This window comes from Barbatula barbatula, assembly GCF_947034865.1.
Source record: "Barbatula barbatula genome assembly, chromosome: 15".
NCBI lineage: Eukaryota > Metazoa > Chordata > Actinopteri > Cypriniformes > Nemacheilidae > Barbatula > Barbatula barbatula.
Genome location: NC_136778.1, coordinates 7244536 through 7388714, shown reverse-complemented (window position 1 = coordinate 7388714; position 144179 = coordinate 7244536). Strand labels below are relative to the sequence as shown.

At 38.8% G+C, this 144179-nt stretch overlaps 7 protein-coding genes across 16 annotated transcripts; 2 read left to right on the top strand and 5 right to left on the bottom strand.

The window, feature by feature from the left end:
• Positions 1-2210: 2210 nt before the first annotated feature.
• On the bottom strand, positions 2211-6794 carry cep57l1 (centrosomal protein 57, like 1). 3 transcript variants are annotated; one of them, XM_079475517.1, is made up of 11 exons: positions 6610-6786; positions 6172-6352; positions 5607-5759; positions 5220-5341; positions 4445-4561; positions 4274-4351; positions 4101-4193; positions 3747-3827; positions 3388-3617; positions 3141-3285; positions 2211-3037 (listed from the first exon to the last, which is right to left on the bottom strand). In XM_079475517.1, the coding sequence occupies exons 1-11, from the start codon at positions 6628-6630 to the stop codon at positions 2801-2803; spliced, it is 1458 nt and encodes a 485-aa protein (XP_079331643.1). In that variant the 5' UTR covers positions 6631-6786; the 3' UTR covers positions 2211-2800. The 3 variants fall into 3 exon arrangements, with proteins under 3 accessions (XP_079331643.1, XP_079331645.1, XP_079331644.1); XM_079475519.1 differs by having other exon boundaries at positions 2335-3037; positions 6172-6322; positions 6610-6794; XM_079475518.1 differs by having other exon boundaries at positions 2446-3037; positions 3747-3824; positions 6610-6748.
• A 799-nt stretch (positions 6795-7593) lies between these two features.
• Positions 7594-41506, top strand: sesn1 (sestrin 1). Of its 3 annotated transcripts, none has more exons than XM_079475073.1 (11): positions 7594-7698; positions 8239-8557; positions 37751-37816; positions 37915-38115; positions 38219-38401; positions 38556-38786; positions 38979-39126; positions 39214-39323; positions 39415-39605; positions 39699-39843; positions 39941-41506. In XM_079475073.1, exons 2-11 carry the CDS (start codon positions 8282-8284, stop codon positions 40025-40027), a joined length of 1638 nt encoding a protein of 545 aa, XP_079331199.1. In that variant the 5' UTR covers positions 7594-7698; positions 8239-8281; the 3' UTR covers positions 40028-41506. The 3 variants fall into 3 exon arrangements, with proteins under 3 accessions (XP_079331199.1, XP_079331200.1, XP_079331201.1); XM_079475074.1 differs by having other exon boundaries at positions 7596-7698; positions 8245-8557; XM_079475075.1 differs by lacking the exons at positions 7594-7698; positions 8239-8557 and adding an exon at positions 36648-36896.
• A 1-nt stretch (position 41507) lies between these two features.
• armc2 (armadillo repeat containing 2) lies at positions 41508-57311 on the bottom strand. Of its 5 annotated transcripts, none has more exons than XM_079475070.1 (18): positions 57039-57311; positions 55816-56104; positions 55632-55704; positions 55384-55555; positions 54308-54437; positions 52555-52601; positions 51923-52033; positions 50109-50299; positions 49790-49892; positions 49453-49697; positions 47492-47637; positions 46843-46942; positions 45032-45314; positions 43551-43673; positions 43353-43466; positions 43145-43277; positions 42748-42887; positions 41508-42648 (listed from the first exon to the last, which is right to left on the bottom strand). In XM_079475070.1, the coding sequence occupies exons 2-18, from the start codon at positions 56016-56018 to the stop codon at positions 42512-42514; spliced, it is 2451 nt and encodes an 816-aa protein (XP_079331196.1). In that variant the 5' UTR covers positions 56019-56104; positions 57039-57311; the 3' UTR covers positions 41508-42511. The 5 variants fall into 5 exon arrangements, with proteins under 5 accessions (XP_079331196.1, XP_079331194.1, XP_079331197.1 ...); XM_079475068.1 differs by lacking the exon at positions 57039-57311 and adding an exon at positions 56635-56779 and having other exon boundaries at positions 52555-52604; XM_079475071.1 differs by lacking the exon at positions 57039-57311 and adding an exon at positions 56613-56752.
• A 6332-nt stretch (positions 57312-63643) lies between these two features.
• foxo3b (forkhead box O3b) lies at positions 63644-89038 on the bottom strand. Its single transcript, XM_079474352.1, has 4 exons — positions 88492-89038; positions 87636-88314; positions 65782-67226; positions 63644-65621 (listed from the first exon to the last, which is right to left on the bottom strand). Exons 2-3 carry the CDS (start codon positions 88152-88154, stop codon positions 65796-65798), a joined length of 1950 nt encoding a protein of 649 aa, XP_079330478.1. The 5' UTR covers positions 88155-88314; positions 88492-89038; the 3' UTR covers positions 63644-65621; positions 65782-65795.
• A 1328-nt stretch (positions 89039-90366) lies between these two features.
• afg1lb (AFG1 like ATPase b) lies at positions 90367-113501 on the bottom strand. 2 transcript variants are annotated; one of them, XM_079474044.1, is made up of 13 exons: positions 113322-113501; positions 112682-113043; positions 109823-109874; positions 109608-109709; positions 109273-109400; positions 105937-106036; positions 100051-100109; positions 94463-94545; positions 93956-94026; positions 93659-93759; positions 92337-92477; positions 92103-92216; positions 90367-91560 (listed from the first exon to the last, which is right to left on the bottom strand). In XM_079474044.1, the coding sequence occupies exons 1-13, from the start codon at positions 113431-113433 to the stop codon at positions 91432-91434; spliced, it is 1554 nt and encodes a 517-aa protein (XP_079330170.1). In that variant the 5' UTR covers positions 113434-113501; the 3' UTR covers positions 90367-91431. The 2 variants fall into 2 exon arrangements, with proteins under 2 accessions (XP_079330170.1, XP_079330171.1); XM_079474045.1 differs by having other exon boundaries at positions 113371-113451.
• A 398-nt stretch (positions 113502-113899) lies between these two features.
• On the top strand, positions 113900-125608 carry snx3 (sorting nexin 3). The gene is made up of 4 exons (XM_079475066.1): positions 113900-114210; positions 123078-123173; positions 123385-123509; positions 124832-125608. Exons 1-4 carry the CDS (start codon positions 114049-114051, stop codon positions 124935-124937), a joined length of 489 nt encoding a protein of 162 aa, XP_079331192.1. The 5' UTR covers positions 113900-114048; the 3' UTR covers positions 124938-125608.
• Positions 125609-129502: 3894 nt separating this feature from the next.
• On the bottom strand, positions 129503-135858 carry nr2e1 (nuclear receptor subfamily 2, group E, member 1). The gene is made up of 9 exons (XM_079475534.1): positions 135393-135858; positions 132802-132947; positions 132266-132353; positions 131858-132093; positions 131561-131707; positions 131374-131470; positions 131069-131218; positions 130798-130903; positions 129503-130706 (listed from the first exon to the last, which is right to left on the bottom strand). The coding sequence occupies exons 1-9, from the start codon at positions 135448-135450 to the stop codon at positions 130544-130546; spliced, it is 1191 nt and encodes a 396-aa protein (XP_079331660.1). The 5' UTR covers positions 135451-135858; the 3' UTR covers positions 129503-130543.
• Positions 135859-144179: the final 8321 nt, after the last annotated feature.

The window sequence follows — 144179 nt, the reverse complement described above, 5'->3', positions numbered from 1 at the left end:
AGGTAAACTAAGCATATTCCCAAAAAAAGACAGATGACTCATTGAAACCTCTAATGCCTGACAATGTTTTAATCCGTGTTCCAAGGTCTCTGTGTCCTAGAAAACTGTGGTTAAACTCTGTGATGTTTTACTAACAGGATATGCGGTTAGCCTTCGGGATAGCTTCATTCTTGCCTATGTGGCCAGATTTCGTTGCTGGGCAGGATGTGCGTGTTATTATAAAAGTTTGAATCATTTTATGCCTAGAACAATAGTACAATCGAAGTATAATTTTTTTATAAACCATTTAAAAAGAGATCCAGTATCACATGGACACTTTTTGTCCACAGTATCAGCTGGAGCCATGATCTTTAAGTCTAAAAGATTGCCAAAATCAAAAATAGAATTTCCAACCAAGAATCTATGGTGTTGTTGCATGTGTGTTTGTCACTCCATGATACAGGGTTTCCTGTACTCAATGTTTCACAGCCCAGGGTCAGTTTGTATAATACTGATTTAATTTGTACTGTGCCATGGAATAATCGAATAAGACTGTCTGCACAACACAAAGTCTTGTGCCTTTTCAGATCAGTCTCCCTTAAAATGTGATCGTTCCCTCTGTTTTACACGTCTTTTTCTTAAACCGCTCTACTCTCTTATTTTCATTCTCTCAACCGATCCAATGACTATCTTTCTTTGTGGTTGTAATAAGATAAATGCCAGGGAAAGGATCATTTTGTTGTGGAAACCGTGAAGGAAACTATGTGTCAGCTGATTGTAAATCTCACATGACACACAAAATCTGATGCTGCAAGAATACTCTTTTTTGTTTTTCGTCTCCAATACACTGCCTCATCCTACTGTTACCCTTTTTTCACTGATGTGAATACTTTGAGCCTGTTTGGCTATATATATATGTAACTGACCAATACCAAAATAATGCAGGGATATTTAGAGAGATATTTAATCTATTTGGTGTCGACAATGTAGGTAGAAGTAATTATAATACACTGTTTAATTTGTTTTTTAATTGGGATATGTCAAACATTTATATTGTTATTCATAACTTGCTTAGGGCGTTGATCAATATACAGTTGTGTTCAAAATCGAAGCAGTGTGTTTATAAAAATTTAAGTAAACCTCAAATGCCTTATAATAATTTATTTAAATACATAAATGTGCACATTATAAACACTGCACAATCAAAACAGAAAAAAGTATAAAATGTGTTATTACTCTACAGAAAGTGAAGAAAAAAAGAATGTACGCTGTTAGAAAAATGGCACTATCTGCATTATTTCTTCACAGTCAAACATTTACTGTATAAAATGAAAAAATGCTTGAAGATTTAGCATTCTTGTGAATCACTGAACTAATATTTAGTTGTATAGCCACGGTTTCTGAGAACTGCTTCACATCTGTTATATGGAGTCGACCAACTTCTGGCACCTGTGAACTGGTATTCCAGCCCAGGACGATTGCACTACAGACCACAATTCTTCTGCATTCTTGGTTTTGCTTCAGAAACAGCTATTTTGATGTCACCCCACAAGTTTTCTATTGGATTAAGGTCTGTAGATTGGGCTGCCACTTTATAACGTTAATCTTGTTGGTCCGGAACCAAGATGCTGCTCGCTTACTGGTGTGTTTGGGGTCGTTGTCTTGTTGAAACATCCATTTCAAGAGCATTTCCTCTTCGGCATAAGGCAACATGACCTCTGAGTATTTTAGTGTACGCAAACAGTCTTTGATATTTTGGCTATTCTTCGATCCACGTCTTCCTAGTTTTGGTGGCCATTTTAAAGCATTTGATCTCATTTTCTGCACTTCTTTATAGGTTTTTTATCAAAGCATGCTGTTCTTCTTTACAATGCCTGAAACGACCCACTTTACTCTGGTCGTCAGAGAGAAATGCACAGTACAACATTTGCCCTTTAATAAGGGCCAATTGTTTGACACTAGTTTTTTCACAGAATAATTTACTGTACCTCCCTATTTGAACTCCACACTGCTGTTATTTTGAACAAGCCCCTTTCAATTGATGTTTCAATTAGCAGCATGCATGTCATGACTTGGGTCTGTTGGTTTTCAATGACTCTACTACACTTACTAGGAAAATATTTGCCACTGAAAACTTGACTTTCCCCATTAGTCAACGATGTGGGACCCCCCACTTTTTGCCTACGCCATGATTAAATTCAGGCAAACTTTAGCGTATGACCTCTTTGGACAAACATGAAAAGATACTAAATTGAATCCCTTGGAAAATGATATTTAAGACTTTTTAAGGCCTTCATTTTCTCTTAATCTATTGAAACTTTTAATACATTTTAAGACCCCCGCAGTTATTCCAAAACAATTCAAGTCTTAAACTAGTTACGTAGACAAATATATTGTTTAAGCCTATTAATCGAATTATAATTTTTTTCACAATTACATTTCTGTGGTTCTACTTACTGTCATGTTACACTTCTGGTAACTTATTTTGAAGTATTAGGAAAGATCATCACCCATCAAAACCCCACATTATCCACTGTGCAAAACATCACGTTTGTCTGTATATTGAAAAGTATATTTAAAAAATATTTAATTTTCATTTTATTATTCAGACACAAAGATCACAAAATAGATTAAAGTATTAAGAAAAATAGTTTTTAAAAGCTCATTTAACTGGAAAATGTAGGTAAAACAAATCTAATGTGGGATTCAGGATACAGAATAATGTTTTCTGATCGCTTTGAGGTCACCGTCATCCCAGTGTCCTCTCAATATGTTTTCTTCACAAGCCCAATGTATGTGTTAATGGACACTGGAACAGAGACTATGTCTCCCAAGCAATGTCCTGTCTGCGGAGACTGGAGCACAGTTTCTGTGTCTCTCTGAGTAATCTCAGAGTTTCTTGACTGCTCCCGTTCTGTTTCTGGACCTTGCTGGGTGAGGGTTTGACAGGGGACGGTGGAAAGGCTTCTACCCCACTCTGTGCTCTGGTTTTGTTCTTCACGCTGGCTGCTCTACCTGGCTTTTGTTTGGGGCTGGATGGTTGTGAGAGCTTCTGAACCTACAGGAACAAACACACATTCAGACATAAAGAAGCTTGATGTGCATCAGTGTGTTTGATTGATTCGAGAACCGGTCATAGAAGGGGAACACCCGACTCTCACAGTCTCCTTATGTTTGCGCAGTTTGGAGATTTGAGCTGCTTTCTCTTCCATTCTCCTGACCAGGCAGTCCAACTCTCTCTCCAGATCCTCTCGGAGATCTTGTTTTTCGGTCTCATCTATCTGCCTGACCAGCTCCTGGTGCTCACTGTCACACATACACAAAAAGACATTTACACCTCTCATTCATGGTCCAATCCCTTACACAATCCAACATGATCTGTCCATGCACATGATGGCTGTAACTCACAAGCTCATTTGTCCCAGTTCATCTTGAAGGGCGAGCAGAATTTCAGAGAGGCTGCCCAGGGTGGAAACTGCCTTGCTGGGGGAGGATGGAGGTCTGCACTGGTCCCTCTGGCTCTCAGAAGCAGACTTCTGCGGAGCGCTTAATCTCTCACACAGCCGGAGGTTCCTGTGCTTCATCATGTGCAACACACCCTGAACATTAGCGTTGACCGAGTGGCTAGGACTGGTTGACTGAAAGAGAATATAGTGATTGTATATAAAAGGTTGTAATAAAGCTAAAGATATGCTCTTAGACTCCAATCTGTATGATTAATAACGTAAATAAAAAGTTATGTTGTGCTACGATGAGGTCATACTCACTGTTCCCGCTACAAATGGCAGCCGTTTAACCTTAAGAGGATATTGAGGGGGGGCTGCCTCCTCCTTCACTAAAGGGGACTTCTGATGACACATTATATGAAATAATAAAACAGCACCATTAAAACCATTAACTATACCTTTGGTATTTTGTTCTGTACATGTACTGCCGCCTATTGCTCAATGTTCACTACTGCACATTACATTAGTCAGATGCTTTTTTCCCCAAAATGGACTACGATACATTCAAGCTATAATTTTTTATATCAGTACCAGTATACTATGAATATTAAACCTACAACATTGGTGTCACTAGCATCATGCATGAGTTGATGTAAATGCTGTAAAGCTACTTACCCTGCATAAGGTCTTGTCCTTCTTCTTTTTCTTGCTTTTGGGTTGAGTAGCAGCAGAAAGGGAGAGAACATTCTTCTCAAGCTCTCTCTGCAACTGAGGACATCATGCATGAATAACAAACATACTTTACAAATATGAGATTTTAAGTAATTCATAATCAATTGCGTTTTTACTTCTTCTGCTTTCTCTTGCACAAGCTTGCGTTGATGCTCCTCTAATACGAGTTTCTGTTCTAAGAGCTCAATCTTCCTCTTCAGAAAAAAGACAACATGGCAGATTAAGAAAATAAAAAGGTCCCACTTTTTTTTGAGCAAATAAGCGCTATATATTATTTGTGCGTATACCTCAGCCATGGACTGCGTACTGGTGAGTTTAAGATACTCCTTTTCCAGTCTTTCCAATTTGTAGAGTTGTGCTTGTATTTGTGGATCTGTATTTGTGCTTTCCTTATACACTGACTCCTAAAGTCCAACCAGAGTAGAGAAACAGAGAGATAAAGAACAGTGTTAAAAAACTCAGAATCTCAACCCTGTAAATTATTTTTGCAAAAGATTATCAGTTTCTTACAACCAAACATTTAAGGGATAGTTCAACCAAAAGTGAAAATTCTGTCATCATATACTCACCCTCAGTTTGTTCCAAACCTGTAAAATGTTTTTGTTCCTCTAAACACAAAGGAGGATATTTGGAAGAATGTCAGATCTCGTCCCACATTCACTGCCATAGAAGGGAAAATAAATACTATGGGAGTCAATGGGGGATGAGATCTGTTCAGTTACTGACATTCTTCCAAATATCTTCTTTTGTGTTTAGAGGAACAAAGACATTTATACAGGTTTGGATCAAACTGAGAGTGAGTATATGATGACAGAATTTTCACTTTGAGAATTTCAGTCAAGCCGACTAAACAGACTGTTTCTCTGCTTGTTTGAGCATTGTGTCAAACGTTGGCTCAACCAATGGCATGATTTGCGGTGGGACGATCTGTTTGGATAAGCGAACGGGGTGGAAAGTGCTAGAAATTGTACACACAAAATAAGGCTGTAATATTGTACGAAATAAGACCAAACGTACACAGTTTTCCTCTCTGTCCATCTTTAACTCCAGTGTTATGCTCACCTGTCTTTCTGACTGAGTGATGCTCTCTCTCTCTGCACACGCCACCATTTTCTTCATGTAGTCGAGCTGTTTTTCCAGCAGAGAGCAACGTGTTTCTGCGGAGCGAAGCTTTGAAACCAGCTCTTAAGAGAAAGACACTTCACGTTAAAGTTCACCCAAAAATAACATTTCTGTCATTTCAAACATTTATAACTTTGTTTCTTCCGCAGTGCACACAAAAAAATATTTTGAAGATAGTTGGTAACCGCATTCACTTCTATTGTATGGACACAAAACTAATGGAAGTGAATGGGGGCCAGTTAAGAACGTTCTTAAAAATATCTTCTTTTGAAACAATCTTAAGTATACATCTCGATAAATACTGTTGAATTAAACACTTTCTATTACCTTTCCTCTGTGTGGGCTCATTCTCTCTGTGTGCGGAAGGATGATCCTGGAGCTGAGCAGCTTGAGAGAGCTGGGCGCTCTTTGCTGCTTCAACCCTTTCCAGCTCAATGCGTCGCATCTTCTCCTGCAGCGTCTTCAGGGCTGATATCACTGCTGCTCAAATACAGAAAAACGCTTTGATTAGAATAAACGTTCGTCTCAGCCAGCTCAGTTACATCCGGTTCACGTAGTGTCCATAGGCAACAATGACGCTTCAAGATGCGCCAAGGATTAGAAATTACAATTAAGACAAATCTATCTCATGCTATTCTACATAATAAATATTCATATTAATAATGCAAAATAGAATATTAACATTATTAACACACATTTTTGCTGTCACATCATACACATTAACATTTTACTACCATCTATTATAGTTTATTAATCCAGCAGATAATACTACAGAATACTATAACATTATTACTATATTATACTAAAATGACTACTGCCCTAAAATTTTCATGTGGGGTTTGTTCCTATAAAGATCGACATTGACCTCCAGCAATTAATAACCGAGCCTCACCTCTGCTTCCAGCATCAGGTACTGTGCGATAAAGCTGTGGGTCGATGTCACGCAATCCAGACATATTCCTGTCCGATGGACGTGTCTCTGTGTCCATGTGCAGGGGTCTTGAAATCCTGTCCGGAGGCATGTAAAAACTCCCAATGTAACTCTGTTTAGACGGGGAGTCCAGATTTAAAGTCTGCGATTCACAAATATGCAACGTTAAAAGTCAAGTCGTGAATGTCATGACGTATTCGGAAAAACATCGAGACATCTTATTAAAAGTTAGAGAGCTGCCAATGTAGACAACGTATTTTGAAAGCTTTAAAGCATTGCGAATGAAAGACCTACGTCACGTTTTGACCATGAGAAACGTGAATTCATACACATGCTAACAGCAGCGCCATGTAAACATAGCTTAAGTAACTATAACAACACCATATCAAACATATATACCTGATCTCGGTAACGGTCCATGATCCATGAATGTCTTTGTTACATATACAACGAAGCGAGGTGCAGGAAAACACATAAATGACGTTAGCTCTGCTAATGTAGCTGAAACTACTGTAGGCAACAGCGCCACCAAATCCCCGGTGTTTCAAATTTCCCTCTTGTTTTACCGCCACCATTGGTTCCGCTTGCTTTAACACACAGATATGCTATTCATAAAAAGATAAAATAAACCAAAACTTTTACGTAAACTTTTAATTGCTTCTTTATTTAACACGCTTTAACAATTATCTGGGTAATAAGTGAATTCAATTTTGCATTTATTGTTGCATTTATTGTTATTCGTACCAAAGTAATAGCGCATAATATTGTGATTAATTAGAAAGACAAACGATAAAATGGGTTGCCTTGTAAGAGCAGAAAACGGGATATGAAATTGACAAACAATTCTCCTGAGTTAAGACACAAGGATACGATTTATGTATTTTTTTCATAAATTCGGGTTTTTGTTAGCAGGATTACTGTATAACACAGGTTAACTACAACAATTTTGCAAATGGATTTAAGAATTTCTAGGTGTGATAGGAAAAACTCTGAAACTAAAATGCTCCTTTGATTACATTTGCAAAACAGGATGAGGACGTCCAGTCACACCAGCACTGTTTTTAAGGATAAACACACATTTGTATTGAATAAGGTATCTGGTGTAAGCTTGCATTTATCATAAAGGTTTGAGATAAACAAGTGGTGGCGGGGCCTCTGCGGTTCTCCAACGTTTGTTGTGGATTTTGGTAGTTGTAGTTCGTCATTTTATTCAGCGCATGGACATTAACGCGCGTTTAAACTACAATTCCCGTTTTAATAGCGCCGCGGGGAGACTGCTCGAAGGAACTCCTTTCTTATCGATGATTGGTACGTTGCAAGATTATCTCCGCCCATTTGTTTTTCTCTGGAAAACAATTGGACTGTCGTACCTGTCAATAACTCCCACCTCGAGTGGCTTTGAAATGGACTGAAATCTACTGAAGACCTACAGCGCAGTGAGGTCTTATTCAACGGCATCGGTTGCCCGTAAGAGAGAATGCGAATTAAGTGAGTACTAACACTTGACATGTTTTGCAGTTCTTTTAAAATTCTGCATTTTTTCTTAGTAAACAGCATGTTTGCCGCTTTATTATTTGTGCAGTGAAGATGTGTGCCTAAACTCAACTTGAATGAATCGTTAAACGTTATTCACCGGCTTTTTTACTTAGGCAGTGCCTATTATTGTTTAGTATGTGTAATTCGTAATTCTACACTAAATGTAAAATTGTCAACCAGAAAAGTATAAAAATACCTTTAGATAATAAACTTTCTGTCTAGACATCTGTGAGTTTGAAATCATGTCAGTCTGGCTCTTTAAAACAAAGTGTACTGACACACAGACACAAATCCCAATAACTTTTACATGGTCCTGCTGCATTTAGCAATGTAAGTACACACAATAGACATGATGCCTGTTTAGGCTTGCAGATGCCAGCTGCTGCTTTTCTAAGGATTTGCAGAGTTCCTTAAGCCTTCTTTCTGCAGAGAACATTCATTTAAGACTGTTTTAGCTTTTCAAATAATTGGCACACCTTTTTGTCTCGCAAGGTTCAGTCTGTTTGGAGTATAGTGAAAGAATAGTTATACAGCGATGGATGTGAGCGATGCTGCTGGACGGTGGGATGCTTTGGGCAGTCGAGATGCAAGCTCCAGACATGCAACAATGGAGATCATTCACCAAGAAGTGATGAAGAGAATCGAGAGCATCGGCCCGATACCGGACACACACTCTTCTGCCCTTTCAGGCGTGAATGACTGTCCAGCCAGTGACCTTAACGCTCTGATGGCACATGTCCTGATGCTCTCCAAAAGGTGTCCGTATAAAGATGTCAGGGAGAAATGCTTCTGTTTGCTCCAGAGGGCTCAGGTTAGTACTAAAATAATTATGGAGATAATGGTGAAAATTACGTTGACTGTATTGTTTTCATAACAACCACACATACATCACCCTTTCAACTAATATGCTGTTTAATTGCACTACATATTGTAAAGCCCTATTGATGTTTTCTGTACTATATGATAATAACAGCAAAAAGTATAAAATCGTAACTCTTATATATGCTGTTTTGTAGACAGTATAAGATCATATAACGATTTAATACAATATTGTCCATCTTTGATTGAGAAGCTGTTGCTTCCACAGTCTTTAAACAGAAGCAGTTGAACTACAGAAGTATAAAATAAAAAATGATATCATTTAATTTCATTAAAAACCTGTATTTCACTATCTTTATGAAACACAAAAAAAGATACTTTGAGAAATGTCTCAGCGGTTTTGTGTCCATATAGTGGAAGCCATTGGGGGTCCAATGTTGTTTGGTATTTCAAAATATCATCTTTTGTGTTCTGCCGAAGATAGAAAGTCATACAGGTTTGAAAAAATGAGAGTGAGTAAATGTTAAAATAATATTTGTATGGGTTAACCTGCCATACCTTTAATCATAGAGATTACGTTTTGATATCTCTAAACAATTAATGAAGACTATTGAATTGTATTAAATTGTATGTCACATAAAATGTATAAAATATATCTGAAAGCTCAGACCGGTGATAGTCTTTGTGATTTGTTTGTTCGCACAAGCATGTTTTTTTGTTTTTTATGGGATTGTGTAATCTTAAAATAGCTTTGCTTAGGTTTAGAGCGCTACAGGGGATTGGGTCATTTCTTACAGTATATGAGGTTTTTAATGTCAGAGAGTTTAATGTGGGGGGACAGAGCAGATCAGGGCTCATCTCACCACCTGTCAGATAGTCACAGATGTTGTTGAAAGGTTCACCAGCACATGGAAGGCCATTGAACCAAACATTTTTGAAGGTCAGTCTATTAAATAAGGTCTCATTCTGTAAATCAGAAGCTTGGTCCCCAATTGGTGGGACAATGTTAAATGTTCAATTGTTTTAACCAAGGCATTTGTTGTGTTTGACCTTTGTTTGATCATAAAGACAGTAACACTTCCAAATTATCCGTTATAGAGTTTAAAAGGATGGCCAGTTTTGATGTGGAAATATTTGCAAATACTTGTTGTCATTTGGTTTGTTGAATTTAATTGTTTCTGGATCAGCAAGTTTGATAATTGACACTCATGTGTTATTAATTAAACAGGAATCTCACCCCATGGTGTCCAAAATGATTATTATCTAAAGTATGCAAGACACGGTATGTTAAATTTAAGGAAATGTCAAGTATGATGATGTATTGTCTTAAAGGTATGCGAAATCTGTGGTATGTTAAATAAGGAACTCTACAAATGCATTTAAATGTATTATAATGAATGCATAAATCATTCACTTCATTTAGTTTGATGCTTGTTTTGTGGTTTGTTAGATAACAGGATGTTCCTCCCTTGTTTTGTGTTGACCTTTTGAACCTTGCTGCTTACTGTATCAGCAATAAGCCGTCTGCTGCAATATCCAGAATTATGTGATTCAAGGGGCTGAGACTCAAATGAGGTCGCAACAGCAGGGAAAAAATGGAAATGACCTTTGACCTAGCACCACGCAGATGCAGACAGGCATAGACACACATACATTAAAAACATGAATCCAAGGAAAATTACTAGATCTGTAGCACGGCATCTACTTTGTGACTGTGGGAGGTGCAGAACATTACTCTCGGCACGCAGGACAGGATTTCTAGCACCTAAGTGCCTTAACCATTGTTCATTGTGAGACCGTGTTTGGGTGTGTGCTGTATTCCATGGTTTTGCAGTGATAAGCCTTGGGAAGCTGTGGATAAAAGGACAGATTTAGCTTAGTGTCAGTACACTTGTCTTTACGTAAGATTCCCATTTTTCTAAGGCCTGTATTCGGTTTGATATGATCAAAGTGTCACATCCTTGTTTTGAACTTCTGCTAGTTTTCTTTGAATGCTGAAGTCGTAAGTAACCACCTTCAGAAGTGATGTACACAACTAAGATGTAACAAACACATTTACATTTATGCATTTGGCAGACGCTTTTATCCAAAGCAACTTACATTGCATGATACTGTACATTTGTTTCTGAGGACGTGCAATCCCTGGGATGAAACCCATGACTTTGGCATTGCTAGCGCCATGCTCTAACCTCTGAGCTACAGGAAAGCATTCCTCTAGCTTCTCTTAATAATATTGATATTTATGTTCCCGTATGTTCCAGCTACCCAAGCGATTTGAATGTGTCTCACTTCACTAATAACCACCAGAAGAAAAGACATTAAGCTTCTCATAGTATTAACGTACTGTGTACTTAAGATCAAATGTATAGTTTACATTAAATTACCATGTATAGTATAGATGCAAAGAAATACATGCTACGGAAAGCCATAGAGGAGTGTGTTTGTTGTTCATCGACATTTGAAAATGATTCCTTCCCTCTGGTCTTAAATTAGCTTGGATCTTGTGAGAGTCATGTGGTTTGGATAGATGTTGTATATGTGTGTTCGGTTTGTGTCTGGAAGTTGGCTTTCACCATGTCACTTGGCACCAGGTTAGAGAAGCATTTTGAAGGAAAAGGCGTAGATGAAGACAAAGAAAATGAGTGGAAACATCCATAGACTGTATTTTCCTCAAGCAAGGAGTGGAGGAATATGTCAGCAAGGGGATCTGGAAAACAACAACCCACAATTGGGGAGGGGGACTTGTTTGTGGGGACTTGCAAAGGGAAATCCTTGGAAACGTTCTTAACTCTAGGAATCGAGGATTTGTAACATCACATCAGAATGACGGATGTTTGGATGTAAAAATGTGTCCCTGCTCCAAAAATAAATATTGGAAAAGATACAAGACTCATGCTCCCTAAACACATCACACTATATAACTCACTTAGTTAACACCGTGGCATCTTACTAAGAGATCTGGACTCTATATGTCCCCTGCTGGTTCTGAGTTAATGTCTTAATGGGCGTGTTGGTAATGTTTGTTTAGATTGGTTCTGAACAAAACCTCATGAAAGGATTAGGAGAGATGCCGAGAATGAGGAAAGCAGCGCAGAGGCAGAATTCCTTGATAGATCATGGCAGAGCTACGAATGAGAAGTGGAGACACACTGGAGAAAACACAAACAAATTTTGTGTGAGCGTGCTTTAGACTGGGTGTGTGTATTGGATGTTTCACTACGTTGCAGGTTCAGATTACAGCCCATCTGGTATTGATTAATTTGACTGAAAGCATGCAAAGCCGTGCACATGTATCCGTATGGGATTTGATTTGAGTAAAAAAAAAGTAGGTCTTGTAATCGATGTAGGATTCCAAGTCCCCATGGTCAGGGAGGGTCCTGTTTTTCAAGTCAAATTCGCGGAGCAGATTTGACTTTTACGCAGAACGACATTGAAATCGTAACACAGATGTTATATGAAGCCTGTGTTGTGATCTACCACAAAAATGAGTTTGTGGAAACGCAAGCAGCAGAGGGCACCATTAGCTCATAACTAAACAACATGACAACCCGACTGTCTTGCAGTCAGTGGATGCGTCGGAAATTTCCACCGCTTGAAGGGCTCTGGCTTGTTTCCTTATGCCTTGGGTCACACAAGTGTGTCTCGGTTCACAGTGGTATTTAAGATGGCATGAAACCCTTGAGGATTGGGTGACTAATAGAGCAGCAAGTATATGAGTGTGTTAGAAGTGTGAAGATCAACAACAAACACTGGCTTTGGATAGACCCCAGTCTTGATTGTGCGTCAAGTTAAATTGATATTAGTGTGTGTGTAGTGTTTATTCACAAAAGCTTTCAAAGTTTTGGGGCATAAAGAAGACTAAACCAGTGTCTGGTTTACTGGTTTGACTAGGCACAGCATCAATAGGTTCCAGACACTTTCACTGTATTAGATAGTGCCTCAATGTGATGATCTGATATCCACCACCCACCCATAAAGCCCAACTGTAATGCCAGCCTTATTTAAAATTGTATTGATGATGAGGATCTTCATCATCTCAGACTTTTTTTGTCTGATCTTTGAAAAAATGAGAATGCCCCAGCCACACGTGCCACATAAGCCACGTGCAACCAGAGTCTAAGAGGAAGTGGTGTTCCTCTTGCACAAATTAACTTTTTTTTGCCGTTACAAGGCATTAGAATGTCAAAGAGTAAAAAAGCGGAAATTATGATAAGTGGGATGTAAAATGGAGAACAGAAATAGATAGAATAAATAGAAATAGAAGAAATCTGGTTGGGTCAATTGACCGTGTTAGTTACTTATTTGAAAGAACAGAATTAAAGATGTTATTAAGATATAAAAACATAAAGATACAGATGCTTGACCACTTTCTATAGATCTCATGCAAGAATAGTCATAGAAATGTTATAGTGTCTCAGTGCCCATGAAGCATTTTCTCAATAACACAAATTTTGCCTTGATTCCAGTATTAAGCTTAAGACTGGGACTGGCATTACTTCTCGTCTGAACGCCCTTTCTGTTTCCTTTGCTAATTTTGTGCATTTAATGTTCATGGAAATGATTTCATGGGAAGACAGTGACAGGTGTGATGGAAAACCCCATCGGCATAATAAATCTCACCTATAAACGTTCAGTTTTACACTGGGTAGGCATGAAAGAATAACTATAGCGGCATGAGGAAGCTTCTTTGTAAATGTGAAGCACTGTATACATTTTACGCATTTCACAGACACTCTTATCCAAAGCGACTTACATTGCATTATACTATACATTTTTTGTATAGAGTATGTGCAATCCTGGGGTCGAACCCATGACCTTGGTGTTGCCAGCACCATGCTCTAACTACTGAGCCACAGGAAGATTATGCTAGGAATATTATGAATCCTATCAGGTTAAGTAGCTGTATAACAGCTGTTTCAAAACATACAAACAATAATCTGAAATCTGTGCAAGGAATGAACGGCTTTATTGTGATTTGATGCAACCAAGAAAGTGTGAATTTTCACTAGTTTTTCCTTATTCGTGCATACACTGACAAAATATACAAAACAGTGGAAGACAAGCATTTGTAAACAGCATAAATCACACTATATTGTCTAAAGCAGTAAGATAAATAAGTCAAAAAGATTAGTAGTCAAACTCATTCATGAGGAGAGACTGTGAAACTGAGATGTTGAATGTTTGGAAGCTTAATAAAAGGTTAGAAGGAGTTTGAGATGAATTACGGTCAGAGAGATAGAGAGAGGGAGAGAAAGGGCAAGAGAGTAAGGAGTATAAAAAGAACGGAAAACAGAGCTATCAATTTTATAACCTGGATGTTAGCCATGTTTATGTCTCTCTCTAGACCCATGGCATTTTTCACCTCCAGAGGAAAAACACACATACGTTTACTTAGGGATATAAGTGGGACGTAGTCTTTTTATATACAGCTAAGTATAATTACTGTTCTCTATCCCCAAACCAAAACTTGTTGACATTAGATTTAGAGAAATGCATAATTTGTCTCATTTATGTATAAAATAATTTTTTCTCCCAGGCTCTCATCCATATATATTCAGATTCACTACTATCAGCCTGATCCACAAAGTTAGGTCTGCGCCTGGCATTTTGAAAGCTGAGGATGGCGAGATAGGACTGGATTGTTGGAAGCTGTTGGCTAGGTTTAAATCAGCGATTCAGCACTAGACCTGATTTAGCAACATGTGTCAAAGTTGGTGCTTACTCACTCACCAAAGTTTTTTTTGCACATTTAGGGAAGTATAAAAAAACATCACGCAATATTCCTCTCTCACACACAACCTCACACACGTCCTGGTGGGACGCTTGTGCATGTTAATATCAGGTTTATTTAATTTTTGTATGTATTTTTGTGTTAATATATGTAATTTATAGTTATAAAATGAGTGCAAGTTGATTTAAAATTGTGAACGCTGCCACCTGAACCTTGGTGCGCAGCAAACACAACGCAACACAGACCAAATAATACCATCTAAAAATACCATCATATTCGCAGGCATACACTGAGCATGTATAACCCAGCACACAGGATTGTTTTGGATGTCCGGTAAGTTCTGTTTTAAAGGGGTCACACGGCTTGCGTGCATGCATTAGACAAATAAAATTGCAGAAATGTAAGTGTCCGAACAAAAGATGCATTCTATCTAAAAGCGAATGCTCCCTAAAAGCGAATGCTCCCAGACCTGCCTGAAATGCCTCGTGTAACCACACCCCCTCAAATCTACGTCAGTTTGTGGTATGATTTGACTAAGACCGCCCAAATGTATATGCAAGTAAGGTGGGCGTACCTGTCATAATTTACAATTGCTTTAGAACCCTATGGTAAGAGGCGTTACATTTCCGTCACACGCTTGCAGTATTCGACCAAGCACACCTCTCTTAAACGCATATGAAGACATAGTGATCTATATTTTATTTCATTCCTGTCAATAGATCCTCCAAACAAATTACATATTGGACCTTTAACAAATCAGTAAAAAAATCTTGTTTGTTGAAGAGTTCTAGGAAATAGTTTGACTGGTGTACTTTTCAGCTATTTATAATAGTATTAAAATGGCTTTAACGTGTTATTAAAAGTGCAATGTGCTTTATTGCAATAATCTAATTGGAGCATATGTTTTACATGCACATGTTTATGTGTTTTTTGTTCAGAAGCCAGAATGACCCAAAACCCTATAATGACCCGAGAAGTGAAGTGGAGGGGAATGATTTGAATCCATGTCCTCAATAATTAATGGTTGGCAGTAAAACATAGTTATTTATTACCCGGCTCTAGAGTACTTCATACTGATTGGTCGTTCGTGGCATTCTGTGCTCACACATTGTGCAACAACTGTATGATTGACCGTTACCCTTGGCAACTCTTGTTTCCTGACAGTTTTATGTCTTGTATCACTATGCAGTTCTTTCCTCTAACATAATGCAGTCGTTTCAACTTTGCATTGGGCTCCTGAGCACCCTTGTCACCCCGGATTAAATGAACATTGATGTATGTGTGCTTTATGTGCTGTGTGTGTTGACTTCATCAGTAGAGCTAATGGCCAGGTGTTTTTGCGTCTGTTCAGTACAGATAGTACTTTCAGTTGGAGTTATGGCCTCACCCCACCCTCCATCTGGCTTACTTAATAACTCATAATATCAGTGTGTGTGTGCGTGCGTGGGGGGGAAGTGGGTTTCCTGAATACCTTCATGAGCAGAGATTCAGATGCCAGATTCTGACCTCTCCTTCATTTCAAGAAAGTGAGGGAAAAAAATAGATAAGGGAAAAATGGATGCCGTTGAAGAAACAAAGGGGTACACTAAAAAACAAACAAGTAGTGTCGTTCATAGACTCTGGGTGACTCCTCCCCCACTATTCTGCTATTGGTCGAGGCTCACAGCATGAATGCTCTGTGATTGGTTCAGAGGACACACACCTCCAGAAACCAAGGATGTGTTTGTGTCCTACATGAATAGAACATTGCAAACCAAAGAGAGAGAGAGAGAGAGAGAGAGAGAGAGAGAGAGAGAGAGAGAGTGGGGCGCATATAGAAAACGGATGAGGGCTTGGAAATGGGGGTGTGTACCATATGGCTGGAGTTGTCCCAGAAATTTCTAGGAAACCAGAGGACATGTTGTTTGTGCTGATGCCTGTGAGACAAAGGGAGTTGATCCACATTAAACCACAGATTCTTCTGCATCTTTAGAAACTCTCTCCTCCCTCTCATCCATTATTGCTGTTGTCTATGTTTCCCTGGAATCATATTCCAAATAGCTGCCATCTGCCAAAATATCTGTTTTGTGACTATATGTACACTCGCAAAAGATCAGATTATGGTGTTATTTGGAGAGCATAAGCTAATTTTTCAAAGGCAAGATGTATTTTATTAACATCTGTTTTGTTTTCTCCTCATGGAAGATTTGAACTTCAAATTACATTATTAGATTAGTTAATAGGTTTCATTTGGTTAAGCATTAGTCTGTCCTAGTAAACAAAGAGATGGACTCTTGACATCTTGGGTCTCATTTACAAATAAAGGCAAACATGCCAAAATATTCCTATTCAGAATTTCCACTGGATTGAATGCATTTAAATAATGTCAAGGTATCCTGTTAATTCTAAACACAATAAAAACCACAGACTACACAATTTCTAATAATAATTATCCTTTGCACTCTGTTTGACCTCTTTCTGGCATAATTTTCCAGCTCACTGGTGTTGAGTAACAGGCTTGCTGTATTTCACATTGCTACCATATTTTACAGTCATACACATAACAGACATGGATGCCACAGAGTGCGGTTTAGATATCAGACAAGGGCATATTCAAAACAACCCAAATATTATGTTCTCTAAGTTACAGTATGTTTAAACAGTCCAGACTATCAGCTCCTATATTTTAGCAACGGAGTTAAGACATGCAGAAGGCTGGAGCTGATATGCCACATTTGTCATAGACCATAGCCAAGGCATTTGAGAGCGTGAATGTGTTTGAGATTGCTTTTATCTGATAGGTCTAATCTTAGTCATTATGTGTTAAAAGTATTAAAAGTAAAAGTAAAAGATGAAGAAGCCAGAAAGTCGTTTTTGTAAGGGTAGGGGTCCACAACCAGGGGGTATATACATTTTAGCTTAAAGGAACAGTTCACCCAAAAATAAATTCTGTCATCATTTACCCTCGAGTTGTTCCAAATCTGTATAAATGTCTTTGTTCTAATGAGCACAGAGAAACATTTTTTATATTGGGGTGAATTGTCCCTTTAATTTTTGTTTTATCACAAATAGCTGCTTGTAAAAAGAATGTTAATATGCAATAATGAAAAATGTATTAGAATTAAGCTAACTTTAAAGCTATACTCTAAATTCTGTCATCCTTTACTCACCCTCAAGTTATTCTAAACCTGTAAAAATGACTTTGTTCTGATGAACATCACAAAGAAATTAGCTCTTTACAGCTAATTTTGTGACATATTGTTTATTATACTGTATCTTAAATATAAAATAACCTGATCTTGTTTGATCAAGGTATGCGACTGTTCTGTTTCAATATACTTAAGTGTGTTTAATGTTTAATATACAGATTTCTGGCTATTCGTTTCATTTTTTAATTCACCATTGTAATCTTTTTTTTTTAGAAATATCTATAGGATTTGTATTAAATCTATAAACATTGACTCGAATCGAGAATCAAAGCTAGAGCTTGTGATTAGGAATCGAATCGGACTATCATTGTCGATACCAGGCCAGCTCTAATAATTATTTTGTTCTGTTGAACACAAAAGAAAATATTTTGAAAGATTGAGTAAAGAAAACAGTTTTGGGGCACCTTTGACAACCATACTATATGTATGCAGGACATCTGCTTAAGTTTCAAGTACCGAATAGGAACATTTTACGGATCTCACATTGTCTGACAGTCGGTGGCTTACGAGGACACATTTTGCTTGTCTGTCTGCCTTTGTGTGGTCAGCTGCCGGTGTTTGGTCCAGATTCACCTGCCACCTGTCAGGACACATTTCACTGGAGACATTTAAAGTCGGACATGTTGTAAAAGCAACTTTAAAACAGCAGCTTCCAGCTATGAACTCCTGTAGTTTGACATTAGAAGCTACTAATACTAAGCAGTTTACAACGTCAGACCTTTATCTTTTTAAAAGTATTTATCTGGCATTAAATGTAATGAGTATCTCAACTAGGGTAACAAACTGCATTAAATTAAACGGATACATAATGAATCCAATGAATATGCTAATGTATCACTACTATTTATCGAAAGTTGTTTGGTACTGTAAAAACAACAAAGCTACTCTCACAATATTGAATGTTTTCAATATTTTTTCAGAATGAGACAAACAATGTCTCATTTGGCTGATCTGATCACTCTCGAACATTCTTTGGTGCATAATGCAACAGACCAGTTTAGTCCAGTCGCGGACAAGAGTTTGTTACTCTGAGGTATGAAATGAAAGACACTTGTGCCCCTCACCCCCATCGCTCTACCCCTCTCTCGGCTTGTTTACCATCTCGGCACAGCCTGGAGGTGCTTATGAGCTGAGGGGAGTGTGTCTGTGACACAATAGAAAACGCCTTGGTGTGTATGGAGGGGTGACATTTATGATATCAGAGTACTAGTGCAAGTGTGTGTTTGTGTGTGCATGAATCACACACCAAATGCCTGTTGCGACACAACTGCTTCTCAATATAGCTTTAAAAGAGTAACTAAAGAGCAGAACAACGTGTCACAAAGTTTTTTTTAATGTTGGTCGTGCAGCTTTCGCAAAACAAGATGATGCATGAATTTGTAAGGCAGTTTATTTGACCGATTTGCATCATCCAAAAGTTGTTTTTTATCAAGCGTGGATGACTGGATGTTATTCCAACGGTTATGTGACTTTTAACCGCATAAATATTAACATATAAACGTACATGAAATATCAATTTGGGTTAAAATAATTTGATTATGAGGAAAATAAAAGACCATAAAGACATCAAACTGGACTGCACCATTTCACCATCGACCAATCAAAAGGGATTATGCCAGAGAACCGTGTGATACAACAATGCAATACGCTACCAGAAAACATGTTTTAGCATAAGACGGCATTGTTTTCATCTGTATAAATACATATGCTGAATGACAAACTCACACACACACACAAACTTTCTCACATTCCTCTTATATCGATGACTGCCCTCCCCCCATACATGTTTGAGTATTCAATTTCTCATACTTTAGTCATTCTGTTAAGTAGTTGTGGAGACAAACAACTAAAGTTGAGCAACTAGAGAGAGAGAAGTGAGGGAATGCTGTTTTGAGACTGTGATTGGGCCTCAATAGGTGTGAAACGCAGCTTTGAGCGAGTCTTTTATGTATGCGTGCATATGTGAATGTTTTCGTGTGCACCCCCCACAAAGATCCCTGCTTTGTCTTTGAGGCCTACTTATGAGTAGACATGTGTAGGCATGTATGGCTCTAAAGTGTATTTCCGATTTTTACAATTTTTTTCTTTTTTCTCTATCTATCTGTAAAGTGCAGATGCACAATGTGACAAAATAATTTCTGCCATAAATCTGTCTTTGGTAACAGGGGTGTTATTTTCTTTCTTGCTTCTATGATCTCAGCTGGATGACATTAGCGAGATAAGACATGGCCTTTTCACTTTTTTAGAAATACTTAAGTAGAGTTTTAGATAAGTAGTTGATCTGGTGGTACAGTGTATTCAAAGCATGAAAGCAAACCTGGGCTCAAGTCCAAAACTATCATGTATATTTTAGATAAAATAAATCATGAAACCGGAAGAAGCTGAGGTCCCCCAACTATATTATAGATAGTATGAGGTAGTACCAGGAAGTTGAGGTTTGACCTATGAACTGTCACGTGTACAGTACAAGCTGTGGTTTAGGGTAGTGGTACGGCCAGGACGTACAGTTTGCAGTCACGGTGTATGTAGGCTTCGCTCCACTAGTAAAAAATACATGCTGCGGTTTAAGTATTCTCCTTTTGGTAGAACAGCATGTTCTGTTCCTTTGTAAAACAGGAAGTGTGTATATTTAACAGTTTTGAGTGTTGGGGTAACCTGCTAGTTTGTTAATTTTTCTATGGTTTATTTACATTTTACATTTAGGCATTTGGCAGACGCTTTTATCCAAAGCGACTTACATAGCATTATCCTATACAATTTACATAGGTATCTGCAATCCCCTGGGATCGAACTCGATAACGTTGTTAACACAATGCTCTAACCACTGAACTACAGGAAAGCTTATGATGAAAGATGACCAGAGTATGAGAAAAATCTAATTTTGGATCTTTTCTAATGGGTCTTCGTAGAGGGACAGCCCGCCCAAAAATGAACATTCTTTTATTTTGAAGAACCTTATGCTGGGGCCACACCAAAAGATAATAGGGCCGATTTCTCCCCTTCCGACAGTCCTAGGTAAAGTCCCGATGATCTTAAACGGCTCTAAAGATAATCTTATCAGATTTCACTGTGGTGTGATGTGTGTTAAGAGTGAATGAACCTGATCGGAAGAACATAGGAGCCGCCCCGATCGCTAATCTTAAATATTCAACATGTAATTGAAAGAACAAATAAAAGAAAGCCATACAGGTTGAACGACAAGAGGTTGAATAAATGAAATAATTTGTGTTTTTGGGTGAACTGTCAAAAACAAACTTTTCATTTCAGTGCACTCAATTGTATTTATTTATTATGAGTTGCATGTCAGTGTGTGTTAAAGAGTGTAGAGGTGGAGGTGGTGTTAGTTAGTTCTTATGGGTTGCATGTCAGTGTGTTTCAGAGTGTACAAGTGTGAATTTGTAAACTGGAACAGGAAGTGCAGAAAAGTGTGGTATCGTCTACAGAATATCATACTGTGAATACGAGGTCGTCATTACCCTTGGGGAACTTCCCCTGCACCCTGATATATTCACACACACACACACACACACACACACACACACTTAGTGGTACAAAACTCCCATCCTGACCTTGACATCTTTCTGAGACACTGCTGCACCGGACAGCTCTCCAGAGTTCATTAAATAAAATAACATGTGTAGTTTGTATTATATATTAACATGGATTGCAAAAAATAACAATTTAAAGATGTTTTCCAAACATAAATCTTTTATCAGAGATCTATTTTGGTGCACTGTAAAATCACCCTCAAATGTACTTCAGGCAAATGATGCACTAGATTTAAAAATTTAAGTCATGTGATAATTTTTGGTGTAATGAATAGACACACATGTATGTGTAATGATATGTAATTTGATTAAAAAATATGTTTTATTTTTTGCTTTGATGAGATACATAGATGTTGTAAACAGTCATACTTCAAGTTTTTGTCCAGCTCTAAATTCTGTATATATTTAAGAACATTGATTGTTAGTTCAGTATATTCTGTGCATTACAATAGACCTTTTCATATTTTCACAGTTGAATACTTTTTATCAATGTACTACAGCCTGGACACATCAGCCATCTCTATGCAGATAGATAGACATTGATAGAGGGCTTATTGTCAGTTGGGCGAGCTGGCTTTGGTCTTTCCTGTCAAAACACACAAATGCTGAGGTAGCAAAGATGTACTGAGAGCACTGTGTGAATGTGTGAGAGAGTTCTAACAGGATAAAGGGAAGAGATCCCACACCCTGTGTCCACTAAACATCACAGCTTCCTGTCCTCCAACACGCACACATTCTCATGCCCATTCTCAAACCTGTCCCTCTCAAACTTTTCCCTCAAACCTTTCCCACTTTGCAGTTCACAAAGCCATGGAATAATGATTACACTTGTATTTTATAACATTTGTCAATTTATTGTGTTCATTTAGTATGGTATTTATTGTTTATTCGTGTTTGACTGTTATTGTCCTTTTCTTGTTTGTTTGTGTGTGAGAACTAGTAGATCACATGACCCACTGCCCCTCTCTCAAGGCCCCTCAATTATGACACTTCGCTGACAGTTGCTTTTCATTATATGATCAACATCCAGGTTACACATCTGACCTCCTCAAGGCCCAGTGATCTTATGTGTTGCCCGCCATGAGTGACGCCCAACGAGGGGTTATTTTTTGCTCCGTGACGCCAATGTGTGACATTCTGCGCCCTGTAGTTTGTTGAAAGTTTTCCTGCAGGCTGCACGTAAACCTTTTCATTTCTTAAGTGCTGAGTTACACGCTCTGCACATTAGCCCGCATTCCTTTCAGATTTATGCATGCATGTGTCCTGTTGCATTTCTTGATGTTTTTGTCTTGTCAAAGAGATTCTCTGGTGTTTGTTATTCAAGTGTTGGCTCATGTGTTGAAAGACGCACCTGCGGGACTCAGTAGCAACTCACCACTGGCGACTGTGCAGAACGAGTGTGTTTCTGGGTTAAAGCTAAATCAGCGTCATCAACAGATCCACACACAGATTAAACTGTCCAGTCTGTCTTAAATTATTCTGACATTTATTTTGCCCTTAACTTTCAAGAAGCTCTGCAAACACGTGTAAAAAGTAATTATTCTCTCACAGTTTGTGTTTATACAGTATGTGTAAATGTTACGAAAGGCATGACACAGATTGGAGGAAGAAAATATCCATGTATTTGAAGATATGTGCTAAGAAGCAGTTTAGATTGTAATTGTGTGCATTTAGGGAGTGTGTTAAGAAACAGTGTGTTTGCTTGACTACAGTCTAAGGGGCCGTTTACACGAGACCATTTCAAGTGAAAGTGCAAAAAATGTATGCGTTTCGGCTGTCCGTTTACATGGAAACAGCATTTTAGGGGACTGAAGACCCGAGCTTTTGAGAACGGGTCTCAAAGTGCAACATTTTGAAAACACAGCCGCTTTCGTTTCCATGTAAACTGCAAGACGGAATTTTCTGAAGACGACGACACTTGCATGCGTATGGCCTAAACAATATGGCGGCTTCTCGACAATGTATTATAGTTTCCTTAGCAAAATATGAATCTAGTGCACCAATAAGACCAGCAGAGACACGCTATTTACATTCACCAGACTTTAAACACACTTTTGGCTTATAACTTTTGTATGTGCCAAGGCACGTCCTGTTTCTTTACACAACAAATTCGCCCTCCACTGGCCTGGCGTGCAAACTACAGCGTTTTTATCTGTTCTCTGGATCCGTGTAAATGTAGACCGATTTGATAATGCTGTCATGTGTACGTGAAACTTTTCAAAAACGAAAAGGAAAAACTTTTTCGGTTTTTCACCGTGTAAACGTGGCCTAAAAATGCATGTTTTTTTGGGGGTAGAGGTGCAGTTAGGACTAGTAGTGATTATTATTAGCCTTATTTGAAGAATAATTGTGTGTGTGTACTCACAAAATATTTTAGGGATAAATTTGTACCCAAAAGTGAGCACAAACTGAAAAATCTTAGCAAAACTCCCTCTGGCCTACATCTGTAAAAACACTATTAATAACAATTTTTTAAATGGTTAAAGTGCAAAAGGGTTAAAGGTGCAGTATGTAATTTTTGGAGGATCTATTGACATAAATGCATTAATATACATAACTATGTCTTCAGAGGTGTATAAAGACCTTACATAATGAAGTGTTTTGTTTTTATTACCTTCGAAGGAGCTATTTTTATCTACATGCATGGAATTCGCCATGTTAATTCTACAGTAGCCCTGAACAGTGGGCCTCATTCATGAAACATTTATAAATATAAGCAATTTGCATGTAAAACAGACCTTCCCAAAAACTTTCCTCCGGATTCACAAATACCTCATAAATGTCAGATTTGATAGTAAAATGTGTATGTCAATGAACCATATATCACTCGCAAACAGGGCGCGCATGCAGGGTCATTCACAATTGGCATACGTATCTAGGAATGCCGGAATCTGGACTTCATTCTTTGGTTTGGCTACATTATAGTGCATAAATGTATACGATACTAATAGGCTATATGCTTACCAATAAATTAATCAATTAAACCGTGTCCACCAAGTGTTTTTAGCCAACTAAAATAATAATACCTGGAACTGTTCTGATAACTACTGATTTTTACTAGTATCCTATTTGAAAGAATATTACTTAATATGAAAATGCAGTAACCATGAACATTAACTTCATTGTCGTGTATGATGGTGGTCAATGTAGTGTTTGTCCCTCCTCTTCTTCACTGTGATTGGACGGCTGTGTAAAAAGGACAGTGACGAACTCTGAATTTTATCCAAACGTGGTGACATGTTTGTCCTTTGTCAGGCACCATAGTACTTAGCATGGGAGGGGTGGAGTGAGCCTTTGGTTGCAATTCGCAGGATCACCACTGGAGACCGCTAAAATCTCCACATTTCTCCTTTAAGGGGTTAGGTTCAGGTTCTATTTTTTCTAACTAGCTGGATAGGGTTTGCTGTAGGGGATGCAGTTGTACAGTATACAAATCTTTATCTGAAAGTCCCCATAAAACATGAAAACCGAACATGTGCTGGGAAAAAATGCTGAAGTCAGGTGTGTTTTGTCATAGCTGATATGTTAATCCATCACACTAACATTACTTAAACGTACACACTCTGCTGACGTCAATCACTGTTCTACAAACTAAACACACCTGCACGAAGATTCACTTTACTTTGTCCACGGTCTTCAAGAGATCAACCTTAATACATGTGAAAACATCTTTACAAAGAAAACACACCTACACTGTTTTTTCTCTCTGACACAAACGCTATATAGGGGGTATACCACTGATATTTTTGTTTTAATAAAACTGGTTAGTCAGTAGTTACAATTAATCCCATAAATAATGACCTTCATTATATAAGTAACAGAACTAACAACAGGTGTTGATTTACAGAGAGACAGAGACTGACAGTCTTTCATCTGCTGCTGTATTTGTGAGAATGTACAGTTTTAATATTCAATGCATTACATTTTGTTTACTGTAGGAATAAATGCAGTTAAGTACGTGTTTTCTTGTGCGCGTGGAAAACAGACTGTGGAAGGGTGAAAGGGACAAGGTGTTTATGGACAGGGTACAGGGTTCCACTCCAGTGGCCCTCAGCTTTAGATCTCTAGGGCCTGTAACTACCGCAGTGATGTCATCACTGATGCAGCTGGTGCAATATGTTCTCTGTTTCTGGACTTCCTGCAGCGAGATGGCGAATCATCCTTCCCACTCTCATTTACCACCCCTTCCTCTGCTTTGTTAAAACAATGAAATTTAGCATTTCGATAGAAGGTTTAATGACAAGCATTGAATGTTGTTAGAAGGTGATGTCATCGGAACAGCACAGCTGGTGTGTGAGAAAAAGCAAGACTTGAAGCAGACGTGCTGGGTTTGCAGGATCAAGGCCTCCGCTGACGTGCACCTGATGCCATTCTCTGTGTTTCATGTGTGTCCTTACACTTTGAAATAAGTCTGTTTGTTTGTGAGCGGTCAGAGCAGGTACGGTCTTTCTGAAGCCGCCAGCGGCCGGTCCACGTTATCTGAGGTGACGTAGACATTTGGCTTAAATGTCTGTTAAACACTGTGGTTAATTGGGGTCAAGTTGCCCATGCTGTCCAAGGATATTGCCATTTCCACGCAGTGGTTGACTGGGACTAAAATGTGGCCCTGGACTTCTTCACCTGGTGCAGCCCCTCAACACCAGGCTGTCAGGATAGTACACCAGCTTATTGATGCACAAATCATTCTATAACACCAGAATTTAGTAACAAATGTTTCTAAGGACCTTTTGGGCTTAATAAATTAGTAGCTTCAATAAGCATTATAAAACTGTACATTCAATTTAAATTTGACCAAAAATAGTAAATTCATTCCCTGTGATAATAGCTTTGCATCTTTCAAAAGTCTTCAATGATAATTAAGTCCACCACATAACTTACACAGTCTTATTTTATGGCTTGAATGGTATAAACCAGCGATTCTTAATCCTGGTCGTCGTGACCCCCGGCTCTGCATATTTTGTGTCTCTCTCTCTGTTAACGCACCTGAATTAAAATATGAAATACTACAAAATATGCAAAATATAGGATTAAGAACCGCTGCTATAAACGGTATGCTGCCGGCAATCTTTTTAGGCAAGTTACGTCGAATGCACGTTAAACATTTTACATTATGCGACAAACCACGTATGTTTCAATTAAAATAGCAGAATTTAAAAAAGTTAGTTTGAAAAGTAAAAAAGGTAGTTTGCATCTCTTAAATCTTACTGTTATTCATTGTTATTGTTTAACAGTTAGCTTTGTTATGTTTGACTTCGCATATCTTCACAGTCATCAAACTGAATTCGCACTTGGTTTCTGTTAGCGCCCACCTACCGAACTTCTGTCTTCTAGTCTTCTTCAATTCAATTGGCTAACCTTTTGACATTGACAAGCGTTCTTACCGCTGTGGCTAGGGCACAGAATTCACAACTATAACAATTGAGCAAAATAAAATATTATTATTATTTCATTATATCCTTATAGTTGGCCAGCCCACATTGAGCAGTGGCCCACTGGTAAAACTCCCGGTGTTACAGACAGCCAGTCCGGCACTGTTTCCACGTACAAGATAAACTAGCTGTCAATAGATTTTGACAGACCTGTTGGTTGAGTTCAATCAAAAATGACAGTTTTTTCATCATTTACATATACAAATGTTGTTTTAAACCTGTTCTAAGGGTAAACTTAGCTGTGTAGACTGTTTTTATTGCCTAGGACAAAATATTAAATGCTCTATCATTTGTAAGTCGCTTTGGCTAAATGAATAAATGTTTTTGGGTAGTTAACAAATATACTGTACATGTATGACGTGACAGGAAAAATTTAGATAAAACTCACAATGAAGATAAATCTCTTGTATGCTATTTTATATTAGAAATATTAATTTATAATATAAAACAATATATTATTAACTGTTTGTTTTCTACAATTTTGCTGTCACACCTTAAAACACATGTACGGTATATTTGTGTATTGGAATTAAGTATAATTCCCAAATAAGGAGAAAAACATATAATGTCATCGTCATTCTCAATGTCCTTTTCTCTTTCTCATTGGTAGTGATAGAGACTGTAGGCTTCTCACATCTGTTTTTGGCAGCTTCACCATCATATATCAAGCCAAGTGAGAGAAAGAAAGAGACTACAAGACTGGAAGAGGGGTCTGAGGATGAGAGATAGAAACAAGAGAGGGATCACTAAATGATGCAGGGGCTCAACAATAAGGATTTCTTTTCTGCTGATCTGTTCAGGTTTATACTTACCCTGCCTATATTTTCACTGGCTCCACTATGCTGTTGCACTATCCTTAATGTTGAGCCCTGGGGAGGTACCACTCCTCAATAGGGCTACTGTATCTGAGGGGCTTTCACAACTCTGTACGTGAGAGTGAGAGAGAGGTACAAGTTGGGGTATGATATAGAAGTTACACCCTTGTTTTGATTTTTTAAAACAACAGATTATTGCATTTTGTTAATGGGAATCCAGTGATTTTGTTTGAAAAGTTCATCTGTCAGCCGATGAGCTTCCAATGAACGTCCATACCGAAATAATGAAAAAGGACTGGAATTCATACAGTGTGGACCTGTGCTGACATGCACGAGGTTTATGGGTAATGGTAATGTGATCAGTGTTTGTTTTCTACAAGAGTAGATCTTGACCCATCAGAGCAGGAGCTACTGTATATAAGCACACACACACAAGTTGTCTGGCTGTTAGCTTTGAGACCATCTGTATTGCTAAAAATGAAAGAAATGTACTTTCAGCATGTTAATTCTTTTAAAATTGAAAAGAAATTCACTTTTGGTAAAATAGATCTAACATATCGATGACTCATCCTGCACCTGAACAAGGTTTTGTCCAATCAGATTACCTCTATAATGAAAATGAGTGTCCCCCAAATAGCACTTGCTTCTGCAAGAAAAAGCAACTATTGTTTGTTTAAAGAAAGAGTTGTTTGATATATCTCACCCCATCTTCCTGTTTTATTAAACAGAAAAAATAAAAGATGCTCTTTAAAACATTTTATTAGAGCGTTAAATGATGCTAGATAATGTTCACACACATTAACATTTGCATACAAACAACATGATATGCAGTTGTTGTGGAAATGCTATAGAATAATGTTAACACATATGCTTACTAATTTGACAGGGAGTTGAGCAAGAGTGGTGACTGTTGCTATGAACGGTAAAAACAGATGATATCTTCTCTATGTCACATTCCAACAATTGTTCCATTGACAAAACATGAGAACAACATATTATGTAAAGCCGCCAGAGCAAACTCACCCCATATGTTTACATTTTACAGTATGTGTACATTACATGGCAGAAAAAAAGTGTCGTGGCAACTTACAGTGCCTGCAAGGTTTACGTTTTATTAGTATGTTTGTTTATCTGAAATTCAACTCATGGCTTTGGCATTGACAGAGCAACGCTTTACCAACGCTTTACCATGTAAATCTTTACCAGTCGAGCTACAAAGTCAAGTCAAAGAGAGCAAACACAACAAGAGAGCGAGAGATGGATCAGTTTAAAGAGGACGTTTATATTCTGCCTCGCCCTAAAATAAAGATTTGTTTTTTCTCTTTCCCCCTCTGTCGATCCCTCTTTCTCTCCACACACCACAGACCTCATGTCATTTTTTTTCATCATGTACAAAACATGTTTTTGAGCAGGACACTTTTACTGACACAGTGCAGCCATTCATACTCGCACAACTGTGTAAGAATTGCATAATAAAATTAAATGTACATTTATAATCTGTGGTCTGTAAGTGTTATCTAAAAATGTTTTGGGTAAAAGATGTTGTTGTCCCAATACAGAAAGAGAGCGAGTATACCCAATATGTTTCAGACTTTCTCACACCGGTTTAAGCTTATCAAGAGGAAATTAAGCTCTCGTGTTTTCCTCTTTAGTTGACCTTTACCCAGTTTGCTTTTCCGTTTTATTATTTTGATTTAACATTTTCTTCTTACTGGGGTCAATGCAGAATCTTTTTTGGTAAGAATACAAGAATTCAAAGTTACAAACCCAATAGGGATCTTGGGTACGTATAGCCAGGAGACAAGGATGTACTCATCGACCAACCTCACTGTCTCACTAAATTAAGGTGGAAACACATGTAGTCCTTTGAATGTATATCTGCGCTATTCTTTTGGATCATTGTGTGTGTGTGTGTGTTTATTGACCATGGCCATTTTTCATTGTGTAGAGAGGTTGTGTCCTTTTTAGAGGGGTCTGCATTGTCTAAGTATTTCCTCTGAGAATCCCATAGGACGGTCTTGTCTCTCCCTTCAGACATAATGGGGCGCTGGACAGTGGAGCTGAAGTTTGGCACAAAGGTTACGACAGAGCACTGAATGTTTTACCCTGTTATTGAGACGTACTGTACTGAATCTTTCTAGCTCTCAATCTGTGTGTGAGATTTCAAAGAGGATATAAAGGGATTTGATGATGGATGGATATTTGAATTAAGTTCACTCCTGCTTGCTTGTTTTCGTATTTTCTGTGTATTTTGTGTGTTTGTATTATTTTAGGGGTCTATGAAGAGTTTTCTAAAGAGCTGTCATAGAACATAACTTACAGAGACGTTTTTGATAGGACGGTAACAAATTCCACCTTTCTTATTTGTTGCTCTGACACTAGGTGGCTCTGTAGTTTTTATATGGAACTTATTATGCATCATCTTGCATCAAAGAATTTTGATTTGTAAGATTGTTTTTGCAGATATCAGACAGCACATAGTTGGGTGTAGCCAATAATGACTTATTGACCTTCATGTTGTTAAAGCAATGTCCATACCTCCAAAAACCTGGCACTCCGAGAATACTATAGTTTTCTCAGTTTATTGAAGGCTGAATTTTACTGGATGGTTTGATTTCACGTGCTGGAAGTCCAGTTGGAAAAATATTCTAAGTTATAGAATATTTTTACACTTAGTGGAAATTTTACCTTTCTGATCAGCTTGAACCCTAATTATAGTACGGCAGGAATGATGTATTTTTGTAGGCCAAGAAGCAGTATATAGAGATTCCCTCGACTGAAAGCCTATGGATTTTTCCCATGATCGTGATTTAAAAAGGTTTATGATACAATTTTTCTCTATCAAGATAATCTTTACAAGTAAACATAGAATTTGTTAAATACAATCGCCAGGAGTAAAAAGCTAACATAAGGCTATAAACAGACTACAGCACAGTCGCTCCATACCAACATCACTTGTTTCCTGATAAGTAATTAAGTTTTTAGAGATTTATGTCTTACATTAAAACGTGAAAATATTTAGAGGTTTTGTTGACCACAGACCTGATTTCAGGTGATATACCAGAAACCCATTCATGACTTTGGGGCAATGGAATCGGAAGTGCTAAAAAAGTTGCTTCTGGGGTTTGCATTCAAAAATACGTTTTATCGGTTGTATTAATTTTGTAATATAAAGTAAAAACACCTAATATACCCGTAATCCAGACCAGGCTGAATGTATTTAAATGCTACTTGCTTCCACTGTAGCGTGTCACAAGTTTGTCTTTACTCAGATCTACTTTAAAGATGCTGTGTTTTTTATAGTTTCATATGGATGCATTGACAAGCCCAGTCTTTCCTGCTGCTAACCATATGCTTCCTCTGAAACAGGCCTCATAACAGACGCTGTGTGTGTGTGTGTGAAGGCCAGTTGAGTTGGCCATTATTTGTCTCATAATCATTATCAGAGTAAGTCGTTTTTAACACTTTTTAGTGATTGGAGGCTTTTCATGTAAACAGGCTGCAGTACTCTCTGCTTCCTGTGTGGTATGACCAAGATACCAGTTCAGTGCAGTTACAGTTAATTGGAGTCATTTATAGCCACTTCCAGACATGTTGTTTGGTTTATGACTCTATCAATGTTTTAGCCTAGTATTGCTCCCCGCCTCCACCACCCGCCTAGGTTTTGCAACATGTTATTCAGTTAAAAAGCTGCTAGTCTGCAGAACCAGTTTCTCTTCTCTCATATGTAAGGACAAGAAAAAATGAGTCGGGAGTGAGGTGGGGGCGGTGCGGTGCGTGTATTTAGGGAGAATTTCTGGCACGCTTCCCTGTTTTGTCTTCATAAATAACATATTTTTCTGTATGTATTCCTCTCTTTCTTCTGTTAGTGGAACAACAGTGTTGTACTGATTCTGCTGTACTGAAACACGAAGAAGTGGTTGTTATGACTGTAGATTTATTTCTGGGTATAAAATGCAATAAACATTCATAGATTACAACCACCAAAACCTGTGCTTATATTATCAATGTAGCTGAGGATTTAAGCATCCCTGTGCTAAGTGTAATTGTGTCATGAAATACTATTTTGCGAAAAGAGAGAGAGAGCGAGATGTCTCTCCGCCTTATTGGATTCAATTGATTTTAATTGCATTACTTCTTTTTCTAAGCAGACAGACAAGTGTGGAGAGTGTTGTTGTGAGTGCTTGTATATTATCTCCTTTTAAGGATGGAAATTATTACACCTGGAAAAAGGAAATCTAGAAGTATGCCCTCCTTTACAGGGCTTTCATAAACAATGAAATATTAAGTGGCTGCATTCTGAGTATAGCACAGTTCAGGTTTAAGCAGCTTTGTTTGCGCACATGCCTCATCTGATATTGATGAAAAGAAAGGCCAGTGAAATTAGTTCACCGGAGATTTTTAACAGGAGCTTATGATGCCCCTGTTAAAGATTTTTAGAAGATCTATGTACTACAATGTGAATGTTAATAGGGAAGTGTGGGAAATGTATGTGGGAGAATTATTTACTGTGTAAAGGTTTTTAAAAGATTTCCAAGGGTAATTTTTGGTTTTGCTTTTAAGAACTATTCCTTCACGATAGTTTGCACTGTGACATTATTGTCATCAATTTCCCTAATTAAATTTAGAATATTACCCCTTTAATTTTTTACATTTTATTTGAAAATATGTCTGGTTTAATTATTGAAATGGGTCAAATACAACCCAGAGAGGTTCTTGATATTTTTCCATGCGATTTATCCAGGCTGTGTTCTTGTTTGGGGTGTTGGGCTGTTTTGGCAGATATTTTATTACATTATATTACACTATTACTAATAATAGTTTGTAGACTCATAAGGAGGTGAATATAAAGATCCAGTTAACCAATCACTACACTACACTATCTACAACCCTACTGTTAATGGTTTGACCATCTAGGAATATGTCACCATCACCTGAGGTACAATGTGCTATGACACAGATGCTGAAAAGTCAGATTGCTGGCCCTTATAAAACATCACTGACTCTGTATTTTTTCTTTCAAGACCGATTAAGTCAACTTCAAAAAGGCCTTTGTGTTATTTCTCCACAGCTGTGATTAAGACTGATAAGAGATGTGCCTACGACTCTATTACATACTTATTTTTTTGTTTTAAGGAACAGCTACAAGTACTCTGTTGTGTAAATGAGGAACGAGTGCTGTTTCGTTGAGCCTGGCCAACTGAAACAAGCCAAATGCCTTCCCATAGACGTTTTAGGGACAGTCCATATTTCTATTTGGCTGATTTGTTTTGCAGATATTGCTTTATAGTTACATACATTTCAGACTAGAGCTTATATAGTTTAACTTTTTAGCAGTTGGGAAGGGACCATTGTGTTTATTCAATGGCGCTATTTTGCCTGGCCGCCTTCTCTGTATTAGTAACTTACAAATGTGTATGTGTATATATGTATTTATTCTTAAATAATGGCTAAAAATACACATAAGCGATTCAGAATATAGAATTACAATCACAATAGTGTTTCCCCTGTATTTCTGTTAGATATGGGTATTGGATTGTGTGAGTGTGTGTGCGCTTTGCCCCCTGTATTGTAGCAGCTGTGAACACTGTAAAAATAACATCCACAGGAACTTTGGTTTCCTCACATGCAAAGTGCTCAGCAGATCTACAGCTATTCAGTAAGAGAGGTATGGAAAGAGAAGAACTGTGGTCACAGAGTGTGTTCTAGGGTATATGACTTTCCCCAACGCAGGAACAGTTTTATTTTCTAAATCAAAAAAAATAAAAGTACTTTTGCCGTTGAGATGAACTTGTGCTGTTTGTGTGCACGCATATGCGTGTTAACATGCTGTGTAGTTTGTGCTTTGGGAGTGCCATTTCCTGTCTGCATGTGTGCATTTGTATCGTTGTTCCTAGCGAACCGCACCTCTTTCAGGAAGACAGATGCTAAACTTCGCTGTTCCAATCAATGCTGTTTCTCACAATTCCCAGGCCGAATCCAAGAACTAGAGAGAGAAACATGGGAAGTTGGGTGAGAGGAACCACATTGACATTCAAAATACAAGAATGGGAAAAGAAGAGAGGAAAGGTGGTTCTGATAATGAAGTAAAGTGAGGGTGAATAGTTAGACGTTAAAGTGTCATGACAAAGAACGATGAGCTTGTCCAGAGGACAGATCAGTCTCATAGCTCAGGAGGATTTTTTCTAGGATCAGCAACAGATCCTCAGTTATGTTTCATTACAGTATTCATTTCCCCTCAGATTTCCACCTACGGCGAACAAATTATTCAACATTTCAGTTTGGTCTCCATTGCTGAGTAGAAACATTTTCTTTCTGTCCTCTGCATAAACACAGTTTTCTGCCAGTCATTGAACTCTCATTGTAATATAAGTTTATTGGCCTTGACTGGGCAAAGATAGTTGCTCAGCATGACCCAGTGAAGCTGTGTTAGTCTGTAACAGTTACCGCAGCAAATTGAGAAGACAGCTGGTTATGAGAGCAACATACCGTGGCATTGATCTTTGGACCATACTCAAACTATAGTAGTATATTTGGACACATTATTCATATGTACATTTACATTAATTAAGTTAGTTACCATGAAACGTAATACAAATACACAATTAGTATACAAAGCAAAGCAGTTACTTGGAAAGAAAGAGAATTAGAGTTACTAAAACTGAAAGGAACATACACAAATACCCAAAAAGAGACCCAAGAATCTACAGCAGAATTGGTATTAGTTTTCCTCCCCCTCCTCTCCATAATGTCGACTTTAAAGGGCCCTTTGTTTCACGCAGAGAGAACAAGACTTGAATCAGTGTCAGAATGTATGAAATGAAACAATTGCAAAAACAGTAAGTGCACAGTCAGCGCGGGTGACCGATAGTTTATATTTCCCCTTCTTTTATTATTAGTAGTTATTGTCACACCACATGGTCTAAAGTTCAAGGCTGCAAAGGCTTTAGTCAACTTACGAGGCTACACTTTCCCTGTGTACAAAGTAGCAGACGCATTTGGTCATAAAATCATATCATCAGTGCTTCAAAAACACACCAACTTGAATTTGAAGTCAGATTTTCAGAGGCACTACGATGGGGGAGCACGGGCGAAAAAAAACAGACTGGACCCTGAAACTGTTGTTCTGCTTTCTGATTGGCTGGCTCCTGTTGCTAGGCTTATGTCATTGTGTTTTTTTCACTCTTTCTTCCCCCGTTCTCTGATAGGTCAGGATGGAACTGGTTCAGCCGAGGGCTTTGTCAGGCAACTTTTCTGCCACTTGTTGAGCATCCGAAAGCTTGTGGTTTTAGCGTGGCTGCGCTCCTTCGCCACAAGAAAAACAAGAGCGCAGAGGCGCACATTCACACAGAGACGCACTTCTACAAACACACACCCTTTCACACAGAAAGAAAGGGCTCACACTGGCAGGCAGACACCAACAGAGGTTCAGTTGTTGGCAGATGTTGGCTGTTTTTTTCACAGCTCCAAAGAATTCACCTTTCCAGATACATTATTGCACTTTTTGTTATTGTCTGTTAGGGTTGGGTTTAAACTAGAAAATATTTTAAAGCTTTACCTTGTGAAACCACATATACACATATTATATCTATAAGATATAAAACAATATATGTAATATTTTTATCTTATATATACTGTATATAGGATGCAAAAAAATAAATAGGTAGAGGGGCTTGCATCTGTCGAATAATTATTTACTTGACGGACTTGTTTAACTTGTCCAAATATCATTCTGACATGTTTTTGAAGTAAGTGTGTGAAATGTGATCAAAACAAATCATTTAGCAAGTTTGGGCATTTGTGTGAGATACATTTGGTGCATATGTCCAGGCATGTTCCAAACTGGGACGCTCATCGGGTTAGGGGTTTTGAGTATTTGAGTGTTTTCAAAGCCTTATATCATTCTTTGTATGCTGTATTCCTATGAGATACAAGTTCTTATCTGTGTGAAACCTCTTTTTTGCCGTGCATTTGTTGCCACAGATAAGCAACCAACCCCAGTGTTGTGGTACGTTGTGAGTACAGTAAAGCCTGTAGTTTGTTCTCAGATAGTGGTCTCGGCTGGCTTTTTTAATAAAGAGAAAGGGTGCTCTACAGGTGGTGGGCGCGAGGCAAACGCTGACTGTCTCCTCTGTAGGTTTGCTGAGCCATAGGGCTCAGTGCGCCGGGTTAGGCACCCCCCTCACCCCAGACAGAGTGCTGACTCCTGCTCTGGTCTGTTTGCACCCCCTCAGCCCCCGGTGTAGGACGGTCACTTCAGACACAATGAACATGCTGAATAGCTACTCTTCATCTCACAAACTATGCCAAATCCACACGCTTTGCCAGACTTCTCGTGCTACACACACGACTTGTTTCCTACCGTTTCACTGATTTTCTTGCACATCAACTAAAATAAGATGTTACGTATGCAAGTAACCTTGTTTACATAATGTTGTGCTCTAGAAAATGCAAAGTGCACAACATTAAAATATGTGCACGGTTGTTCTGAAGGGCAGCGCATCATCTTGAAAAAATTACATTTTGGTTTAGCTCATGCAGGGAGCGGTCTGTTTTTTTGAGAAAATATTAAAATATCTAGGGTTTCGAAATACGATTGTTTACGTATGTGTGTATATCTCGCATTCTGAAGGATCAAATGAAAGAAAGATCAGACTTTGTCAGAGAATACTGCACTCAATAGTTCAGTCCTTTCAGTGTAAACAAAGCCACCTGTAGTGACTTTTTTTCTTAGAAAAGAATCAATTTCTAAGCCAAAAGCGTCACTTTGTCTCTTAGGTGGCTCGACTTGGCCCCTTTGTAGCATATTAAGCCAAGGGCAGGAATTGATCCTGGCTTGTTTATCACTGTAGGCGATGCCGTCATTCTCATTCTAGTTCACGTCGTCCAGTTTGTTTATCACAGTACGCGGTTGCTCGAGGAAAAACATCCCCTCCCACTCGCCTGTACTACTTCAATCTGTTCTTTGCATGGGCTACTTATTATTCTGTCTATTACAAATCGGAAGTGCAGGCTGGAGACTAAGCACATCCATTATGCAAATAGATCTGAGTTAAGAATTAACCAACGTTAAACGAGTTTTCCAATCATTATAACACGATGCGACGAGATTTAATAAACATACATGCGTGATGGCAACAACAAACCAAACAGTCGAACAAGAAGGAAATCGCATTACAAACAACTCGAACACTGACATCACTATTTGCCAAGTGTGATCAAAACTCGCGTTTTAATTTCCCAGTTGCGTCAAGCTCCTCCTTTAACCCCGCCTCCGCTGTGCCAATTGGAGCAACGTCGGTTGTTTTCGCAAAGCAATTGGCTCGTAGCCCCGTCAATCATATTTCCAGCCTGTTATTTACCACTAGAGAGCTAATGAAGAGTGGCTATTCTGCTCGGATGCTTCAACAGCTGATATGATCCAGGAGCGTTTCCCAATGCCTCAAAGAACAAAACCGACCTAAAGAAAAGAAAACACCGTCGCTCGGTTTTATTTTCTCAAAGCGGAAAATCTTAACATGAGGCACGCGTCGGCATCAAGCGAAACTATGGAAAACAACGCGATCACCGTGACAGACTTGTTCAAGATTTGCACCCAGTGCGAGAGGCTGAGTAAAAAGGTAAGAAAACGATGTTCACCGAAGCATAACGGGTCGTTTCATCTTGCTTTTCATTGATTTAAAGCCTAAAGCTGATCTCCGTTCATTCGGGCCGTTTGCTGCAGTGCAGTCGGTTCTTTGTACTTCGCTGCTTCATTCATTCGCACCACTGGCTTGTTTTTCTCAGTCCCTTTCGCCGGAAATCGCATTTGGACAACACGTACTGCTGTTTGATCAATAAAAGACAATTTTATGCCGGTGTCACCTTCTTAAATTTGTTTTGCGAAAGTCAGCGCGTTGAAGTCATGTCCGCAGGATTTCCATTGTGCGAGCGCAGGGAAAGACTGGTACAAAGGGGACGTATTGCATTGCTCGGGTAACTTAGTAAAGTTTAGTGTTGTTTTACAATGAGTTTTCAGACCGTTTCTTGCATATTCCTGTATGATTTAACGCGTTTGGTGATGTTTACACCACTGGTGTTTTGGTTCGTTGAGAGCGCGAGCTGATAGATGCGAGATGCGCCGTCTTTGTGTCATCTCTCCGTAGTATGAATGACAGCTGTGAATACTTTTCTCTGTTGATACTGATTGTATTTTTTTTTGTATCGTTTAGTTTATGAATAGCTTTCGACAAATTGCTTTTCCTTTTGCACTCGTGCATTTATAACACAATGCAATAGACATTTGTGGAGTCCGCGGTTGACATTCGAGCTCGGGTAGGATGTTGTTTTTAAGAGCTCCGGGCCTGAAGCCAGAATATTTTGATATAGTCTTAGTTTTTTCCAATTGTGCTTGCTTTTCCCGAAGTTTCGACATGTTTGTGGATCATGCCATCTCGTTACTCAAAGACGCAAACGGTGTTTTGATCTTTTGTAGGACGTTGGGGTGCGAATTCCCAGACCCCTGGGAAATGGTCCAAGCAGATTCATACCAGAAAAAGAGGTTAGTATAACTTAAATTTATGATAGTGATGTGTCTGTAAACTTAACAAGAATACAAGTTATCTCATCATAGCTAAGTTCAACTTGTCTTTGTTTCAGATTCTTCAAGTTAGTAAACTAGATGAAAGAACACAGTCGATTTTCGAGGATGCCTTTGCTGTGCTCGGTCGCCTTGACAACATCTCCCTGGTGATAGGGTTCCATCCTCAGTATCTGGAGAGCTTTCTTAGGACACAGCATTATCTGCTGCAGATGGATGGTCCACTGTCTCTTCACTACAGACATTACATAGGCATAATGGTAGGAGCCCAAGCCTGTGTTTTTGTTGACTGTACTGTTCGCTTACTCTTCGTGTAAATAACACTGCGAAAGATTCCACTAAATGTCTGTCTGTTTTGAACAGGCTGCTGCCAGGCACCAGTGCACGTATCTGGTCAACCTGCACGTGAACGATTTCCTGCAGGTGGGAGGCGATTCCAAGTGGTTGAATGGTTTGGAAGAAGCCCCGCAGAAGCTGCAGGCTCTCGGGGAGCTCAACAAGATCCTGGCTCACCGCCCTTGGCTGCTCACCAAAGAACACATCGAGGTATGACTTCAACCTCACAGGCACACTAGGATAGCTGGCCACAGTTCTTGTGTGTTAACATTCGAAATTGAAATAGTTAGGCTTTAAATACTCCCTCTATCGCTATAAAGAACTGCGTTCCTTAATTTCTCTTCCTTTGTTTTTGATTTACCAGAGTTTACTGAAGACAGAGGAACACAGCTGGTCCCTGGCTGAGCTGATTCATGCCGTGATGCTGCTCACACATTATCACTCGCTGGCCTCATTTACATTTGGTTGCGGCATCAGCCCTGACATCCAGACAGATGGAGGACATACGTTCAGACCGCCCTCACTCAGTGGTTACTGCGTATGTGACATTGCCAATGGCAACGGGAGCCTGGAGGAGATGATGGGGAACCATCAGGTGAGAAAAGCAGCCATATTGCAGTGGTTAAGATAATGCAAGACTTTCTAATATTTGCTAGCATTTCATTAAGTGGTTTGCAAGAAGGAATGCATAGAGTGTGGGGGTTCAGATTCCAGACCCTACTGTATACACATGCTGCTGTACTGTAAGTGAGCAATGACCTTCAATCCTGTGTATGAATATGTGTAGGTGTCCGAGTCGTCTAGCGAGGTGGAAGTGTTGATGGAGCGGATGAAGCAGCTCCAGGAATGTCGTGACGAAGAGGAGGCGAGTCAGGAGGAAATGGCCACTCGTTTTGAGAGGGAGAAGACCGAAAGCATGCTGGTGGTCACCTCTGGTAAGTGATCACTTCAAATGACGAGGGGTCGTTTTGCATTAATTTTACAATGCATATGCATTTAATCATTCTGTGATTGGTCAACAGAGGACGAGGAGTCTCCCTCAAGGGATGTGTCTCGACATTTTGAAGACCCCAGTTATGGCTACAAAGACTTCTCCAGGAGAGGAGAGCACGTGCCCACCCTTAGAGTGCAGGTTAATGGAAATTACGATAAGCTTTTGATTTGCATTGTCAATCAAAGTACATGGAGGATGATATGGGGATTTTTTTTTTTTCTCATAACAGGATTATAGTTGGGAAGATCATGGCTTTTCCCTTGTAAATCGACTGTATCCAGATTTTGGACAGCTTCTCGATGAGAAGTTCCAGATTGCTTTCAATCTAACATATAACACAATGGCCACACACCAGGATGTGGACACCTCCATGCTCCGGAGAGCAATCTGGAACTACATCCACTGCATGTTTGGTATACGGTGAGTACCTTTGGCTTTTTGTTTTGCAAGTAAAGATAAACCATGTTTATTGAATAAGTTATTTAAAAAATATATTTTCTTTCTTGACGGCAGATATGATGATTATGACTACGGGGAAATAAACCAGCTGTTAGACAGCAGTTTTAAAGTCTACATTAAGACTATGGTGTGCAGTCCAGAGAAGATCACCAAGAGGATGTACGACAGCTTCTGGAGGCAGTTCCAACACTCTGAGAAAGTAAGGAGAACAAATACAAACAGACACAGATTGATTTTGAGTTCAATATTCTTGTTGAGGGTTGTGAATGACGATCATTTTTCGTTCTTTTTTCAAGGTTCACGTTAATTTGCTTCTTATGGAAGCTCGCATGCAGGCAGAACTGCTCTACGCTCTAAGAGCCATCACTCGCTACATGACATGAAGTGCTGTTCTCGCTACCTTCTTATTTTATTTTTTTACTGTTGTTGATGTTGCTATCGTGGGACACTTCAATAAAAGTAAAAACTACAAAAAAAAACAAGGAAGAATAAAAAATGGCCTTTAGGATGAGGACAAGAGGAACGGATTCATGGTTGTTTTGCTAATAGAAGGAAAAAAACAACTTTCAACTGAACCTACTTGCTGAATCACTTGTGGCTGCTCAGCCTGCAGGGCCAAATGTGGCCACTGGGGGGAGTCAGAGCAGACTTTCCCTAAACTGGGGCTTTGTAAGAGGACACCTTGAGAGCTTCTGGAGGTCAAACTTCCTTTTAGTATTTCAAATGCATCTGCGATAAGATGTTGTATAATCATATCTTCTTTTTGTGAGATGCGATAAAAAAAAAAGAACACACACCTAGCGACTCCAGCACGGTGCAGACAAACTGCACCAACATGCCTATCTACTAGTGTTTTTCCATATCGTTTGTATATCGTGCTTTTATTTTTAGCAGTGGCTAGAGATCGAAGCATTACTGATTTTTGCATAAACGCGTGCCTAGTCACGCGCGGCACTGGCAACAGATGCTGCTGTGCCACCTGTTCAAGCTGCTTTTCTCAATCGAGAGGCCTCAAGACCACCCAATCCATTACCCATGTGTATAAGCTAATCCAAGAATGACTGTGTTTGTGTGTGTGAGAAAGAAAGTGAGAGTGCAATTCAAAAGTTATAGCTGTCTGAGCCCTTGTTAGTTTACTGTATGACACCACTTTGTGACATTATTACCATTGTGAGAAAAAAAATCGAAAGATTAAATCTCATCATAGGCTCTTCTGGTTTTTTTAATGCATTCAAAATATTAAAGCACTTTTTTAAGAAGTCAAGATATGCTTCAGCTGTTATGTAGCCATTTTGTTTTGATGACCGTTTTCTGTCTTTTATTTGTGACGCTCGACTCAAAAAGGTCTTCCTTTTGTGATGTGCTTCCTGTTGCTCTGATTTATCCACCTTATGTTTTTCCTTTAATGCACGGTCATCTTAACTCCTCAAGCTTTTTATTTAGGGGTTCATTATAACTAAATACCTCCTGTTATGTGTCCTTAAATATCTTAAGTGCTGTCTGGTGGGCAGAAATGTGTCTTACGTTGCTGACGCTAAGAACCAGGCAACCCAAACGACTGTGCAGTTGTGGGGTTAATTAATGCTTGTTCTTATTTTCAGAACTTTAACCAGTGTAACTAAGATTTTGTTTTGTTGAGAGTGTGCATTTTCTTTTATTTTCTAGCAGGGCAGATTCTCTGCTGTCTTTTTACTGTTTACTGACCAGTTAAGTACTGCATTCTGATGATGGCAGGACTAATTGAGGGATGGTACTTTTTTCTTTTGCATATGGATATTAGGAGGTTTTTAAGAGACTGATGTCAGTTACTGACACTTTTATAAGATCAATTTGATAAAAAAAAATAAAACATGGTATTTCAATGGTTGTATCATTTGTATTTTAATCATTTTGATTGTACCTAACAACACAATAAGCGCCTTCATGATTGTAAAACAAACATCCTTTAATACTAGAACAAGAATTTAAGCTATCTGAACATTTCACATAAGAATTTCATAAGCGTTCCATTCTTTTGTGTTTCTATTTTACATAGTTCACAGAGATACAAAAAATATAGTTTAAGTTCATAAACATCCACTCACCAGCCGAAACACTATAGGGCTTTAGAAAACTGCCCCCACTATACATTAATGATTTAAACACAGTGCCAAAGGCACCGATTCATTATCTCACAGCAAGCATTATAGGAAGTAAGATCGTTGAGCATGGAACCAACCCAAATAATAATTCCCTTACACTGCCAGTAATTTCCTTTGTTGTATCTGTGATTATCTATCTATATGAGGCTGATGTTTTTTAATGCCAGTATATGGTAATTTTGTATGGAAATCACCACACTTACTGTTAATTGAAAAATCTAATTTGAGGAACTGAGTTCCCATCTTTTAAACTGTAAACTTTCCCACTGTTTTCTGGAAAAGTCCCTTAGATATTAAAAAACAATAATATTTTGTTGTTTATACACACTGGACATTAAGGGGGTAAATGTTTACCTCACCACATTGCAGTTAAACAAAATGACCACCCATCGTTGGCTTTTGTGCATTTAAACTCTGATTGTATTAAGAAAGTGACAATGTTTCAATTCTGTGTTCCTTCTGAAACTGTTTAATAAAGTCTTTGAGATCACTGAGATGGTCCTGAGTGCTTTTTGCAAATACATCAGCTTAGACATAATGCCTGTATTAAAACAATCTAGTATATTTCAATTTAATTAAATACACCAGAATCAAGACCACAGGCCTGTGAACTAAATCGGTTTTAAACATTTGTTTTGGGTGTAATTCACAGTTCAAGTTTAAAGCATCAAAACACTGGCTCGTTCATTCATATGAGAATGTGAGTGTGAAGATCAGAGAAGCTTACTAACTGATTCCAGTAATGTCTTCAACATGTAATCGTTGTCTTAGCCTCTCAGCCACAGGCAAAAAGAGCAACTCCCAGCATGCTTCCTGTACCTGTCTGACTCCATCATTTGAAGGCCACTGCAAAAGTCCTCTGTCTGTCCGAACAAAAGCCAAAACATACACATTTCTAAAGGATCACCTAATGATAAAATCACCTATTCAGATCTTAACAGAATGTGTGATTGATTGTGAACCTGTGTAGAGCCTTAATATCTTCAGCAGCTCTTCAGAATGTTGCATCTCTCCATCTAAAGAGCAGTTCCACAGCGTCTGACACACCATAGCGGCCAAATGCCAGTCCTGAGACCCAAAGTCACGCAGACAGTCAATAAGCCTGCAACAGAGAACGAGTGTACAATAAATCATATCAAACTCGTAACATCCCTACAACTTGTGACATATTTTTTCTAGAAGGAGCAATGCATGAGATATAAGATGTATTCGCTATAAGATACACATTATGTTTAAGAACATTCATTTTCAAAACAAGTCACACAATTTTGCTTCTTTAGTTACAGTTACAGATATTTAACTGGAAACCAAGATAAGAACAGATTGCGCATATGATTGTGTTGCACTGAGGCGAGTTACTTCTGTGTGGTTCCCTCAACCCTCAGTAGGGCCCTATTCTCTGAATCTGCAGATAAGTTGGTAAGAACGCCACACGCTGAGAAACACACATCAGGGTTCTTGGAGTCTAAGAGGGTCTCCACGAACTGATGCACTGGAAATGCAAACACAACATTAAGAAAAGGTGACCCAGATAGGTAAGGTGTGTTTATTATAGAAATAAAGGAACCTTTGTGCTGCACGATGAAGCATCTCACATCTTTGATCTGAGAAAGATTTCCAAACACACGTGTGGCCTCCAATACACCTTCCATACTGGAGCCCAACAAGAGCTTTAGTAGCACTGCAATGACAGGAGCAAGAACGGAGAGATTACAGGACTACGGATGCAAGGTACAGGTTCTCACACGCAAAGTGCTTGTCTTACACTGGGAGATGTGTTTGTGCTGGGAACGGACCACAGAGCTCTGTCCCTGGTAGAAAGACAGGTTGTTGATGGTGGCGGCAGCATTAATCACTAGCTCTTCACTCTCCTGCAAGCATCTGGACTCTGAGACACAGAGAAAAGAAAACAAGAATGATTATGAAGTGTGAAATATCAGTTATTCTCAGTCCGTGCCATCTGTAGACTGTGACTCATTTGCTCATCTAAATAATATCCTTACTGTACATGTAACAGCTGATATTCGAAATAAATATGTGCTAGAAATATCAAGAAATCTAGTCTTTTTACTTCCAGGTAACAAAGCAGACTTGGTATTGAAAAGTGGTAAACACAGCAATCTAATCTGGTATCACTTCAGTCTTGAAACCACTCTTGCGTGTTTCCAAGTGAGTATTTCATGATAAATCTGAAAACAAATTAGTCAGAATCGTAGTGCGTATGACTGAAGTGAGATCCTCTATTTCCCGTTCAAACTGTGGCTGTCATTGTCAGTGTTTGTGCCTCATGCTGCAAGTGTGTCTGCGTTTCGAAACGTCTTTTGTTGTGGCCAACACTCTCTCATTGTAAGCCTTGATTTCTTAGTATCTTTTAAAGTTTCACCCTCCTCAATTTTTATATTCATCATAACAGGATGTAATTTAAATATATCAGAAATGAGAGAAATTCCACAACCCATTTTCGCTCGAAGTGTCTGCATCTCCGCATTAAAAAACCGACAGCTTCCTCCAACTGCCATAAAACTGCATTCATTTTCTCACATGCTAAAAATGACACTGGAAAAATATTTCCACAATATAAAAAGTATTTTCTGTGTTTCAAAAAGGAAACATGTAACCGCCTCTTCAACAAAACACACCTGCTCACAAAACTTTCACATGGCCAAACGTTTGTTTGCATCCATCACCTACAAACCACACCACAGTATCTCAGAAAACCATGAAAGTACTGCATGCACAGTAAAAACAGGCTCTGGGAAATGACAACTTTACAATGTTCTCGTCATCCGAAAGGATACAGTAACTTGCGTGGGTGTACCAGTAATTGACGTTGAGAGAACAGAATGAGAGTGCACAGTGCAGAGCAACTAACTTTGCAGAACTCAAGGAAGTACACATAGCCTGAAATATCAGAACGATCTCAACGGTATCTGTGTCTCACATACAGTAGGTTCTGCTGTGGTTACATATGCACAGTAAACACGTAGCATTTTAATTTGTTAGTAAACCAGAAGTATCCATCCACGTGCATATGGAATTCAGGAGTCACTCAAAAATAAATGATAAAGCGATAACTATAGCAACATCTTGGTTGTGCAGCTATAAAAAAACAGACGGCAACAGTTTAAGTTGTTTGTAGTAAAGATGTTTTGACCAAAGTAATATTAGGGACTGGGGGAAACTAAACATGACAGAACAGAACAAGACTGAGCATTTAAAAGATTTAATTATGTTTATATTTTATACCCAACACTTGTTGTAGAAGCTGAACACACAAAGGGTTGGCAGCCAGCGCAGTTCCCACAGTGGGATGAATTGCCAGGTTTGCTAGAAGTCGGATCAGTTTGATGAGAACGTCCTCTCTTTCAGGAGCAGGATGTTGTTCAGGGGGCGAAGGTGTTCTCTGGTAAACCTGGAAAAGATCTAAAAGGACGTCTATTCCCCCTTCCTCCTCATAGACCCGTTCTCTGGCTTCAACGCTTTTGGCTGTTAAATTCCCCAGTGTGAAAAGGAGACGAACCACCAGGTCCTGGAGTGAGAAGAAACAGATACATAGAAAATAAAACAGTGTATACGCGATGTCCTGAAGTTAACTTCCCGTCTGTGTTTAGTTATAATATAGCAATCTATTTTATATTTAATATTAATCCATAATAATATTTTATACTATATTTATTCTAGTAACTATTCAACTGTAATTGATTCTTTATGGAGGTCTAGCAGAAGTAAAGTTTGGGGCACCGAAACTGTCTATATCCTTAAAAAAAAGAAGTGTGCTATTGGTATAATTCTTTTGAACTAAAAAACTAAGTTTAATTTCAGTGTAATTTTTGTTTACTTCTTAAAAATGTACATTATTTGCTTCTAAGAAATTGATTTAAAATTACACTTAAGTATGCTTGAAAATTCAAAAGTAAATTTGGTCTATACTTGTACTCAATTATACTTTTATAGTATATCTCCATCAAAAGATTAAGTATTCCAAGTATACTTATAGTTGTGTTTAGTCTTTTGATTGAGTAGTCTATTAAATACCTTTAACCTTTTTAACTGCTTTCATTAATTATTAATAATTACTTTCACAGTATACTTTAAAGTGTACTTTTATTAACTAAAAATGTGCTACAAGTATTGACATGGAAAACTATTAATATGCCTATAAGTTCAGAAAAGGTAGTTAACTACTGTTACACTTGAAGCATACTTAAAAGTATACTTTTATAAACTAAAACGGGGGCCAATTTAGTCCCAAGCAGTCTGGAAATAGTGCACTTCCAAGTATCCTACTAATAACCTGCACCTGAACCTGTATACTTACTACATAAAGATTTTTTTTAAGATTTAAATAAGTATTTACTTGATGTAATTGTATTTTCCCATTACGTTTAACACTGGGCCAAGCCTGCTTTTAATCCTGGGAAGCTCTGTTCCTGAATTCTAGTGCCAAAGGTATACAGTATAAAACAACAAGATGAAAAATGTTATGGCAAGCTGTTTAGCAACAAACAACCAATTATAAACTATTTGTAGCGTAAAATGCCTATATGTGTGTTTACAGCAGCGCTGAGATTAGTTGCTTAACACAGTCGCGAAGGGCATTGCCTAAAACCTATGTAAATCCAGCAGCCGTCTGTTGTCAACTAGTTGTCAGCGCTTTTGTTTCCACGCTGAATGTTCAAAACAGAGAGTGACAGTCCTTACAACATCTGCCATGAGTCTGGAGGACACTATGTCCCTATGTAAAGTACAGGGTGCGGGTGGGACTATGTTTATAATACCTAGTACACAGAGTGAACTGTGTTTATTCTTTACGAGATTAAGAACACATGATCTCATAACTCTCAGAGCCAGCAGGCAACCGAGAGAAGCCCATCTTAACCAACTGTACAGAAATAAAGAGACATGCAACACACACACACACACACACACACCTTCCTAACTATTCCTCAAGTTTCATTTGAGGGCAGAAAGCAGAACACTCACCCTATATGTCTATACATGTCCATGTGTGTTTTTAGTGTGTATATGTCCATGTGTGTGTTGAAAGAGCGACTCACCTGTTTCCGGCTATGTTTGCCCAGCAGGTCTAAAAATAGGCTGCAGCAGCATGGTGTCTCAGCTAGAGCATAACAGCACTCAGTGTAGGTTGACAGCTTGCTGGAGAACAATCAAATACACGTCAGCATATTCTCACACATCAGACAGAACAACTTTAAAAACAGAGATCAAGCAGTCCAACTGATCAAACTAAATGAAAACTACACTTCTTACCCTCAGATGAATATTCTGGTCTGAGATATATTCATGTGCAGTATAAAGCCACGTTAAACAGCACCAAATGTTGGAGTTTTTTAGCAACAAAAATATAAAAATATTAAACCACCCTGATGCATCTGTATAACAAATAGGAAGGAAGTCATCTGTGGCCATAAGGTTTAGCTTTGTTAAGAGACAAAATCAAAAATCAAGATAGCCGTAAAACATATTGACTGAATGGTTTTCACTTTAATTTAAAACAGAGGCCTCCACTTAGCGCACTGTGGGCCAAATCTGGACTCCAGATTCCGTCTCAAAATTGACTTGCTCATTGAGTCACAACCAAAAAAAGTGACCGTATTTTCCTCCTTCTTCTCTTCGTCTTGTTCAATCTTTCTACACTTCTGCCCTATACAAACATACTCATTCAGACCATCATGCCGCTCTCACCTGAATATCCGGGCCACATTTATGCAGATGTCAATGTCATTGCGATGGTTCTCCACAATCCAGCAAAGAGTAACAAAGGCCTTGCTGGATAAGAAATAAGGCCGAGACTCAGACTGGTCAGCTATATTTCTCAAAGCTGCAGTGACCTAGAAGGATCAAGAGTTGCACGTGATTGAGATTACCAAAAAACGTATAACTATATGTTTGTCAAATGGGTGCATGAGGGGAATCAGTTATGTGCAGCAGGTGTGCTTGTCTGTAATAAAGTCAGTCTAAAAAGGCCCATGCGTAAAGGAAACTTTTAATGTTTGACTAGTGTCTAAAGAACGCAGATGCATGTAAGTGCTTTTATAATCAAGGAAAAATAACAGGAGGTTTTAAAAGTGCCCTCATAAATCTCTCTATCAAGGGCTCCGGACACTGATTAGGGTACATGAAGGCTGCCTGCTAGGGCTGCTCGGCCCATTGGGCTGTACTTTCCTAAGAGCCCTCATTTCCGTCTGCCAACAGGCTGATGAACATCAAACCGTGCGTGCCGAATTCAGGATGTTTGTTCAGGAAGATTTAAATGATTCCTTTAAAACGTACTTTGGAAAAGCATAAAGGGAAATATGGACACGAAATGGAAACACGAAAGCAAAAACAAAAGCGCATTAAAAGTCCACCCTCCATTTCGACCCCTTGCAGCCCCGCCCCTACAAAATGCTCGTATTTTGTTCCATTTCGCTTCCAGAGTTCTGAGAAATATCCGGGTGGGGTTTGTGCATGCCGAATTCCTTCTGTTTTAAAGGTTCCAAGACACAGAATAAATTGACCATGTTTGCATTGCAAACCTATTTGTTTATATATGGTGATATGTAACAAAACACTAGGACGCAGGGGAAACGCACACCCACGGTTTTTGTGGAAATGCATTGTGGGATCCTACAGGTTTTTTTTAAACAACAAGAAGGAAAGTTACTCAGCAGATAACAAACCACAGAAAAAAGCCTGTCTGATTTCACATGTTGTTATTTGTTTCAGTTTTTTTTGTGTATGGATGGATCTAAAGGATGTATTTGCCACACACCAATGACATGTAATACCAACTTTTATTCAAAATATTTTTTACTGGTTTTTATGTATGATTGTGTCAATCACTGTATCCTATCCAATATGTTTGAGCCTTTCAAGATGACACATCATGTTTGTGTTCCTCAAACTTTTGTTAAGGTGGCTTAGCAAGTAATATTCCACAGATGTGTTACCAAATAGAGTTCTGCCACCCTAGATAAACTTCTGATGGTAAATTGTCAAGTGTGGTAAAAGTTGTGGGTAGACACGCGAGTTGTAACAGATGTTCTTTTTAGTAGACTGTTGGTATGTCTTTGATTTGAGTCAAGCGAGTCAGCAAGGGTCAGATTATTGTTTCTCAGAATTCGATTAAACCCTCTAGTTCCTAATAAAGTTCTTGCAATAAAAACTACCAGCCAATGAGCATTTCATTTCCTTGCCAAAGCCTGTGGCATTCACTGAGTGTTCATTGTAGACACTGTATGTGTGTGTGTGTGTGTGTGTGTGTGTGTGTGTGTGTGTGTGTGAGAGCAGAACATGATCAATAAGAAAAATAAGATTATGAATGATGCTATAGCAACTTTAACTCCCTTAAACAGCCCAATTAAAGCAGGAAAAGTTCATCCAAAAATTAACATTGTTTCCCCATTTACACACCCTTATGTCAATCCAAACCTGTATGGTTTTCTTTCTTCTGCAGAACACAAAAGAAGATATTTTGAAGAATGTTCATAACCAAACAACACTGGACCCCATTGACTTCCATTGTATGGACACAAAACCACTGAGACATTTCTCATATATCTTCTTTGTGTTTCACACATATACAGGTTTTGAATGACATGAGAATGAATAAACGACGACACAATGTTAACTTTTTGTAAACTGTCCCTTTATGTAGAGCTCACCTGTACCAGTGTGTGTCCTGCAATTATATGCTGACCCTCTCCCTCTGCCCCGTTAGATGAAGTTTGAGGCATACAATGTATCAGCCTCTTCGATAGCAGCAGCAGTATCCCGATGAAGTCTTTAACCAGCAGCAGACTGGAGAGGGCACTGTTTCCTGAAAGGAGTTTCAGTGAGCCGACACAGTACAGCACGGCCTCACATTTACTCCACACATCCTCACACTGCAGCAGAGAAAGAAGCGAGTCTGTGTGGAGAAACGCACACATGGTGGGCTGATGTTACTCAAGTTATTTACTGATTACAGTTTGCATGTGTTACACATAAATCAAAACTGACCGAGGACGGAGCTGGTGAGAAATAGGCTGTCATTACTGGCGTTCCTGCTGATTTTGAAGACAAGCTTGCAGATGTTCACCAAGTTGTTTCCACTCACATTGAGCTTGTGATATAAACGTTATAGAAGAACAATATTACAAGTGGTGTTAACCACAAAACATCCAATATTAAAGATAAAGTTCACCCCAAAATGAAAATTCTATCATTTTTACTCACCAACATGTTACCTCATGTTAATGATGACAGTATTGTCATTTTTTGGTGAACTATCCCTTTAACGCATCCCTGCTATTACAGGGTGAGATCAAAAACTACTTACTGCCAAAATGAGTTTGGCTAAGGTTAGGTTAAGTCGATCAGATCCCACATCTACAAGTCTGAAGAGCGATCTTAGGATATTGGACCTCTTTTTACACTGCCTTCCCAGCATGCCTCTCTCAGCCAGGGCATTATGGAGTTCAGTGCATGCGTGACACATTCGTCCCACCATCTCTTCCGACACTCTGTCACCTGAACAGATCACAGAAAATACTTATCAGTACGCCCAGGTGCACAATGACCTGAATTTCAGCACACAAAACAGGTAACAGTTTCACACAAAATGTCTCAACTGCAGCATTGCCACTTTTCTTTGAAGGACACTGAAAGAAGAGACGTCTGTGGGTAACACAGTGTCTTTCATTCAGCTTGAGCTGATGTGTACATAGAGTAGGCTTACTGACATTTCACTGACATTTGGCCCACATGTCAACACCCACTGACTGAGTTAACATGGCCCTTCAGAGCGAACTCCCCCCTGTATGGTATGCATTATAAGTGTGCGTGAAATAGTGCTTTACTCTTTTTCTACATGCTCAAACATCAACGTCACCAAGTAGGCTAAAGTATAACCAAATGGAAGATGTACATTAGACCTGAGTTTGAATCAATAACCTTGATTCTCACGAGATCAACTTAAACAACGTAACCAATCAATAATATATGTTTTATTCCCAAGATACTCCCTTCAATTAAGAAGCCATCCAGCTGTTAAGACTGCTTTCAGAAATAACAGTGATCCATCTCTACGTGGTTTCGGACTATTGTGTGGATTGGCAAAGTGCTGCGGACCTAACTTGCCTTAAGGGGATAAGGCAGAGGTAGCATTTTCGAAAGCTATTTTTGCTAAAACAAATGTTGTTCCTCAGTTCTGTTCCCAATATGGCTGGCAGATCCTCCCCAATGGCACCCTCTGATGATACCATGGAGAATATGAAGGGTATTTTATGCATGAACTGATAGGCTCTTGGCACAATGAATATTTGATATTTATCTTTCAAATGAATTTCTATTGAATTTTGAAAGTGCTTAAATATTTACTGCTATTAGATTGCATTTCACGGTTCTTTTCCCCCACATGCTTTGACTTTAAAAGCTCAATACTGTGCCAAGCTCAACACGGATCTGTTTTTCATTCCTCAGCATTCAGATCTTGTGTTTTCCTTCTGCCTGCTGTTTTGCTTGCACTCTGGGACAAATTCATGTGCTGAAGAGTAGCTCCTTGGTATGAACTTACATAAGCACAATTCAATAACCCGAAAATCGGTAAAAAGTTGGTAAAAGCCGAAAAATACTACACAAATAAAACTTTTTGGACCATTAACAAGATGTATTAAGGGACAGAAAGAAAGAATGCTTGTAACCAAACAGTTATTGGCCACCATTGACTACAATATTAGAAAAAATTACAGTGGCAGTCAAAAGTGCCCCAGAACTGTTTGCTTTCCTAAATTCCTCAAAACATCTTCTTTAAGTGTTCACTAGAACAAATACATTTACAAAGACATTTTTCCGTCTATGGTAGACAATGGTGGCCAAGAACTGTTTTGTATATCCATTCTTCCAAATATCTTTCTCTGTGTTTATTAGAACAAATTAATGTAAACAGATTTGGAACAACTCGAGGGAAGTAAGTTAGTAAACGAAGACAGAATTAAATGTTTTGGTTGAACTGTTCATTTAAATGTCATATAAACATCCTAAATGGTTACTTTTAAATGTATGTACTCAAACATATACTATAGCAGAACAATTGTCCACAGAAGTTTACTAGAAATGTACTTTTAAAGCTCATTCATGTAAGTATTTTATCACCTGGTGCAAAGGACTCGATTTCACGAAGGACTGGAAGGACTTTAGAGTTCCAGTACTGGGATTCATCCATGTTATCATCTGCATCTGTGTCAATAAGTCTGTGATAAGCATCTAGAGGAGAAAGACAGACACTAATCTATTGATATTAATGGTTATTGTAGACAGATATATTATTGCCCCAAAAGAGATTGAGACATTTCAGCCCTGCAGTTCTTGCTCTTAAACCAAATGTATGTAAATACAGGATGTGCAACATAGCGTAAAAAGGTCAAAGTATCCCACCCACAAACTTTTTCATTAATATATGTTCTGTATACATGCCAATGTGAACATTTGCATTATAGGCGAGCTGCAGGAAGCAGTGGGTTTGCAAAAACAACAGAGAAACAAACTGCTGTCATCTGGTTTAAGAAGGCTTGAGAAACTGCTAAAGGAAACGTGGTTTGGTTTTTCTATCCAATCAGATGTTTGTGGCCACAGGTTTAACAATATTGTGAGAGCTTTGCTTTGTTTATCATTTTATTAAATAAAAAAGGTGGCCAATAGTTTTTTGTGCAGATATATGGAATGTTAAAAAAGGAAAGCAATGGTGAGAATGAGTATGGTTATTTACGCATGCAAATACAACAAACCTGGTTTTGATCCACTGGATACATAATTTTGGGCTGACTGGCGTATCCTACTAGTAACAAACACATACAAAGATGTGAAAAGAAATGTAAAAAGAAAAAAGACAGCACAAATAAAACTATTATGTAAAAGTTTAAGTGAAAATAAAAAACAAATTGTCAAATTTAATACATTTGAAATATGATCACTGGGTACAGTATTCTTATGAAAAATATAAACATCTCTTATTTTATTGAAGACACTAGGGGCCGCTGTTGTGATATTCTAATGCACCATCACATGCCCAACTCTGTTGCCTTTATGTAAGTTAGCCAAAAACAGTTATTTGGTGAAACATTAAAAAGGTTTCCTAATGCGTTTGTTTATGAGACTATGTGCATGCGAGGGCCACAGCAACAGACAGGAAACCACAGCTTCATGTGCTTGTTTCAAAGCTAGTCATGCACTGTCATGGTACATATTATCACACGATTCAAGATATCCGTTAACATGGCTTCAGCATATCCTGCCATGTACTTTCTTAATCTGTGCCATCACTTACAACAGATTTAACTGACATATTATCTGGGTAAACACTCTCCGCGTTTTAAAATATCATACAATGATTTTCGGCGTCTTTGTATGTCGCATGGGTGATTCTTAAAGATTGTGCTGATATTTTGATGGTACGGCTGCCGTGGGCATTTATATGGCATTAATCGTATTTGGGCTTTGTACTGCCTCGATAATGCCTCTTTGTTGATGTGATGCCTCAGCCGAGACGTGATGTCATCTTGTGAATCTCGAATGAGACTGTACTAGTGGTCAACAGAGCAGCCGTCCAGCAGACCACAAACAAGCTGAATAATCTAATATCGCTCCATTAGCAACTATTACAGGGATATGGGCAAGAGGGAGAGGGGGTTTGAAAGAAAAAAAAGAGAGAGAAAGGGTTTGATGCCTGACTTTGACTTAATCCATTTCAGAGTGTCTGTAAATGCATGTAAATTGGAAGCATTGTGATTTTCAGGAGTGGCCATATTGGGCAATTATTAATGAGAGCATTTGGATCTGACTAAACTATCCTTTTTATGTGGCCTTTAATGATGTATTACGCAATTCTGTTGCATATCCCGGAATATGTACTGTACATTTTTGTGAGCAGAAATGACAAAACAGAACATTGTATTCTCAAATCAATTAACAATAAACAACTTTATTTCCCGAACAACATACTCTGATAAATAAACTGATTAATTGAAAGAGTTTAATAGTGTATTGCCTACACTGTAATGTGGGTCCTTGTTATAAACATGCAGTTTAAAGGGACAATTCACACAAAAATAACATTTACTGATGAGCACAGAGAAAGATATTTGGAATGCTTGTAACCAAACAGTTCTTGGCCAACATTGACTACTATAGTAGGAAAAATTACAATGGTCGTCGAAAGTGCCCCAGAACTGTTTGCTTTCCTACATTCTTCATAGTATCTTATTTTGTGTTCAACAGAAAATAAATGTCCTTCTATGGTAGTCAATGGTGGACAAGAACTGTCTGGTTATAAGCATTCTTCTAAATATATATATATCTGTGTTCATCAGAACAAATAAATGTAAACAGATTTGGAACAACTTGAGCGTGAGATTTTTGTGTGAACTGTTCCTCAAAACTCAAACTCAAAATAATCTCTAAAAGTATGTTTGATAACATATAAATAAAATAATGTGTAAATGATTACGCTTTAAAACAAACAATAGAGATGCAAAATCATACCTGTTTTTGGTAATTGTGTGCAGGTCAGCTTCTGAGGAGGCTTTTGTGCTATTCCCTGTGACATCAGCACAATGTTGCCTTTCTCCATCTTCTAGAACATCTATTATTTCTTCTACAGACCTATCTGAACCTTTATGTTGCATAAAAGCACACAATAATGATAACATAATCTTGATCTTAATAAAGATCAACACGATAACAGAAACGGCATACGAAGATTAGGCATTGGACATATACTGTATCTAAGTCTTTAAAAAAAGGTAAGTACTGCTAGACAAGGTCAACTAGAATTGTCCTTCATTGCGTCACTGAACATTTACAAGTATTTTAATACATCACCTGCACAAAAGTCGAGCAAATAATCAAGTTAGGAAACTACCCGAAGGACAAATATCTTTTGTCTTCTCAATACAAACACACACACACAGTATGCCCACAAACACTTTTGAGGCAAATATGGCAGAGTTCCATCCCAGGGATGTAAACTGATTTATATCTGATTTTTTGGAAGTCTATTCATTTTGGTTCGTCTGTGAAGCACTTAAGCTCTTTTACAAAACATCACTGCCTATTGCCTGTATAGGCAGCTGCTTTATAAATCAACATCCTAAACATTAGAGTTCTATGAATTACCCAATTGGAACGGTCTACATAGGCCCCCACAACCCTACACAGTCACAAATCTGTTTTTTCAAAGGAAAAGACACATGGTGTAGATATGTTATGCTTGGGATTCCATTTTGTGGTCTGGTGTGGTGTCTGTGGTAGTTGTCACTCAGTCAATTTTCAACAGCTGATCATGTGCCTATGACTGGGCAACCAACTTCATATTGAATTAAATCATTTTAATATCATTCAACAAAAGTGCTCTATCCTTTACACTGCTGTCTGCTTTCTTTTCTCACTTATATTATTCTGTTTTCTTTATCTTATCGCAAATAATGTGTCAACTGTATACACTCTTTTATTTGAATTAAATTATCTCTCCCCTTCTTTATGCTTTACTGTATTGCAGTTATTTTGAATAAATCCTTTGTTTTCGCAAAGGTGTGAGAAATGTCATCAAGTTTAATTACCCTTTGAGTGTGATCGCATGGGTGGTAGCCTGTTAATAGATGACGTTCTGAGATGTCTGGCTCGACACCATCCTGAACCTCTCCCAATAGTCCCTCTCTCAGCTGGGGGTTTGGGGAGAGCTGCTTCATCCTCATGACCATCCTCATCCCGAAACACAGAGAGCTTGGGTTTCTGTTGTTGAATCAAAAGTATTAATGTTTTCTGTTTTAAATTGGACAGCTGGATTCAGTGTTGAAAATCCTCTTACATGTTCCAGTGGGCTGAGACGGCTTCCAGAACCTGGTCTGGAGTCAGGTGCTTCAAAATTCCGGGCATGAAGACTAAAACAGTTTTTTAGAGCAATTAAAACCAGCATAATGGGTTTATATTGACGATCATATTGAATCAGAGTTTTGTCAAAGGAACAAAGTCAGAAATCTTCCAAGTTTTACCTAAATGCAGATGGTGGACGTCCGTCACGGGCACGAGAGGATGACTCTCCAAAAAGCTGCCGATGCTTCTCTTGAGGGGTGAAGGGTCGTTGTGTGGCAAGAGTTCTGAGAGAGCGACGGGCCTCTGACACTATCTCAGCACTCGTCTGCCTTCTGGTGTACACATGCTCACTTTTCTCCGGTTGGAGCTCCATTAAGGACATGCTTGAATGACCAGTATCAAGGGTCTAAAGCAATGTCCATCACTCTTGAAACAAACTGGAACGGGCTGGAAGGCAGCACTGCTATGCTAGAAGTTAAATGAATATATTGGGACATTTTTGCTTTAATTGACTACTGGACAAAATGACCAAATAAGCTGCTGTACGTTATTATAAATACTCATTTTTATTTACATTAAGTTTTGCTGTACAATTTTTGTTCACATACGAGCGCTTATCTAACGTGTAACGTATTTATCTGGAAGTTGTGAATCCGCTCATGAGAGGATGACAGGCTTGCGCGTTCACGCACCGTCTCCATGGCAACACACAACGCTGTAACATGGACTCGGGTGTGACAACATTAAAAACCCAAGGACTGTGCGATTTCTTGAACTTTTAACAACCATTATATTAAAAAGCTCGCATTCGTGATGTAATATCAAGCTAAACGTTTAAAATAAACCAGGGCTGTAAGTTAAGCACCAAACATTATATAAGTTACATTCTACTCGACCAAAGACATGTTGCTCTAACAGAACGCGTTGTAAACACCCCCTTAACACTGCAAAGTAAATTGTGCACAACAATATTTACCGTTACATCTGACTCGGATTACCTTGCGTCCAGTTATGGCTTGTTTTGACTATTTTAAAGGGATCATTCTCTACTCCGCAAAGATGATCTGCGTGACACCACAAAGAGGGACGCACGCGCTTCGCGCCATAGGCTGTCACGTTGTCACGTGACTTACCATTCGCTTGTGTCGTCTAAAAACCGCCCCCCGCTATTTTGAGGGGAAAATAATAATTTAATCTTTCTTAAACAGGCGTTAGAATTTTTTTTATTGTAATACAAGTTATATTTAAAACTCAGTCGTAATGTTTACAACGAAAACACGACAGGTGAGGAAGTACAAAACTTATCGTACTGTAATGAAAAAGTTAATTGACTTAAAGGCGGGATTTCCGATTTCTTTTCGCCATTGTTGATGTTCAAATCGCCAAAACAAAAACACCCTACCCCCATCGTTCGCGTTCGTCAGGTCCTGTGCACCTTACTGCTGATTGGCTTGTGTTGGTCCTCGGCCCGACTTTGTCTAGCCTTCAATGAAAGATAATTACATTCAGAGCTCACCGTGAAACAGCGAGGACACACCACGCGACATGAGGTGAGCCAGCTGATATTGTATCCACCCAGAATTACACATCAAAAAACAATTTACAGCTTTTTTTGGCCATAATCTATTGAGCAAAACAGCATCCCTTAAAAACATATTGCTGGGGCTGCTCTCTGAAGTCATTTCAGTTGTGAATTTGAATACATATTCAAAACAATGGATAATTTCCAATCTTTTGCCTGCATTACCTCAGAGCTTATTCTTTCCTTTAAATCTTGTTAGAATATGTGCACAATATCCCATGGCTAAATTACATATAAGAGAAGTAAAGCTTGTCATGTGCTGTGTTGCTGTTCACTGCCAACTGATAGAAATGAATGAGCTCAGTATACAAGAAGGAGTGTGAATTCATATTTTCTTGCTGTTAAAAGGTCATTTTAACCCTGTTATAATAAATAAAACCAAGTCACCACATCTAACATGATTTCTCTAGCACAATAACGACCTTCTGTGTCTATCTTCCTTTTTTTAAGTGAAGTCTGAAGTGTTCTTCTTTTCACTCTATAGATAGATTTAAATAGCTGTAAGAGCTTCATTCACATGGATACAAGGAGTCTCATTGGTGAAATGTGATTGGAGGAGCTAACCAATAAGAAGTTAGTACGGGGCGCTCATTGGCCAATGACTGCATGGATTTGGTTGCTCTCTTATTGTCACTAGGGGAGGTGAAGTGTGGTCACACATAACATAACATTGTCATCCGTAGAGCTTCTCTGTATGTAAGGGTTATCAGAATTTAGATGCACACACCTGTGTGTGTATTTAGAGACCCAATGTATCTTGTGAACCTTGATACATTCACACAATAGCACATCACTGACCCTCAATGCTTTTCTTCTACGTCACTAAAGTAAATTGGTTTTGCTTTGCAAGGACCATCATTTTTCTTGCTGCTGTCTCCTTGGCAACCAGTTCCTGCTGGGGAGTCATTGGACACATGCTCACTCCCTCACCTGGTGATAAGGAGAACACAGTGATGTCATAAGTGTGACAAGGAGGTTAAAAATCGCCAGCCTTTGACTTATGTTGTGACCTTGTGTCAAAAGTAGGAACCGTTTGAGCTTTTGACAACAACTAGGTCTAGGTCTGTTTTTTATTTGAGAGATTTTAGCACGTTATTGATATTCAAAGATTTGGATGAATGTAAGTGATGCAGGAACTTCACTGAAGGTTTTGACCACTGATTTAAAATCACGCTCACAAAAAAACACAATCTTTGTCATTTTATTACACACAAGGCCTTCCTCATTGTATTAACTTGTACATAATGTTTTTTCATATTGAAGGTCTGCAAGCTTTGATTGGCCAAGGCCTGTCCAAGGGACAATTTGACTGACAGGAAAAGCAACCAATCACATTTAGTTTTGTGCCCTGCCATGTTTAGAGGCATGGAAATGTTCCCACAGTAACAGACCGGTGTACATTCAAGAACGTGCCAAAAGTTAACAGCAACAAAATTTTGTATGAGTTCATGTCGTGAACCTTGCATTCCTTTAAGAATTTAGCGTTCAGTGGATCGTACAGTTGCAACCGATGTAAACATGACAGCTTACTTCTTCAATCAGACTGCTTCGTGTTGTTTCTGGGCGAACCATTAAAGAATGTGATGCGCACATCTTACAGAAATCCTGTAGAATTCAACCAATCAGGTGATGACTTTGAACGTGCTGAAGAGTTTCTAGAAAAGTATGCCTTATGCATCAGACGTTCAGCCAACGTTATGTGGGCGTCACGTGACGTCTGGGGCTGAGACTGACAAATATGTGGCTGGGAAGGCATCATATTGAAGAATTTTCCCCTCCATGATTTAGTAACTTGCGCATCAAAGGGTTGACTGTGTTTGATCTATGAAAAGTAGACAGATGAATAGAAGTGGCCGGAAACGTCACCAACTAAGCTAGAGTACAGTATCTGTACAGCGATCATTCCTCATGCTGTAATTCCAGAAATCTTAGCTGTCATTGTTTGTACTCGGCACCCTCTCATCCCCCATTCTACTTTGCGCAGCACAAATGAAAAAGTACTCATGGTGGTGAAGACTTGTTTTACATTACCTAACATAAATATTGTATATATTTAACCTCTATATTACCGTGGTAAGAGACAAAAGACTTGTGTGTTTTGGAAATAACAAAGGCATAAATTAATCTTGACCTTTCCATCTGAAATAACGATTTCCTGAAAGAAAAAAAATGACTGGTTGTTGCTGCCATGGTCTGCAATGGCACAATGGCTTTGATTATGATGTAGTGACGACAGACTGCTGATTGACTCATCTACTCAAAGTGTCTTCCAAGAAAGCGATACGCACACTCTCACTTTGTTCTGTTACATGAGTGGGATACTATATTGCAGATAAATATAGTAATAAATAAATCAGCTGATGTTGCAGAGGATATAATGTAAGAATTTCACACTGGTCTTATGAGTTTAAATGTGTTGATATGCTGGAATGAAATATAAGGTAGAATGTAGTAATGACCTCAACATTCGATCATCTTCCTTGTCAGTGTGGCGCACCTCTGACACCTTTCTGAGGGTGTGCAGGACAACATAGTCAGATATTGAGTGAGGCATAAGCCTACTGTTTGTCACACCCAGCTACACCTGCTTGCGCATAGCAGAACATAATCGGAATAATACACACTAATGATGCTATCATATCATTATAGCAATTGATGTGATAAGTCATCTTTCATTTATATTTATAAATAAAATACTTTTAACTTAGTCAGTCAATCTCACACACTCGTTCTGACATTCTATTATATTTACATTATTAAGAACATTTTTCTTTTAATTTATATTATTCTAGATTTCTATTCGAATTGGGATTTCACATTGGACACAATGGGAGTCTTTGTTTCACATGTTTGTGTGGTGCTACTATACTATTGTGTGCCTCCCCCCCCCCCCGACCCAAGATTTATGTAGGTAGCACACTATTTCTCCCCTCACTGCTGATTAGAAGGGTCTCTAAGGACTGTCATAAATGTGCTCTATCTATTCTATTCTTTTCCTCTCCTCCCTCGCTACTCCTGTCTTTCTCCCCCCATCTAAAGACACGTATCACATATTACTCATTTCATTTTATTTCTATGCTTATGTCCATGGGTCTGTAGGTCATGTAATAAATAGAATCTATTGCTCTCATCTGGCCTGGGAAACAAAGAAAGGAGTGTGGCGTCGGTGTGTATGTGAGGGAGAAGGAGTGAATCTATGTTATGTGAGAGATACACATAATGGTGTTTATAAAACATGACTTGTCCCATTTTCCTTTTGTGATAATGTCAGCACTCACCAAAGGCACAGATTGTTTACAGTAGATTATTTCACTATCGTCAAGTGTATGAGCTCTTTTATTCTCTCAGTTAAACAGAGAGAATATTAAAAATAAAGTTAAAGAGAGGGATGGTTGAAGAGAGATGAAAGAGAAAACTGAAAATTTTGTTTTAGTTACAGTATTGTGGAAGGTTAAAGTAAATTATAGAAGAAGTAAAAAAACAGACACATTAATACAGAATTAAAATCACAAACTGCATCGAGTGTAAAATATTTATCTTCAGGGTAAAACAGTCCCATTTGAGTAAAGGTATTGGTATTCGTTTAGGATTCGTTAAACAGTTGTCAAGCACAGAAACTGTGCATACCAAATTCGATGGGTATTTATAAATCCGTTGCGAAGAAAATTTGCAACCTGACCTGCATCGCTTTGCCTCTCTCCTTATCTCGTTCATCCCTTGCTTCTCTCCATTGACAGTACCTCGCTAGATAGGTGTGCCTGCATTTTCTTGCATAACGTTACCTGTCAACACGAATCTAACGTTTCTTGCTTTTGGCACCGTGGCTAGAAAATCATCTGCTCATCTGCCCTCTTTTCTTTATATTCTCTCTTTGTAATCCACACTTTGTTTCTCATACAGAACTTTTTGCTGCGAGATGAAGTGGACTCACACACGCCAAAATATCCGAGGCAGTGTGTCAATGTGACTGACACAACGCGAGGTCAAATTTATTTTTTAACGTAAGAAAATTCTGTGTGCAATTACCTTAAATCTGCGGTCACACTTGACTTTTCGTTCCATTGACGCATGTGAACGTGTCAGACCTGGAAACACAAGCCAGTGCAAAGATATTTTGCATTTTGCTGCATAGCAAAGTTCAATATTGGTGAACCAATAGAAGATCAAAACGACACATCATGACCTTTCAGTACAGAAATGATAAAAATGGAGGATTCGCTCGCGCCCATTTTCGTAGCACCGTCTGAACAAATTTCGCATGCTCAATGTCAAGTCTGACTGTGGCATAAGACATTAACACATAACAATCTTTAACAGTTAACAAGACATAACATTGTATAGTGCAGAATAACCTTAGACCCCATTATACATTCTGTGGTGGTTATCATGGTTTACCCTGTCTGAAATCCTGTACAGGGCAATAAGAGAACAGATGTACTAAAAAGAGAGTGGCTTTCACAGGATTATCTCCATGTGATTGCTGCAAGCATAGTACAGAATAAGAGTTACTAAAGCAGGACTGATTATATATTATGTATAGTATGTGAAAACTAAAATGTATATCCTACATTAATAGTAAAATTACTGTTTTTGTGGCTAAAGCAACAAAGTTTTTGAGGGTAAAGTTAGATATTTTCAATCTTGCATTTGTCGATTATCCCAACCCTATGCGATACGCTGTGTTTGTGCATGTAGTGTAAGTGCAGCGTATCATAAAGTCAAGAGAGCTGTTCGTCATGTTGCTTTGAGGCAGATTATATTCTACTGCCTAATGGATAGTAAACCTGAGATCCCTCAAGCACAACCTCTCTCTTTTTGTATCTCTCTCGCTCTTTTGACCATGTCACACTATCCATTCAGCGATGACATCACCACACCACAGCCCAGTTCTCAAATCCCCTTGTCATCAATACCTCCTCAGAAAGCTTTGACTGGTCAGACCACTGCATTGACAGTCCTGGCCTCACCTGAGGAGTCACGGAGGTGAAAGCATTTATGGCATGCAAATGATTCACAGTATAATCGTCCAGGAACCTTTTTAAATGTTTTGTGTAAAATGTACTTCTCTGAACCACCTCATGCCATGCACACCTTGCAATTACTAACTGTGATTATCACGTCATAATAGGTACATTGATATACCCACACGTGAGAAAGAAGAAAATATCAAAAGGCAGGCTGAAGTGATGCAATAGAATGTTATTCAATGATATTGACAGATTTTAAATGATGCTCAGACAGTTGTCTTTAAATAATTCACAATACATTTTATAAATATAATGCAAGAAATATTAATGTCCATTAAAATTTTATAAATTCCAGCTTTAGCATGTGTGGCAAAAGGATGATTTTGGAAGCTGGTAATGATGCATCACTGGTATTGAGTCCCACTAAGGTCAAGGATGTTTTATGAGTGTGGTGACATGCCGTTGTATGCAAAAGAAGTTTCCACCAGCCTGTTATGTTGTATTTTGTCTGAACAGACAGGTTTAGTGTGCTAAATTCATGCACAGACATGCGCACACACTGGGGTGTTTTACTGTATATGTTTGGACATTTCAAAGACTTTCAAGGATTCCTAACTCATTTTATGTCCATGTGATCACCCATTCAGAAGTTCATACTGGAAAACAATTTACTTTTTCCATGTATTTATTTATACATTTTGCCTATGTTCTCTTAAGTCTATTTTAATACATGATTATACAAATCGCACTATCATTCCAGTGTGCTTCCAGTTATACCCTTATAAATTTACGAACATAAGCACTGTGTTACAGATTTTAGATACAAGATGACCCTAATGAGCTTTAAGGACACCTTGTAACTATTGAACTCTGGGTTATTTTGTGAATCAGCGTGCTGTTCCCACAGCAAACACCACACCTTAAATACACACACATACCCCTGATCCACACTATTGGCAAAACATATTTGACCTTAGAGTTATGTAACAACCCCTTGACCTTTGGGTGCAGTGGCCTATGAATGTGTCCATGTTTCAGTGGGACAGGTGGGGGATTCCAGACATTTCCTATGGCTCTGTCAGAGAGGGAAAGCCAACACTTTCTATTGGCTGTTAAACATTTCCCATATAACTTGTACATATAAGGGATTTGTGAGCCGTTTTATGGGTCAGTAGAGAATGTGTGCTGTAAAAAACAAACTGGATGATTTTATAGACATTAAACCTTAAATTGCCACATGTGCATACCAAAGTTCAATTAAGTTTAAATTAAAACTTTATATATGGACAGTGCACCATAATTCCACAGGGAATGTCCCAGTACTAAAAAACATACCAGTTGTTTTATATAGTGACTGAACATAAACATAGCATGCATAGTTTTACATGACTCAAATAATTGATTTAAGAGAACTTAAGAAAACGTTTAAAGTTTAAATGAATTTACACTAGAGACATATAGCTTAACCAAGCTTTATTTACATGCCCATCATTTCTTATACAAACTAGATTACAATTCAAATGGAGTACACAGGAAAAAATACTCACAAACATCTAGTAGAGAAGCCATATAAGATAAAGAGGGAAAACAGCAAAGGTAATAAGAAGGAGATGAGGGAGGAAGGATGGCTACGATCAGGGTGGTAAGATGTGGGAATAGTGGTAAATGCAGATTATCACTATGGAATAGTAAATAACACTTGTAATGTTTAAAGATGTAACTAAATGGGAAGACAGGTCTCTGTGTCAGATGTCTTTAAAAACAGGTTTATTCCCATAAAAGGAGTAAGAATACATGCAAGGCAGATTTGGGGACAATGACAATATTTTGAATTCAATTAGAATTTTTGAATCAATTTACATGGTTTTATAGGGGTGGTTTTCCAGCCTTTGAATTCACTGCATTGTGAATATCGCTGGTTACAGCGTGTGTCTGAAAACTAGAATGAATATGATGATGATCTGATCCCATGACCCAAATTAAGTTTGACACCACTGCTATGGTAATTGTCCCCATGTAACAATTAACTGGTTTAGTTTAATACATGGACTCCAAAAGTTTATCTGCATTATCACCACATGATATTAGTATAGCAGGATGTATACATATATATGCATTTTACATGATGCATATGTACATTTACATGCATGCGTACATGAACGTATGCAGTGAGGGGTTAGGAACACAAAACATTAAGATGTGTACATCATGTTTTGTGATAATTGAACAAAGGAACAACACAAAGTTTAATACAGTGACAATACCCTGCCCACCCCCCAGTAAAGACATCAATAAACAACAACACAGGATGGATTTCTGTGGATTCATCTCTTGTCAATTCATGTACAAATGTTCATAAAACATTTTAATTGTATACAGCCAGGATACAGTTTATTTAAGATGAGGCTCAGATGTTGTAATGGAGCCCCCACTCTCCCCTGAGCAAGTGATGCATGTTGCATATAAAAAGGACAGAAAAGTCCCCTGATCTCACTTTGTTTTGTGATTTTGGCTGCCAGCATCTTCTACATTTTCAAGTAATTTGGCAATTATACAAAAGATAGCTTATTGTTTTTGCTCAGTAAAGTTGGCTTTCAAAGGACAGGCCCATCCACCATTGAATGCTGCCATAATTCTAATTGCTACCACTAATCATTTATGCTATGTCCTTGTGGCCAGGAAAACATAAAAGTCCTTAATAAAGGACAGGGCTCAACACTGATTATTTAGCACCTGGTATGGCATGGAAATGTCCACAATGCAAGTAAATATTTTATTTTATTAATTTATCATACTTTTGGCTACATTTATATGTGAAAACAGATGGCTAAATAAGATGCCTCCACCTATGGTTATAGATAGTGCACACAAATTAATTACTCATCATTATACAGTTAAAATCAACCACAGACAATTTGATTATTTTATTATTGTTATGAGGCAACTATATTTCACATTTGAAGCTTACTTTGTATGGTAAAATGGAGATAAAAATGAAAGCAAAGTGCACTTTGTCTAGCTACTGAATTTTCCAGATTATTTGCTGACCTTTAGTTGTATTCTTTAGATTGAACAATGAAAAAATTAGTGCTTAGACAATGACAAAAACAGCCTATCATTAAACAAAAACAGAGAAAGACTAGAGAGACCCTATCCCAGGAAACTAGGACAGAAAAGCTACAACAGTTATCACTAACAATTGTTTTGTTTAATCATTGCATAATGTTGCATGAACTGTGAGTTCACCATAAATTTGTTTGTGTGTCCATTGGGCAGTCTTTTTTATAATCTGGCTCTGCTGAACTGAAGTTAAACATCTTGATGATGTTGAAGTCAGGATCATCCAGTGCTTGCTGCAGACTGCAAACTTGGCAAGGATACTTCAAGTTTGGTGGATTTTTGCAGGATGTTCGTTATTCTTTCTGCTGTTGTGAGCCTAGATAATGGATAGCAAGAAAGAGAACTAATGAAATAAATGTAATAAAAAAGCCATAGTAAATGTATTAGATCCAACATGTCATGTATAATACAACACAACATTCTTCTTCTTGTATAAGTTATTTGTATTTAGATTTCTACATGACATTTTGGCTTACCTATGTAAATGCTGTCAGCCAGGCACCCAACTTTGATTGGACTGCTTTGTCCCGGTGAAGTTTCCCACAGGGTTCAGGCTAACAGCATTTTGCACCAATGCATCGAAGTTAAAATCCAGTCCATCAGACTCCATTAGTTCTGAACGAATTATAGAATCCACATCACAATCCAGACTCCCGTTAAACATGTCCAGGTCCAAGTCCGAAGGAAAACGGTCTGTTCCTGATGGATTACAGATCCCCATCCCATTACCACCATTCAGGCCAGAGTAAAGTGAAGTCTGTGTCATCAACATAGTGGACTGTGGCTGGAGGTGCTGCTTTGCAGAGACTAAATTATTTGCATCATTAGCTATACTTTGAACCCTGTTGTTGGAGAGAGAGCGCAAAGAACTCTGGATGCTGGACCCCTGATGGTGTTGCTTATTCTGGAGGTGACTGCTTCGCACATTTGACACCGAACTAAACGATGACATCATTGGGTCATTACGGAGCATGAGGCCATTGCGAAGGCGGGAGTTTTGAGAGGTGACGGCAGCACTGGTCTGTGATATGAGAGGGTCTGACTGTGTCATCATGACATCGCTATGACTGTGAGGGCCCAATGAATCAGAATTCAGGAGCCCTTGAAGTGAGTTCCCAAAACACGTAATGCCAGAAAATGATGTTTGCTTGTTTTCCTGGATGGTCTGCATTGGTGTCTGACGTAGTCCTCCCGTTGTAGGTCCGAAAATGGGGTTACTGAATCCTGCACTGTTGTTGCCCACAGTTGGAGAAGTGGAAGTGGAGCTTGGAGAAGAGGTGGTAGTTTTGGAGCCAAAACTTAAAGCAGAACCCCCTTGAACTTCCTGTCCTTGTGTGGTGATGTTGTTCAACAAACCATCCATTAAGTTGTCAGCCTCATTGAGATTCATTGTGCCAGTCAGGTCAGCTAGTCCTGGAAGTTCAGCTGGGCAAGTTTTGGAGTTTGATGAGGAGGACGAAGGTGGAGAGAGGCTGCTGGGGCTGGAGTAGAGCATTGGGGAGAGAGGTGGGCCGTCCGGGATATCATCAACCTCCGGATTGGCTAGAATAGGTGACAGTCGTCCACTCAAGGTGCTAGCATTGGAATTGGTTCGTGAGCGGAAGTCAGTCCAACAGGTTTCCAGTTCATCGCTGCTGCGGGAAGTGGGACTTCCTGGCCATTTCGACAGGCCACCACCACCAGATACATTCTCCAGCGAACCCTCTTGGGCAGCCTGCAGTGCTGCCTTTTTCTTGGCCGCTCGCCCACGTGCGCTCTTGGTGTATTTGTTACCATTGTCCATGGAGACTGCACGTCGCCTTGGTGCTTTGCCTCCCCGCCCCCCTTCAGGATTGATCATCCACCAGGAGCTCTTTCCAGTTCCCTCATTCTGTACACGGATGAAACGACTATGCAAGGACAGGTTATGTCGGATGGAGTTCTGGAAATAGAGCAGAAACAGGTGGTTATGAATATTCTGATAACCAACAGGTGATTTAGAATAAAAGCATTTGGTTTCAATCTGATGCTTCAAACAGAAAAAATCTTTTTTGTTTAGATCTCTAGATCTTAATTTGTCTTTAAACTGTTACAGTGCTAGAACTCCTAGTGTTACAAAAGTCAGCTTTGTTGAAAAAGACATAAGGATCTATAAAGATTACTTAGATCATTGATGTAACACACAAGAGACCAAAATATTGCTCCTTTCACTGTTGTGAACTCACACAGGTATTTTTCAGTTTTACTGAATAGGAAATTGTGTATCAAGCATACAATGTGATTTCGAGAGGTTGAGAAAGCACAATGTGCTGTGTAACTTAGCAGAGGAACTGTTTTACAGCCAGTAACCTTGGCAGAACAGAGGTTGAATCTTCGAAAACATCGTTTTTTCCCCCGTAATACTACAAATGGCTATGTCTTTTTCAAAAGGCACACAAAAGAATGGTCTAAAATGCTTAAAAGAGTATATCTATTTATCTATATGCATATATGTATATAGTTTGTGTCTGTGTGCGTTGGAAACAGCTTATTTCATTCTTGTAATATCTAGCGGTACCACAGATACTTCTGCTTACAGTGCCAAGTCTCTCTTGAGATTAATGACATAATGTTTGTGTGTGAGGGCATATGTGTGAGGGAAAAGAGGTGGAAGTGTATGACTAAATCCTCAATGGAGCAGCATGTTATGAATGAAGTCATTAAGAGCTATAATTTTCCTTCTCCACTTGCTTGGCAGCCCTAAACAAACACGGTGGTATTGACACCAAAAACATTTTCTCATTTTAACCACTACTATCCTAAAGAGACAATTCACCCAAAAATGAAAATTCAGAAAAATTATATAGGTACAGTATGCTTTATACCTTCAGTATGTTCCTCAGTACTACATACAAATCTGAGAGATGCATACACCATTTACACCCTATTATTATCCTGTCAGTTAGAAAAGCAGATACACACTTTCCTTAATCTAAAGCTCATCCTTTCAGCCCGAAACTAATGAGGCATAACAACTTCTCTCTCCTTTAAGCCTAAGATTACATAAAATCTAAACAATTCCACCTGGTGTACATTTTCACCTGTTTTGTTTACATTCACTCGTGGTTTGTTTAAACGGCTAATCAATATGAATGGTATGATCTCTCTGCAGACTCCATGTGTGTGTGTATTGAAGGCTGTTAACTGAACGCCCGGCTGCACACTCTGGAACACAGAGACCTTTTTGTCCGTCAGCAACATGTGGTAACAATCCATCAATGTCAGCAACCACGCAACGCACACACACGCAACTATGGCTTCACTCACATTCTTTTGCTAAGAGATATAGAGGAGTGAGTGTATTTGGTTTGTCTGGTGCTTTGTGTGAATGTAATTGCACGCTGGTTGGAAGCCAGTGCATCTACAAACTTGTTACCTACAAATTAGCCAAACAAACACTGCTAAATCTGTAAGGTGAACAAGAGGTATTAAAACGATTATATTTAAAGATGAAGTAAACATTTGTAATATCGAGACACACTAGCTGTATAAAGAACGATGCTCGCCAAAAGGTTTCATAAGCTAAAAAACAACAAAACACAATTCACATAATCACCCATAAATCTCTCTCCACACACATACACAAGTATTTGAGGAACGTTCCACACTTCACTGACTGTAGTAAGTCAGCAGTGCCAGTGTGTGAATATGGATCTGGCAGCTGAACACTTTGACTTTCAAATACACTTTTAGTGACTGTGGAGTTTGTAAATTTATTGGGAGGAGAAATCTTCCCAGTAATGTGCAAATATAATGTTACGGTGTCATCTTTGGGTTTGTGACCAAAGTAAATTAAAAACACATTCAAAGAAAGATCCAGGGATTATTCTTTTAAAATGGTCTTTAACAGGGTTAAACAAGAGTTTGGAATGGAGTGAAAAAACTGAGACCAGTCATTGATACAGCAAGGGGAGAGGGAGTTTATACATTCACACATACACGGTTCAAGCACACTAAAACTCTTGCACCCTCCCACTCCCGCCTCATCCCATTCCCAGCTGCCTTGACTGCTGGAGAGAAGAGAGAACATTCCATTCCATCCAAAATGTTCATTTCCCAGCCAGGACAGGACGTTTCTCCTCGCTTCCTGTGTGCGCCTTGTTTGCAAAAGTGTGTATGTGTGTTTGCGTGAGAGAAAGAATGAGTTTGTATGGACATTTTCTGAAAACCGAAGTGGACTGCTTTGGCGAGTGGTGATCCTGTTTTCTCTGAAAGTACATTCTGTATGTTTTCTTTTCTTATACTCTGTTATTCTTCTCTTTCTTCAAGGGTTCATAAGTCACATCAAGGCATTTAACAGTTTCTTTGTTTGGTTTGAAAGTACAAAACACAAATCATATATTTTATCCTGTGGGACGTTCATGACTAACCAGCTAGAAACAAAAATGCATATACACACACAAGCTTAATCTATGTGAATGTTTATTCCCTCCCTCCCTAGCAATAAATGGAGCTAATGTTTCCAAAACATGTCCAGTTCAAAGCATGATAAGCCTGTGTGTGTGTGTGTGTGTGTGTGTGTGTGTGTGTGTGTGTGTGTGTGTGTGTGTGTGTGTGTGTGTAGTGCACATATTGCATAATGTGGCATATTAAAAAACCTCATGGTTTATTCTGTGACTTTCGATCAAGGGGGTGTGGGCCTTCCCAGCCCACTCTCTTTAGCCAATCACAGTGCTTGAATAAAGGCACACACACACACACACCATTGCTGATCTCACAGTAAGTCAGTATGTTTCATTGGTGCTTGTCCAGCAAATGTACACAGTCACTCCTCCTTACTGACTTCTTTACATTTAATCAAAGTATTTATATCGTATATAAACACAAACATTCAGATACACATTAGGTGTGTAGACATTTAAGAGCTAACAAAGCAGTCATTACCAATTACATTATAGCATGTCACAGCCAATGACTCACCATGACGTCACTGCAATGTTCCTGTAGTAATAGTAATATGTGGCAACAAGTATTTTAGGACATGTCTTGGGTTTAGTCAGTTTCATTATCAGGGCTTTGTTGTATGCCAAAGAACAACTGCATATCACATCATTTCAGTTTAGTCAGCATAAACAACACACACAGTGGAAATGAAAAAAAGAACAAAGGAAGGGATCATGGTGATGAAAAATTATTGAGAATGAAGTTTACATTTTTTTGCAGTTTTCTCCTCCAAAATTTACTTTCTCTTATTCTTAAAGGATCAGTTAACCCAAAAATGACCTAAAACTTTGTCTTCATTTACTCATTCTCAAGTTGTTTATTTTATTATTAAACCAATCCAGTGCAAAAGAGTATCTCCTGTATAATCAGACATTACTAAATGTGCCCTTCCTGTCAGGCAGTGATGACAGAGAAATGTCTGGTTTACATCTAAATCTCACTTTCTTTGGTTTTTGCTCAAAGTATGCAAGGGAGTAAAACGTAGAGAACATTGACTATTAAATCCAGTCGAAATGTGTGCTCACTCATAGTAAACAATTCGCACATGTAGGCATTTGTGACATTCCTTTTAGCGCATGTCTATCATGTATTTCACTCCAGAGCTTAACCTGCTTCCCACCCATGGTCCACACCCTCTTTGGCATCTATCTTGGAATATGAAAGACCCGAGACTCATGCACATAAACAACACTAGACAGACATCAGCAACACATGTGATATTTTTAGCTACATTTTGGAACACTGTGTCCCTTGATGTCCCAGGTTATACTGGCCAAATCAATAGAGGTGAGATCCTTTATACATTTGGTTAAAATGTTGTTTCTAATAAGATAAGATTTTTGTTTTTGAATAATATCATCCCAAAGCTTTTTCACGAAAGCAATAAAGCCAGATTTCATAGTTCCAACAAATCTATTCTCAATCATTGCCATATTTGGTTCTCACTTTATCGTGCCAGGGACATGTTTGTCTAGCACAGGGGTCGGCAACCCATGGCTCTTCTTCCCCCCTGCTGCGGCTCCCTGCAGTCTTAATAAGGCCCTGTTTATGCCTGGTATTAAAATGTGTTTTGGTCAATCAGATCACAAATGGACAAAAGTGGACATACACATTTACACCTGCTGCTGTAATCCGTCTATTTTGTCCACTTTTGTCCTGATTTCTTCAAGAAATATCTAAAAAGCTGCCGTTATGGCTGGGTAAATGTGTATGCTTTTTAGATATTTCATTCGAATAAACGAATTAAGTGCATGCAATTTACATATAAGCGCGACCGGAGTTGACAGAAAAAAAACATACAGAGAGCTGCAGTTTTATTTCTGCTTTGAGAGATGTGAGACAGCGGCGAACACTGTATGCATGTGTTAGAAATGGAATGGTGAGAAAACATTCTACTTGGTACGTTTTACGTCTTTAAACCAAACCTTTAGGTCCTTAGCCGGCATTGTTTAAATCCTGTCTGGCTAACAAGCTTCTCATAATGTTTACGCATCTAAACCAGCGCTTGCAACACCGCAACGCTACTCTCCTATTGCCAGGCAACACACCCTCTTCTTGCCAGGGACAAACATTTATAAAAGTATAAAATCTGTATTGTCACCTAGTGGTGCAACTGGGTAACTACTACCTTGTACGTCATTTAAAGGTTACATATATTTTGCGGCTCAGGACGAAATTTATTTGGTGGGAGAGGGCCCAAAATGACTGTTTTGGTCGCAAAGGTTGTCGACCCCGGTCAAGGGAAATGCAGGCAGCATGTATTGAACAAGCGACACGTTGGACAGCGACAGCTGCTATATTCAACCCATAATAATGGCAGAGCTTGTGACATATCAGTGAATCCTTGGTTTCAAAAGTTTAGATCACAAGCACTATTTCATTTTACTCTGTGAAAGAGTCACAGGCGGAATACAGGAAATATAGCGTTTAATATATTGTTATTTAACAAAGACTGAGAAATAGGTTCTCTTTTTTTTCTACTGCAATAATATTCTTCATTATGAATTTGTTCATAGTGGCTGTTGTCATCACATTGCTGTGGCTCTAGCAGTGTATGAAAGCAACTTGATCATTGTTTGGCTCTGTCTCTGTGCTAGTGTTTGACACTCTTGTGCACATCTGGGCTTGGTTGAAAAAAGGCCCAGTTGTGTTTTGTATTTGTCGGCAACTGCTTTTCGTACTACGATCACAAGGGTGCGGCTTGCTCAAGGGGAAAGCCTGTTTCGTTGGGTTTTGCAATTTTATTGTAAGCCTGCATGAATGTCGTGAATTGGTGGTTTCAAAGCTCAATCAAAGCTCAAAAGAGTTTAAATTGTTCCCTCATTCATTATTCACTAGATGGTGAACTCCACATAGCATGCACTTAATACTGGAGAGGACTCTAGAGATGTTGTAGATACAAATTTGTGACATATATGTGCTTTTTGTCTTACATGCGCCGAATGGTGCTGTTGATAAAAATACTTTATATTTGTCAACTTTGATGATGGATGGATGCATTTCTTAAAGTTACCCAAGTTAGTTAGTCAAGAAAGTTTAAACACTTGCAATTAATTTGGTTTCCTATTTTAACCAATAAATAAAGCAGAACATCTATACAGAGAATTAAATCCCTCGGAAAACCCCAATTTGGCCATCACCCCATATTAGTGCATATAGAGACTAAAGAGCGATTATGGGCAAAGCTTAAGCCACTCTTTTAAAGGAAACAGGCTGACCTGACCTCACCTTTTATCCCACTAAACATCACAAGAAGTGCAGTTAAAACTGACCCCTAGCCTTTTTTACAAACTAGCAAAAAATGCACATGCGTGTGTTTCCACCTGTGGAAACTTAGCGTACAAACACACACTTTATCTTGCTGAGCTTGCCAGTGTAGGGAGGACCAGCACCCCCACGCAAATTGTTTCTGCAAAAAGTAGATAAATACAAAAGGAAGATATCTTTTTCGCTCCTCACCATGCAACACGATGATGATAATGCACCGTAGAACCATCAGTGCAAGGATCTTGCTAACAATTCACTGGGTTAGAGACAAAAGAACAGGACAAAGAAACTAGCGTTGCAGCAGAGAGTGAGCTGCAGGGTTTTCTGCTGTACCAGCATTTCTCACTCCCCCCTTCTGTAGTTCCTGCTGCCTTGACTTTTGGGCCACATGATTTCCTGTTTCTGCTGATGCGACACACACAAACATAAATACACTTGCTGTCTTGCACGTGCATGCAGACACATACAGAAAACATAGTATTGCACGCAAATCTTTATATAGTAATGGTCAGTGTTTAAAGAAACATTTTTTGTGACCTAGTTCTGAAGTTATCACACTATCGTCTGTGGACAATTCAGTGGCAGGATTAAACACAACTAGCCAAATATCACTCGAAATTAGGTAGAAATCTACCCCCCCTTATACCAATTAAGATTTTGCTATCCTTGCACCTTTAGTTTTAGTACAGTATGTTACTTTGCACAGTATGTACACTATTCTTGCATGTGTTTGGAGATAGAAGGAAAAGGAGAGCGCAGATATCATTGGTTGCTGCAGTGTGACTTCAGATAAGGTGACAAGTTCATGTTGTCTGTGTAAACTGTGCTGAGTGCAGACTGAAGAGCTGAGTGCTATGAATGATATCTGAAAATAAAGATGTGCTATGTCCACATCTTTAACCTCTGTAATACAGCGAGAGAGGTGTGTGCTAATGTTTTCCTTCAAAATAAACTGGCCTGATTAGGTGATTAAGGCTGAGGTCATGTTTGGATAAATAGGAGATTAAGTTCTAAACATAGAAATATTGAGACTTGCATAACACACATGTCTCTCTGGGGAGATTTTGGTAAGGGCACGTATGCATGTTGCAATGTAACCAGGTTTGTACCAAGTTTAATAAACCAATATTTATTTAATGAAACAGAGCAGGGGTATTCAACTACTTTTCTTTGAGGGCCAGATTCCAAAAGTATAAAGAGGATGCGGGCCATTTTTTTACCATATCATAATTTCTTTTGTTACTTTGTATTTCTGTTATTTATTGCATTATGTTACTTTTATACAGTTTTTTTCACTTATAAGTCATATATTAAAACATATTATTATTTATAATTTAATATGTTATAAAACATATTATTATTTACAAATATTGCATCCAGTATTTGTGCCTTTTCATTATATTTAATTAAAGGAACATTATCTTTTTAAATGCGTTAGTTTACCCAATAAAGAAATTGCTGTTAATTTACTCAACCCCATTCCCCAAGTTCTTCCAAGATGTGGCTGGCATTGGTTTTTTTTCAAGAAGATATTCATGAAGATATTTGGTTGAATTAATGAAAGTCAGATTATTAAAAGTCAAAAACCCTTATACATTCAGCACAGAAGTAATTCCTGCACTTTGTGACATTAAACTTGTGTCTTAAAAAGGGAATCAATTGGTCTCTACAAAAAACTGAATGCTATTATCGTAGATATGGCTTTTTTCTATCTTCTGGTGAATTCCAATTGCATTCATATGCCCCACACACTTAGAAGAGCAGAGTCTTTGAAGTGCAAATTCTGGAGGGAGATGAACAGCTGTTTTCAAACATATAGCTGTTTAAATCATAAATAATGAATGCAGTAATAAAAACAACAAAGCTTTTCCCTTATCTGAGACAAGTTCACGTGGTGTAGTACCCTTCATGCAGTTACTTTCAAGGACACAAGACGACCTATCGCGTGCGCAAACTGGTTGGCTGAGGCTGTGGATTGCCAATTATAATGTTGTAAATAACATTTAGTTTCTTGGACAGAATGATTAAATCGCTTCATATCTGCTGGAATTACTTTCGTATTGAATGTTCCAGCATTTTGGACGTGCATTTCTTAAAGCACACCATTCTTAAAGTCTCTCCACTTATTTGAAATGTTAAGGCCGCCAGGTGACTAACCCTAAAATAGAGCTTCACTGTGGGTATTTAAATAAAGCTTTTCAGTGCAAAATACTAAAAGGAGTTCATGCTATAAAGCTCTAAGAACTGACCCACAAGATCAGGAATTGCACTGGGGAGATTTTGCACTATTACCCAATTTGCATAATTGTTTTAGTGAATCAGGCACTAAGACAACTAAGGCAGTGCACGCAAACTTTCCCTCATCTGTTTTTCTTCATTTACTTCTTTGTACTTTACTATCTGTGACCAAAAAAGACAAAAAGAAACGGTTTTGACCAATTAAACATCAACTCTTCTCACTCAATGAAAACAGTAAACAAACACAAGCTTCAGTTGTCTTGGACAGTGTCTGGGGCACATGTGGTTTGAACAGCACATTCATTCTTTGTGTAAGGTGCAGGATGCTCTGAACTGTCACTTCTCTCAGTTCGTTCATCTTCTTTGCTGTCTTGTCTTCGATTTCACTTTGTCTTAATGTCTCTCTGTTCTGCTGAGGTCTTAAGCACATTCTCACTAATGCCGCAGCTTCCCACCATGACGAAACAGACTGAAACACCACACAGGCATGTCTTCCAAACAGCTCCTGTATATTGATTTACCCTTCCCCTTCACGCTCCCTCTTTCCTATTTTATAGAGATCTACCACAGTCCCTTGCACCCAGTCTAAAGTGTACTTTTTAACACCTCAGCCAACATTTCTTAAAGGCCATTATGCATTGCACTTGTCCTGTGAGGAATATTTCACATTGCCACACCAAGTTCTGGAGACATTTACACTGAAGTAAAAGCTGATTTGTATTATGCTTCTAATAGTAATGGTAAAGTAAAATATCATCAGTATGTGCAGTGACCAAGTATTTGGACGAAATTTATGAAAATGAACAATATGAAGTAGTCTATGAGACACAAGAACACTAGGCTATCAATAAAGCATTTGTAGAAAGAATAACCAATAGATATGATATATTCTGATAGTTTCTGATTATTAAAATACCTTGGTAGTGAATGATAAACTTTGTAAAACTATGGCTAGCAAAGGCTACTGTATATGCACAATGTTGCTAACTAAACTGACTAACCTGGAAAATATAATAGACAGCAACGTTTGCCACATCAAAAGGAGCTTAATTTAAAAGACACTGAAATGGAGCTCATAGTTTAGGAAAAATACTTAATTTACTAACATCTGATATGTTTAAAGGCTGAAATCCTTAATAATAAATCAGCCTCACAAGTAGGACATTTGGAGGTTTTCTTCTTGCCTCTCCTTTTCCTCTCTTTTCTCCCTTCTGCCATTTCGACTGGATGACTCCTGTAAAGGGCTTTTCTCTGGTGGAACCAAGAACAAAAGCCTTCCAGTAACAACTCATCTACTGCTGAACTCTCTGGAGCAGCGCCAATACATTCACACGCTCTCTGGCGAATTGGACCCCTGCCAGAATCGTTACACATGCACACACACACATAGTGTTGAACCGGGCCTCTCTCTGGAATTTAAAAAGAGCTCTAGGAGAGAGCAGTGAACCTCTAGTGAGCACGTAGCTCTGGTCACCATCCATTACGGAAGATTGATACATGAGCAGAGTGCCAATTCATGGGGCTCAATCTAACCATGAAACCACTTTTGAAAGAGGTGCGACCAGTAATCCCTTCAGAAATTTAGAAAGCAGGGGTGGTTGCAGGGGTGAAAAAGTGCTGACAAGTTCTTCGGTAGAGTACTGGAGAGCTGGAAACTTGAAAAACCTGCATGGCAACCCTCTCTGACACATACTCTCGTGTATGCACACACAGGAATGTCTACTCCATCACCACAGCATCCCTTTAGGCAAGATATAGCAGACTGTGCATGTGCATTTAGGATTTGTGTCTTAACTCGATTTACCTCTCACACACTGGCACAAATATAAAAACAAATATTGCGTTTTTTTCTGTGGATTTTCCAATTCTGTGGATTTGCTCTTGTTGCATTGAGGAACACTATATGTCACCCTGTCTGAGAAAACCCAGATAAAGTATTTTTTTGGTTTTAAGTCATCCTACATAACGAAAAAAAACATTTTGTGAATATAACCTTGACATCTTAAATATTGAAATCTTTAATGATTAAAATCAAACTTTGATACTTGTTATCTCATATATACATTATGAAACTATATATAGATTATGAGTTTGCCTGGGTTACATATTGTCTGATGCAGCAGCAACCATGAATATCTGCAACCACCATAATCTGCTGTTTTAAATAGTCATTAAAAAAGGAAGCTGGTTTATATTCTATTTTTGTTTGCAGACAGACAGAAGTTGGAGTACGATCACGAGACGAAAGGTAGGCAGGATGTTTACTCTTTGGTTCCTCTACGTCCATCTGCCTGCAGGGTCCAAAATTACTGCCGTAATGCTTGTGTGCTCTTATAGGTGTGGCTGTCAGCTGGCTGCGTCACTACCTACTTGTGTTACGATGTGTCAACAAAAGTCTTGTTTAAATAGCACTAGCTTTAAAGCTGTCTCGCTGCTTGCTGTATACATAGGCAGCCGCCTTCATACTGCCCACTACGGGAGACTCACAACTGATTCAAATATATCGATCGTACGACATCAGCTTGAAAGAATTAAATAAGATGATTGATTTTTTTATTGATACTGTTTTAATCTATTCAGTCTTGAATAAAATATGAGTTCATTTATAATAAGCATCTCTCGCCTCTTTTCACAGTTTGTAGGTGAAGTATGGTTAAGCGCCCCTGCAACAGTATTTCTTGCGTTCTGACTTATTTACAATGTTAAACGTGTTGTCTTCTCATGCTTGACATGGTCAACTTGCAAAAAAACGGGTTGGACGTATGACGTAGTATTTCTGTGCTCGATTCACTCCCCCAGTGTTCGTACATGTTTCGGAAAGTTTTTTTCGAACATGAAAAATCTTTACGTAACCAGTTTTCTCAGTCCCTTATTGGACAACTTTCACAGAAAAGCATGCGGCACTCCCACGCATCAACCATGGAGAGCAGGAGAAGGAGAATGTGCACAAGTCACTTTCGCTTGTGTGCAGGAGAGAGCGCACTATGTTGGCGAAATTCAGCTGTGTTGTTTGTTAGCTGCATTTGGGTGATGAATGTTATATAGACTGTGGATATAATGCTGGATTTAGAGATTGTTTGAAACTGATAGATGGAGCAGCAGTCCCAGTGCAGACATGAACGGCACCCGGTGAGTGAAACTGTTTCCCGCTGATTACAGAGCCGTGCTTCACGAACAAGCTGCGCATAATACATAAATCGCATTTTTTTGCGGTTTCACAATCGCGATTGCCATATAGATTTAATCGCAATTTGAAGGGGAATGCCGTGAGGTTGCAAATTGCAACCAATGGCTAACTCCACTTCTCATCCCCCCCTTTCGAAGCACTATGGTGGCTGACACAGGACTGATGTCATCACGTTTTGCTTCTGTGTCAAAGGAGATAACGTATTTACGAAACACACTCTGTAGAGCAGTTTGTCCGTTAAGGGCTACTGTAGAAATAACATTGTGAATTCCATGTAAGGGTACCCGTGGTGTACTGTATGTAGATAGAAATATCTCATTCTAAAGTAATAAAAACATAACGCATCATTATGTAAGGTCTTCATAGAGCTCTGAAGACATAGTAATGTATATTATATTGCATTTCTGTCAGCAGATCCTCCAAAAAAATTATCCATTGGACCTTTAACAATCATTAAAATACATATGCAGGCAACTCCACTGATCGTTTTTGTTCCATCTAGTTAAAAAAAGTAGAAATCTGGGTGAAAGACCTTGAGCATTTAGTCTGCCTAACAACAGTGATTCATTGAAGTGTAGAATGTGCCTACCAGGCTTTTTGTGTTTGGGTATGTGTGCATGTGTGCTTACTGAGTTTATTCACTGTAAAATGGACAGACAGTCGCTCATGAGACTCTTTGTCTGACCATTTCTCTCTCCGTCTAGACATATATCGTCTGGAGATACAGTGGATGTTCTTGCCTTTGCCAGGTTGTCTTGCACATGTTCATGTGCGAAGTGGGACGTTCAGATAGGCGAAGTAATTCACTGCCGGGCATGCTTAGCAGCTCAAAACACTTTCTGTGCTTTTGTGGAAAGCCATAGGGACTCTAGAAAAATTCCTCGCTGTGCCAGAGGGATGTGCTCTAAAAGTACACGGGGCATTCTCAGGGCAAAGTCGTTAAAGACGGAGAAGTGTAGTTTGAACAAAACTCAAAGCCAAGCTCTTTCCTCTACCCACCCTGGCCTTCCCTTTCACTCTACTCTCTCATTTGTAAAATGTTTTGCTTTGAGAACACTACAGCTTTCCAAGACCGTTGGCCCATGGTATGTCTGGTTAAATAAAGAGTTCGCGAAAAGCAAGAACCACTGAAAGGACACAAATGGCTGTCCCTGCCTATTTATACGTTGTGGTTTAGGCGAAAGTTCATTCAGAGATGTTGTCATAGAAACTGGCCATTGCTGACCTTCCGGCACAAAGATCATTTTGACAGGATTAAAAGAGCAAATCTGGCCATGAGATTAAAATCTGTTTGGAGTTAGTCATTACGAAAATTCGAATTTTTGTCACAGATCGGCGACCAAACACTAATGCATTTAGTGCAGACTGGATAGCAGAGGCCTCACAATCTACTCCTCCCTTGTTCTCCCCCTTCCCCCTCCGCTCTCCCTCTGAGAGAGAGCTGGAAGACGGCCAGGGTAAGCAACCACGCAGCACACACACATATACGAATACGCCGTGCAGCCCAGCTACACACTGACCTACATATGCTTTCACTGCGCTGATTGAGTGCCCCGCTGAACCACTGTGCCAATCACAGCTGGGGGAGGAGTGCTAGTTAGCCAATAGAATTTGTTCGCCCTCAGCAAGAGCACTCTTAGTCTCTGTACAGTTTTAGAAATAAAACATCCACTTAAAATGGAAATTATATGCGGTGACTTTTCAACCTTCTTCTGCGTAAGAAGTTAAATTTGACATATTTACAGATTTAGGGTTGGTGCCAACTTTTGTTTGACTAAATGGGGGCTGGGTGCGCCAATGTCAAATGTGCCTGATCGCAATCTCAATGGAGTGTGAAGATTGCCCAGTCAAATTTAGGGTATACTTTAAACACACACAAAGAAACACAAACCTTTGTGTAAATGTATACATTCTTGCATACATACAGGAGGTCAAGAGATGGTCATATAAAAAGCTTTTTACTTTTATGTATGGAAGCCTTTTCAAAGGGACTGCCCAAAAATGAAAATTCTGTCATCATTTACTCACCCTCATGGCATTTCATACCTGCATGACTTTTGCAGAAGATATTTGAAGAATGTTGGTTACAGAAAAAACGTTGGTCCCCATTGACTTGCATTGGTTTTGTGTCCATACAATAGAAGTCAATAGGGATCAACTTGAATTAACCATAACAAACGTATGATTCCTTCATCCTCTTTTATCTCTTTTATCTTTTATTAGACTCTCCCAGTGACTTTAATTTTCGCTCTTATCTCTGTACTTACGCATCATTTTGTTGGTACCTGGAGTCATCTCTCTGCATTAAGCTGTATGATGTGATGTGAAAATTATGTGGCGTGATCGTGAAACTGGTGTAATCCTATATACCTCATTACTGTGTGATCCTCGGTTGAATTATCTGCCTTCGCTCTGTGTACGCACATACAAAAGAGCTTTAACACACTTTATGTGTGTACATACACGCACAATGTACACTCAGACAGCTCATATGACCATCCACCTGACTAAGCCTCAAGTTTAAACAGACTAATCCTCACACTGCACATCACACCACTAAAAGAAATGTTTTTACAACACCTAAAGCACATCTTTATCACAAAGAGATTCTGTACGGGATAACATTCGTATGTAGCTGGAATAATGACAATGCATGTCTGTGTAACAAAATAGCAGACTTTCAGCTGTGCGCTGTGTGTAAGAAAGCCTGGTCAGTGTCTTTGTGTGCTCCTGGAAAAACTGCTAAGCTACACAGCTGCAGGAAGAAGAAAAAAAGAAGGGAGTAAAAGACTGGGTGGAAGAAAGGGAAAAGTAAAACAAACAAGGGGGAAAAGTGGGGAGAGGAGAGGCAGGAAAGGCACACTAACCCACATTTACTGTGCAGAGCTGAGAGCAAAAAATAATGTGTGAGAAGACTTTTAAAGTTCAAAATAATTTACTTCCCCTCTTATCATTTTAAACCTGTATGACTTTCTTTCTTTTGCAAAACACAAAAGAAGATATTTTGAAGAACGCTGGTAAACAAAAAACATTGGTCGGTTAATGGGGACCAACGGTTTTCTGTTCACAGCATTCTTCTAAATATCTTCTTTTGTGTTCTGCAGAAGAAAGAAAGCCATAATGGTTTGAAATTACATAAGCTTTCCTGTAGCTCAGTGGTAAGAGTATGGCGTTAACGACGCCAAGGTTGGTTTGTTTCCAGGGGATTGGACATACTTGGACAAACACATGTATATGATAATGCAATGTAAGTCGCTTTGGATAAAAGCGTCTGCCAAATACGTAAATATAATGATGACAGAGTTTTCATTTAGTGGTGAACTATCCCTTTAAGAGCAGTAATACATTGAATATTATATATGTGCACTGTTTCTGCAAACAACAACACATGGCAGTGCCATATTCTCACTTGCATGTACGTAAATCAATCAGTCTAAAAGCCCTTTCAGTCAAGCGGTGATGTCATCTCATCCTCAACCAGATCATCAGCAGTCCTGTCCCACCGGACCAATCTCTGCCAATCTGTCTGTCTTTCTCCCTCTCTCTGCCATTCTCTGCCCTTTGTCTGTATAAGGATAGTGCACATTGTGGGCAGCGTACTTTTTAACATTAATTATGAATTATTTTACTTTTACATAAAGCTCTAAACACTCCGAGTTTAAGATACTGTCCTTGTCTTGAGCAATACTGCTTTGCAAAACTTTGCATACCAGAGTCACCACCACAGAGCTCTGACCAGAGTTGTTGTATAATCTCACTGCATCCAAGAAACACAAACAGTGTGGTCATTTTATGCTCTCTTGGAATTACAGAGATGGAGTAAAAACACAACGAAAACAACATCCTGCACTTTAAATAACAAGCATTTACATGTGTGTGCACGTGTATAAATGCAAACTCGTAATTTTACACTTACCATTTTACATTTATACTATATATATACTTATATACTGTATACACTATATACTATATGTTTCCCTCAAAGTCTTCATACAACGTGGGACAGTGTATCGTTGCACCCCCACAGTAATCTGAGAGAAAGAGGGAAACTGAGATAAAAAGAATAAGGAAGAGTAAGAGAATGCGAGGAGCCCCTTTTTGTGGCACCCCATGTAACCCCTTACTGGGCCTCTACATATAGAGAAAGAAAAAAAGAGACTGACATATATACAGACGAATATAAAACCAGTATACAGTGTTTGTCTGTTTTAATGCTAAAATGTAAGCGTATAGAGAAAGAGAGAGAGAAAGGGGCTACATGGCAGTTCATATAAGACTAGTGTTTATGGTCACTCATGTCTAGGCATTTGTCTTTGTGCATGTCAAAGGCATCTACAAACACCACAGGGACGAAGAGACATACAATGAAATAGTCTCAGGCACTCCTAATTACTCCCAAAACAAAAGGGGGTATCATGAAAATGGAGTGAATTGTGTTTATTCTCTGACCCTACATGCTTGGCTTGCAGGATTTAGGGAGCGTGACGGTTTGTGAGCAAAGGCAGTGAAGAGCATGTTTACTCATTAAACCCTGTGACCCTTCATGCCACTCAAACGAACTATTACTATAGCTATAGCAGGAGTAATAGCAGGTGTTGGCACCGTCCATTTAAGAAAGTATTTCATTTTAAAACAGTCGCATCAAAAGAATGCTCTTATCAGTTTAAATGTTCAAAAACAGCCTAGTTCAAAGTTTGAAAATGTGTATCTTTAACTATGATGTTGAGCTGGTCATGACTAAGATTTGTGTGTGGAGAATCAAATAATTCAGTTAACACTGACAGATTCTATAGGTTTTTAGTGAAACATTTGACAGATTAATTCCTACCTGAAAATGTGGCTTTTTGAGAATGATTAAAATATCAGGCTTGTTTTTTCTACACAAGCGTTGTATCGTACAGCCATTAAAACATTGCATTCATTTCAAATTGGAAGTATGATAGTTTTTCACGGCAGTGTTTGTCGAAAGAAAGCTGCAGAAGTACCGGACCTTTATAGAGCAGTGTTTTGTTTTTGCTAGGAATTATTATTTCGATTTTAAATGTTACCTTATGTTTTATAGTACAATACAAAAACTCTTAGTTTTGATTGATAGAAGTTTTTGTGGGATGTTGTTTATGGTTTTTCCGCTTTTCTTGTGCTGCAATTCACCACTCAGGTCTTTGACATTCACAGTAGCAATGGACCCATATTGACCAGGTTCAACCTTATGATCATTTGTTTTCAAGAGGAGGGTAATTGGCATATGCAAAATTCTCTTTTTTCAGCTAGAGACTTTACATTGCCTTTAAAGGAAATAAAAATTAGAGACAGACTAATGTAAATGCTGAAAAAACTAAACAGACATATCAGTAATGGATATCAGATGCCCATGAGCTGTGGAGCGATTTCATGCCCCCATAAACACTGCATGACGGAGAATGTGTGGTAGGTGGGGGAGGAGTGCAGCCAGAGGTAAATGGGACAAATCTGAGTGACTGCACAGTCATTTAAAGACAGACAGTGTTAAGAGATTACAATCCTAGCATCTGATGTGTGCCAAAAGGCACGCCACATTATTTTAGCCCATAATGATCTTCCTAGACGGCTTCCTCGCTCTCCCTGAGCTGCCCAATAACAAACTGCTGATGTGTCCAGCAGCTGGAACGGTTGCAGACTTTACTGCCAAGTCAGCATTCTGTCTATTTAGTCTATTCAACTTGATCCACTGGCCTCCCCTGACATCCATATCACCATGGCTGACCCCAGGGCAGGTTAAAGACAGGTGTGTAAACACTAAAGGTGCAGTGAAAAAAGATAAGCATTCACTGAAACTGCAAGGCATTGGACTCTTAAAACAGATAACAGATTTTTTTCTGATGACCTCATCACGCGTGGAGCTTCTGATTGGTCTTTTATTTAGAACACACTGTATTGATAAGAGGAGATAGGGCTTTTGCACAGACTGTGCTGTAATGACCTGGCTTCTTGGAAGACACTAACACTTTAGAAATATTGTGATTGAGGATCATTGACATAATGAGATAAATACATTTTGTATATTGAACTTTTTACAAAGATGTGTCCTACGTGCTTTGCAACCCCCCTAATGAGGAAACCAAAAGGTTACCTAAACTAATTCCCACAGGCCCTCACATGCATTCTTTGACCAGATTAATATTTTTTCCTGTGCCAAGTGATGCCTTCTGTGAGGTTCCCCAGGCCGTACAAATTTGTCTACCAAATTGACTATGTGCACGTAGTCACTGTGGTGTTGTGTCAAAGAAAACGCATTTGTTTAGTCAACATCTGTACAGCTGAAAGTCTTCACAGACCCATATATAACACCTGCTTCACGATGATCTGGAACTGCAATGTTCAATCTAAATCTAATCTTGATTAAACAATCTAATTCTTTGGCTAATCACAAATTGACACACACACACTCCAACACACAAGCACCAAAAGAAACTACTTTTGTTTGACACTGTCTCTCTCAAAGGGCAGATGCATAAGATTGTCAGTGAGGACATATTTCCTTGGTAATAATCACTCATTACAAAGCGTCTCCTCTCATTATCGCTTGATTTGTCTGGCCAAGAGCCCCTGACACAGAAAGCTAGCTTTATTGTACTCAATTAAATTTTAACCAAGAACGATTTATCCACCCCTGCCTTGGCACTCATGTCATGACAGACGCGCGTAATTGGAAATGACGGGCCAGGAAGAAAACAAATTAAACTTTAAAAAGCCTTACAGTAGGTCAACACTGCAAGCAAGTACACCTTTACCAAGCAGGAGACAGAAGGATAAAAAAATTGGTGGGGGCAGTGAGGTCATGAAAAAGGTGTGTAGAGGAATAGGCCAAACTAGAAAGAAATTCAAATGTCCTTACCACAGATCTGCTTCTGACGGGCCTCTGTAGGCACCACCTGATCAGGAAGTTTGTGTTTTAATCAAATGTTTTCAAGTATGAAAATGTCTCTGGGTAAAGGGGGAGAAAAAGACGATATGCTTATGAACGAGCGAGTGTTGGCTGAATATGTCATTGGAAGCTTGTGGTCCACACGCTTGTGGTCCACATCAGTGAGTACACTTTATCAAACAACATTTACGGTGACCTATTAGCTCACCTATACATCCATATCAACATCCTCCTTGTACCTTCTCTTCAAAGTACTGCAGATCTGTCATGCTGCTAAACACTATCTATATTTTCCTGGCCTCTGTTTTCCACTGTATGTTTTGATAATACCACAAAGAAATGCGTACAAACCATCTTGCCTATTGTTACATTACACATCACTTAGACATCGAAAGCAACAACCAATCTTGATGGTAAACAAATGAACACATACAGCCTACACCCTTTCTCAGTATTATAGACAAAAGCATTCTTCAAATACGGATATTTTTATAAAACATATTGTGCTTCCAGGAAAGTTATGCTGCATGTATTTGTACATGTATGACGCGAATGTTGCATTTTAAATCCTCCCTCTTGACAATGAATCGATTACAAGCAACACTGTGGATTTCTTAGAAAACAGACCCTTTCGAGAGCGATCATTCTGCTCTCTTTACTGTGACTGAAACATTTCAATAGGCCTCGCATAGTTGCTCAAAATGTGAAGTGTTCTAGGAACAAGAATGGTGCAATTACATTACAGTAGTAGTTTGGTCTTTAGGACTAACATAATCTGATTATATTACAGATGTGAAATCAACAAAAGCGGTTCTACATGGTAATAGCGTTGCTGAGTGGTTACAGGCAAATGTGTGGTGGACGAGATTAGAAGATTAAAAACTGTGTAGTGTGTGATTTTAAATTACCCTCAGTCCTGTCATTACAAGAGCTCATCTTGATGATAACACTATATATGATTAGACTATATATAATCTCACCATCTCTACACCTACATTTTTCTGTTTCTGTTTTCTGAGGAGAGTAGAAGGATCTTTATGTAATGTCGCCTATGCTAAAACTGTCAATCTCGTTCCTCTCATAAGAATTTTATGTGCTTGCACACATCAATCATTTATTGTGTTTGAAGATAAAAACTTGGAATTTGCATGTTGGTGGTTTATTCGGTTAAATTGCAGGAGTGTCTATCTACGCTATGTGAATCCTGGTGCAATGTACGCAAAATAGAGTCCTCAGACATGTGCTGGAATGCGTGTCGTATTCAGAGCTCAAGTCAAGTAACACAGCAGTTCGGTATCACATGGGTAGAAATTTTTCTTCTTGACAGAATGGCAACAGGCACCGTACTACTTTGTTTATTTGTGTGTACTCGTGCTATTAATGTGATTGTCGTGTTTAATCATAAAAAAGAGATGTTTCACATAGCTGTTTGAGAAACATGATCATTCTGGGGTGCACATTTACGCAAGTAGTTTTCTGTTGCCACAGGCACAGCAGTAACCCAGCTTTCACTGTTATAACTCATGGCTATTTACAGCCAAAGGGACAGGCGAGCTGGGCTTTCTGAAGGCAACTGTCTTTGACCTTGCACCCACCACCTCAGATCCATCCATTCAGACCCTCCCCCAACCCACTAGCTGTATTAGTGAAAGACCCATGTGTCTTGTGCTGGCTACGGATCATGGCAATGACATTCCAGTTGAAAGGTTGTGCCCACTGACTGTAGGAACTTCGCACCATTACGCAATCCGTAAAGCCATTTAACACAGTCTAAGCAGCTTTTATCACAGGTACATTAACCGTGCCACGTTTTATGCAAGCAGTTTGTGCATATTAACAATAATTATGCCTGGCACCCTGACTTGTGTAGGCTATTTTGGGTAGTTTAACCATAATAAGAAGACGCAAATGTTCCTTAGAGAAAAAGATACTGCATTTACATGAGTTCATGTAAACGAACTATTTAATATTCCTTAATCTTCGAGAATGTGGGTGATTTATTTAACGCTGGCGTCCGGAGAAACGGTTTGTTTACTGGTGACGTCACCGGTCTCACTACACCGCTGAGGCACGCGCACGAGAACCATCGAAAGCCCTTCTAGCTCTTCAAACCCCCCACCCTCCGTGCGTGAGCACGCGTGTCCATAAACACTCGGACATGCCAGGACATGTGTTTCTTGTTGTGATGTGGAATGACATCAGTGCACATTGAAAGAGACGCACGGGAGCAATAAGATAAACATGCACACATTCGCGCGCATACATTCGCTTACCTTCCAACCAGCGGAGCTGTTGCTGTCGCCTTTGTCTTTAAAGTACGGGACGCTTCTTACCATCCAGTCGTAAATCTGAGACAGTGTCAGTCTTTTGTCTGGAACGCTTTCTATGGCTTTAGTAATGAGGTCTGCGTACGACAAGTTGCCCCAAGCGTTCCTCCGCGAGGAGGTCTTCCGTGGGGTTTGCTGTTGGCTGCCCTGGCCGCTCGCCCCCGGGCTCGCCGCGGTCGCCAGCTGGGAGGACAGCGGAGAGCCCGTGTTGTCATGCCCGCTTGCATGCAGTCCATCGGACAGGCTCGGGCTGCCGCTGTCTTCTCCTTCACCATTGGCGTTGATCGCCATCGCGCTGTCATCCTCGTCGTCCTCTTCCTCGGGTATGATGTCAGTGTCATTGGACGCGGGCTTTGCCGAGCTGGACTCCGGCATTGGCCAAGTGCATGATCTCGGCCGTTTTTGCGGCTCAAAATCCGGATCAACGTCCAGATCAGACAGAGGCTCCAGGGTTGTCTCTGCCATCGTCTCTAAAGGTCGCTCCCCTTTGCTCACTAGTTCAAAGTTAGATAGGCAGAGGGACGCGGTCACAGTCGCATTCCATGAATGCGTCTCTACTTTAAATAGTGCTTCACGCTCCTCGAACGACTAGTGCAAAACTTGAACTTGAAACTTGAACCTCGTCCTGTGTTTGAGAAAAGACAAAAATGCAACATGCCGTATTTTATAATATTCATACAATACTGAGCATAAATATTTTCCCTCAATACACTTTAAAGTCATTCATGTGGTAATAAGCAACATAAAAATCTGAATATGTATGCATTAGTATATATAACCCTTCAATAATTAGCTTACGCACCATTCACTTAGATCCCGCTATGTTCTTTCTCTCTGTCGCACTCCCAGTGACTTGATGTAATACAACTATATCTCTCACGCGCACTTCACCAGTAGCCACGGACAAAGCGCATCAACGTCACCGCACGCAAACATCACAAGCAGCAAGTCGCTGTTGTGACAAAAGAGCTGTCAGATACACATAAAGCTCGCTACGAATCAAAGCGATCAAGACAACTACAGGAACGAGACTAAAACTACTCGTGCTCGTCGAGTGCTTTGTTTTTTTGTTGCCATTTGTCAGTTTGACGCGTTGTTCCTTCTCGTTCCCGAATTCTCTTTAACAGTTAGAGGTAGAGACGCGAGTTGCAAACGTCTCGATGTCAACTGTACGTTGCGAAAAATTCCCTTCCAGAAAGCCACTTCTTTCACTGCACCTACCCCCCTATCTAAAGCCACAGGAGTACTATCTGCTATAATCGTCTGTCAGCACTCAAGTACGCTCAATTTAGGACTGACTGGCTAGAGAGCGAGAAGAGAAACGCAGTCGCTGACAGGGACCTGCCCCCTAGATTCCGCGCATGGGATCGCCTCTTAAAGGGGCACTGCTCCTCGCGCACAGCTGCCAACAGGCGAGAGGACATGTTCAAACAAGTCACTTAAACCCGTATCAGTTTATCGGTTTTCCAAATATAGATTCAGTTGCTAGAAATTGTCGTTGAGACATGCAAACAACGATATCTAGACAAACTTCGAAGAAAGTGCTTGAGATAAGAAACACATTCCAGGTAACACAATTTCAACTTTCAAGATCTTTAATGTCCTCTCCACTCTGGTACATTCAATTATTGTTTCGCCCATTCCTCTCGAGAAAGACGGCATACAGGGGCTTAAGAGATAATAAAGGACAAACTAGGGAACATGATAATGAACTTCACAAAACAAAAGTATAGAATAGCGCAAGTGCGTAAATCAATAGCGTGACATTTAGCAAAGATGTAACGGTGTTTTCCAAATTTGTTTATAGGCCTAAGATGTCATAGAAAATTATACTAATATAACTTCTTTAGGAATGTATTATTCAAATATTTAAATGATTGCATTCGTTTTGTTTTTTTACTTTAAAACTGTAAAACACTTTTAGAGGTATTTCAAAACTTGAGGCATGTTTTCTATTTACCTTTCTGTCCTAAGTCGCCTGGGTCCCTGCATTGGCCATTTCAATCGCCGTATGAAGTCGTCCGTCACGAAACGCCCCATATTGCCAACCTGTTTTATTTAAACACATGACGTAATTCATAATCAAGAAACGTTATACGCCTTTTGCTCTTTCTTTCCTTGTGGCACTTGGCTCGTTCACTGACGTACCTCCGTCATCTCGTATCCTAACAAAACACCAGCTTGTCTTTGTTCTTTCATAGACGCGCGTTTTGACTATGCGCGCAACTGATGTTTGTGAAGGAATGCGCGTCCTTCTACCTATGCGCACCAACGATTAATCGCACTATCCATGATAAAGCATAACTCATCAATGCAGATTTAGCCAACCTGTATGCTTTATACCTGTACATCTGTAAAATACTGGTGTAGAAGCGTATTACACGCATATATTATTTCTGTTTCTCTAATAATTTGCATGTAAGGGTTAAAATGCTGTTGCTCATAGTGTCACAAAAGATTTTACAGCATGGTCTGCACAAACAGTACAGCTAAAGACCCCTCCTTGATTCACTCCTTATCTTTTCTAAATCAACCCTCCCCCTTCCGTCCTTCTACCCCTTGCTCCTTTGTTCCTATCCAAGCCGTGGCACACATGGTAAATCTACCAGGGAACTCCTCATAACAGTAAATATAAACAATCAAATTAAACGTTGTAAACATATTAAAGGCAGTTCCTGTAATTCAATTAATTATTTATTCTGTTTAAATAAGTATTCATATAAATATACATTTTGACACGTGTACACATTTGATTAAGAGGGTGCATATTAAACCCGTTTCCCCAAAGAAAAAACAGATCAGGAGGTGCAATATGTTTTACTAATGTCATCTTAAAACAAAAACATAGAGCACGTGGGTGCGTGTTGGCAACAGTACTATCTTAGGCTGCCATCTTGAGACCGAAAAGAGAAACTACTAAGGAAAACTGTTGCAGAGGCCTTATTCAAGATTGCCAAAGCACAGGAAAATTAAATATAAACATGCAAAAATACAGATAAAGATAAACACCTTATTATTGTCATCACACAGTCTGCCCAAAATTCCCCAAGTACTAACATTCTGCTTCACCCACAATTTAAATGCTTTTAACTTGGAGTTTAATCTTCAAATAACTTGGAAAAACTGGCAAGCATTGAGGCTCATAGTCCTGGGAAGAGAAAGGAGGTATGTTCCTTTTAACATTACCAGAACCACTGAAAGACATTCAAAGCAGTTTTATTTGACCCATTTTACATTTATGCATTTGGCAGAAGCTTACATTGCATTATCCTATACATTTATACATAGGTATCTGCAATCCCCTGGGATCGAACCCACAACCTTGCGTTGATAACGCAATGCTCTTACCACTGAGCAACAAAAAATATAACATTAGACACATACAATTTTAATAGGTCTACTTGGGTATTACATTTAAAATGAACATTCTTTCCACTCATATTTGACTTTAATTGTGGGTCTGTGTCCTCTTCCAAACAAAGTGTACCATCCCCCAGAGGGCGCTAGACATCTTCTTATTACCCAGCATGCGAACCCACTATTACATACTTGCTTGATTTTTTTCTAAAAGTTCAGCAAACATATAGCTGTTTCTGTTTGCTTTAAAGTTAGTTAAGTAGCAATATATGGTTTGCAGTATGAGAATGTGGCAAAGCAAGAGTGCTTAAGGTTTTGACTCTGCAGATATGTTTAATGTGTTCTGTGATTTAGAGGTAGTTGTAGATGGCAGGAGAGGTTTAGTTCACTTCTTACTCCGATCCCCCCTCATCCAGTACTGTTCAGTCTGCATCTCTGTAAGGCGCGACAGCGTCCTCTGACACGCAAAGCTCTCCTCCTCTGCTGTAAACAGTGTCAAACGCCTACTGGCCTCCTGAATGAAACAAAAATTAACTATTAAATCATATGCTAATGGCTGCTTACAGGAAACTGTCCTATCAACAGCATCTATGATATATATTATAAAATAATTAATAAAACAAGCAATTTAACAATTGAGTCTATACAGCTCTGAAGTCTGCCAAATGACTAAATGTAAATGTAAGTCTTCTGGTATGTATCCACTTGGTGGCATTTACTCCATATAAACTGCATGTAGCATATTGTTACCAAGTTAATTAAATGTGTGGGAAACATTGCAATTTATTGCCATTTTAACAGGTGAACAAGAAATTATTTTCAGTAGCAAACAACATAATTCCCCAGAACCTGTCATTAGAGCTTAACTTGCAATGAACACAGGTCATTATGTTAATGTCCATATTTTTGCACTTTTTTCTGCACTGATTTGGGGAAAATTGTCTCAAAAACTCATACAATAGCAGATACCATTTGGAATTTATCAAAGTATATACTATCTGACTGGTCATGGTGATGGTGATAATATGTCAACACTTGTCATGCTTAGGTTATTACATCTGTCAGGCCGAGCTCATCTAGCATTAGCCGATCTCTCGCCTCCTCTCCAGTCATGGGTCCCTGATCAAAGAGGTAGTCTAGCGGTGCATCGGCCAACATTACAACTCTAACCTGAGTGAGAGAGTTTTGGGAAAGAGTGATTAGCAATCATACACGTTTTGTTTTAACATGGTATGACACAGAAGAACGTCAAGTGACTTTATTGTTCAAAGCTTTGATGTGGTGTGTTACCTTTTGGTCGTAAAAGTTGTCAATGAGTGTGATGAAGCGTCTAGCTTGGTCCTTCATTCCAACTTGTAGTTGAGGTACATTTCGTATGATGACTGTGTCAAAACGCTGCGCGATTTCTAAATAATCACCTGCACCTAATGGCTTTAACCAGCAAACAAAACAAACATGTTGAATTAGAATACATTTAGTAAATTCACTTGCGCTCTCCACCTTGACAGGACACAAGTGGGAAGGGGGACATATGTGAAACATATATTTCTACCCATCCATCTCTCTTATCCCACGTGCTCGTCCCCTCTTCAATTTCTGTCTCTAATCTTCCTTTTCACCCTATATTCTGCATCTCCCCAGGCTAACATGTCTCTCTGCTGTAACACGCATTAAGTGGAAAGGCGCATTAACACATGCTGACATAGCCCCAACTGCATTAGCCTGACCATGAAGACTAAGAAGTTGAGGACTCTTCAGACGAACACACACACGTACTTGCGCTCTCTCAGTACATTGAAGTGAGCAGCGCCCTGAAAGCACTGAAGGACACAGAGACAGTACCTTAGCTCCATTAGAGAGCCGCATGCTCGCTCTTTCTTTCCTTCACAAACAAAAAAGGGAGCATCAGACTGGTAAACCATGTCCAAGGTTACATACGTAAACAAGCGCACACACATACGCGTAAGCTGGCTTAGAGTAGCCATAGACCAGGCTCTGAAATTGAAAGCGCTGGAGGTGTAGCCTAGTATTACGGATAGACAAAAGGATGGAGGAACGATGACTAAACAGAATTGGAAGAGTAAGATGATGGTTAGTGGTGGAAGATAAACATATAACAATGTTAAAAGTAAAAAGGGATAAATGGAAGAGATTTTAGAAGTCTATACACATACACTGGAAAATGCATGGATGTTTTTATTACATGGTTGAAAAATACGGACATAACAAAGGCTATGCTAGGTTGTTGTTAAACCATGGGTTGAAACAAACCACAATTTTTGAACTGAAATATCTAATTATTTTGAGCCTTACATTGAAATTATATGATTTTCCATCGCCAATTTCAATGGCACAGCAAAAACAATTGAGCATGTTTATTTGTTAAATGTTAATATAAATCTTAATATGTGAAATAAAATACCTGTATTATTTTTCTACAGGATGAAAGATAAACCTTATTTTTCAGATACCAAACATTAGTATCAAGTATTCTTTCTATGCTGCAACACCCAGAATTAGAAACAAAGATACAACCTAAATGTGTTCACATTAATACTTTTTGTATAAAAATAAACCGAAATCTGCATCTGCAACATTCATTTCAGACTTACTCGCTCACAAAGTTCTTGGAAGGTGCAGTCTGCAATGGTACCACATGTCCGGCTCAGGGTAACCTCTCTTCCGTGTACTTTCAATACCCTTGGCCTGGTTACTTCCAACACAATTTATAGGTTAATATACATATACAGTGTTATTTGCTTACATAAATAACAATTTATTCTACACACTTAGACAGTCTGGTCTAAAAGACGGAAACCTCACGAAACCTCCCCCCCACACACACACACCAAGTCATCCATACTTAACCTTTAAACCCCATCTATGCAAAGGCAAATTAACTTGCTTACCATCATTTTGTCTGAAAGCCAGTTCCTCAAATAGAGTATTGACAACATTCTCAGCATCAGGCTCACTTGATCTATGGAAAGCGAGTAAAAGAGAGAGATAATGGAATATGAAATTAACCAGGTTTGAAGTGGTCACATCAAACAGTTCGTGCGCAAGGCCTGCGTTTGAATTTTCACTGTGTCTCAATAGAACAGGATTCAAAACGCAAACATTGAGAGAGTGTGAATTAGAGTGAGCAGCAATCAGGTGTTAACACAAACACATGCATATAAACATCGACTGAAATAGCAGCTGTGGAGATAAAGGCTTTATAAGTTAACACAAGAATCTCTGTGTATTTATATGGACTTATAACTTTATAACCTATAACTATAATTAGTAGTTCAGCTTTCTCTTTTAAATATTGACCTTTTTAATCATTTCGGTAGGTTATCTTTACTTGTTTTAACATCTTTACTGTATCAACATATTTCTTTGTTCAGTGACTTAAAAAACAGAGTACTTACATGTTGTACAGACGCCCTGCTAGTTCCATTTCTATTGTCCGGTAGTCTTTTCCGGTCTTAAGATTGATAGCGTGACAGTGCTTCTGTATGCGAACAAGAGATAGAGAAAGATATTGTTTTAGAACACACTAGTTTTTTAGATTAATTAACTTCTGCTTGCAATATACAGCTCACCCATAGGGGGTGACAATGACACATGTAGGTGACAAATGTTCTATTTATTTTAATTCCTAAAATGTTAACCCATGGTATGTATCCATGCTATCATGACCCAAACCATATGATTTAGCCTGAAATTAAATGATACTTTTCTAATGATTTGAAGGAAAAAATAGGATTTTATTTTTCACAATCTTAACAATAAACACATTCACGTGCCTCTTTATTTGTATACGAGTGAGTGAGGGATATGAGTCCTCACAATGTAAAGAGAAAGATTCTGAAACGGTACTTTTGTATTGATTATAGTGTTTGTTGATGCACATGTTTTACTGCATATAAAACTAAACTAAACACCTGTTTAGAAAATATGAGTACTGTTAAACTGTTGATAACACACTTCTATAGGCTAAATATATGAAACAAGAGTTTGTCAAATCTCTGTGACGCGAATGTAATGGGGAAACTGAACAGAATGTTGGAGGCACGTCGACAAAAATGACTGATGAAAAGGAAGGGTGATTATTTTTAACAGGATGTGGATAATACGTGGTATTTAGGCGAGCGGCCTTTGCCTGATTCAGTCCTCAATGACAGCTCCGGCGAATTATGAAATCAGTGAATTTTCCGCCACCCTCCTCCTTGAACTAAAGATAATTAGCAATCACAGCACACAGCGAGAGGAGCGCTCTATTCCTCTTCCGTATCTCTCGCCTCTTCCCCCCCATTCTCCAGCGCTGTCAACTTTTCTCTCTCGAGCACAGAGTTCCACGTCCGAGCCAATTGGCTGAATCAGCCATAATGACAGGCTGACAAACCACGAGCAGAAGAACACAAAAGGAAAAGTGTCACTTCATCAACCCTGCTCGACCTCGTCAGCAGGCCACCATGTAAACAGCCACCACGGCCACGACAACCATGCTTCCCCAACAGCCCTCAAAACGGGTTTTTCCTGCGCACACCCTATTCTGTCCATTTTTTTCTATTGTAAAATTTCCTTTTTTTCGATTGTATCTTAACGGTTGATGGGCCATCTTGAAGCAGAGCCATCGCTAGGAGGGAGGGGGAGAAAAAATACAATCAGTAATGATTCCAGTGCGTGGTTCTGTATAATCAGTTGAAGACACGTCCTCTTGTGGATCATTGCATGATTATGGCCTTTGATGGGTTCATTAAAGACTCATAACTCCTTAAAGATCTTCATTGTCAGATGTTCTTCAAATGCACTTTGCCACACACAACTTAGATACACACCAGAACCTCCAACAAGGCCCTGTGAGATACCCAGCTAATATGTGGAATCTCCTGTCAGACTGAACTTCTTATACTTTAAGTACAAGAAACTCTAATGACAACATCTGTTTCCAGTGGAATTTAAAGATTCTTAAAAACGTTAATTCGCCGTCATTCCAAACCTGTATTGCTTTATTTCTTCTGCAGAATACAAAAAATATATTTTGAAGAATGTTGGTAGCTAAACAAAATAAGAATTCGCATTGATTTCTATGGACACAAAACCACTGAAACATTTTTGAAAAAAAAATCTTTTAGTTTCCACTGAAGAAAGTCATACATATTTTGAACGACATGCGGGAGAACACATGGTGACCCTTTAAGAGAGATGAATATGACAGCTATTAATGTCAAGCATCAGATTTTCAAATTGCAATTACTTTAATTTACTGTATGGCATGATTGGATAAATAGAAGATGTAGGAATGTAGCCTTTATCATTCACAAATTATTAAATGAAAGTAACAATCAAAATGTCTAAGTCAAACTAAGTTGCATGTACTAGATGCCACCAGTTTAGAATGAGAATGAAGATGGGGAAGAAGTCTCTCTCTCTCTTTCTCTCTCTCTCTTTCCTATACTTCTCTCAAAAAAGTTGCCTTTGAGTTTTTCAAAGCAAGGGTTGCCATTGATCTCCAACAAAAGCCAAGGATAGCTGGCGATAGGACCCTGATGAGGTCCACTACCTCATTACTGACAGCCGAAAACATTTGATGCTTTTTTCCCTCCTGTTTGGGACGAAGGGGGGCGGATTGACAGAGCCTGGCTTAAGGAGCGCGCGGTGGGAGAACTGAGAAAGAGAGGTGGCAGAGAGGGACAGGGCTAAAGGTTGTCGTCCATTCAGCTTTGTGTGTCTTACAGCCTCTGTGGTTGGAGAATAGTAAAGGGGGGTGGAATAAGGGGCGGGGTAAAAAGAGAACGAGAGACAGCTTAAAACAGTGCCTTTATGCTTTTGAGTCCAGGACGACTCCTCTAACATCAAAGTATTTTTACCACTGTGGTGTGTGATTTTGTGTCTCTCTCTCTTTCTTTCTCTCTCTCTCTCTCTCTCTCTGTGTGTGTGCGTCTTTAGTGAATGTATTGAGAGATTAGGTGACTAGTGAGTGTGTGTGTGAGAGAGAGAGAGAGAGAGAGAGAGAGAGAAAGAGAGCTATGGGGGTGGTTAACGACGTGAACATACTAATTACGCCTAATTATCTATTCCCTTTACATGTAACCGGCTTTGTTAGTTACTCTCAAAACATACTCAAAATGTTCTCACAACCTCTCCTTGCCCTGTCCAGGACTCTTTAAGAAACATCACCTTTGGAACATCTGTTTTGCTTTGTAAGCATGGACCCCCCAAACCTCCGCAGAGGCCAAAGCCCTCTCCACAACAATCACACTCTCCTCAATCTTTCCTAATCTGGTGTTGCTAAAAACGTGACTGACTAACTTTAGTGGTGACTTGGCAAAACAAGGTCTTTTGAGTGGATGGTGTGAACTGTTAACAAAACCTCAGTCAGGGGAAAATTTGCTGAGAAAATGTGATGCGTTTTTAAAATGAGGGCAATTCAATTTCCACCATACTGATAGATCAGTTGTCAATATTTGGCGGTTTAAATACCCATGTGAAGTGACCTAAGTTTTTAAAGCAAAGTTTTCCGTCCATTTCGGTCCATATTCCTGATGAATGGGCACATGAAAATAAAAATATAATAATAACTGTTATATAAAGAAGAATCCCTTCTCCATTTGTCAGGTATTACGGCATCGGGTTTGCACATTTTAATTACAGAAATCCTACAAAGCATGTTGTCTTTCAAAAATGTAGGTATTTGCATACATTTTCCCTCTTTTAAAATAGAAAACTTGTGCATAGTGTGATATTTTCTGATGACTGGACTCCATCATCAGGGGTTGGGTAAAATATAAACGGATGGTTCAATATATTGGAAATAAATATTATCTGAGAATTTATATTTCAAGTTTTGACTCTCACATAACGCTTTAACAAAACTAACACCAAAGATCCTCCTGCAACGATGCATATTTTTCATAGATTCAGAAATGCATTCAATTATATTTATTAATCATGATGACCAGGTGCAAATATGAAAGCATTTTAGGTCAGTTGTTAAAACTGTCCCTTGCCCTATACTGGACCAGTGATTCCACATCAAGTTGAGTTTTATATGGATTTTTTTCAAGGCCAGGAAAAACCTGCAAGCGAAAAATAATTTATACTGCAGTGTAGCTATTATTGGGTCACACTGACACTGCTAGAGCTCAAGAGTCACAATTTTCCCCAAACAGCTGATCTCACATAAATAACCAACATCTGACTAATTTCCAACTTTTTTATTTATTGACTTTTTCCATTTATTGGCAATTTCCTGACCTCCCTCTATTTTCTCTCTATGAATGGTTTATTGGATTAGATATCTCTCATAGGTGGCCTGTCCTTATTAACTGCCTCCTCTAATTAATTATCTGTTACCAAACCAAGAAAGAGTCATCTTCTCTAGTCGACTATGATTAAAAAACTACACAGAGTTAGACATTATATTTTATTTAGGGGGTTAACTGGTTTCAATGTATAGAAAAAAATTATATTAGAAATTGGAGGTTATCTAAAGGTCAGTGTAACAATAGCAACCATCCAACATAAATAACCTCTTTTCATTTTTTCCTCAATCGTCAAGATATTCAATAAAATACACATTCTTATCCAACAGACCTTCAACATGAAAACACTAGACGCAGCCAACCATATGTACCCTATACTCCAAAATAACATTTATGGGAATAACATGGAAAGTACTTAGGCAAAACAAAGGAAGCTATTTGAGATATGAAGGTCATCTCAGCAATATCACAAGTCTGTCTGTCAGACCAAAGTATAAAAAAAATCGAAGTAAAGAGGACAACTGAGAACACAGAAAACAGTTGTAAACTTCTTTATAAACAATAAAGGACTTGATTCACTAATAAGATTAATTATCAATGCCAGAGTATCCCAGAGTATAAATAATTATAATATTGTATATTATATAATAAATAAAAGAGCCAAGAGCCAGCGAGGGCATCCCCCCACACACCTTCAGTGAGTCGCACATTATTAGGGTTGACCAGACATGAGAGGAGGTACTTAGGCCACCCCAGTTAGCCTGAACTGGGAACCCATGTTGCCCCAAAACCAGATGGCCTAACAAAGAAGCTTGAGCGGTAGTGAGCCAAAGCAGGGCGAGGAGTTTCAGCATTCGTAACAGGCAAGAATACCAGAGGCCAGAATAGAGGGTGACTTTAAAGACCCCAGGGATTTAACAGAGACTGGCTAAACCACAGTGACTGTGCTGGGCCACTGACTATAAAAGACAAGGGGTCAAACCAAGATGCTCAAAACTTGAATAAAGCCCCTAGATGCAAAATCTGAGGGCAGGGCCTTGAGGCAGTGTTTTGATATTACAATATACTGTGGGTTTGAAAGACATTATACTCCCTTTTTTAGAAGTTGCAGTGTGTGTGTGTTTGTGTGTGTGTCCAAAAACAAAGAAAAGAAATGAGAAGCAGAGCTGGAGAAAAAGGATGTTATCTGTCCAGTGGCTTCAGTGTCACTGTCACCACAAAGTTCTTTCTCTAAATGTAAAAACTTACTTAGCGTGCTGATATCAATCAAATGTGCAAGAATGTGGGCAGTTGTTAAATGCTTGAAAATGATGGTCTGATTATTTATGATGGAAAGCTGTCGCCGGATGATGATAATTACCCAGATAGCACACAGGATAATGCCAATACCTGCTTAAAATAATACAATTAACTTGCAAAGCAGATCAGAGCATCCCTGCCGTCTGTGGCCGGGCTCACTTTGAAATGCAAGCAGCTTCACGCAATGCCGTCTCATTCCAGCCAACCCACGCCGGTCATTAAATGGCCTCTATGTCTGACACACTCTCTCTGTCTGTCGCTCTCATCTCCAGGTATGATCAAAGCTGTCTTTTCTGTTTTTTACAAACACATATGGGCTTGTGTGTTTTTACCTGTGAATGAAATACATCAAAAAACCAGACGGAGAAGAGAAGGAAACATAAAGAGCGAGGGAGGAAGATAAAATAAAAAGATAAATAAATTAACAAAGTGTGTGACTTTGTCTTTACCTTGAGTACGCCAATGAAAGGCACAAAAGCAGCCCTCTGAAGCCCGTTTTTGTACAGTTCTGAGAGACAGGGAGAGGGAGAGAGATGCTGTTAGATATACTCTTTAGCCTCTTCATAATGTCATTTTCCATCTGTGATTGGCAAATAAAGTGTCTATTGATGAAGTGAGGAACGGGAGAGGAGGAGGGACAAAAGGGACGAGGAGAGGCAGAAATTGATTTCTGTGGGCAGCGCTGGAAAAAAGGCAGTACATGAAATTCATTACATTCCCAAACAATGAGCTCAAGAGAAGAAGTCTCTCTCTTTGGGCACAGACAATAAACCAGCATCGCGGTGAATGGAGACTTCAATTAGCCACACAAGCATGTTAAGCCGCGCACACACGCACAGATATAAAGAGACAATGATGAGTACATGCTACTCTCTGTGCTGTAAAAGCTTGTTTAAAGCTGCAGCCCGCAAGAAAATAAGGTAACAGAATCATCATAACAGAGAGATGTTGCGATATAAGCAGTCTAATGCTGAAAAGTCCAGCTCTCACTGAAAGAAATCTCACAAGATCTTCCATCTTGTTGGCAAACAGATGATGGTCATTCAGTGAATCATGAGGTGACTCATCCTAACTTACTGACAGATAGTGTTGAAGGGACTATTACATACATTATTTTACCAATTCGTAATTTCCTCTGATAATATTAGTCAGGATTTGTCAGTCGAAGTGTAGCTGTCATGTGTTATCCTTTCTCTGCAGCTTAAAACTAAAGGGCCATTTTTGCTGCTGTTCCTTAAAAGGACAGTTCACCCAAAAATGAACATTCTTTCGTCATTCCGGTATTGCTTACTTTCCCACGACTTCCATTGTACGTATGAGCACAAAACCACAAAGAGAGTTCTCAAAATATTTTACACAGAAGGAAAATTAACATGCACGTTTTTAACTACATGAGAGCAAATAAATGATGATAGAAATTTTATTTTGGAGTAAACTATCCCTTTAAGACTTCATTTGAAATGCTCTTCTCCATGTGCAATGAGGAATGGTACACTCCATCACTTCTGTGCACTAGTGAGAAGTAATATTCATATTTCTCCGGTCGACCGGGTTGAAAACCTCTGTTCTAGGTCATCCAATTTTATTCAAGAGCACCTGGAAGGATTTTTCTAGAGTCATATACACAGACAAACACATCCAGATGCTTCAGCATTAATTCTGAGATATTTTCCTTGGCAGTTTTTCTAACCATTCTCCCCTAGAGCACAACCAAAGGGACTTAAAACGTCACTTAAAGATTTAGGAAGTGAAGTGCACCCTCCGTCCATCCATTTCCCTCACTTAACCTAAGAAATGGTACTGCAAACCCTCCGGATGAAGATGAACAACCAAGTTCAAACACACAAGCCTCTTTAGCGGCTCTTCAGCTCGGCATCTTTATATCAATAAGCGAGCAATCTCTCTGCGTGCAATCTCGCTCTTTCCCATCTTTCATGTGTACCCGTCCATCCATTAGTCCCCTAATTAAAATGGAATAAGATGGCTATTAAGTTTTAGCGTAGCCTTTGTTCTCAGTTGCTGGTTAATGTTAGGAGAGGTTTTCTTTATGTAACTGCCGCTCACCTTTTTGTGTTTGGCACACAAGACCACTTCATACAACGAGACATTAGCAGCGCTCTGAGACAGAGACCGGGGAGAGAAAGGCAGAAAGACTGTCTTATCTCTACCCTTATCACTCTCTTTCACACACTCGCCCTCCAGTTTAATGTAACATCACAGCGATTGGAAAAAAACCCATGTGTTGAATCAACAATGAGGTGGAAAAGAGCGGAATGATGGAGAAACATAAAAGAGTAACTGCTCACATTCAAGCGGGCATCAAGTGAAGTTGCCTCGTTCAACGTTAAACGACGAGCCGGCGAGAAATCTTTGATGCCAAAATTTGTTATGATTTAAGTGATATTAATATGACATAAGATTAAACGCTTGTAACAGATAAAGGCAGTGCGTGCTGAAAGCATCTTTATTTCTTTTTTACTTGTCACCTCAAAGCAAATGGGAAATATGTGCTTTGTAGGCTACAATTATTGTTAGGTCCTTAGACAAAATTTTTAATGTCTCATTTGTTAATCGCTTGGATAAACATCTGCTAAATGAATAAATGTAAATACATTCTATACTTTAGTAAGAACTAATGGTTTTAAGCAACTTGTAGTTTAAGACAGTATTTATAGAAAGGTCAAGTGCAGAGACAACCTTTTTTAATTATAACTTATCTAATATCTGCACAATGAAAAGAAGATTAACAAATTGCCTAACAGGCTGGAAATAAAGACGTAATGCTAGTTAGAAAGGAACAGAGAGTTAGCTCACATGAGAATGTAAAACCTTTTCATTTTGATGCCAATAATGAGATCACTTCCTGGAGGATGATGTCAAGAACTGGCTTTGGGTAGCAATAGGGACGATGAGGAAATTAAAGCATATAAAGGGAAATTGAGGATGCAGAAATAAATATTAAAATATAAAAAATGTTTGCAGTTATCAATTCAGGCATCTGAACTGTGCAAGCTTCACAATTATAAAGTCAGGCTTGATTGTATTCTCATTCTGATGTAATATTCATTAAAAGAGTTATAAAGTGAGGCGCATCTTTATACAACGCAAGCTGCGTGTCCTGTTTAAAGACACCTTTACTGTTAGGAAACATAGTGACAAGGTTTTGTGGCAGAACTTAGGTGGAAGCAGTGTTGTATGGGAGGTGAATCTTGGCCAGGGTAACACTCCGGGGCAGAGGACACTTCTTCACTATAAACCCTGCGCAGGGGTGATCAGCCCTCAGCTTATGTCCTGTGGTCAACCACCTCCAAATTTCACCCTCAAGTGGTACTTGGGGCCTAGCATGGGTCGTTCCGCTTGAGCCAAATACCCTGGCTGCTTCTTTCAGCCACCTCTGAAATGGCTCTGATGGTTTTCTGCAAGGCCTGACCGTGGCTTCTGAGGTCTTTCAGCATTCTGATGATAGAGGATCCAACAAATCCTCTGCAGCCCACTTCAACTGGATAGACTTTGATTTTGACTTGCTTTCCAGAGCTGCTGCAAAGCACTTGAGAACCTGGTTGTGCTGCCAGGTGTATCTCCCATGCTTAAGACAGGTCTGTCAGGTAAGACAGAGTTGGGCAGAGGGCACATGTTAGGTCCTTGCTGTACCACTGATGGAGATTCTTTGGTGATGGAAGAACGTCATATGTCGCTCTAATAATAAAACTGTTCTATGAGGGATGGAAGCAAGCAAGATCAAATTCATCTTTATGTTCACTTAAAGGAATAGTTCACCCCAAAATGTCAAGTCAATGGGGACAATTTTGGGTAAACTATTCATTTGTTTAAGCGAAGAGAGATGAATTTGTTCCTGTGGCATATATTTGACTAACCAATAACTGTCTATATGTTGCGTCTAAAAAAATAACAAACAATTATTGTTGTTCATGCTCTCCTTGCTTACTCCAGCTTTAATCCTCCTAGTAGCATGGCCTTGTAGACTAACGGTACTGTTTAGCGTGTTGACAAAATGTTTATATGCTATCCTACTTGTAAATCGCTTTGGATAAAAGCGTCTGCCAAATGAATAAATGTAAATGTACCATCTTTATAACTTTCTGTGTACTTTTTCTATATTTATCAAAATTTAGAAATTATGTTTTGGCCTTTTCCCCTATTTGGGTAAACTATACTGTAATAAATAAACAATAAAAAACACGATTAGTATCTTTACATATGTTTAATATTTGATCCAATATATTTTTAGACTTATCTGAGGGGGACATAAAAATGTGCTACATAGCAGGAATGAGTCGCTTATCGCAAGATTAGTAACCCACCGCAGAGAAGCAGCCAATGACAGGTGTGGTGAAGAGGGAAGGATCAATGAAAAAGCAGCATAGCAGTGAGAGACAAGTTATCAATAGAATAAAAAATCATGGCATCAAAATACACAGATTAACAAAGAGTGACTTAAAGGGGAGGTGACATTTAGAAAGGGTAAAATAAAGGAAACGCGAGCCTGACATATGAGATGGAGCAGAACTGGATTAAAACACCAGCCGGACGTGTAGTTTAGGAACATGTTTTACTTTCAGGACACACAAAAGAATGGCACAGAGTGAGAAATGTACAGCTTTGTATTGTTTAAAAGTTGGTAGTGAACAATAGAAGGTGAAAAAGTACTGGAGTCATGTGTTCTTTGTTAACCTATTTTACTTACACAGATTAATGGAGGAAATGAATGAACGGAATGAACTACTTTTCCGTTAAATGATGACAATTTTAAATTTTTTAGGATTTTCATTCTTTTTTCTTACCCTCTTGTCATTTCAAACCTGTATGACTTCTGCAGAACACAAAAGACGACATTTTGAAAAATGTTGGCAACCAACAATGGCCAACATTCCCCAAAATATCTTGTTTTGTGTACAAGAAAGAAATATCTTTGTGGTGAGGAAGGCGGGACGAGAGCCGTGACGCGGGGCCGGTGGCGTGAGTGATAAGTGGAAGCAGCTGTGCGCGCACCGGTCCCGCATCTTATCACGGAGGAGATTGGGAGCTTAAAAGGATGTTCGGCAGGACTGTTGACGAGAGAGGACCGGGCCCGGACATATGTTTAGTGTGTATGTTTTATGGCCGGCAGTCTACCGTGAGGTGGCTGTCGGTCAGTTACGTTATTGTTTATTGTTTATTTAATTAAAGTTTTCGTGTTTAAATGTTCGCCGGTTCCCGCCTCCTTCCTTCCCTTCTTACGAACTTTATTACACTGGTGCCGAAACCCGGGAGGAAGGAGGGACATGCTGTCAGAGAGCCCTCGCTGCCGAGGGTGATCGCGGTGCTAAGGAGTTCGGGCAGCGCGGACGGGGGAAGTCCGCGAGTGGCTGCCCGAGGCGGTGGTGCTGGATCAAGAAGTCGGATGGGACGAGGACCTCGCTGCCGTGCTCCTGGGTCGAGGTGGGGTGGCTGCCGTCCAGGAGGGAGCCAAGGCCCGTTCGCCGTGGGCCGAGCCTGCTGCCAGCCGCCATGATGGGGAGGAGCAGGGAACGGATGACCAGCTGCCCTCAGCTGGAGGGCCATCGCCGGCCGCCAGGGGGCGGAGGAGGATCGAGCCGTCCACCGAGCGTCCAGTACCATCGCATGGCACCGCGAGGAAGAGTTTCTCGGCTGGCTGAGGACCGAGCGACAGCTTGTCAGGGAACCGGACAATTTTTTTTTCTTTTCCTCTCTCCCCTCTCTCGTCCCTGTCGCTCCGGAGGCTCCCGTCTCCGTTCTTTCGTCTCGCCGGTGCATACCCCCAGGCGCCGCGGACTCCGAGACTGGCTCCCCGGGGGGGGAGTAGGTACAGTCTCGGTGGTGCCCCCCGGCCTGTAAGGGGTGATGGGGGTATGTGGTGAGGAAGGCGGGACGAGAGCCGTGACGCGGGGCCGGTGGCGTGAGTGATAAGTGGAAGCAGCTGTGCGCGCACCGGTCCCGCATCTTATCACGGAGGAGATTGGGAGCTTAAAAGGATGTTCGGCAGGACTGTTGACGAGAGAGGACCGGGCCCGGACATATGTTTAGTGTGTATGTTTTATGGCCGGCAGTCTACCGTGAGGTGGCTGTCGGTCAGTTACGTTATTGTTTATTGTTTATTTAATTAAAGTTTTCGTGTTTAAATGTTCGCCGGTTCCCGCCTCCTTCCTTCCCTTCTACGAACTTTATTACAATCTTATTTTATGCACAAGAAAGAATACCATACAAGTTTAAAATGAGATGAAGATAATAATGCTGTATACAGAATATTTAATATATACAAATACAAAAGTACATTCAACAAGATTGGTCATAGCATTACCCAGACATCCTCTTACCTTCAGGTGGCCGGTTTGAGGTAGCAACGACCACCACACCACATTTGAACAAGCCCTCAAATAACTGCTTCAGAATCATAGCGTCTGCTATATCCACTACCTGACAGAGACAAAAACATTTTAACACTTTTTATCACTTTAAGGACAGATTCATTAGCATCCATATCTGTAATTCCCCTTTTCCTGCTCATCCAGCATCTGCTTGTTTGTTTATGAGATTTTCTTTTTTACTAAAATCCATCAGAACTTCGATACAAATTTACTAGAACTGGACCACTTCTCAATATGGTTGATAGTGGTTGAATGGAAGGGGTCAACAAAAAAAGTGATCGGTTTTGTTTAGTTTGGAGACCAAAATGCATATCGATAAACCAAATAGGCTCAATTTTGACTTTAAGGGTGGCATTTGTGGTTACCATTACGTCCGCTCTCGGACCCTCGCAGACTACAGAAGATGGGACAGGTGTGTCAGCTGAAGATAAGTGAGGCACAACGCATTCCCCTTTGCCCTTTTTTCCCTTGAGCTAATTACCACAATTGTGTGCATGTATGTGTACTTGTGCATGCGTGTACATGCGGCCTCATGAATGAATACCAGGTGTTGTTACATTTTAAAAACCGCAGCCTTGGCCAAGGTCCTTTGACATCGCTCTCCCTCACACGTACAAGCAGAATGCACACAAAGCCACTCCACCTGACTGTAAAATGGCCACGCAGAGCGGCGGCTTTCTGCTGTAGACAAGGACAAGTGGCCGAAGCAGCTTGAAAAAAGCAAATAAATGAATACATAAATAAATAAATAAACAGCGCGGCGAGGTAAAATCAGTGGCACAATGACAGCCAGATGGCCACGCCGAGACAAACGCGCACACAAACACACACAGATGCATTCGCATTGTGCTCTCGAGGGCCTGGCATAGCTGTCCCTGAATCTCAGAAGCGAGAGGATGAGTGGGTCTTTCATTATTATCATTTTCATCATCATCATTCATTATTATCATTTAAACGTTGCCTTTTTCACAGCAGCGAGCTGTTGCCTCACACACATCTGCAGACGCACAGGGGGCGCTGACCCTCCCTTGACAAAAGGAGCCCTTTAGTCAATACCACACTATGAGATCTTCCCTCAGCGATTCGCTCTCATCTTCCACCTTACTTTTTCAGGGCTGAAACACATTTAAACATTGTACCCTTGTTTCCACTAATGTTTTACGGAGTATGTGGCCTTATTAGTGTTTGGATTGCACATTCGAATAGCCAAATGTGTGTTTTTGTCATGCAAAAGATCTTCCTCATTCAGAGCTCTACAGTTCTTAGGAGACACTTATCCCCGCCATACCCCCAGCATATGTTGTTTTTCTTATATTGAAGTGTTTCGTTTTTTTGCATATTAAACCTTCGGCCCCATCAAACCCAATTAGCATCCTCTATAGTGGTCCTACCATCGGTAAAGACAAGGCATGTATGCATACACATTGTCGAAAGGGTGGTACGTTACAAAGATGAGGTGCTAGGGCCTAAATTGGATCACATTTCTCTTTAACCGTCCTGGTCTTTTCTTCATTTCAAAGGAGTCATTTAATTATGACCTTTTCATCTGTGCCGTATTTGTTTTTTGTTTGTCACGCAGGCACCGTGACACAAACACTCTGTGCCGCTCTTTAGCATCGAAGTGGACGACAACCAAAACAACGGCACGGATATTCAAATGAGCATCCAATTACGGCAGCAAAGAGTCACTTTTGTGTGGCGCACACGGGTGCCAAATTACACTCTTTTGATCTTAAACCTTTACTTGCACAACTCCGTCGATGAGTAATTTCGCCAGGCGACTGACAGGGGCCTGAGACAATGCCTCAAACGTTTCCAATTCGCTCGTCCTCTCCCTCCTGCTTTTTCTATATCTTTTTTGGTCCTTCTCTCAATACCTTGCATTCATTAAAGGAGTGAAGAGGGACAAAAGGGGAAGGCTACAAATTACTGATAATGATGCCGGACTAATGAAGAGAATGGAGAAATTTCATTAGCATTTAAGAGGCATGGATGCACGCGACCCGCCGTAGTCGTTCTCCATTACCCCTCACTCAAGGAAGCAAGAGGGGCCGACTGAAACTCGATGCCTCATTTGCATGCTTAAGTGCCAGTGGCTCCTGATTGGTAAGGGGCTGTCAGCTTCTCATTTAAGCATCATAAACAAAATATGTATGCTTCCCATATTGCCGTTGGCAACAACAGCCGAATGGAATGATGTGGATTGCACCTAGGCATCGACAACATGCATACAATAAAAAATAAATAAAAAAATCACAGAAGATCAGGTCGGAGCTTTTAAAAGCCATTAATAAAAAGAGCAGCCCTTGAACTTTAGACACTTAGCAAAAGACTCTGATTATGAGGCTCTCCATCAGAATAGACTTCACAGGTTACTCGTGTGCTATGTTAAAAAAATCTAAGATATACAAAATGTTGATGTCCTTCTGAAACCTCGGATGTCCAAATTTTATGTTTTTCAGAATCAAATACTGTGTTGTCAATGTTGACAAGCACTTTTAAATACTTTTATTGGTTAGATATTTGCAAAACCCATTGATAAAAATAAAGGACTAATAATAATGATTTATGGAAAAACAATTTAAACATAAAATATAGAGATACAAGGTTTGAGATGGCAGCAATTTAACAGAGCATTAATGGCACATTCCTTATACAGAATAAAAAGAAAATGACTATATAATTGTTAATCTTTATATTATTAATATCATATAATACAAGAAAATATTGATATTGAGACATTTTTTCAAAAATACAAAATAATTATCTCTGATAAAGCTGATATTTTTGTTGCCACAGCCATGTTGGCTTGAAAATCCAGTTTTTCTATTAAAGTATCTTTAGCTGGTAGAGCATTGTGTTAGCAACTCAAATTGTGTGGGCTCAACTCCTAGAGAACACATAATGATCACTGTCAGTTGTTTTGGATAAAAGTGTTCCTATGTGAGTGGCCTCAGCTTTTTCTAAACTTTGTGTGAAGGTATGCAACTCCACTAGATGGCTCCAAAATGAACAAACCTTCCTATGGCTATGAAGTACTGCCTGCACTTTGGTCATATAAAGCATCAACTAGAAATCAAGTATTTTGTGGACTGCTGTAGAGCCTAAGTGATGGCTGTGTTAAAAATATCCAAAGCCATCTTAGGGACGTTATTTGTCATTTATGTGGCACACATTTTACAGTCCTACACAATCACACAGTACATTAAATTGCAGCTTTGAAATTTTACAAACTCGCAAACTCTCACATCCCCACCCCTCCAAATTCAATACTCCTGCCCTCACCTGAAACTCATCAAAGCATATGAGACAGATTTCCTCTGCGATCCCCATAGCAACCGGAAAGATGGGGTCATACATTGTCATTTTACCAATCCTTCGTTTTGGCAGGCTCTGTTTTAATTTGTGGATCCCTGAATAAAATTGCAGAAATTAAGTGAAATGTAAATAACCTCTGAAATTAAGTCTTGTAGAGAAAGGCTCAAACGATTCTATGTTCCTTAAATATTATTTACAAATTATGATATTTACAACTGATTTAGCTTTACTACTTATAAGTGTTGTTTAAAATTAAATCAGATCAACAAATGTAAATTGGAAATTACGTTTCAAGGACTTACTTCTATGTACATCTAACATGAATGCATTGAAGTGAACCCTCTTTTTTCTGCCATTTTTCACACATGAATAAAAAAGATCCATCAACATTGTTTTTCCAGTGCCTGTTAATTACATAAAACACAGAATATTATGTATAATTGGCATTTTAAAACATGGGGACAACAACAACAACAAATGAAACGTCTTTAATTCACTGAATGTAACTGAAGCTTACCAACATCACCATAGATATAGTAACCACATGGAGGTTGTGGCTTTGGGACCCCCTGGAAAAGAACAGCAGATATTAATCACAGCAAAAATATAGTTTGCTTAGTTTAGCACATTTTATCTAACTATCACATGTCTGTATAGTCAAAGTCTGCTTTATTGTCAATTCTGCCGCATGTACACTACATACATAAAGAGGATTGAAATTGCGTTGCACCATGGGTCTGAGTGTATACAAATAACACTAACACAGAATTAAATATATATAAAAAATACAGATTAATACAGAATAAACATGTAAACCAGAGTTCAGGTAACCCTTAGGTAAATATGTTTGGTTCCAATACTGAATAGGGTTACAGATGCCATGGGAACACTTGTGAGGCTAATAATATCATTCAAATTCAAAAGGTCTGCTTTCGTCCTTTAACAAATGTAAAATCTTTAGGTAACCTTTGGCTAATAGGTAAGATCAGGGATCATTGTCTCACAATAAATGTATAATCATAAATGAATTCTTTTTCATATTTCCTGTAGCTGAGTGGCAAGACCACGGCGTTAACAACGCCAAGGTTGTGGGTTCGAACCCAGGGGATTACACATACTTAGAAACAATTGTATAGGATGATGCGATGTAAGTCGCTTTGGATAAAGGCGTTTGCCAAATGCGTAAATGTATTATATTTTACCAATCATAAATTTACTTGTGACATTCACTCACCTAAAGGAGTATTAGGAACACCTGTTCAATTTCTCATTAATGCATTTATCTAATCAACCAATCACATGGCAGTTGCTTCAAAGCATTACGGGGTGTGGTCCTGGTCAAGACAATCTCCTGAACTCCAAACTGAATGTCAGAATGGGAAAGAGAGGTGATTTAAGCAATTTTGAGCGTGGTATGGTTGTTGGTGCAACGGGCCGGTCTGAGTATTTCACAATCTGCTCAGTTACTGGAATTTTCACGCACAACCATTTCTAGGGTTTACAAAGAATGGTGTGAAAAGGGAAAAACATCCGGTATGCGGCAGTCCTGTGGGCAAAAATGCAGAGACGAATGGGCCGACTGATTCAAGCTGATAGAAGAGCAACTTTGACTGAAATATCCACTCGTTACAAACCGAGGTATGCAGCAAAGCATTTATGAAGCCACAACACGCACAACCGTGAGGCGGATGGGCTACGACAGCAGAAGACCCCACCGGGTACCACTCATCTCCACTACAAATAGGAAAAAGAGGCTACAATTTGCACAAGCTCAGCAAAATTGGACAGTTGAAGACTGGAAAAATGTTGCCTGGTGTGATGAGTCTCGATTTCTGTTGAGACATTCAGATGGTAGAGTCAGAATTTGGCGTAAACAGAATGAGAACATGGAGCCATCATGCCTTGTTACCACTGTGCAGGCTGGTGGTGGTGGGGTAATGGTGTGGGGGATGTTTTCTTGGCACACTTTAGGCCCCTTAGTGCCAATTGGGCATCATTTAAATGCCACGGCCTACCTGAGCATTGTTTCTGACCATGTCCATCCCTTTATGACCACCATGAATCAATCCTTTGATGGCTACTTCCAGCAGGATAATGCACCATGTCACAATGCTCTAATCATTTCAAATTGGTTTCTTGAACATGACAATGAATTTACTGTACTAAAATGGCCGCCACAGTCACCCGATCTCAACCCAATAGAGCATTTTTGGGATGTGGTGGAACGAGAGCTTTGTGCCCTGGATGTGCATCCCACAGAACTCCATCAACTGCAAGATGCTATCCCATCAATATGGGCCAACATTTCTAAAGAATGCTTTCAGCACCTTGTTGAATCAATGCCACGTAGAATTAAGGCAGCTCTGAAGGCGAAAGGGGGTCAAACACAATATTAGCATGGTGTTCCTAATAATCCTTTAGGTGAGTGTAGAGCTGTAATACAAGGAAAGTAGTACTTTATGAACAAACGTGTTGTTAAAAGGGTTACAATTGCCCATGGTGCTTTTAAGCAGTGAGGCTTAGCGTTCTTGAATGGCAATGTGTGACTTCTTACTGACTTCCAGAACTTTCTGTGGCTCATTATTGTGACTGTGGCAGGGGTCCAGTTACAGAAGAGTGAGCAAACACAGTGAGGAGACTGAGCTGGACAGGACACAGGCCCTGTCAGGGAGGGGTCCAGAAGGTGGAGTCATATGCTACACTTTCACAGGGTGCAGCCAGGGGGGAAAGTTCACATGCCAACAACTTAAGGTGGAAGGGCACTGTTTTCCACTCTCTTTAACTCAACAAACTAACTGTTGTTTGCTCTGTTAATCCTTTAAATGAACAACCACTTTAGGTTTGAGTAGAAGGAAGAATGACAGAAACTTGGATTGCTGTTGCCTCTCGTAACCTCCATTCAGATCAATATAGAGTAAGTGTAATAAGCGATTAACTTTTACTGATGAATTGATTATGACTTATTTTAATATGCATTATGCTGTTCGAGCTACCCAGAAAACTTTTACCCCGTTCAGCCTTAAAAATATAATACTTAAAACGAAATAACTAAGACAACAGCACACACACATTAGTGTTTATTTCGCCAATATTAAGTGGAGCTTAATGTTTTTCCCAGACAATGGCGACCCCTCATTACTGAGGGATGGGGGGGTGATCTGACTCAGTAGGGGGCTGTGATCCAGCAAGTGCCAGATCTGGTCTTTCCTCCCACTCTCCACCCCGCAAACAAACAAATACAAACACACAAACAGGCTGAAGCTTCTTTGACCTACAAACAACAGTACCACGGCACATTAAGCAATGCCCCTGTACAAGTTTGAATAAAAGTTTTCTGATTGTAAACATTCAAAGCACAGGGGATATACAAACATACCTCATGTGTGTCATTTTCACAATATTTTGCGTTTGACAAAATGTCTTCAGGCCTGCTGGGTTTGACTCTTCTGTCCGCCTCCCTTCCCCCTGACTTTGGTGTTTTCTCCTGTTCTGAATCATTTGTGAATTGATTTTTTAAACTACACGCTTTGGGTGGAGGGAGATACATAGGGATGTTGTTATAGTCTGTCATAACGCTGTTTAACTGCTCTAAATGATACAGTGCAGTTCTCTGCTGGGCATCTTCTTGTAGGGAGGCGGAGCACACAAGGCTGTCATAGCGGCTGAGCAGTTCACTGCGTTCATTTCCAGTATGAGATGCTGACAGAAATGTATGTGGCCCAGATAATGATGAACAACCTAATAAAGAAACATTGAACAGTTGTTAATCAACTACTTACCTGCACTTTTTTATTTTTATATCACACAATAAACCCAACATTTTTACGTTCAATGACTTTGTTAAGTTGAATTTGACAACTAAGTTACCCATATGAAATAAAAAAGATTTATGCGTGACAACGTAAACGTCAGTTACCTAATGCCGTCATGACCTACAGTAAATCATTTCCCGTAACATTTACTTTTTAGGTTCTATCGACTCTTAATGCATACGAAATACGAATATTCATGCTCACCTCTAACTGTCTTGAACCCTGCGCACCAACTTCTTTTGAAAAAGCCTACCTCTTTGAAAATAACTCTAAAAAGACATCCCGTTGTCAAGTGCGACGCGTGTGCCACCGCCATGTTGATTCAAATTTGTATAACTTTATTGATCTTTGTTCGAAAACACTTTGATGTCACGCAAGTGGCATGAAATAACTGAATAATGGATGACATTTATAGATTAGTCTTTTTAGTTTGTTTCTTTTACTACTGTCGTTCACATTTCGTCTATTGTATATTATATTTTTCACGTTAAATCAGGTTGAGTCACATTAACATACATTTTTATTTTACGTAAATATTAATGCATACAAAGCCAAGTTACTCCCAAAACATCAAAATAAACGCTTATTTATAATAGGACTTTTAGCTAAAGTTACATAAATCATATATTGGCAAAAAAGGTATTATATAATAGTAATAGTTGAGCAAAAATATATAAACAATACAAAAATAAATAAAATAACAAACCAGTCTCAGGCAATATAAGTAAAAAAATGTAAAGACATAATTTAGTAATTTTACATTATCAATTCATACCAAAAGTGCCCTTTACGTGCCTTGGCAGCAATCGTCCAATAGCATATCAGGAAACTGGCACGTGACCTTGTTGGTATGTCACATGTCAGCTGTTCCTCAGCTGATCGGAAGTGCAATCGATAGTCGACTGTCTGCCTTAATCTGTAACGGGGAGCGATGACTGATGCCATAGCAGACACGAGAAGGTTGTATACCAAACCACAAAACCTAAATGATGCTTACGGGCCTCCGAGTAACTTTCTAGAGATTGAAGTGTCCAACCCCGAAACGGTTGGCGTCGGTCGGAACAGGTTTACGACATATGAGATCAGACTGAAGGTGAGCAGCGAATGCTGGCCTGATCAGACTATCAGACCCTTGACGTCTTTATTTTGCCACAGTAACGTTAATCTGTTTTATAACTTGCATTACGATAAGGACTAACAACATTGATTATGAGGATTTGAAAATAATCTTATAAAGCAGTCAAGATTAGGTCATAGCAACACAATGTTACGTCCTAGCACAAGTTACTCCGTCTCTCCGTTTGTAAATTTGTACAAATCGGCAACTTGTTTGGCAACATAGCTGTTGTATTTTCATCATTGTTTTGGTTGTGGTTTTTTGTTTTGGATAGCCAAGTATTGAAAGTTGGTTTGTAGTAAGTATAGTCGTATTTGACACCTGTCTCAAGACATTGTACGTCTGATCGTGTAAATGGACAACTGGAACTACTTTCTGTTGTGAAGTGGAGATCACAGTTTGGTAGGAAAGCATAACTTTGAAACAAGAGCACAGGGTGTAAAGACAATTTTTTTAGTTGTTGTAGTTTTCACTTAGTAGTTTGACCACACCCATTGTGCGCTGCCAAGATAATAACGGTTAAGAATGGGGAAGAAGAAATAATAACAATAAAGTACGTTACTGTAACTGTAACCTTTTGTTTTAATATTTTCATGGTTTGTTTGCCCCAAAAATGGTTTAAAGGCAATTATTTATATCTTACAAACTTTGCTTTATGTTTCGCTATGAAAAATCAGTTTACATTTGCAAACATTCCTTTTGCCATTATTTGTAAAAATCCAGTGAGATGGAGTGTGACAACAGCAGGTACTCCACATTGAGATCGGTTTTCACTATCATCAAGTTAATCTATTATTACATTAAGAAAGAGAAAAAAGTATATAATCTAAATCTCAAAGAACATGGAATGTCTCCAAGACACTTGAAGAAACGTATCTGTAGCACTGGCTTTGTGCATTCAAAAATGTCTCACACGATTATTACAAATAAAGGCAAAAGAAAATGTTGGGAATGTGAAAAGATATAAATAACTGGCCTAAAACCCAAATGTGTGGGTGAAAATACTCACATAAGACCTTTACACAGTACTGTACGTTTCACAATATCAGGTGAAAATGATTTGTTTCAACCTATACCAAGGATCCCATCCCATACATTAGTATAATATTGTTAAATTGAACCAGAGTTTGTTTTAGAGATGTTTCATTGAATTGCATCGCTGAATTCCTCTTGTTTACACACACTAAATCATGGCTCACCTTTACAAAAAACTTCATTTTCACATATCCACTACCACATGTAATCTTAGAATTGACATGGGAAATTCAAGGGTAATTTGCCCAGAATTGCTGTGACAAAATGCTTTTGAATCATGATATGCTGACCATATTATTTAGAACATTACATAGGAAGTTTAGAACATTGAGAGGAAGACACATGACATCCTTGTCGGGAGGGGGGGTGGTAGCGGCTAGTTGCAATTCACGACCTTGCCGCTAGATATTACTCAATGAACCTTTAAGTCATCAAATAATGGTTTGAGTTTCGGGATGAGAAAAACTTTATATGTAACAGTGAATTGCTGAACCATACTGTGTATTGAGGTTTTATAAAATAGTGTCGCATGAAGCTATTTGAATGATACGGCCAATGGTATATGATTAGAAATGTGTCAGAAAAACAAGAAGATTTTAAAGCCTTACATTAGTTACATAACACCAACACAAAAATCTTTACTTTTAATAATAAATTAAACATTTTATTTTGGTTAAAACTAAATAGTAATAATCACAGTAAATATACATTTTAAACAGACAAATTAATATTAAAGGCAAACTAAAATTGTAGTGCAAACAGATGTAAGAACAAACCATGAACTATTTTAATCAGAATGTAATATAAGTAATCTACAAAATAAATAAGTATTTTCTTAAAAACGTAATTGTAAAATTATTTGCAAATGTAACTTAAACATACAAATAACTACACCACTTAAAATACAAATATCAATAGAAATAATTATAATTAGGCCTACACCTTTTCATTTGAAATATCTGAGGTCAGAAGGCAAACAACTGTTCCACTGTTCAGCAATGCAATCCGACTTGTGTTGAGGTGTATGTTAGAGGACCTCATGGGCCCCAGTGGCTTCAGGTATAAAACTTTGACAAATGCCTTGGGCACGGGTTGAGTCCGATATGGCATCGGGTCTCTGGTAATTTAAAATGAATGTGCTTTTAGCGAATCGACCCGAAAAGACTCAATTAAATCCATCATGTGGTTAGGTAAAGAAATTTGCTACGCTAAACTTTATAAGACATAATTAGGTTAATACAGTTATGGATCACAATTCACATATTTAATGAGGGTTGGTTCTCAAGTGGTGGTCTTAGTGGTTAAAGTTCTGGTATGGTAGCCAAAAGGCTACAATGTATTTGAGCCCATGTTTTATTTGACCAATGGAGATACATCCCTCTTCAGTGATTCTCATGATTTATTCACCCGACTTTATTCTGCAAAACACAAAAGAAGATATTTTAAAGAATATTGGTAAACGAACAATGGCGGTACACATGCACTTCTTTTCTATGAACACAATGCAAGTCAGGTCAATCGGTATCGCTGTTGTTCAGTTACCAACATTCTTCAAAATATCTTGTTTTATGTTCAGTGAAGAAGAAAATCACACAGGTTTGAGTAAATTATGAATTCTCATTTTGGGGCGAACTATCCCCTCAAACAAGGTGCATAACTGTATGTTGCTCAGCTTTGCAACATTGCAAGAAATAAATTTGAATGGCTCCATTAATTCTATTTTATGGCCACATTTATAACAGTACTTTTTGAAGTTCTCTTATCTTCTGAAATGCACATATTCAAGCTTAATTACGTCTATTTTTGTTGGGTATTGTTAGCAGAACTATTCCCATCTTAATTACTTTTTACTAAAAAGCCCAGATTCTCCAGTGACATGTTATACTTTTAAATACCAAGTATTCATATAAAGGAGGCGGATGCGAAGATAAGACAACGCCGCAACCCCTCACTGTCCTAAGCAGTCATTTCAGCAACTGATGAGTTTTGACAGGTGCCCTTGTGTCTGCTAATAGGCCACTGTCTTCCCAGCTTTCCTATAGTATTTTTAGCTTTCCCTTACCTACACAGCCAACCACCGCCTGCCATTTGCCCAAATCTAAAGCTACTGTACTTGATTAGCGTATAATAATTAGCATATGCGTGTAATCAGTATTATTGTGTGTCTCCGAGTCGGTGGTGACCCTGCTTTGCATAAGGGAACATCCCACACATCCCTCTCACGCTATCAATCTCTCGCTCCAGCCTTCAAGACGAAGAGAAAAACAGAAGCTGTCAACTTTTGATTTGCTTTTGAAATAGCCCAATTTCAACAATACATGGAGATAAAGAGATTCTGTTTGTATTTGTCATAGTAACACTGCCGATGTTGATTACATGGTTTTGTTTGCCAAGGGCACCATCTTTCTTTACACGTTTGCATCCATACACACTTTCTCTCCTTCGCTCTGTGTCCAACCATCTATTATCCCTTCCACCGTCGTACCCGCATCCCATAGATGATCCTGGCACAGTGTGTGAGAGAAAGAAGCCAAGCCATATTTGTGTGGATTTATGTGCGTCTTGGAGAAGAAGCGAGAAGCTCCTAATCCCTTTATTGAGAGGGGAACATGTGAATGACTAGGGGGTGCAAACCTCATTTTTAACCCCCTGCCAAACCCACCCCCTGACTGGATGGCACAAAAACTGCCCATCCCCCGTCATCTGCTCTTCTGGTCACATTTGATCCTCAGATTCGGCTAGTGAAGTTTACAGCTGGATTGTTTTGGCTAGTGAAGTTTACAGTTGGATTGTAGTTGGTTATTCTCTCATTTGAGTGGCAGGTTTGAATTCAATAATACAACATAGGTTTATTCTTATAGCACTTTAAGATGTTTCTCATGTGTCTTTGTTTTCTTATGAGTTCATCAGATTTTGGTGGTAACAGAAAAGAAAGTGCATTATTTAAAGAAAGCTGCTTTACATTTTTGATCTTTTACTTTGTGAATTATGCAACTTTATACTGTGACACATTCTTCCCTGACAATGTTATTGAATTCATTTTAAGTTTATTTTATGTGTTCGGAGTTCTGTGTAAAATGAACATGTTCGTGTTGCAAGTGAAGAATATTACTCTTTTATTTCATGTAATGTATATTTATTTGTAGTGATGGATATATATTTGGTAATTATATAATGTAATGATGCGGGTGGCTCACCTAAACGGTTCTCGCTTTTAGTGACTTTAGTTTAATATAATATCCGCTTTGTGATGTTCTCTGCACAACATCATATCTTTTTTGTGGCCTACTTGTTTTTTGGTAACGGATGTTCCAAGCCGAGTGACATTGGTCTGTTGACTCTAATAATAAGACTTTGGGATTCTGCGTTGTCTATAGGTCGTCGGCCCCCCTTTCATTCCATACCCATCTCTCATTCCCTTTCTCCACTCTTCACCTCCTCCTCTTCATCCTGCTTTCATTCTCTTTTCCATTTCCAAAACCACTCTCTCTTCTTGCCATTAATAAAAATGGCTTGCCTGCCTGGTTGTCAGTCCCAGTCAAGTGTAATCCAAAGTCTACAGCATCCTCTTCGACAACTATTTTAATGGTAATGGGCACCGTATTGTATCAAGGCTACCATATCCTACTTGAGATGACAGTATCAAAAGTGGGAGTTGATGCTGTGGGAACAAAGACGGGGCAGCTTTTTGCCAGAGTGGGGGTGCCGGGTGGGTATGTTTGTGCTTGTGTATGTGTGTGAGAGACTTGTGAGTAGAATGTGTGTGGGGGGGTGATGGTTGCGTAGGGGGCGAGCGCTCTCATTGTCCTACTGTCCCCTTTTCTTTGGAGCTATGATGCGATGAGATGGCATTGTGCTTCCATTTCTGCTACTTTTATTTTGAAAAAGAGAGCAGAGCGGAGAGATGAAATGCTCGCTCTTAAACTTGACTTGATCCGACTCGCTAAAAGCTAATGCATAGGCGACGCAGGGCCCTTACGCAGGGTGAGGTGACCTCTCTCGGCTGTTTTTGCACTGCCCTCTTTCTCTTCCTAATGAGGATGCACCATTGTCCCCAGCACACACATGTAGCTGAAAATGAGAAGAGAGACCAGGTTTCTGCCATCTCCTCGTATCGGCATAAGCCATGTGGAAGCTTTTAACAGCGAGGAGGAGTGACTGAAAGAAAAAGTGCTTTTAGTGCACCTTTCACACAATTGGCTATTTTTGGGTGATGTACATAAAATGGACCTGGTCTCTCTCTCTCTCTGTGTCTCTCTATCCTCTCTCTCATCCTGTCCCGTTCTGTCTAGCTGTTTTTGCTTTTTATTTTAACATTTTTTATTATTATTGACGTTTCTCTTAGACTTCAAGAGACTTAAAGGCCTATAATGTACTTTAGACAGATCTTCCAGTTTGAACAGGAAAAACTTGTTGATGCATAGATGATGTAACATGTTTGACCTCATCAATTAAAATGTTCAAAAACATTCAAAAGAAATTCAAACAGACAATGTCTTGAACATTTTTGTAATGATTAAAAATTAAATAATCAAAATATTTATTTAAAATATTATTCAGTGTGGCTCAAAGTCAATGTGGTGTAACTCTAAGACTCTCATTATATGAGAAATATAATATATAGATTGTTGTAATAAGAAATGTTGGAGAAGAAGCTGAACAGAACTTGAAGAACAACTTGAAGTAACTTTACTTTTTTCTTAATTAATCGTGGCATTAAGCTTAATATGAATAACAATTAGTTATTATCAGCTCATCTTTGTAGCTAACTGTAAATAATAAAAGAAAATGCATCATCAAAATATCTGACACCGCTAATTTTATTAAAAGTCCAGTGCATAAAATTAGCGACGTCTGGTGGCGAGGTTGCGAATTGCAATCAATGGCCTACACCACCCCTCCCTTTCGAAACACTACTGACACAGGACTAAAATGTTGTCTTGTTTTTGCTTCTTTGGCGAAGGAGATAACATTTGTGAAACGTGCTCTCTGTAGAGCAGTTTTTCCACTTAGGGCTACTGTAGAAACAGCATGGTTAATTCCATGTAAGGCGACCCGCGGTGTATAGATAGAAAAATCTCATTCTAAGGTAATAAAAACACACGCTTCACTATGTAAGGTTTTTATACTCCACTGAAGATATAGTTATGAGTATTATAATAGATCCTCCAAAAATGACACAATGGACCTCTAACAAAAAACCTTCCAAGAGAACATAGGCGACACATCACCAGTCTCTAAGCATTTGATCGTCTTGTCTAACATTGAGGCTCATTTCTCGCTGGTTTAATCATGTCATACCATTCTCCTCTCATATCAGGTATACAGGCACACAGGTATTGATGGACCTCTTGAAAAGCTCAGTCTTGGCAGCAGCACGAGGCTGCCGTCTTAATGAATTGGGCTGTTTTCATCTGCTCATTGAGTGTTTGATGTGTAAGGGCTTCCGTCTGTGTGGTTAACTTTGGTTGCCACGGTAATCAGGGCTTTTGTTTGGCTGTTTTGTTTGCTTGTCTCAGGTTTGATTGAGATCATTAGTAGTGCCGGGAGGACAGTCAAACTCCTGAGTTCACATCTTCAGCTTTATACTGCGTGACGTATCCCTCCACCTTCATTGCACGCACTCGCAAACATCTCTGTTGCACCATTTGTGTTGGTGCTTGCAAGCATCCTTTTTATGATTAAGGTAAGCTAAAGGATACAAACAGTCCATAAGCTGACCCACAAAGTTTGTGCCAAGGTCATGACTGATACCTTAGATTAGCAGATTGTTCACTGTGGTGTTTTAATACTGTTCTTAGTGACCACATTGTAAGGCACATTGTTCTTTGTTTTTTTTTACTTTTCACTCCAGCAACCACATAGTAGTCCCTCTAGCATCCACAACGCTTTAGAAACCAACCATAAGATCATATCTTTGGTGTGGTAACTTATATACACGTAAGGACCACTTCCATTTTCTTTAGAAAAGTGTCTTGTTCCGAATCAAAAAATGTTATATTGTTAGATTCTTAAGAATGGAAGTGACTGTATGACTATGTTTATTTTCTGTAAATGTACATTTTCCTAAACTGTCAATTTTAACATTGGCTTTTATACTTATCATTATAATGATAAGTCATTGCTTATTATTAATTAATGCATCATTGCTTTAAATAAGAATTTTATGTTTGTGTTGCAAGACAATGCAACATTGACTTCACTCAACAGTTGAGTTGTTGGACTACCCATCTGAAGGCTGTTGAGTTTGTTGACTTGAAGAAAACTTATATTTTTTCCATTTTGTTCACTCCGGCCCCTTTTTAACATAAGACTGGAGATCTGAAGTAAAGTTCTTTATTATTTCTTTGTGTGTGTGTGTTAAGCAGTTTTTAAGATTAATGGGCTTTCACCTTTGGCCCAAGAACTAATCCTGTTCAATAACTAACTAACTCTTCCTTCGGTGTGACTGCACACCGCATAATAGTCCCGAAACCATGACTTTATTGTCAAGAGTGTGCGTATTAAATTACCTGTAACTGGGATCATTTGACATGGGGATTAACTTCTTTAGACCTCCTTACTTAGTGGAACCCAAACCCAGTGGTTCAGCCATTCACACAGTATTAGCAGGCACCTCGGCGTGGTTGTTGCTAAACGCTTCCACCGCACTGCAGTAACCCTGCTCTCATAGCCGTTGTGTTAATCCCCATCTCAAATGACTGTGTGGTTTGGGGGAGGGTCTAGATCGGAGTTAAAAAGATGTAATTGGAGGTCATGGAGTTTGGAGAAATGGTAAATTCGAAATTAGACAAATTTGCCTCTTCAAGTGGTTGATGTATAGATTTCGTAGAGATTTTACCTATGTTGTTACAAATGACTTTCTTTGTACTTCATGGAAAGATATAGTTTAATTAACTACCATTTGGTGGATTCAGTGCAATGGCAGTACATTATGCCTCTCTTTTTGATGGAAAAACAACCCAATATTAAATCAGTTTTACTGTAAAATTTTTCATTTTGCCATTGTTTTGTTCCACCCAATGGGGTATATCTTAATTTTGTTTTGTGTTCCGAAGTAATGAAAGGACATGACAGCGAGTAAATAATGAAAACTTATTTTTTTTTTGTGATTCATTCCTTTAATGAGAATGGAAGAAAAGAGAAGATAAATTATCTATTGGATTTCATTAATGTTCCTCATTATGTGGACGGATCTACAGGTTTTGAAGGGGGGCTCTCAAGGCTAAAGCCTGACTTGAAGCAGCTGAGGGGATTCGAGACTGAGCGATCGGGAAAGAAAAAGAAGTGGCTGGGAATAACCAGAGATCGATAAACATTTCAACTCCTCTCCAATTAGGGCCACATTAGACTTTTCTCCCAATACATACATTCATTTATTCGTTTAACTTACTGTCTCTTCCATCTTTTCATGCAGTCGTCTCTTTTATGAGGTTGCGTTGAGCAGATATGCATTTGTATGTGCATTGATCTGGACTCTTATTCTCTTCTGTGGGTTTGTTACTTTTTCTACCTTTTGCCTCTTCAGCGTCTCTTCCAATGATGTCATCAGGCTGTTCCTTTTTCAGTGAACATCTGCCTTACCAGTGACCATCTTTTTCTGTCTCTGATGTTAAATTAACCGTGAATCACTTTTTTATTGATTACATTACTTTTTTAAACATTATTTGAGTATTGATGCTGTACATTATTTTTGTGAAAGCATGTTTTTCAGAAAAGCAGTAAGTTCAGTAAGCAACTTACTTTTGATCTGCGGTGGTTGACCTGGCAAGATCTCCTGTTCACATCCCTTTTCTCTTTCTCCTTAGACCAACCTCCCCATTTTCAAGCTGAAGGAGTCACGCGTGCGGAGAAGATACAGTGACTTTGAGTGGCTGAGAGGCGAGCTGGAGAGGGAGAGCAAGGTGAAGGAGCAGAGAATGATGGTTGTAAAAATCATAGTGTGTGTTTTAGCGACTGGTTTTGCACAGGGACACAGTTGCAGCTATAGTATTGGGAAGTAAACTGCAGGACATAGTTCAAGATGCTGTAAGGGTCTGTTTCATCTAATTCTGCAGATCAGGTAATGACTTTTGAAGGGACTGGAAGAGATGGATTTGTTTGTGTTTCAAACAGGTTGTAGTTCCTCCACTTCCTGGAAAGGCTCTGTTCAGGCAGCTTCCGTTTCGTGGCGACGATGGCATATTTGACGACTCGTTCATCGAGGAACGGCGGCAATGCCTTGAACAGTTCCTCAACAAGTAAGACCTTCTAAACATCTTGCATATCACCTTGCCTGAGACATTTATCTTCACCCCTTCATTACGAAGAATACGTGCGTAGAGGTTAACATCACAGTATTCACTAAAAATAAGACAACAATATGTGATCTTCATCAGGTTTGCTTCTGTAATAAAATTTCGAACCCTATACATATGTATCCATGATAATGTAAATAATAAATAAACAATCAACAAAGTTGTCCGGATATTTACGAAGTCTCTTACAGGTTGCAGTATCACTACCCCTTTTGGCACTCCTGAACTGTTTTTATAAAGTGAATCTGTTTTCACAGTACAAAGTACAATAGCTTTCCCTCTGTCTATTCATTTTGAGTTTTTAGGTTATGGTACTTCAGCGAGAGAGAAAAACAGACACTTGTCAGACTTTGTGTCATCTGATATCTTTCACCACACTTTTTCCCTTCTCTCATAATTACCTACAGAATGATCGAAACTGATGAGAGGCCGCAAGTGCACCAGCTTTACTTTTTACATTTGTTTTATTTTTGATGTGTAATTTATGATAATTGCGAGCGAAATTACAGGCGTGCATACCTTTTCCCTACAAGATGTTGTGTGCACTCCTGCTTATTTTTGATCCGAGGTGCCGTTCGCCCTGCCGGCTGAGACAATAAAAGTTACAGTTCGATTGTAATTATTTGCTTTGATTGCAGACTTTGCCATTATCTTTGTTTCATGTGCAAATGTGTCGGCTCTACCTGTTTGAATTTTAATACGAGACGAACAGCTGTAAATAAGGTTTGAAGAAAGAACGGATATGGAGGTAATTAAGATGGGACTTTTTTTTCTTAAACCAAAATTCCTGAATTAAATGTCATTGTTCAGTTCTAATAGCACCTGAAGGGGGGCACGTACCCTCGCTCCATCATATTTCCAGACTGTGTTTTAGCTGATCTGTACAGCGTGTGTCTAAGCTGCCTATACTACATGTAAAATTTATTGTCCGTCATCTCGACTTTCAACATCGTGTGCTGGGTAATTTTAGAGGTCGGAGGGCTCTTAATCTTTTCTTTACAGCAAGAATGGAATAAGAATGAGTTTAAATATATTTGAAAGATCATTTTGCTGTTCTTTCAAATATGCATAAGCAAATCTATATATAGTTATCACTTTGAACTACACACTGGATGATTTATGAAAGATGAAAGATTTCCTGAATATCGTAGGGTTGAATCTATATTGGGGTCAAGAGTCGCCGCTTCCTCTCCACATGTACACCGTGTGTACTTGCGTAATATCTTTGTTCATCCGCTGATGTGTTATTTTGTATTTTTCCTCAGAGTGGCCGGTCATCCATTGGCCCAAAATGAGCGCTGTCTGCACATGTTCCTGCAGGATGAATTTGTGGACAAAAACTACACCCCTGCCAAAGTTAGACAAGCCTGAACCAGTCTGGACTCTACACGTTTAAAAAAAAGATGCCCACAAGCAATAAGACAGGTTTGATTTATTCGAAACTCAAACAGAATCTTAGCATGAACCGTAGGGCATCCAAAAACACTTACCTCGTGCAAACAGATAGTGACAAATGTAACTTCAAATTATTCTTGAATTAGTCATCGTGTCCCTTCGCTTCTCTCTAAAGCGCTTGTTTTTGATCTGTCCTTCTCATAAATGGATTGATACAGTCTTTTTTAAATCAAATATGGATTACTCATTACCACTTTTGGTCTGATCAAATATGTTCTTGTTGTGTAATCCATTATTTATGATAGTTCTGTCCACCACTAACTTTGATATTAGTAGTACAGGATATACGGACACACCAAATAACACAAATAATGACAGTTATGCAAGTACTATATTACTGACTTTCCTGTGTTATTACTACAACCCAATTGTGTCGCTTTTAAAAACACATGCAGCAGCTCAAGCACTTCATCGGGAACCTAATATTCGGTGGTTAATTGTGTGCTATGGATCCCAGTTAGCTGCAGCTAAACCTGTTTTTACATAGGGAGTGCTGTCTTCAATGCATGTTTTCAGATTTGTATACTGATGTGCCATTTGTTTTGTTAATGAGAATTTTCCAATAAAACAGATCAAACACACATGTATTTACTGTATGATAAGTAATTGAAAACAATCTCTTATCTTTCGAGGCAACATTAAGGCTGTATTCCTTTTAATTGCACGCAACTAAAAAAGAAACACAGTAAATTGAAGATAATCTAGAAGCAGTAGGTTCACGCATTTTTATACTTTCCTTCCAAAATTAATATTAGTGGTCAGTAAACTTGGTTTTGTCTTTGACTAAATAAACAATGTTATTTAATGTTTATGAATCAGCAATATGACTGTTCATCGATACCGTTCTTCCTTTCATCTTAATCCGTTTAGCTTTTGTTATCATTTGTTATTTTCTTGAAGTTTTTAATAAAAAATTAATTGTTGTACTTGATAACATAATTGTTACATCGGATCTCTCACTGTATGACAATGCATTTTGTCAGTAGTGTTTACCATGAGAATACGTGTTGAAAGGGTGTTAGAATGACACAATAAAGGTTGTAGAGTCCAGAATACTCAGCTAATGATGCTGGAATCTTCATGGCAAAAAACAAGGAAATACTCCAGTGATGTGATGAGGGTGGATGTGGTTAAGTTTGTTGCTTTTTGTTTCAATTATGACAGATGTCATCAAAATATTTTTTACTTAGGATCTTAAATGCATGAAGTAGGCCTATATCCTGAATGCTTAAAGCATATTTTGCTCAAACTACATTAGATTGTTACAGATTTAGCTAGTTTAATCGTTATGATACTTTTGCTGGATATAAAGAACTGTATATGAAATTTTATGTAGTCTTACATTTAGGATTTTTTGTGTGATCTACTGGCTTTTCATCAATATGTCTGTTTATTTACACATTTAACAAAATACAGGCCTGTAGACCATTTAGCAAGGTGTAAACATTTACTTCAGGTATAGCATTTCCAGCAAAGTCACATTAAAAACGAAGTGCAACATCAGATTTTGAGCGTTTTTATTGTAGTATAACAATCACATTCTGGGCTTCCAATGGAAATTTTCCCATTCTCAGTTTTCAATAAATATCACTTTTGCAACCGCAATTAATGTTGAAAAAAGAGTTTCAACAAAAGATCATTATTTGCTTTAGTTGGGCTCTTGATGTTTTAACGTTAGGTTTTCATTGTCTGTTATAACAGTGTGCTAAAATACAATTGTTGAGGTGATAATGATTGTAGTCTTTGTGCAGTTACCTAAATAATTGCTCGTGAGTGCATTGTGTAATTGATTTATGAGTATTGTGTGATAATTGTGAGATTAAAGCAGTAATATGATACTTCTTTAAATTGACAGAAAAAATACACAAAAAACCTTTAAATTGATGAATCAATCAGACATCAAAAATCAGTGTATGAAACCCAACAATAGAGACAATCAACAATCAAAATACAAAACTTATTCATGACTCCCAACATGCATGACAGTTCATCTGTTAATCTGAATTAGTCAACATTGTTGAGGTTTGTATGATGAGTGTTGATGTCAGGAAAAATTTGTTTAATTTGACACAGTATCTTAGCGTTGTGAACCAGAACACTCAAATCAGTCATCAACTTAATTTAGTATTATTTATAATTTTTTAACAGCTTGACACCCATAATAAAAAGTTACTTCCAAGAGGCATGAGAATTAACTTAATGAAAGTCAAGAGTCTTTTGTTTGGAATGAGAGAAATAAATCATCGGCATTTGGTGAGTCCAATGAGCAAGTCAGAGTGCAGATACCAACGAGTCTAAGACAAGTCCGAGACTCTCGAGTCCGAGTAGTACAGCACTGGTAAACACCAGAAGCACGTCCGTTCTGTATAATTTCTTACCTTATGTCTTCATTTACCGGTTTAATTCAGTTGGAAATGTTCTGTTAGTACTTTGTCTAACACCTGTTTAGTTTTAGAAAAAGGAAACAGGAAGTGCATCTGGACCAGATTTGTTTACGTATTGCAAAATGCTCTATAGTAATCTTATAAGAGGGCAACATAGCCCAACACATATGTAACACATAAAAAGAATTACACTGTAAATGAAGGTACCCTTTGTTAAGCATTTACAAATGTATAAAGCTGTTATAACTGCATGAATAAAATAGGGAAGTACCTGCCATTTCAACTTGCACGTTATAAATGCTTAATAAATGTATTTATTCATTATTAATTTGACTCGCAAGAAGATTCATTATTATCTTGATGTTGATTGCAAAATAGGCTGTCAGACTGGAGAATGTATGGTGTTATGTTTTTCTTATTATTGTATATTTCGCATCTTATGTCACTTTTCAAACCATGTTGCTTGCCTGATCCTATTCCGAATGTCTTATGGTACCCTCCAGAATACATCCCTTCAGTTCATTATGCAAGATAAATTCATCAAACCTTTGATCACTTTTTAAATCTATATCTGATCACTAAATCCACAAAGGGTGACTAACTTGTTTGTTTTCAATGTTTTATTGATGATTCAATTACTTCCGGTAGTTAATCAAAACCAGAAAACATGTATTCATTATTTATTGTAGAAACAGAATAATTTTTTTTTGGAGAAACAGAATGATGGCTCACAAGGCTACATCTCTGATGTGAGTCATATATTTAGAGGTATTGACGGCCCATGAAAGTGCACTTTGAAGTAGATGCCTGTGAAGTATTCATTCTCAACTTCAAAACACCAAATTTATGAATGTTAATTCATAAGTTAGTTATAAATGTTAGCAAAGCATGAAAGTGCGCTTTAATAGTGTATTCATGTACACCATTTATTAGCGAGTTATGAATATTAGTAACCTGTGAAAATTAAATATACAATAATAAGAAAAACCAACATAACGTCCTTCTCCAGTCTGACAGCCTCTTTTGCAAACAACATCATGATAATAGTAATGAATCTGCTTTTGAGTCAAAAAAATATTAAATAAATACATTAAGCATTTATAACATGTGAGTTAAAATGGCTCACTATGGCAGGTATTTCGTTGAATCCCTTTTATTCATGTAGTTATAACTGCTTTATAATGCATTTGTTAACGACTCAATGCACACATATATAAATGCTTTATAAAGCGTACCTTAATGTAAAGTGTTACCAAAAAAATGTTTTGTCAAGTTTTGTGCTTACAATTTCCATATGGGTGCAAGACCTACATGTCATTGTGAAAAAACATGTCCTCCATTCAACAGCTCTGTACCTCTCGGCTCTGTTAATTGTTAATATTTTCCTTTAGGCTAATTCCGTATTTGTTTTTCTATATATGCGAGGTAAGTTAAACTATCTACATTCTAGAAACAGAATAAACTGATTTAAAAGGCACAGTGATCTTATGAGCGACATCGAGAAACAGGTGTGTTTCTATTGTTTCTGTACAAGCGCCTGCAATTACAAACCTGTATTCTCTTGTACATATAATGTAACGTTGTCTCTTGCTGTTAGGATAAATTGAAAGTTTTTATCTCTTGTTTCTCTTCTCTTTGACGTGATGCAATTGCTGTGGGGAGTCAACATGCGCAACAATACTGGAAAAGGTAAAGAAAAGGCCAAAGCCGCTTGGCTCATGTAACCTTGGAGTTCGCTCCATGTCAGTGCAGCCCATTAAAATTAACTGGGCTAAATTGGATTGGAAGTTGTCATCGCAATCATGCTTCTTTCTATTGTGGGCTCTTTATGAAAAATGTAGATAAAAAATTCAATTTGGGCAAAGCCCTTGATTTATGAAAGAGTGCTTGAAACCTCGAGCCGTGCGAGGCACAGCAACTTCACTCAAGGTCCAGGGTATTGTATCGGCAATGGTTCAATATGCACTTAACGTGCAGACATGAACCTCTTTCTGTCCCTGTTTAGAACCCCGTTTGGGTGAAATGGACCCTTTTCTGTTGTAGAAGAAAGCCTTGTAACCCCAAAACCCTGCACCCAAGGAGACATTTGCAGTCTTTGACGATGTGATCGATATTTAATATTTATTCTAATATTTTACAACAACATTCACAAAAATCATCACTGTACAACGATAAATGTTGGCTATTTACAAACTACAAAAAAGGAAAACAACAAGTGCTGATTGGGTCTCTTCCAAGGTTATTAACTACTAAAAAAAGGTTTTAAATGGTTGCCTCTGATACATTAAGCAGAAACTTTTAAACATCAATTAAATTACATTTGCAGAGTGGTCACAGAAAAATCAAAATGCCAAATAAATGAAGTATGGCAGCTTTTTTTTATTGCCCTGTCTGTGACCTGCCAGTGGCCCTTCAGTCACCTGTTGGCTATCCACAATTACATGCCAGTTCCAGCCGTCCACTTTCACACACCTGCATGTCTACATTACAGGTAAACCCAAATGTTTAGATTTAATGGGTTTGTATGCGTTTTATTTTGATATCAGAGTTATAACTTATGCTGGAAGGTGAATCTTTAAGCATAAGATTAAAATTCTCTTATAACAGTTTTGACTTTGTGGGCCTTTGGTTTTCAGCACTAGTCAAAGGGACAGCGAATAAATTGGTTTGTTTTTGGTTTCCTTTAAAGTTTTTGTATTGACAGAACATTATGAAGCGTTGAACAATGAAACTTTCCATCGTAACGACTGATTGTACACAACCTCACAGACACCCCATTCAAATATATGACTACAAAAACGATAACTTTGTATTTAATTTTCATAGAACAAAAACAGATTACGTTTGTTAAATTACTTCCGTAAACGAGTTTAAATAGATTCAAAGTAAGTCAATTAAGAAAATTACTGTTTAGAATTCTGTTAAACGTTCCTGTTTTCTAAGCAGTGAATTCAATTCAGTCTTTTTATTTTTCCTGCGTAATAATATCTTGACATTGGTAGAGCTTTGTTCTCCAAACAAGCGCGTGAAGTATCACATTTTGACGTCAGCTGTCATCCACAGCGTCCCAGCGTCCTTGCGAAGGTCAAAAATACAAACGTTGTATTTTTTAATTTTTTGTCTTTTGTCGTGGGTAGCTCATATATCACTTGATTTGTACATGTCGGACAGTAGTCGTGTGATGGGCACGTTTCCGATGGTCTTTTTGAAGAACACTTCCTCGATGGTGGACGGACTGACTGAACGCAGAGCGGGCAATAGCAACAGCAGTTTCCCAAAGCGACACGGCTGAGTCGGGTACCTGAAACGACGTAATTTAATTTAAACTTTAGTAATGTTTGAAATAGATGAAAAGGACTATTGCGTCATAAAGAGATATAGACATAGGCTACCTGGTGTGGATGTAGCTGTTCAGAGTGAGCTGGGCCTCGTCCTGAAGTGCTGCAATGGCACTGGCGTTGCGAAAGCTCCTTATTTCCGAGCCACTGTGTGTTGGTACTGTAAGTAAAAGTAAAAATAAACTTATTGATAATGAGCAATAAAGAAAAGTATTTTGTATAAATCATCATGCAAAACTTTGTTGTATCACATCTACTGCTGATGTGTTTTATTTTTTGTTGTATTACTTTGTTGTATTAATTCAAGTATGATGCTAAAGTTTACCTGCTTTGAAGGTGACTATGCACTTTAGACACGCAAACTCCGTCGCGTCCAGTCTGAGCTGTCTGAAACGCGTCACTACCTCCTGCAAGGCCTGGATCTCTGAGATTATCTTGTTTAGCCTCTGCGAATCTGTGTTGTCTGTGTTCATTCCTAAAAACACAAATTTAGATACATCAACGTATTTATTATTGTTATAAATGTCTGCCAATAATTGCCAAAGTAGAATAAATTGTCCTATTACATGTTACATCATTGAGGGTGACATCACAACCATCTTATGTGTTGTATTGTATGGGCTACTGTACCTGAAACAGCAAGGAGAGTGCTGGAGTCCACCGGAATGGCCCACTGCGCAATGCCCAGCACAAATAGTTCCCTCCATGCGTCTTCTAAAAGGATCAACTGCAAAAAAATATGATAATGCACTATTATTTGTTTTATCGATGGCGTATGTATTCGTCTATTTTAATACACTGATGCTTTTTTGTTTACCTGGTCAGGTAAAGGGAGAGTGGAGAAAGCCGGAACACTTTTGGCCCATTTAATGCTCATGAAAAGCAGACGCGCTGCTGACTCGCACACAGACTCAGTCGCTACTTCATACAGGTACATAGGAGCGCCACTAACTTCATGGGGATACTGAAATTAAATTAGATTAATTTAGATAAACAAGCACAATTTAACTTATGTGAGTAGGCAATAAGTTTTATTATAAGCTATTAACCCAAATAATTATTTGATTTATCAGTATTATTAATTCTATTAATGGTACTTTGTGAATATGGTTACCTTTGGTGTGGGCTGCGCGAGTCCCACAATGGCCTGCCGCTCCGGTGTACTTGCGACCGTATTTAACTCCATATTGTGGGGCTCCAGTTGAGTAACTGTAGTGAAGAAAGGGGGCCCCGGGATCGACGTAGATGGAAAATGGGGCGACGAACCGTTCACATCCTTGTGCCCCCGGAAATACAGTGCCACCTGCTTCCTTATGGTGGACGTCCTCGGTCCTCTCTCGTGCTGCACTGCTACATTAATGTATAACATTTACAAGAGTAAGGAGTGTAATCTTATATCATAAGCAAAAACGTGTTTGAATAACAAATGGTTATCCGTAGGCTACTTATTATATGTTAGCAGAAAATAGCTTTTTTGTTATTGTTTATGCTTGTTAATAAAAATAATATACTTAGAACTTACCATCTTTATTCATATTCACTTCTAAACACTTTTTTAAGCGACAGGCGCGACACTGATTTCTGTGTGTTTTGTCTACTGGACAGCCGCCCTTAAACAAATGAAATGGACGAAGAAATATAAGAAAACACTGATAGGTGTCGATTTGCAATAATGACATAAGCAGACTTTAAGCATATCAGCATATTTGTATATCTTCTATATTCTCCAGTAGTCTCCACTCCACAGGTATGTGGGAATGGCAGAGTAATGACGGCTATTGACTCGCTCCCCCGCCGCACGGCCAATAGTCTCATTCCCGCCTACAGCTCTCCAAATCCACCCAGTCCTGCCGGTGCGTTAGATTGGATTACACCTGTTACACTAGACGGGGCAAAGGGCCCTCAAAGGCGCGGGAGGGGGCTCACTTCTGGGATAATCTTTCAATTATGAAAATCACTGGCGGTGTAATCTAGTCCTTAGACGCGCTTGCTTAGATCAAATTAGGCTGATGCTGTTAGGGCTCAAACACGGCGCTGTAATTGATTACTGTAGCTCACCTGTGTGCCAGATTTGCAGACATACGTTCTGTTTCTTCTTATGCTCCTCTTGAAAAACCCCGAGCAGCCATCGCACGCGTAAACGCCGTAGTGCTTTCCTGAGCTTCGGTCTCCACACACTTTACACGGAATGTCCAAAATCCGACCTACAACAGGGAAAAATACAATTCGGTTATGTCTTGAAACGTAGGCAAATTTATCATCGTTTCGGTTGGTTAAACAACAGCAGCAGCACAATTGCTGAATTGTATCACTAATAGTAGCAATGTGCGCGAAATGACTGTCAGAGTCCCCGTCCTCGCTCAATAGTTAAATATCTATACAAACAATTGCGTTAAAAGCACACATTTGAATGATTCAGTGCATGGGAATTTGTAAACCATAGAGGCCTGCATAGACGGCGCATTGGTGGGAAGCGTCATATTGCAAGTCTCATAAAACAATGTTCTGTAGACGCGTACAATGGCGACATTAGGGAGAGTGTTAACTTAATGATTTCCCCATTGAATCCCGTCTGACTGGCCTGGTCTCGACAAGCTGCCAACCCCGCTTCATAATGAAGCTCGACAACTGCTTTATTCGCGCCGTCTATAGGCTCGCGGATTAGGGAGTGACACGGGAGAGAATAATGCGCACCAGCGCGTTTCAGCGACTTAAATGAAGTGTATGCAAATGATTTCGAAGTAAATGAAAATTGTGATTTTTCCCTGTGTGTGCAGAACACTTTTTTTCTGTATTTAAGTCTGTCAATAGAAGTATATTTGCATGTATATAGGGGAGTCGTTTAGAGAAACGGCTATGTAATTACACTGACATATGTCCACCTGCTCATTGATTTTCCAGTGACCCGTCAAAAAGGGTAGCATGGGAATTCGGATATAGACCGGTAACCAAAGAGCAGGAAAACGACTTCGTGCCCTCGGACTTTTAAAAACAAAAAGCAAAAGAGAAAGCCTACTTTAGTGAATGACATGTGTTGTAATCGTACATATAATTTTTTTATGTTATGTAGAAGTCTAATCTTTTGGGATCACTTAAAAGTAGATTATTTTAGGCTTGTTTAATTGGTTCTGCATGGGTGAAAAGGCTTCACGTGCACATGTCATTGGGGCAACTTGTTGCACCCTGTCACTGGGTCGTTTCGAAGATTAAACATACTGCTCTGCAAAGACACTGTATATTTTCGCTTTCTAATGTGAAATGTATTTGCGACCCGTTTTTACTTTTAAACTCCTCATTTGGGATGGTGATATAACCAGACAGCTCCTTACGATAAACCCATTGTGGCCTATACTGCCCCACCTCCATCCACATCAGATGCAATTATCCCATTATTGGGGACAACGTTGTGAAATGAAATGCCTTAATTCTGATAGTAAAAAAGCACGGCTGAATTAAAGGCACATTTGTTTTATTAAAGACCACGTATTTAATATCCGTCGTGGGGATCCAAGTTTGTCGTTGTAAAACAGTAATTGTTTAAAGACATATGACATATTTCATTACTGTAATCAGCATCAGCCTTGGAACCAAGCTGCACTGGGTTGCGTGTAGCTGTGAAGAAACTCTGAAGTTATAATGGGCCTTCGGCCACCCAAAGAGCATAGGTGTCCTCTGTTTTACCTCTGTAAAATAATGTATTTCTATTGTATTGTAATTATTTGTAAACATTGAATTGGATAACACAAAAAGAGTGAAAGACACGTAAAGCGTCAAAATAATGAACGAAAAGTTTAGGCCTCAACATCATTTAATGCTTTCACTGCAGATAATTGTTAATTAAAACAGAACCATAAATATGTTTAGTCTAAAATATTTTACAATCTGTTCATTGAAAATGATCAGTAATTGTATATGTGTTAGAAACAACTGTGATTGGCATTTGAATGGATTCCTTATTATTTATAAATCACACACATTATAACTTAAACATTTTTTATTCTATTTGATTAGTCTAAAATAGAAACGTAAATTTTATTACCACAGACTTGCCTCTAATCATACGAAATTGAAAATGTATTTTCCAAGACATATCTCGTCATCCAATTTTGTATAATTTTGTCGTCCATTTTGAAATATTTAATTGCCAAAACAGCTTTTATGTGAATATCAGAGCACTTGCATTCTCGTTGCTTTGAAATTAATTTAGGCATTGAGTCATATAATAACCAGAAGTGATGCTCAGCATAATAAGGAAAAGATAACAGATCAGCTGTGCTTGAACACTATGCACAATTTAGGCATTCCTGTACAAATTACGACAGTTTACAGGCTGTAGAATATTCTACAGAATTTCTACAGAATATGCAGAATTTTAAAAGAATTGTGTCAATAGGTTCTCAGCAGTTTAACTGCATTAAAGGTCTACTTTTAAATTATAATTAATGATAGCTTGTTTCGAGAAAAAATCGTTTTGTGTGTGTGTGTGCTCATGGAGGTAGACAACATTTGCAAACATTTTGATACGCGTTTGACAACTCTGTATTTGGGAAAAAATTTGTCACCATATCTATTACGCAATAATTTTACGCACAATTTCCTTGTTTCGAAAGCAAAACAAGATTTTCATGATGAAGTAAAAATCTACTTACTGGATTTGACATTTAAAATATCCAAACAACCACTTGTTGAACCAGCAGGCTTGCTCATATTGAAGAAGACTTCTACTCCAAGAAAGTGAAACTTTTCAGGGGAGTCTAACCCTTTAACTTTTGTCAAATTAAAGCATCAATTTAACATCCAATTTACGGTTGTCAACCTCTGCTGTTGTTTCTTTATCTGCTTCTGCGGTTATGTCCAAGTAGCTCTTGTTTTCCAGCAAATAGAATCCAGATTTCGTTTGACTGTTGATTGACGAGATGGATGCAGCCAGGGAAGACACTCAAGCCGGTTCCTGGTCTCTCGGCGCCACGGAAAGTTGGTACCAACTAATATGCGTACGGCAAGCAACTATCAGCGCCCGTACTGTGCTGCTTATCGCTTAAAAAGTACAAGTTGAGCTGGGAAATATCAGCCCGGAGCCTTGGTGACTGACTTTGTGATGTGTACCGTCAGATTAAAGGTTTGGTAATATGTATGAGACGTATTAGAGTAAGAGGGCGGGAGAGAGGGAGGGTGGGAGGAGAGCCCAACTTCCTTTGACCACTTAGCTTTTCCCTGCCTTCTGCTTCAACTCCTGCTCGCGCATGACGTCACACGGACGATGAAGTGATACTGCACACACAGTGAGTCAGTGAGACATTGTCAGAGGCTAATGGTAAGCTGTATAGGAATTGATTAGGATCAGGCAGGCTGTTTAAAGCATCGAATCAAACGCTTGCGTATGGCTTACACTTTCGATGATCATTCCCGTAGAGATCAGTGACCAACTGCTCACGGATATAGTTAGAGGTATAAAGTACGGCATTATAATTTCTCATATGAACGTAATAACTTTTTCATACCTTTGTCAATGACCGCTTTCTGTTATGCCTGGATCTTTGGATCGCGCGCGTGCACCTGTTGCGTCTCCAGAATGACTGCAAGCGCGAGATCTGTTCTGCCCGCATGCCCGAGTATTACACTGACGTCTCTTTCTCGTGCGAGCAGGTTTTTACGAATGAAAAATTCAGGATTTTCGTTAGTGCTTTTGCTGTATTGTAATTTGCACGATTTGAAGTTATTATATTTTTTCGAAACTCTATTATTTTCATGTAAGCTCTTCAATGACGTGTTTTAATGCAATGTAATCTTATTTATCCAATGAGATGTAAACATTAAAGAGAGAATTCTATCTTGTTTAACATTTATATATTTATACATCTACTTCTAGACTTAAACTGAAGCATTATTAAAACGTGAATTTACATGCGTAAAGCCGCGCCTTAAAATTTTCATTTTTTTCATCAGTTTTTGGGAGTTAGGATAGGTCTAAAAAAAGATTTGGAGGGGACACATGCGCTAGACCGTCCCCATGACCCGGAGAAGCACAACTGTACCCCTTTGAGAACGTGCGCAATGACATATTGACCTTAACAGCGTGCCGTGTTGTGGCCGCCGCCAGGAGACACCCATATTTTAGATTTAATTATGAACATTCCCACGCTCGCTCGGGGCCATATGGGAGCCCTAAATCTTGGTCTAAACGTGGCGAACGGGGGCGTATCTAATCGCAATTAGTGATTGTCATGTCCTCCTTTAAATTGTGTTCTCTGCGCACTGAAAAGAAATTAGGATTTTTGACAGGTGAATGACCGCACATTCAAATGTATGTTTTTCAGGACGTTATATGCCAGACAGAGTATACAGCAGTGTCACTATCATCCACACTAGGGTGTTTCTCTAGAGCTTCACTGGGCACCGAAAACACCTCTAGGCCAGTGAGAAACCAAAGTAAATTTTTTAATGACCCGTTCATCTTTGAGAAAAATGTTCATTTGAAAAATTATTACTAAGCAAATCGGTCTGGCTCTTCTAATTTTTATCTCTTACTTTTTCAATTTTTCAATCTGAGTGTGTGTAATGTGTGTGCGTGTCTTATAGGGGTGGGGTGGTCTGCTCGTAGTAATCTTCTTAACTTGCCCTAATCCTGTCATTCATAGATAGTCTTTACACAAACATAACCAACATCATGGTTGCCCTGGCTGCTTGCTTTCACTTTTTGTGCCTGTGACTCTCCTCTCAATAACAGTCAATGAAAATCTTTGACAAAGAACCATCTGATTGTGTATCTAGTTGTTGGCTTGACAGAATCAGTATGCAACTGCTTACTTAGCCCTTAAAGTGGAGAGCGACAGCAACACATCTCTTATCCGCAACCACTCCTGTAACAGCATGTTGGAGATGTTGGGAAAGACTTTTCTGTGATGTGACTTAGTTTGTTGTGGGTATATCACATATATCAATGTGGCGGCATTAGACCAGGTGAAAGATGCAAGGACAATGTTGATGCTGCTCAAAAGAACATAATCCATTATTTCAGTATCTATTCAAGACTTGAATGCTCCAGTGTTATCACCAATTAAAGAAATGAACTACTTAATGAAATGAAGATGGCAATGCAACCTGTATTACATATTTTTCAAATACTATTTAATACTTTTGCTGAAATGGCCGAATACATTTTATTGAAATAGAATTAGGCCCATATAAATCACCAAAACACACCAGGAGCTCATCGATTGTATTTGCAATGAAAGTAATACAAAAATTCCAATCATGGATTTATAAGTAATTACTCCAACCACATACTTTGGCCATTGAATTAATTATAAAAACCAAACTGTTATTATTAAGCCACTAAAATTAATATTTTCAGGATCATTCATTTCTATCTTTAATAACTGCACCTTCAATAACTGCACCAGAGCAGTTTTAGCCTTGGAAAATACAACAGAGATCACGAAGATTACTAATCACTACTAAATCACAAATCTACGTGTATATCATTTTTACATGATCACATGAAAATCTTGTTTTGCTTTCGAAACAAGCAAATTGTGCGTAAAATTATTGCGTAATAGATATGTTTTTTTGTAAATCATAACTGTTTACATCCATGTTCGATTCTAGTTCCTGATGTGACAACTATAAACAGAACTTGATGTTTCTTAAAATATTTTGAAACTAAAACTTTTTACTACTTAAATGAACAAAAATATAATAAAAAATGAGAATAAACTGACCTGGCTATCTGCAATTTTTATACGGTATGTATAAATTTATCGGGTTTTTCTGTTGTAAATTATGATTAGTAATCACACGTGTTGCTCTCTTATTCTGATTTTGATAAACATTACACATTTACAGATGTTTTAACATTTAAAAGAACTCCTTAGATCAAATATCAAAATAATTTAATCGTAAAGTATTTAGTCTCACTGCAGTCAAGCAAGCCTGGGTAATATTTTGTTCTTCCTGGTATGCGGAGGATACTAACCTGAACAGCTCAGCACACCTGTATATTCTTGAACACTTACACTTCTATAAAAAGGATCACTAATAATTATACTATTACTTAAAGTACTAGTTCTCAACACAACCTCACCCTGTCTAACTGGCAGGTCGATGGACGCTTTCTGACAAATCTATTTGGGGCAAATTGTCAGTGAGAAACTTCCGCCTGAGCTGGCCCGGACAAAACTGGCTGTTGGACGGACTAAATCCTACTGCAGGAGGGTCGGGACAATGGGCTCAGAATGTGTTGATGTGCTGGCAGTGGCTTGGGCCTGACAATGGCTGGATTAATTGGTCCCTTGGCTGACTGATTTGAGATGGCTTCACTCGGGTCCACTCCATGGGGAGCCCCATTGTCCTTCGTCTGATTCCCACTTTTCACAAACTCCAAACAAAAGTCAATTTCTTTCTCAAGGGGGTTTGGAAGAAGAGGAGAAATATCGAGATCTCGTGGTTCGGCTTCGCAAGAGGTGACTTTAAAAAAGAGCTCCTTTCTCCACTCATCGTCTAAGTTTTTAAATGGATGACTTAACTCATTCGGTTTCCCTTTCTCCCTGCCGCCCCATTCTTTAAGGCACTGTGTGCCTCCTAGGACTTAGAGGTGTTATCATACGTGCATGTGCGAGGCTCCTCTAGCAGGACAGGAGAGTGAGGGCACCTGTTGAGAGTCCTGGCAAGCAGAGCAGAGGAGCTCACGCTCATTAATATTAAAACATCAGAGATGCCATCATGTTGCTGCGCTGAAATCGGTCTGATGTTGGTCCCCCCGACCCGACTCCCTGGGGGCCGACTCTCCGCTTACACGGTCACTCATGAGGGGTCCCCCTGCCGCCCTCTATCACTGGCTGTCCCTTTTTTTCTGTCTTTTTTTCTGAAAAGGCTCGTTAACAAATTATGACAGCTGCCTGGAGAAGCTTTAGGCATTCACGTTTTGGCAAACAGTTAAAGCACTCAAAATGACAAACTTTATTTCACTGTGACAGTAACTTTTTTCTTTTTGTTTGCACCCTCCGATATTGTCTGCTCAGGTGAAAGCTCATCAATGGAATATCAAACAGAAATAGTTTGCCTGCCTAAACCCATCAGGATCATGTTATGATTGTAAGAATGTAATACAATTCTGCATACTGATTATTTTTAACCATATTCAGAGTAATAAGGGATTAAGGGAAATTAATAAGTGTTGACTGAAGTTATACAGAAATCATTACTCTCTTGATTGTCTATTGTGTCTTGAAATGTGGTCAAATGTTGTTTACTGCGAGTCAGTTTTACTTTATAGGATATTGTTTGTCTGCAGCTATACTGACTTTTAAAGGAAAACTGTAATTCACCCAAAAATTATTTAATCATCCCCAAGTTGTTCCAAACCTGTACACATTTCTTTGTTCTGTTGAACAAAAAGAAAGATATTTGGAAAAATCTTAGCAACTGACATTTCTGGTGCACCATTAACCATGTAGTATAAAACATTTAAATGGCTGTCAAATGTGCCCCAGCTTGCTTTACTCATTCTTCAAAATATCTTATTTTGTGTTCAACAGATAAAGTCATGACAGAATTTTCATTTTTGGGTGAACTATCCCTTAAGAATATAGAACTATGCACAACAGCAACATTATTAACTATGTAAAAAAGAATTCAGAGACATTTTTATTTAGCGATAAATCAAGCATCGTATGTACTTTTCGATTTTGTACCAAACTTTGTACAATTCATGTACACTACGGGTCACTTACACACATTTCAGAATCACGATAAATTCATAAAAATTATGGAATAAAACAAAGGGGACTATGGGAATTATGCTATAACAAAAAAAAAATGTAAACATGTTATGTTTGACATCTTCAGTGTAGTCACCTTATTAGCAGAAGTACTTTCTTTATCAAGTACTTTCTTGAGGTCTCACCCTGGGATGCTTTTAAAACTAAATTAAAGCAGTTATCTATTCTGTGCTAATATTGGCTGTTCTGTTTTCATTATTACAAAATTTAAGTTTTGTCATGAAAAAGCATGTTTGTGTGCAAAATTGTCTATAATTTCTTTCAGACATCTAAGCATACCCCTTCAGATCAAAAGTTTTTTTAAATAATGAGAAACAGTTCAGTCAAGTGTCCAAAAACTTTTGACCGGTAGTGTACTAGTTATATTCCTATAATATAAAAACTGTTCAATTAAAACCAGGAATTGTGATTTTAATCTGTTTTTTAACTCTGCCAAGCGGTACTTTATAAACTTTTGTCACACCACACCGTAATAATGTTTATCTTGATTTATTTAGTTAATATAAACTAATTATGGAATATGAATGCTAATCGTATTATATATTTCAACTTCTTATCATGTATGGAGTTTGGAGATTCTGTTAACGTGCATAAAGAAATCGCTGACCGGAAATGAATGATGCTGAAGATGGACTCACTGACTGTGGGAATATCACACCCCACTCACATGAGGAGGCTTCATTTTTGGGATCAGACAGAAGGAGGGGAGGTTAGGGGTTGGTGAGGGTGGCTTTGGGGCTCATAGGTGTAACTTAAGAATTCATTGCTTTTCCAAAAAATATATTTGTTAAGTACTTTCTGCAAAATGTACAGACTTTACTTAGCTCTTAGTGATTCTTGTGTTACATACAGTACATGCAAATTCCGGCATTTAAGGCTATAGGCCAAAAAGGGTAATTCCCTTCATATTTAAAACTTTTAATGTGTAGTCTTCTCAGCGAGAAACGATAATCATACAGTTGCCAGACAGACTGCAAAGGTTTTCCCCCCCAAATTACGACTTTTTCTAAAGGTTCAAACACAAATGGTACACAGAAGACTGGCCCTTGGCCCTCACTCCTGAGACCCCAAACTATCATTCATAACCTTTCTGCGTTGCTCCAAAAAGGAAAAGAGATGAGAGTAGAGAAGAAGGGGAGAGGAGGACTGTGGGGAGGACCATGGACGCTTATTTAAAAAGACTTCCTTTATTGGACCATGTGCAGGCAGTTCACTCACAAAGGCCTTAAATAGGATATTTTCTGTTCCCTATAGTTGCTTTCCCTTTTAAGTGCTGAGGCAAAAAAAGTAAGTTTACAACTCTTCTTACAATGAAGCTCTTCACTCCCAGGTTGCTGAGACCCGGGCTGACCTGGGAAAGTTAATTAGGAGGCCAACAATGAGCGAGCCCGAGCAAAATACCTCGCCTCTCCTCTAGCCAAAGATGTCATCCATTAATTAGGCAAATCTTTAAGGTGGGCTTATTGAATTCACAGAAAGGCCGCAGATTGGGCGGGCCGCGTTTTTTGATCAGGCCCTCGCCCCAAACAATGCCTTCTCCTGGTTAAGGAAAAAGGGAGGGGATTGGTGGAAGGAGAGGAGGAAGAGAAAGAGAAGGAGGGGAAAAGAGGAGAGGGAGAGAAAGAAACGTATGGGTTGCGAAGGCTCAATGGGAATAAAGATGGGGAGATTCACAGGGGCTTGGGGGGCATGCTTCAACGATGATGTCATGCAAAGGCAACCTGGGGGCTTGGGAAGAGTGGAAAGGAGGGGGGTCTTCAGCCACGGGGGCCTCTCAAAGTTAACATGGCTGCATCTGGGCCAAAGCCTCTAAAGGACCAAAATGCATACGCACCCCTGCTGATCAGTGCCTTCTTTCACTTAGCATCTGTGTTCCACTATAGGTATTATTATTACATTCTCTAAAGTCAGAAGATTTCCTAATTTATTACGTCTAATCTCAAGTGGCCCAAAATTCCTTCAATTGACAAACATGTTTGACAAATAACACTGATATAGTTCATACCTCACAGAACTATTTCATTAATGTATAGGACATATGTATACTGTATGTAATATACTGTAAAAAAACTACTTAAAGATATTAAAGATTAAATTTTTTTAAGTTAAATTAAATTAGCTTTATGAGTAAATTAGCCTTATTTTATGACTCGATTTTTAAGTCAGTTAAATATAATTAAGTTCAATTGACTCATGAAGCTAATTTGATTTAACTTAAAAATTGAAGGCAGCTGAAATTGGTGGACATCTTTACAGTGTATTTATAGCTCGCTGATAAAGGTTTTTGTTTCTCAATGTCTGTATCTTATTTTATGTTATTATGATTAAACATAATGAAGTTTACTTTCATAATGACGTTTCGTTTATTAGAGATGAGAGACTTTCCATTTATTAATTGAAATGTGTTTTTAGCTAATATTTAAAAAAAAACATTAGCTTTGAAGTTTAACTTTAAATGTAATATTTTAAAATAGTCAAATTTACTACTTTAATGTGCTGTAAGGCAGCTTTTTTGTATGCAGTGTACAAGAATTGCACTCTTCAACTCTTTCAGTCTTCAACTTTCAGTAGCAAATATTTAAGTTAATTCCTATGCAATTGATGGTTGAAAATGCATCCCTCCTTTATTAAAAATATTGCATGCACATCAAAGAAATGCTGTTCTCTTATTTAACAATGTCTAACCCAAGTTTAAGATTGGATTTATCCTACAGTCTTGGGATTTAGAGTTCCTGTGTAGAGCCTCAACTCTTTTGGAATTTAATTGGAATTTAAGGCTTTTAACACAGAGCTCTGGAATGCAAAATCTTTTATGGTGACTCTTGTACAGAAACAGGTGGTTGTTTGACCTATAAAACTTCGGACTAGTCAGATAACGGCAGAGAGAAGCTTTGCATTTCTCTGTTCTTTTTGACATAACCAGTCTTTGTGATCTGAAACCCCTTCCCTTCAAGGCCAGACCCCTTGTCTCATGCAGCTTTAAGGGCACATGGGCTGAGCTCTAAACCTCCCTAAAAACACCCTCCCTTGGTCGTCCTAATCGGAGGGGTGGATCTATGTGTTTTGTTGCTTGTCAAAAACAATCACTCTTCGGGCCATTACAGTTGCTGCACGTCCTCCTTTAATTGGTGTAACGCACGGAGGAATGAAAGCGAGGGCGGCCCACAAAAGCCGGCCAGTGAATGAGAGCCGACTCGCACTAAACTGCTCTTCAGGGCAAAAAAAGTTCATAGTTGGCAACTAACAAGGGACTGTAGGGGGGTCTTTCATTCAGTGATATCGCGGGAGTAACTGTCAGCTGCCAAGCCTAAATCGCATTTGGGTATGATGGTAGGATAAATTGGAGGTTGCTCAAATTTTGTTTGAGTCAAACAAGAATGCGATAGAGGTTTACTTGACCACTCTTCAACTTTCGAATATACTGTCTGTCATAATTAAATTCATGTAAAAATGTAGGCTACTTTAGACTCATTACCCAACAACTCCATTTCCCAGTGAAAGCTCTCTCTGTCCGCCCCCTTCTCCCTCTCTGTCAGGCCTGTGTTGGAGGTTGTCAGTCCTGTTTTAAGTCCAGTTCGCTGGAGCTGAAAGAAGTCAGAATCGAGTCTTGTTATGAAACAAGACGTCCTTGCCTTCCGTTCCGGGTGAACGATGCGG

Bases quoted from the DNA above. Each gene is read 5' to 3' on its own strand.
- cep57l1 (XM_079475517.1), bottom strand. From the start codon at position 6,630: ATGGACCGTTACCGAGATCAG. The intron at 4,562-5,219 runs GTGAGCATAACA...GTTGGACTTTAG, and splicing joins TCACTCAGTCAGAAAGACAG to GAGTCAGTGTATAAGGAAAG. The intron at 3,038-3,140 runs GTGAGAGTCGGG...TTGTTCCTGTAG, and splicing joins TGCGCAAACATAAGGAGACT to GTTCAGAAGCTCTCACAACC.
- sesn1 (XM_079475073.1), top strand. From the start codon at position 8,282: ATGGATGTGAGCGATGCTGCTGGACGGTGGGATGCTTTGGGCAGTCGA. The intron at 37,817-37,914 runs GTTAGTATAACT...TCTTTGTTTCAG, and splicing joins GATTCATACCAGAAAAAGAG to ATTCTTCAAGTTAGTAAACT. The intron at 38,402-38,555 runs GTATGACTTCAA...TTGATTTACCAG, and splicing joins TCACCAAAGAACACATCGAG to AGTTTACTGAAGACAGAGGA.
- armc2 (XM_079475068.1), bottom strand. From the start codon at position 56,018: ATGTCCTTAATGGAGCTCCAACCGGAGAAAAGTGAGCATGTGTACACC. The intron at 55,556-55,631 runs GTAAGAGGATTT...ATTCAACAACAG, and splicing joins GTCTCAGCCCACTGGAACAT to AAACCCAAGCTCTCTGTGTT. The intron at 49,893-50,108 runs GTAAGTAGTTTT...TTATATCACAAG, and splicing joins TAGCCAAACTCATTTTGGCA to CTCAATGTGAGTGGAAACAA.
- foxo3b (XM_079474352.1), bottom strand. From the start codon at position 88,154: ATGGCAGAGACAACCCTGGAGCCTCTGTCTGATCTGGACGTTGATCCG. The intron at 67,227-87,635 runs GTAAGCGAATGT...CTCTATTTCCAG, and splicing joins ACAGCTCCGCTGGTTGGAAG to AACTCCATCCGACATAACCT.
- afg1lb (XM_079474044.1), bottom strand. From the start codon at position 113,433: ATGGCGGTGGCACACGCGTCGCACTTGACAACGGGATGTCTTTTTAGA. The intron at 109,875-112,681 runs GTATGTTTGTAT...GTTCTTTTCCAG, and splicing joins GTGAAAATGACACACATGAG to GGGGTCCCAAAGCCACAACC. The intron at 100,110-105,936 runs GTAAGAGGATGT...CCTGTCTCTCAG, and splicing joins CTCAAACCGGCCACCTGAAG to AACTGTACAAAAACGGGCTT.
- snx3 (XM_079475066.1), top strand. From the start codon at position 114,049: ATGACTGATGCCATAGCAGACACGAGAAGGTTGTATACCAAACCACAA. The intron at 114,211-123,077 runs GTGAGCAGCGAA...CTTTCTCCTTAG, and splicing joins CATATGAGATCAGACTGAAG to ACCAACCTCCCCATTTTCAA. The intron at 123,174-123,384 runs GTGAAGGAGCAG...TGTTTCAAACAG, and splicing joins AGCTGGAGAGGGAGAGCAAG to GTTGTAGTTCCTCCACTTCC.
- nr2e1 (XM_079475534.1), bottom strand. From the start codon at position 135,450: ATGAGCAAGCCTGCTGGTTCAACAAGTGGTTGTTTGGATATTTTAAAT. The intron at 132,094-132,265 runs GTAAGTTCTAAG...ACATTAATGTAG, and splicing joins AGTGAATATGAATAAAGATG to CAGTGCAGCACGAGAGAGGA. The intron at 131,471-131,560 runs GTAAACAAAAAA...ATTTTTTTGCAG, and splicing joins CTCTCCCTTTACCTGACCAG to TTGATCCTTTTAGAAGACGC.